This window comes from Podarcis bocagei (assembly GCF_964188305.1).
Source record: "Podarcis bocagei genome assembly, chromosome: 12".
Lineage (NCBI taxonomy): Eukaryota > Metazoa > Chordata > Lepidosauria > Squamata > Lacertidae > Podarcis > Podarcis bocagei.
Window position 1 is genome coordinate 52,313,017 of NC_138137.1, and position 104,582 is coordinate 52,417,598.

Below are 104,582 nucleotides of genomic sequence, written 5' to 3' on the forward strand. Positions count from 1 at the left end.
TTTTTTCTTTGAGCAATTTCTTCTCCACTGTGTCAGAGCTCAGTTTGAGAGAGAGAGAGAGAGTCATTTGTCTGTGGGGTGTGTGTTGAGAAAGGGAGGGAAGAGTGAGTGTTTGTTTAGATGCTGAAAGTGGCTAATGCGGTTTTGCATAGTCTCCTGGGGAAAACTGTAACCTGAGTACGCAGAGTTGGAAAGGCTCCTCTTTGGCTCTTCCTTGGAGACATTCTTTTAGCCCTGTAGAGAGCGAGACTCTTTTTTGATGGAGCTATACACCGTCGCCTTGCACCAACAGATCTTTTTAAAAGCGTTTATTTTAAAAGAATAGGCAAGCTCAAAAGAAAGCATGCTTTTGGAATTTTTGAAATGTTTCAAAATTCTGCACCCTGGATCCAAGGGGATAAACATTGAGCTTCAACACAGTTGGGATCTTTGAGTCTCTCACCAGCTTCAGATTCCTGCACTATTCAACAAATCATTCCCAAAGCTCAGGGCAAATTAGAAGAAGAAGAAGAAGAAGAAGAAGAAGAAGAAGAAGAAGAAGAAGAAGAAGAAGAGGAGGAGGAGGAGGAGGAGGAGGAGGAGGAGGAGGAGTAGTAGTTTGGATTTGATATCCCGCCTTTCACTCCCCTTCAGGAGTCTCAAAGCGGCTAACATTCTCCTTTCCCTTCCTCCCCCACAACAAACACTCTGTGAGGTGAGTGGGGCTGAGAGACTTCAAAGAAGTGTGACTGGCCCAAGGTCACCCAGCAGCTGCAAGTGGAGGAGCAGAGACGCGAACCCGGTTCCCCAGATTACGAGACTACTGCTCTTAACCACTACACCACACTGGCTCCCAGGTAACAGGTAACAAAATTAAACAGGTAACAAAAGAAAGTCATGCAGGCATGCACAAGAGCCACAAAAAATCTCTTTATATCACCCACCTACCATGTTAAATGAATTTAACAAAGCAAATTCACACTAGGTAATTCACAATATCTTGTACTGGACTCCCTTCTATTGGTGAACCAGGGTGCAAGAAGAGAAAAGAAGACAGTGCAAGGTGTCAACGTTCAAGAAAAGGAGAACCAAAGATCAGAAAGATTATGTGCCTTAGAAAGTTTGTTCTTGCTAACTCCTTACATCTCCACTGTACTCTCTCCTCTAAAGAAAACTAAGCATGGCAGTGTGGACCGTGGAACATCTAGCGGATAAGGGGAAAACACTAACCAGTTGGACGAATTGGCCATTTGTCAAAGTTGAACAAAACTTACAGTTTCATAGCAAGTACACAGTAATCTGGGGATGTGAGGAAAAGAAATGCGATCACAGAGCCTTGAGATTCATTATTCAGGTCAGCAAACACTCAAGGAAGGATGATTGAGCTGGGATACTAAACTGCATCATCAACCACTTTAGATAAGACTCTAGGATCCTTGACTGGGCAAATGAGTCTTCACCATCGCTATGCATGGCGCTTTACGGGATATGTGGGTCTAAATTCTAATAATATGGGGTGAAGAGGAAAAAGGAGAATGGGAGTGAAAATATTGAACTGGTTGCATTTGCTTAGGGTTCATTGTGGTTGAAGATGAAGCCCAGTCTCTTTGGGAGGGACAATGGGGCAGTTGCTCTGGGCATCATGCATGCATGGGGCCACCCCACTATCAATAATGATAAATGGTGCTATGAAGAAATACTTCTGGATATGTTTTTCACATCTGACTCCTGGCTTTCCAAAGAGGTGAGAGGTACCCAGACATGTCTCATCCTATTTTCATGACTGCCCTGTGAAGGAGGTGAAGCTGAGAGACAGTGGGTTATTCAAGGTTAGCCAGCTTCAAAGACTAGCAGAAATTTGAACCCTGTTCTCTGCAGTCAAAGTCCAACACTTTGGCCACTGTACCACACTTTCTCTACAGCTATTGTTGTAGGGTAGATTGGACTGACGCTCCAGGAAAGCTTTGGGGAAACCTTGACCATGCTGCTGAATTAATCCACACGGCATTGAGCTAGATTTATTCAGCCACTTGGCATCACTGTCTTGGCTTGTTGTTGTTTAGTCGTTTAGTCGTGTCTGACTCTTCGTGACTCCATGGACCAGAGCACGCCAGGCACTCCTGTCTTCCACTGCCTCCCGCAGTTTGGTCAAACTCATGCTGGTAACTTCGAGAACACTGTCCAACCATCTCGTCCTCTGTCGTTCCCTTCTCCTTGTGCCCTCCATCTTTTCCAACATCAGGGTATTTTCCAGGGAGTCTTCTCTTCTCATGAGGTGGCCCAAGTATTGGAACCTCAGCTTCAGGATCTGTCCTTCCAGTGAGCACTCAGGGCTGATTTCCTTCAGAATGGAGAGGTTTGATCTTCTTGCAGTCCATGGGACTCTCAAGAGTCTCCTCCAGCACCATAATTCAAAAGCATCCATTCTTCGGCAATCAGCCTTCTTTATGGTCCAGCTCTCACTTCCATACATCACTACTGGGAAAACCATACCTTCAACCATACGGACCTTTGTTGGCAAGGTGATGTCTCTGCTTTTTAAGATGCTGTCTAGGTTTGCCATCTCTTTTCTCCCAAGAAGCAGGTGTCTTTTAATTTTGTGACTGCTGTCTCCATCTGCAGTGATCATGGAGCCCAAGAAAGTAAAATTGCTCACTGCCTCCATTTCTTCCCCTTCTATTTGCCAGGAGGTGATGGGACCAGTGGCCATGATCTTCGTTTTTTTGATGTTGAGCTTCAGACCATATTTTGCGCTCTCCTCTTTCATTCTCATTAAAAGGTTCTTTAATTCCTCCTCACTTTCTGCCATCAAGGTTGTGTCATCTGCATATCTGAGGTTGTTGATATTTCTTCTGGCGATCTTAATTCCGGCTTGGGATTCATCCAGCCCAGCCTTTCGCATGATGAATTCTGCATATAAGTTAAATAAGCAGGGAGACAATATATAGCCTTGTCGTACTCCTTTCCCAATTTTGGACCAATCAGTTGTTCCATATCCAGTTCTAACTGTAGCTTCTTGTCCCACATAGAGATTTCTCAGGAGACAGATGAGGTGATCAGGCACTCCCATTTTTTAATGTCAAATTAAGAGCACCTAGAAGAGGCAGCACGTTCAGACCAATCAAATGACTCCTTGGCCAAACTCAGTTTGCTCCCTTTCAAGGTGTAGTTCTAGCTACCCAATTTTTTTATCTGACTTCTGGGTGGCTACAGAAGAATAGTTCCAAGTGGTAACGTCCTACAGTGTGCCTGGACATAAGAAGCTGCCTTATCTGAACCAGCCCTAATTAGGTGTAGGGGGAAGGTTTCTCCATGCACTTGTTTTTGTGGTGTAATTAAAGAGGTAGTAAATTATTAGTTGCTTTGTTTATGATAGTCATACATTTTGTGTCAGGAAGGGGAGAGGTACTTGTGGGATTTTCTGCCTTAGGTGTCAAAATAACTTGACCGGCCTTTGAATCTGTGCATCTATTCCACAATTTAGCTATGTCCTGTGTGCAAGTAGTACTTCTTTTGTATGTCCTGAATCCTTTATCATTCAGTTTCATCAGATGGCCCCAACTTCTAGCATTATGAGAGAGGAAGATACACTTTTCCCTATCTCGTTTCTCTTCCACACCATTTTATATACCACTGTCACATCCCTTTACTAATCTTGTTTTCCTAAACTAGAAAGCTGCAAATGAACTCAAGCATTTTTCGTTGCAGATTGTGTGCTAGATGACCAAGATCACAAATAAGCAATTGCTTATTGGAACTGACCCCAGAAATTCTAAAAAATTGTCCAGTAGCACCTTAGAGACCAACTAAGTTTCTTCTTGGTATAAGCTTTCTAGTTTATACATGCACACGAAAGCTTATACCAAGAACAAACCTAGTTGGTCTCTAAGGTGCTACTGGACTTTTTTGTATTTCTTTATATATTTCGACTGTGTCAGACCAACACGGCTACCTACCTGAATCTAGAACCCTAAAATTCTGGCACTTAAATTAAAGTATTCAGCCTGAAAGATTAATAGCGGAATGAAGCTTTGTGTGTTTCAATTCCGACACACAAGCATGCAGACTGATGCTGTTCTCATGATTGCACTGCCAGTTTGCTATGGCTTATGTTGCTACAACAAGGAGTACTCCATGGGACTATTTTTGTCTGCATGTTTGGGAATTGAGACTTTGGAAGAAAACTGGCTGTTAATTGTTCCTGCATCCATACTTGGAAAGTGATTATAATCAGGTAATGACAAACTGGGCAATTGCCTGATGGTGCATTGATTGCATGATTGGCTGGATAATTATCTCTGCAAGTGTTTTTGACTTGAGGAAAAGGAATAATGAATATAGGACTTTGAATAAGGGACAGGTCTAAAGACTTCTTTGGAGAAATTCTCTGTGGATTTTTCTCTCCTGCATATAATTGGCTTCTCATTGCAGTTACCCCATGAGTTTGCAGCTCAGTACAAAGATGAGAGAAAACTATGGTTCAGAGGGGTATGTGGCTCAGCACTCTTTGGGCGACTCCTCCTCTAATTCAGTCCCTGCAGAAAAACACTACCCAGTGTTCCAAATGGGTAGCAACAATGCAGAGAACTGGATGACTGGATAGCCAATATGGTGGTTAGATTTGGACTAGGGTAGCCCAGGTTGAAATCCCCAATCAAAAATGATGTACAGTGGTACCTCGGGTTACATTTGCTTCAGGTTACAGACTCCGCGAACCCAGAAATAGTACCTTGGGTTAAGAACTTTGCTTCAGAATGAGAACAGAAATTGTGCTCCGGCGCGGCAGCAGCGGAAGGTCCCATTAGCTAAAGTGGTGCTTCAGGTTAAGAACAGTTTCAGGTTAAGAACGGACCTCCGGAACAAATTAAGTACTTAACCTGAGGTACCACTGTAGTGACTTTCACAAGGTTGTTATTATAAGGTAAACTTTTTCAGCCGGGGGCCAATCCACTGTCCCTCAGACCTTGTGGGCAGCTGGACTATATTTATTTTTTTGGAGGGGAATGAATGAATTCCTATGCCCCACAAATAACCCAGAGATGCATTTTAAATAAAAGGACACATTCTACTCGTGTAAAAACACGCTGATTCCCGGACCATCTGTGAGCCAGATTTAGGAGATTGGGCTGGATCTGGCCCCTGGGCCTTAGGTTGCCTACCCATGGAGTAGAACCTAGCTGCCTGCAACCCAGTACAGTGGTACCTCGGGTTACATACGCTTCAGGTTACATACGCTTCAGGTTACAGACTCCGCTAACCCAGAAATAGTGCTTCAGGTTAAGAACTTTGCTTCAGGATGAGAACAGAAATTGTGCAGCAGCAGCGCAGCGGCAGCAGGAGGCCCCATTAGCTAAAGTGGTACCTCAGGTTAAGAACAGTTTCAGGTTAAGAACGGACCTCCGGAACGAATTAAGTACTTAACCTGAGGTACCACTGTAGTGACTTTCACAAGGTTGTTTTTATAAGGTAAAATAGAACAATCCCTGTATGTTGTGCTGAGTTCTTAGGGAGGTAGAACAAGGTGCACATGTAATAGTCAATGGAAGAAACATTAAGGGTCCCTCTATACATCCTTTTTATTGTGCTTTCATGATTATTTGTGTTGTTGGTATTATTAGGGTGCTTATATGTGATCCTACATTCAGGACTGGCTCTCCCATGAAGCAAGGTGGGGCGACCACCTCAAGCAGCAGAAGCCCAGAGGAAGCAGATCCCAATGTAGTTCTTTATTCTTCCCCTGCTCCCTGACGTAGATCTTCACTCACCCTTCCCCGGCAGAGAGGGGGGGCCATTTTGTCATTTGCCTCAGGTGCCAAAATGTATTGGGCTGGCCCTGCCTGCATTCAATACTTGCAAAAGTTTCAGGGCAGTTGTACTGCTTCATTAGCAATCGGTGCCAGGAGTTGGGTGGCGATGGTTTTTTTGGTCCTGCTTTTGTTGCACTATAGTGCTGGCAATGTGCTCAATTAGATTTGCTTCTTTGTGATGTAACCATCCCCTCCATACTTCCAATTGATGCCAGATACTGGCATTCTTATGGGGGTTTTGTGTATGGAATTGAGTGAAGGTTTAGCACAGCAATCACGGCCTGAACAGAATAACTTTCAAAGTGTAAAAATGAAGGTATGATAGCGTGGTGTCATGTTGCAATGAGAGTATTGAAGAACCACAGTAATAAGGTGGCGAGCAGGAAAAAGAAGAACAGCAGGCTGTATAGTTTCCAATTTACAATAATTTCCCCAAAGCCTTGCATATTTTCACCATTCACAAGTCAAACAGTGATAGAGCCAAGTGAGCCTCAGAGGCAGTGCATTCCACAATTGAGGTGCCACAGCCAAAAAAGTCCTGTCTTGCATGCTCTGTGCCAAATGTTAGATGGCAGAATTTACAGAGCAGGGAGTCCACTGATGAAATGAGAGTACAAGTAGACACATATTGAAGGAGGCAATCTGGGTAAACCCGAGAAGCACATATCTGAGAACAGTGAACTACAAATATTAATAATGCTGATCTTTGGACAACAAAGATGAGCCAACTGTTGTCCTCTACCACTCCAACAAAAAGAGGGAGTAAGACATTTTGGGTTGAGTTTGCAGAATGCAGGAACAGAGAAATGACTCTAAAAGGCTAAGCAATCCCCTTTGGGGGTAGATATGGCACAGAGAGCAGCTTAAACGAAATGGACAAAGTAAATACTGAATGGATGGTAATGGACATTTGATAGAGGAATTAATTCTTAAAGATGGGAAACCTTTCAGTATTGTATATATGCTTACTGCTTGCAAAGAGCAGTGCTCATTAAAACTAATGCACAGCTATTTACAGCAAAACCCGTACGAAGGAAGCTATGGAGTTCTATCAGAGATAAAGCCTTTCCAGATGTTTCTGAAAGTGCAAGGTTTCTCAGATGCAAACGCAAGAAAAGTAAGAGCATAAGAAAAGGCCTTCTAGATCAGACCAAGGTGTTTATGGGGATCATACCAACAAGGCACAAATTGATTGCAAAAATGACTTGGGAAAAAGATTGAAGACACATCTTCCTTCGCTTTGCTGCTGCTAGCTAATTAAGGGTTTGCTAAACACTGGGACATCCAAATTACGTCTCTGCTATGTAATGTGTGGTGTGGACTATGTAGCAGTGCAGACAGAAGGTCCTGAGCTAAATTTCTTACATCCTTGGTTAAAAGAATTAGGTAGGAGTTGATGGGACAGACATTTGCCTGAGACCCCAGAGAGCCAAAATAGGTAGATGCCAGGTAGATAGTCATATGCTGAATAGCCAATACACAATTTTTACACAATTTCAATATATGCGTATGGTCTGCCTTCAAAAATAGTCCAGAAACTGCATTTGATCCAGAATAGGGCGGTAAGATTATTCTATGGGATTGGGCAGTTTGACCATTTTACTTCTGCTTTTGTCAGCTGCACTGCTTCCGTTCCATTTCTGGGCCCATGTTAGAGTGCTGGTCTTCACCTTTAAACCTGTAAGCAGCTTGGGACCAGATTACCTGAAAGACTACCTTCTCCCACACGTACGTACCTGAACCTTAGGATCCTTTTCAGAGGCTGTGCTCAGAGTGCCCGTGCCAAAACAAAAGGAGAGGGCCTTTTCAGTATTGGCACCCCAGTTATGGGATTTCCTTCTATAAGAGTCTTGCCTGGTCCTTTTGTTGTGGTTTGTTTAGTGTCAGGTGAATATTCTTTTTGTTCTCCCAGTCCTTCTCAATAACTTAGGTTTTTGCTTAAGATATGGAAGCATTCAGAGTACTTTGCGTTATGGTGTGGCAAACAACTGCCAGAGAGAGAGGCCAGTTTGAGGCATGGGTGTAGCCAGGATTTATGTTGGGGGTGGGGGGACTGAGTTATCTGCAACACAAATGGTCAGTTAGTTAAATATTTTTATTTATTTACTTGATTTAGGGGGGCAGCTACCTCCCTTGCACTCCCCTGGCTATGCCCATGGTATGAGGCAGCTTCTTATATTCCCTATGAGTCTTCTATCCAGCAAGTCCCCAGTCAGAACCCACGTGTCTCTTAATTTCTCAAAGGGCCTCTGCTGACAGTTTCACTCGACGGCTGAGTTGAGTTGCCAGGCAACTGGCAAATGCATTCCAAAGATATGTTCAAATAAGTTGGTCCACCCCAAACTGGAAGGATGCCCCTGGAATCCTCTGCAAGTTTGCAGGGGATCCTGAGGATCATGTTTCAGGCTCATAAGAGCCTCTCAAAATAATGCCATTGCAAGTACTACTTGTCTTGTTCCTGCAGAAAGGATGGCCTGGCCAATATGGAAACCACTTCCAAATCAATGCAGGGCACCCCCATCTAAACTAGGAGTGATGCTGAATGAATGAATGAATGAATGAATGAATGAATGAATGAATGAATAGATTCCTCGCCCATAGGACTCTGTAAATGTGTCAGAGATTATAAAAGTTTTAGCAGCATCTGTAGTTGTTCTTTTAGCAGGCAGTTTTCTGGTCCCCACAGGTGGGAAACACCTGCATGTGATACGTCTCTCTGCTTCACTTCTTCTAGTCTACTTAACTTCAATAAACTATGTCATGGGAAGTTTCTTGGAATAACTGGGAGGTAACTATATATAGCAATTTATCAGGTTCTTCGTCCAGTAAGGGAGTAGAGGATGGGGGTCCTATTTCCTCTCCAACGATGAGGAAGGTAAAAGAGAAACAATAACAACAATAATCAATCACAGTGGTGTGGATTATTTTTTTATTTTATTTTTTTACAAAGCTAACTGGTTTCATCAGAAAATGACAAGCTACCTTCAGTAATAAACTCCCTAAAATAAGACACATTATGAATTGTGGGACATATTTTGCTCTCCATTACCATCCATCGAAAACAGTACCCTTCTTTATTCTGCTCAACTTGGTGATTTAATTGAATTATGTTAGAATCATAGAATCATAGAGTTGGAAGAGACCACAAGGGCCATCGAGTCCAACCCCCTGCCAAGCAGGAAACACCATCAGAGCACTCCTGACATATGGTTGTCAAGCCTCTGCTTAAAGACCTCCAAAGTAGGAGACTCCACCACACTCCTTGGCAGCAAATTCCACTGTCGAACAGCTCTTACTGTCAGGAAGTTCTTCCTAATGTTTAGGTGGAATCTTCTTTCTTGTAGTTTGGATCCATTGCTCCGTGTCCGCTTCTCTGGAGCAGCAGAAAACAACCTTTCTCCCTCCTCTATGTGACATCCTTTTATATATTTGAACATGGCTATCATATCACCCCTTAACCTCCTCTTCTCCAGGCTAAACATGCCCAGCTCCCTTAGTCGTTCCTCATAAGGCATCGTTTCCAGGCCTTTGACCATTTTGGTTGCCCTCCTCTGGACACGTTCCAGTTTGTCAGTGTCCTTCTTGAACTGTGGTGCCCAGAACTGGACACAGTACTCCAGGTGAGGTCTGACCAGAGCAGAATACAGTGGCACTATTACTTCCCTTGATCTAGATGCTATACTCCTATTGATGCAGCCCAGAATTGCATTGGCTTTTTAGCTGCCGCATCACACTGTTGGCTCATGTCAAGTTTGTGGTCAACCAAGACTCCTAGATCCTTTTCACATGTACTGCTCTCAAGCCAGGTGTCACCCATCTTGTATTTGTGCCTCTCATTTTTTTTGCCCAAGTGCAATACTTTACATTTCTCCCTGTTAAAATTCATCTTGTTTGTTTTTGCCCAGTTCTCTAATCTGTCAAGGTCGTTTTGAAGTGTGATCCTGTCCTCTGGGGTGTTAGCCACCCCTCCCAGTTTGGTGTCATCTGCAAATTTGATCAGGATGCCCTTGAGTCCATCATCCAAGTCGTTGATAAAGATGTTGAATAACACCGGGCACAAGTAATGAGCTCTGAGAATCAAAATTAAGAAAGCAATATCAAGCTGACTTGACCAAAAAAAATTTAATCTGATTGCAAAAAAGGATAATAGATCTTTAATGGAAATTGTTCTTAGTATTACTAATGTACAGAACGTGATTTGATCAATTTTATTATTATTATTATTATTATTATTATTATTATTATTATTACCCCAATGAATTGATTTAGACATAGAATCATAGAGTTGGAAGAGACCACAAGGGCCATCGAGTCCAACCCCCTGCCAAGCAGGAAACATGCATTATGTTCATTCACAGAAGTTACACATCTGCATATAAACCATTTTAAGTACAGGGTAACAGGAACTCACTTTAAAGAGTAACAGGAAATGGCAAATACAAATGCATGGTGAAATCATTTGGTTACAAAAGGAATGTTCAGCTCTTTAATGGCCTAATGCATGCTAGAATAGTGTGGGGTAATTTGCTCAACACCTACTTAAGCAGAAAGCAGCAAGGAGGGGTGAGTCTTTCCTTCTCTTAGAGAAGGAAAGCAATCTATTGCATGTCAGAAAAGCATCGGGGACCCTTTAGAGATACGGTAAGGCAATGTGCATGGCTGGGTGCAGATTAAAGAGAAGCATCAAGCAACCCTCTGAAGCATATTTCTAAAATCACATTTACATTCATCAGGTGTCACTTAAAACATTTATATCCTGCCTCTCCTGCCCATTTGTGATGGTTTATGCCCCCCCCAAAAAAACCCTCAAAGAACCAAAGTACCACTGAAACAATGTTACTCCAGAACAATCAAACATGCGCCAATGAAATGCTCAGATTACTGGAAAGGCTTGCAGGTTCCAAATGCAAAGACCTGGGCATTTATCTGTGGGAGAGGATCTTAGGATCTGGCTTGATTTTCTTTGTGCAAATGGCTTCCAGGAGAGAAAGATGTGTTTCCTGTTCATACAGAAGCTACTTAATAATAATAATAATACTAGTAGTAGGGGAAGCAGGCGTTTAAAGAACAAGAGATCATATGAACGTATGTGTGTAAAACAGGGCACAGCTATGATACATTGAAAGAGAGCTTCCAATTATTTTGTGTAAAACCTAATTGTAATAAATCAATCTTTTAGTGTAGCAGCACTCCCTGCCCACTGACACCTTCGCTGTACTTTTTTCAGTGCCTGCTAAAAACATTTTTGTTTAGGCAAGCCTATCCATGTTAAGTTGTGGGTGAACATATCAGACGACACAGTGATTCTTCAAACAGCGCTTGTTTATTCACAGGCCAAAACAGAACTGAGCTGAAGAGTTCAGCCAGCCTGCTTATATAGAGCTCCACTAGAATGCATCAGTAACCATTTTCTGTAACTATCCAATGACTGAACGTCACCTTCGATCCCTTATTTGCATATGTGGACCTGAGTGAAAACTATCTACAGTATCCCCCTGCTGGCCCAGGGTGAGAACTTCAGTACATAACAATCCAGATATGTAGAATGCTGACATTTCAACCTGCTTTTTAGGGTATCATTGATTTGAATTTTGGGGGGAAAGTTTTAGATAGTGTTAAAAACTTTTTTTACTGGTAATTTCATTGCTTAGTTCTTCTTCTAAACTGATTTGAGTTTGGTTGTTTTTTACAATCAAGTGCTACATACATGCGATGAAATAAATTAAAAGGGCAGGGGAAAGGCAGATGTTCTATGCTTGTGCTGAAACAGGAGTCCCGTTTTCAATAAATGGTTTGAACCCCCCCCCCCCTTTGAGTAATCTTTCAGGAAAGGGCAGAAACAAATGTTCAGCTCATTTCTGTGCAGCACAAACCTCTTGGCAAGAGATGGAGAGATGGGGGAAAGGACTGCGCTCTGCATATTGCTTCTGATTGCCTCCTTTAAAGTAGACATTGTATCCATAGTGTAATATTATGCATCATCTCTGCATCGACTCTAAAGTAGGCAAGCCACAGTAAAGTGCCCGGCCTGATCCCATCCCCCTCATCTGGCAAATGTTTTGCCAAGAAAAGAGCATGGGTTTGGGATTTTGCGGCAAAAGAGAGGTTTTGTTTTTCAAAAAGAGCACCGCTTTTCAAACAAAACTTTCCACTCTGAAAAAAGGTGTTGGTTCACCAGGCTGGTGAAGGCTGGCATAAAATGTTGTCAAGGTGTATCTCCCAGCCTGACTCCTGGGTAAGTTTAAAAGGCACAGGCAACATGGATTGATGCCATAGCATCAAAGGGGGTGTTCTGGGATCTCACTCCACTTACACCCAAGGCATTGCACACAGTGTTACAAGCACAAGTCGCAATGAGTTAGTGAGTCAAACAGGGATCACTCATAAGGAAATAGGTTGGGGGCGCTGGCAGACTTTGGGGTCTCAGATTTCAGTGGCACCCTGTGCAATGCCAAAATTTGGTGACACCACCCCTCTCCCCGCTTCTCGCTCTCCATTCTAAATGGAATTCTAGCACCAAGGCCTTCTCAGTAGTGGCGCCCGCCCTGCGGAATGCCTTTCCATCAGATGTCAAGGAAAAAAACAACTATCTGACATTTAGCAGACATCTGAAGTCAGCCCTGTTTAGGGAAGTTTTTAATGTTTTACTCTGTTTTAATCTGTTGGAAGCCATTATATTATGGGCACCCAGTGAGACCAAACTGGTCGCACCCCCCTAAATCCACCTCTGTGGTGGGAAGCATATCTTTAAGAAGGGCAGATAGTGCTTGGCTGATGGCATATTAAGATAAACTAGAAAGTATACTTGGAGGTGGGGAGGGAGAGCAATAAATAATAAAAATTCCATCTCTAATTGCTGCATTTAGCTGTAGCTGGATAACAATCTTCACAATGAATAATCCCTGTCCTAAACCATAGTATATGAGTTATGGTAGAGTTCCCTGTATATTTTATTAACCACATGCTGCAAATTTCATTAGCTCTTCAAGGGTCTGTGGCCCTTTGAGTTTTAATGAAGACAGGCACAAGTAACTGATATGGCATCTTTATATAAAATAATTGATGCCATTTCCTAGAGAGGTGTTATGAAGAATAAATGGCTTTTGAATGCACAATGCATCCTCTTCTACAAGATTCCTCCTTCTCCCTACACAACTTTGAAGAATTAACACTTTTATACTCTTGATCTAAATTCTAAAGAAAGGTGTCTCAGAAATCAAGGGAGATAATGCAAAGTTGTTTCTCCAGGACTTGTAACCCTGATCTGCCTGCCCACATGGTTTCAGGTTTCCTAATATTATAGTGGGATATGAAGACTGTAGTTTTTTCTTGTCTAGTTTTCCTGCTTCAAATCATCCTGAAGCATCTTCCTGCTTACCACACATGCCCCATGAAACGAATTGTCAGACTGCCATGACATACATTTACAGATAACATGCTGTTTGGGGTACAGAAGACCATAATTAAAGAAAGGAGCTTAGCAGGTTGCACTCCTGGGGCCTGCTTTTAGAAGGGTAGAATGTAAATTCTTAGACCGACAGACTGGCTTTGGAAGATGTGAATTATGGATTTCCTGTGTCACATGTAGATGCTATAGGCCAGGAAGTTCTCAGTTCATAACTTATCCATGAACTCTACTATATTTACTAGTTATCCCCTCTTTCCACCAAAATTCTGGTACTATGGAACCAGCAAAGAATTTTCAACCTTTCATCAACTACATTTCCCAGGATTCATTGAGAGAAGCAGTTAAAATGCAAGTGATATAAAATTTGCATAATTTGGTAGTGAAGATATGTCTTAATTTTTTTAATAATGGGTGTAGCTAGTGCAGGGAACTTCAGGAGGGAAGTGGGGACATTTGCCTCTTGGGGACTTTTCGAGTTTAGTAAATAAATGCAGAGACCACTACCAAAATCAGTGGTGGAGCAAAAAGTTTCCCAAAACGTTATTTCAGCAATTGGAAAATTGTGGGGTGTGCTGGGCACTAAAAGCTTTTAATGTTTTAAAATATTAGAAGATACTGCCACCTAAAGGTGTTTTGACTGTTGTGCAGCTGTCACTTTTTACAACCAAGTGTTCAACAACCACTTTTGCAAGGTGGAAAAAAGCATATAGCCACATATAGCAGGTCAGGAGCACCCCAAAGTACATGGAAGCGTCAGTGGGGACTGTGCTTTGAAAACGGTTGGGATTCAGGCACAGAAGTGATACAGGGAGTGTCTACTTGCTGGTGGAGAAAGATCAGAGTTGGAGAATTTTGCTTCATTTTGCTTCCAAAACCAGTGCAGTTAGTTAATAAGGGACTTCGGAATTAAATGAAGGACATGCTCATGCTGTAAGAGGGAGCCACTCTATGGATGTTATTTCTCCCAGGCAATAGACTTTTCCCCACTGTCAGGACTTGTCAGCTGATACAGGCTGCAAGGTCTACTACAAGAGCCTTCAGTTGTTGCCTCGCTGTCTTATCCAGCTCCTTGTTTCTTGCCTTATTTTCTGTTTGGAAAGCTTCTCTAATGGTTTCAGCAATTGTGTTCCAGAATTAGTGCCAGTCTTCCCTAAATGGACAGCTTCCCCATATCCCTTGTAAGTCTGTGTCTCCAGACCAACTAGTTCATGTACACCCAGGGCTCTGTAGAAATCTGACACTGTAACCTTGCTATTCTCCTGCCCCTTGCCCCAGACAATGTTGCGTGAATCCATTTATGAACAAAAGTTTCCAGCACCTACATTTTCCACCAAGAACAGCCAACAAGTCTGAAAATCCAATTGTTTTTATTTAATTGCTATAGTTTGTGAAATATCATTTTATAATATACATTAGGCGGGTACATTTATTTGCTTACTTGTGCAGTGTGTGTACATATGTATCACATTGATGTAAGTAATCCCACTTATTTTAAAACATTGTGTGAACACATGCAGCCAGAGTAGAAATATGTGATCGCTGTAGTGTTTTGCAGGAATTATAATTTCCCCCACACAATTTAACAGTTACATAGTATAAAAATTACTTCCATGTGTGGGCATGTAATGGGAGGGGCAGCCATGATATATTCAATAAGAATCAATTTAGACTCAAATGGATTGACTCACCATGCCTTATCTTGATACTTCTTTAAAACAAAACTCAGTCTTAAACAACCACAACATATCTTGAACTGGTTACCTGAAGGATGTCATTCAGGGATTGAATCTGTGCACTATCAGCAAGCTCTGGCCAAATAATGAACAGGAGAAACCAGTCACAAAATAGAGCAAGTCAGGTGATGCTCCTTGATCTGTACAAAAACCTCTAGGTATGGTTTACTAGCCAGTCTGTACAATTAGAAGACCAGCTTTTACTGGCTACAGGTTCACCTTTGCTTTTGTCTTTCTCTGCAAAGGAGCTGAATCTGACAGTTTGTTGTAGCCATGTTGCACCACAAGGCCCACGTCTCATGATAAACTATTCTGGGCAACTGGACTCTTTCCTGGTCCCAAAATGCATTTTTGAATAAAGGGGGGGGGGTAACCACAAAGCATTCATAGATAAAGAGGAGTCCATGGCTCATGTTTTTTGATGGTGGCCCCAACAGCTACCAAAATAACATGCTAACCAATCAGTTAATAAAGCTAAGCAGTAAATGTACAAATCTTTTCTCCTTTAACTATTATTGAAGACTTTCCAGTTGCAATATTTATTCCTGCTAAGAGCATCAAGAGGATACACAAATGGGAAAGCTTCACAGTTAAAAGTGTTAAATAAAGGTGGCTATAATGATGGAAATATTTTTGTAGGGTTACACTTCCTGGAAAATTGTATTGCGACAAGAAAAATAGCGAACTGTAAATCACTTGGGTTCACTAGTGTCTGTGATCTTCACTTGAATAATGTCATTAGTGGTGCCTGTGACATTACTGTAAGATGGAGGAATAGATACGGGAGATGGGCTGTGGGAGTTACTTGACTGACTGTCTTCATTTTCACTAAGTGTGACTGCAGATCCACCTTCCTCCTTTTGTATGTGTTCCAAGGGGGGGCTGTTGCAGGTTTCCCGACAGACTTCTTTCACTGCTTGGTGAAGGAGATACATCCTGAAAGCCCTCTGGATAATGGCAGCAGATTCCTCCTCTTTTCGCTTGGGAGTCGTTATAATGGGTTCATTGGCAATCTTCTCTGGATACTTTTCTTCTATCTGGGTCTCAAGTGGACCCATGTCCCCATATTCTCCCAATACCCTTTTGGTAAAAGCAAACAAAATATCCAAGCAGTGGATTTTATTTCCGTTTACCATAGGAAGGTCCATTAACATCAGCTGTTGCCGGTTTGGTTTGGGTATACGTAAAGGTTCTGCTAGAGCATCAGCAAAGTCTGAAAGTGCGAAGTAAGAAATAAATTGGGTTGCGCGAGGATCAAATTTTGCCCAAATCTCATAAAAAATTTCAAAATCATCGTCGCCTAGAGGTTCTGTGCTTTCCTCCGTGGCGACATTCAAGTTCTCTATGATGACAGCAATGTACATGTTAACTACAATGAGGAATGATATAATGATGTAGCTTACAAAATAGGCAATTGCCACACTCCTGTTTACGCAGGGACCATTTCCACCTAAATTGGGAGCACAAGTGATGTTCTCAGTGTTCAACATTGGGTTGAGAAGGTCATGCCAGCCAGCAGATGTTGTTATTTGGAAGAGACAAAGCATACTGCTGCCAAAGGTTTGGAAGTTGAAAATGTTGTCAATCCCACCTTGCCAACTTGCACAGGCAAAGTTAGACATACCAAAAATAGCATAAATAAACATGATCAGAAAAAGGAGAAGCCCAATGTTGGTGAGAGAAGGAAGGGACATCAGTAATGCAAAAAGGAGGGTCCGAAGCCCTCTGGCTCCTCTGATAAGTCTCAGTAGTCGACTAACACGGGCTACTCGAATTATTCTCAGGATTGTAGGAGGGAAATCAAGTGCTTTTCGAAGTTGTCCCGCTGCAGAACCTATTAAAATAATTCATTTTTTGAAAAATTCAGCAACAATGCATTTTTATTTCCAGTTTAAGCTAAGCCAAAATTAAATATTTAGGTCTATATTTAGGCTGCACTAAAATAATTGTTATGTGAATGCCTGTTTAGAGGACAACAATGGCTGGCTCCAGCGAGATGTGATGGAGCTCTTGCAAGATCTCACAGAGTGCACAAGATCTCCTGCCACTACCACTACAAGTGGCATCTGGGATGCTGTAGGGGCAACATCTCTTGGTGTTCTGCCACCTGTATTAGCCCATCTCATGAGCAGGCAGGCCCTGGATCTATGAGCAAGCATGAGGATTCGGCAAACGGAGCATGTCTATTTACTCAATCTGGACATCCATCTCTCAGACCATATTCTGCACCACATGACATTCTTGCAACCACACAGATTCCTTGATCTCCATAATTTAATACAATTGGCAACTTCTTAGGTATGCAGACTTGGTGCAAGCTCACATTTTTGCATTTGCTTATTGCTGACAAGAAATAACCCTGATGTACATGAACTTTTTTTTTTTACTTACTAAGTATTGAAAGAATCACAACCACAAAATCAAATATATTCCAACCGTCTTTGAAGAAATACAGTCTCAAAGCCAACATTTTGATGATGCACTCTCCAGTAAAGATAGCGACAAATACAAGATTTATATTTTCAAGAAGGCTCTTAACAGCTTCCCCTTCGTCTTCATGTTCTGCTGCCATGATCACCACATTCAATAAAATTAGACTTATAATGAAAATATCAAATGCTTTCTTGTTTACAACGTCAAAAAGAAGTCCTTGGTACATGTTCTGTGGCAAAAGGGGGAAAAAAGCAAGAAGCATTGCATTGGCACCACTGACTCACTAATAATTTCCCCTTTTCTTTGAGGCAAATAACATAATTCTGTACTTTTTGGCTGTTTCTCACTGGGGTTTTTTAAAATTTGCTTTAACTTGTATTTGCTTATATGATAAAACTAATTGATAGCTATGAATGAAAGAAGAAGAGAGGAGGAATCTTTTGCAAGAAAACCAGAAAATTGCCTTTTAAGAGACTATAGGGACAGATTTTTGCTTGAGCACAGTATTTAGGATAGGAAAGTAATTTTCTTGTTGTTAGATAAAGATATGTAGATACATGTTTTACATGTAGAATATAGTTCCCTAGTTTGCATTATTTCACTATTTATTGAATTGCACAAGCTAGAATTCTGGACTATACACCTTGCTTGGTCCTTTTCTCTTCTTATGACTCTCATATCTGGATCATGTGGGTTAATATGAAAAGGGGCTATTGCAGGAATCAACAACCTTTTCAGACGAGCAGGCACCTTTTGGGCACCAGTCACAAAATGGTTGCCATAAGAATGTGGCATAACACAACATGCCATGGCAGGGGACATGACATAACACAAAATAAGAGTACCATCACTGCTGCTGCTTCCTCCCCACCCCAGATGACCTCAGGGCTTACCATGGGAAGTCAGCTATGTCCTGCTGGTCTTGGCTGTGAAGTCCACATAGTACTGCTTTCCCATACACAATATTGATTCCATAAACACTGTCTAACAACCGAGAGCACTCCCCGGTACCAGGAAAACTACAAGCTGACACCCACATCCCACAAGTACATCTCTCCCACTTTTTTCAGGGGGTGAGGGTGACGAAGCAAAACACTGACAAGGTGGAGCAGTCCAAATATCCCAACGCTCAGAGATTGGCAAACAAAACTATCTGAATATATTGAACTAGCAAAAATGACGCAAAAAATTAGAAACCAAAAAAATACAAAGTTTATTAGCGATTGGAATAAATTTATGGTATATATTGAAGGAAACTATAGAAACTTAAAAACTACAGCAGGTCTGATATAAGCCTTACGATGCGCAAACCATTAACAACTATTAGCTGCAGAAAAAGGAAAGAATTTTTATCAAGAAGCCCGAAATCGGGAGGGAAGGAGGTCAACAGGTGTGTAGAGGAAAGATTTAAATAACTAAATATAGAAAGATTCAAGGAATAAGACAAAAACTGTAATGGAAATTGATGTTATTTTTGTGTTATGTATGGATATTTTTTCTTTTTTCTGAAACGGTTGTTTTGTTTTTTCTTTTGGTTATTTAAGTGAAACTCAATAAAAAGAAATTAAAAAAAGAAAAGAAAAGGTGGAGCAGTCAAATTGCTAATAAAAACTGAGAAGAATAGTGTCTGAACATTGTGCCTCATATCTCAGATTCTAAAAATCCTAGAAACTTCCTCAAAAAATAATAAAAGCTGGGAATCTGGGGATTGCTTACCAAGCAGACAAAAGTAATGATAAAATTGATGTGATTTTCCTGTTTATATTTTGATGGTGGTGTTAATTATCTGGTTACATAACACATTTTTAAACAAAACAAAACTGGCAGCCATCACTGATATAATGCTTGTTACAAGAGCAAGTCAAGTTATATGGATCTTTGTTTAAAAATGCATTTTCTTCACTACTATAATTTTTCTAATTTTGCTTAATTTCTTTCATCTTACACAGAGTAAACCTATTGAAATAAGTAAAGAATTCTCACTATGAAAGCAAAAGGCAAAATGTTGACCACCAAATAACTTGTTATACTAGATTTTGAAAGGTAGTTCCAAGTTAATTCCAAAACCAAACAAGGAAATGCACTTATTGTTAGTGGCTGTCTTACCTGCGGCCGTGGAACGGGCTTAAGTGGTTTCTTGTTACCAAGTTTTTTTAATGCGTTATAATATTTCTTTTGCTCATCTGACATAAAAATGAGTTCTCCACCTAGGTATAAGGACATGGATACAAATGCATCTTTCTGCCTGAAGATATCAAGCTTTTATGCAAATCCAACTAAGTACTTTCTAGCACTATGGGAAATTTAACTGGTAAAGCTATTTACTACATTACCATCTGTAGTCACAGTTATGGAGGCTCATGGTGAAGACTATGACTGGATATCCTTCAAAATCAGTGGTGGTTCAGGGTGCTTCCACCAACTATGAGCACCACTGTCTAAAATATAAGGTCTAGATGAAAGGAAAACAGTTCCACAAGTTTTCCATGCCATGAATTGTAGGGCATCACAATTGTGGCAAAACAATGAGAGAACCAGAAGTTTCAATGTTCTAGATGGATACCCCTTACCCTCTTTTTCAGGATCTATGAATACTCCTTCCTAAAGCTATTTTTCTTGCTTTCTGCTAATCAGTCACAAGGAAATCCATTTTTAAGTGTCACTTCTTACTCAATCATGAAGCTCACTGGGTGACCTTGAGATATCCACCATCTTTCAGACTAACCTACCACACAGGATAAAATAGGGAGGGGCGGAACCGTGTACACAATCCTGAGCACCTTGGAGGCAGCCAGGCAAGCTACTGTGGGGTAGCTCAGTCAACAAAACATGAGACTCTTAATCACTTAATCTTAAGAGACATGGGTTCGAGCCCCATGTTGAGCAAAAGATTCCTGCATTGCAGGGGGTTGGACTATATGACCCTCATGATCCCTTCCAACTCTACAATTCTATGATTCTGTTCTGGTTCCCATGTAATGTAGTCTGATATCTCCTGAACAGGACAAGTGGTACTGAGGATTACTTTCTTTCTGATTTTGGCCTTGGACTGACAATGCCTTGGACATGATCAGCTGCAGTCTATTACAACACTGTACTGAACACCATTTCTATCCAACTATTATACAATCTTTATGGGAGTGAAATATTTTGTAACTCATGTGAGTACTTATCTTTTTCCTTTGTTGGTTGAAATTGTCAATAACAACTCCAATGAAGAGGTTTAGCATGAAGAACGATCCAAATATGATAAAAGCCACAAAATAGAGATATGCCCACACATTATTTTCAAAACTTGGGTCTTCATTTTCCTGAAATAAAGTAGAAAGACAAGAAACGCCTTGTTTGTGACTTAATTATGTCAATTCTTAATTTATCATGAATATTTCATTGCCCTGTTTGATTTGTTTAAAAGCATAAATGGATGCTATGTAATTAGATACACCTTGTGAGACACAGTAGGCAATGTATAAAAGGACACATGTTGAACTACTCACGGTTCTATACCTGAACTTGTGGCCTGGTACTCTGCTTACTGAAATAAGGTAATCATGACTAGACATACAGCTAGCTATATCCAAAATGGTGGAGGACCAATTAGAACAGGTCACCTCCAGAGATTTGCAGAGCCTGCTGGGTTCCCAGGTGCTCTGGGCATTCAGGAAGTAATGTGAGAGATGTTTCTGTGTTTCTTAAATTAGTTTTTATGGAACATTTTTTTGTGAAAGAAAACAAATAAGCAAGGAAATGTACATAAAGCATCTTCACTTTCTTCTTTTTCACGGTTCATTTACATTCAGTATGAGACACTATTGTACTAGGCATTATAGGGAGGGAAGATAGGAGGGAGAGGGTTGGGGAGATAATGATCTTTTCATTCTGCTGTATAGTGTTTGTGCGTGGTTTTTGTGTCAGCGTCTCATGGATAGGTCCTTTCTTTATATAGTTATTTGCTTTTGTTGGTATCCAGAGCCCAGAGCTCGGTTGGCTGCATTCAGCTGATTGCAGTGGGGCTTGTTTGTATGTGTGTGGGAAGGTACAGTGGTGCCTCGCAAGACAAAAATAATCCGTTCCGCGAGTCTCTTCGTCTAGCGGTTTTTTCGTCTTGCGAAGCAACACTATTAGCGGATTAGCGCTATTAGCGGTTTAGCGGCTATTAAAGGCTTAGCGGCTTAGCAGCTAAAAGGCTATTAGCGGCTTAGCGGCTTAGAAAAAGGGGGGGGAGCGAAAAAAAATGGCAAGACTCGCAAGACTTTTTCGTCTTGCGAAGCAAGCCCATAGGGAAATTCGTCTAGCAAAGCAACGCAAAAACGGAAAACCCTTTCGTCTAGCGGGTTTTTCGTCTTGCGAGGCATTCGTCTTGCGGGGCACCACTGTAGGTTGTTGGGTCAGGTTAACCATACTGATTCATATGCTGTTGGGGGGGGGCATAGGTCATTGTCTTGTTGTGCTGTGTATGTGATAAAGGGGTACCACAGTGGGGTGAACGCGTCCTCCTTTGCTTGCCCCTATGCTGGTTTAAGTTTGTTGGTTAACTTTTCTAATAGGGTGGTTTCCCATACATTTTGGTATTAATGGCCTATGTTCACTCCTGATAGGTATTTCCTAGGTATTTGATATGGGGCTGTCATTTTTGTAGAAGTCTTTTAAGCACTATAGGCGTTTAGCTTGACAGGTATTTATTTGGATGTTTTGGGGTGCATGGTGGAATAGTGGGTGATGAGCCTGGGGAATTAGAGAGCCAGGGGAATTGAGGGGGCTGCCGCCCCAGTTGATGGACACTGCCATTCAAGTAGTGTCCATGTACCGCATCATGTGATTGATTATGCAGGGCAGGGCTTACTTTGCACCCCCCAATATTTTATTCAAGTTGGCACCCCTGATTTCTGGAATGGGTGACTGAATATGGCTATTGGCAGTTGCTCCCCAGTGTCCTTTCCCATGGGCATGAAGAACTTGGTTTACTGGGGAACTTGAGGAAATGAGACAGCTTCGAATAAAAAAAAGTCATAGAGAATTTGACTAATTATACCACCGAACCCATTTGCAGGCATAGGAACTGATGGTGACAGAAGCAAACTAATATTTCCTTTCTGCTGCAAGGGTATTGGCAAAATTTCAGATAAACTGTTCTAGATAGTGCAAGACTATAATCATCAGAGGATGAAGCACTTCCAGTTCTTGGTTGTGATTTTGCAATTACTCACTATCAGAGAAAGCGGTCTACAACATCTCTCCAGGAGTTACTGTTTTGAGCCTGCTTCCTTCTACTCAAGTAGCTTGCTCAGAGATATGCAGGGAGATGTTTCTTTCAGGCCTGAATAATTTTAATTTCACAAACTAAAAGTAAACATTTTTGAGTGTAAAAATGAGGTGTTTTAATTCAGGCTGGAATAACACCCACTGGGAGAAAAACAGTTTAAAATGTGGTCTGCAAGGAGACATGTCCTCCATCCCATCCCTATCTTGCAACTGTAAGCAACCTCACCAAACTCCAGTTCCCAAGATTCTTTGGGGTGAAAGCTGTAACAATTCTAAAAGTACATAGAATGATACAACTCAATAGTGTAACCGGTCAATAAAAATGAAGCAAAGCATCTTAAAAGAACAAATGCTGTAACTTTTCATGGCTTACTTTTGAAGGTGCATCTACTGCAGCATACATAATCTCCATCCAGCCCTTAAAGGTTGCCTGGCAAAATATATATATAAACAAACCAAGTTACGGAAGTATTCTGTAAATTGTTTTTCCTAGTCTGTCTGACAGTCTAACACCCATTTGGCTTGCCACCCTCCTGAGGAGTATGCTAAGGGATGCACTAGACTTGACAGGTGCAGCCATATTTGTCTATCCACATGCCTGCCTCATGCATGGATAAAGACACTGTACAAACACCAATAGACCACTGTGAGAGATGTACTCTTAATTGCCTGCACAGGCAATTCCTGGAGGAATAAAAGGTTTTCAGCAAGCATTTAAAAGTTGGCATAGAAGGTGCCTGCCTATATAAAAAAAATTATTTCTATTTTGTTATCTTACGCTGTTCAGGGGCACAGAAGCAGACTTTCCATTGCCAATATAATAATTGTCCCTAAAAAACCAGACCAGAGGAAACATCCCCTTCAAAATGCACATTTTGGAACATCGAAGAACGAGGGTTCCAAAATACATCGAGAGCCTCCAGATACAGGAGCCTTCCCTCTTTGCACAGTCACCTTTCACAAATCAAGGAACAACACTGCAGTAGTGGTGGAGCTAGCATGCTCACACTACCATCCCTCCCCTTGCGCGTTCTCTACACTTCAGGTTTGTACAGGTCTTCTATTGGAGAGAGATATACTTCAGAAATATAATAGTACATCCTCTGTAGCATTTTAGAACACAGGCATTGTGAAGCCCTGTATCATGGAGCTAGTTTCAGCTTCAGATCATGGATTAGCTTCAAACTGGAAATCTCAATGTGCAGTTTAACAGCAATCAGCAATATTTCTTAATATTTAAGGTTGCTCTCCTGTGTATTTTTTCTTTTTTTAAAAAAAAATCCTTCAAAACTGAATTTCAAAAGCAAATTCTGAATTCTTTAGTAATTTTCTATCTAATTTCAATAATCTGTTATTCTTTGGCTGCACATATGTGGCTTGCCAAGGTTGTTCTCTTGCCAAAGAAACTATGTGTCATTGAACATACCACCTGGAGGAGAGCCAGATACCCCATCCCAACATGATCAAAGTTGACATTCGTATTAGTCCATTCGGAATTCTGACTTTCACAGACATTTTTATTTTTTAAAGATGCATCACTGCATTTCGAAAATTTTCCTCCAAACAGTTGTACTCCTAGGATGTTAAATGGGAGCCAGAGAACAACACAGACAAGCAGCACATTCCCGATCGAAGGGACAGCTCCTGCGAGTGCATTCACTACAACCTTAAATGAGAAAATGAAGCACACAATCAGTTATTCAATGATTAGAATCAGTCTACCAATGGCTCTAAGCAATGATAGCACGTAACCGAGCAATCTGATAATCATGTGGCAATTACACGATTAAGTATGGATCTTTTTCCTGATTTACAAATGAGCACCACCAATTGAGTGAATATGGTGCTAGAATTTGCTATGGGGAAGTGGGTCCAAATCCCAGGTCAAAAGGTAGTCTTGAGCAAGTCACTATCTCAGTTTTCCATTCATAAAATCAAAATTAAAAGACCGCCTTTAAAGTAGGGGTACCAGGCAAGATGCCTGTCAATTGTTTTACCAATTGTGTGTGCTTGGAGAAGCTTCAAAACACTTTTTGAAATGATGCAGGAAATGACTTCATGTCCAAGCAGCTTTATAGTGTTAAAACAGGAAAAACAGAGTCCTAAATACTACTTGTTTTGTTTTGTTATGTGTGCATTTTGTGACTCTTTTTATGTTTGGGTTGTTTAGGATTTACCTGGAATTATCTAAAAATTATCTAATTTTTATCTAATAATTGGATGGATTAGAATGGAACAAAATGGGATAGATTTTGCCATCCCTACTACCAGCTCAACACAGCCTTAGCTTTGTGGGACATGTAACAGAAAAACTGTATTTAGTACCTTTATCCCTTTAAATCTGGACAATGCGCGAAGAGGTCTCAGGGCTCTTAAAGTTCTGAGAGATTTTGTGGAGACATGGCTATCACACAGATCTCTTCCCTTTGTTCCAGTTGTTTTTGCAGGAAATGAAACCTGTGATAAAAAAAGGAAAAGAAAGGACTGAACTTTTTTTATGTATGCGACAACAGCAGCAAGAATACTCATCGCAAAGTACTGGAAGACCCAAGATTTGCCCACTCTGGAAGAATGGCAGATGCAACTGATAGACTACATGGAACTGGCAGAAATGACTGGCAGAATCCGAGACCTGGGAGAAGAGATAGTGGAAGAGGACTGGAAGAAATTTAAAGACTATTTGCAAAAGTACTGTAAACTGTATGAATGTTAGAATGATGCAGGATATAAAGATAATGTGGCATTAGTGACAAATTTGAGAGGAGTATGTAAAAATTGGTTTATAAGAACAAAGGTGAAATTTGAACAATATTATGTTAAGCTAAATAACTGATAAGAAAAGGGAAAAATTAGAGATGTAATAGCTGAAATGTATAACATAAAATAAGATTTGAAAGAAGGTGAAGTATTGCTGAATAAGATTTTATAAACAGGAACACAGAAAAGGGAGATGTGAGGGAGTCACGAAAGAGGGTTATGGAAATAATATTTAAGAAATTGAATCTTTTTCTTTTTTATGTCTTTTTATGTCCTTTTTGTTTGTTTTTTCTGTATGCTTTGTATGTTTTTCTTGTTTTTATTTGGTTTATGGTGTTTTTCTTTTTTATGGATTGTGAATTGGGAAGTTTGTTGTGTTGTTTAAACTGTTTAAAATCTCTTAATAAATATTCTATATAAAAAAGGAAAAGAAAGGAAAAACACGGGCTGTTTACTTGTAAAACATATCTTTGGAGTTATGGTTTTCTTATGCCAATTATTTGTATTGATTTTCCAAATGTTAACTCATTTATACAAATTATTTCCAAATTAATACAATTTTGTTTAAGTGGTTTCCCACGCGCCATTCTTGATGTGGAGTTATGGTTTTCCAACATTGTGTCTTCAGGGAATTCTTTCCATGCTGATTTGTTTATCAAGCAACCCCCTGTATATATGCTGTGGAATCCAGAATGCCTTAGATTCCCCTCCCCTTGACCCTTTGCCTTTCCTTCACCAATTGTCTTCCCTATGTCAAAGATCAGGGACACTGACACTGATCAATGATTTAATTCAGGGCTATCAAAAGACATTATGTTGCCTGAGGTGGGACAGCATGCACACCCACCCAAAGCGAGTCAAAATACATAGTGTTCCTAGGGCTAACCACATTATTTTGCTACCTGGCACAAATTCCTAAAATCAGCTGCCTGGGGTGGCTTGCTCAAGCTACCTAATTGTGAAGCTGGCCCATTTACTACATGGATCTCTGAGGCGGTAGCTACTTCACATAATTGTACATTACAGCAACATGCAGGACAGTAAGATTAAATCTGATACTTACACATACAATAAAGAAATCAAGCCAACACCAAGCATTGGTGAAATATTTTCTGAAGCCATAAGCCACCCATTTCAGAAGCATCTCCAGGAAAAAGATGTAGAAGAAAAATATATCTGCATATTCCAGTATGATTTTTATGGTCTTTCTCTCAGCAAGGTAGATGTCTTCAAAGATCTAGTATTTCAGAAATCAGATGTGATTTAGAATTCACTAGTGGGATATTTAAAATTTGTGCAATGTGATGAAAAAGGGTGCAGCCCACTCACTTAGCATTCATTGGGGAAGGGCTTCTTCCAGCTGATTAAAGTTTAAGAAGTACTACAACACTGATCTCTGAGGTTCACTGTGTGTGAACCTCCCATGTTCAAGATTCAACAACATTTTTTGCCAAGTATGTAGTAAAATTAAATGACAATGTAGAAATCGTAGGCCTAAATTATTTGTCAAAGTGTAGCATTTTGACATCAAAGATGGTTCTTAGGACCATAGTATTGGCCTAGGGGTCCTTAATAATTATGCCTATACTGGATGTAAGATTCTAGCTATAGCTCTCCATTGCTTTGAACCCAACTGATTACACATAAAAGCCTGCAAAAGGAAAAACCCTAGTCATGAACTGGCAAGCCCCATAGCCCTAATAGGCAATATATAGAAGGCATGAGCATTGCATAATTGCTGGGATTATGTATCAAAGATTGAATAACTGGCGGAAATATAGGTTAAGGGGTTAGTATGCATTAGATTGTTATATAACAGGAACATTGTATCATGTGTCATGCACACAACTGAAGCATGCAACAATCTCTTATATGGCCATTTCAAGCTACAAAATTGAGCATACTATGATCCACAGGTATGGGGTTGTTTACCAATAGGATGTTTATCTTAAAATAATTAAAAAATCCTTCCAGTAGCACCTTAGAAGAAGTGTGCATGCACATGAAAGCTCATATCAATAACAAACTTAGCTGGTCTCTAAGGTGCTAGTGGAAGGGTGTGGTTTTTTTTGTTTCGACTACGACAGACCAACACGGCTACCTACCTGTATCTTGAAATAGCAGATTGTCCATATGGCCAACTGGACTTTAGCTAGTGGTTACATAAAATCCTGATTTGGAGGAAGAAACTAGACTGTACAAAGTTTGGGCGCGGCATACCACTCTTCAGTGACCACCAACTTCTAGCCTGTGCTCAGAGTTCTGGCCATCTCCGTAGCAACAGAAGCTAAGGACTGGGTGAGATCCATTTGAGTTTACATATATGGCCCATATAAATGAACTTTTTTTCATATGCCAAATCTCTTGTGGGAGCTTGGAATCAAAATGCTTTATTGCTTTATACCCAGCATGTCTGAGTTTCTATACCATTAATAAAGATTCCACTTAGTTCATACCAGTGAAACCTAGTGCAATATATCTGGAGAGTTCTGAAGGAAATCCCAGCAATCCATTAACTGGGATCTTTTATAAAATACTCTTAGAAATATAAACATATACTTTAAAAAACAAGCAAGCCTCACTTTTATCAGTTGGAATCCAAAGAGCTGCTTTAAGTGCCCAGCATTATTTTGTCTGATAGAACCTCCAATCCAGTTTTTAAAATGGATTGTCATGTAAAATGAAGGGCTACTGTTCAAGAAGAACAAGTCAAAAGTTCCCTTGGATCTAGCTGCATGGTTGGATTTTGGCCACTGTTTATCTAAGAATGTTTGCACTATTACTCATGCACCAATAAAATGGAATACACTAGGTATGATTATATAATATCAAGGAATAAATTTTTTAAAAAATCACCTATCATCCTATTAAACAGATTTCAGCATCTATAGGAAAAAAGGAAATTCAGAGCTGAACACAAGGCCAAAAAATTAATAATACTCTTATTTTGAGGATATCATAGTAAGCTTACCAGAACACCACTGCTCAGTAATATCATAAATATGATAAAAGATTCAAACCAACTATGTTTTACAATTCTGTAGCAGGTTTTTCTAAACCTCCACCAAGTGTTGCCTGGAAATTTAGCAGTATTCACTGTGCAACATGGGAAGAACTTGACCAACACTGAAATAAAGAGAAATCAAATACAGAAATTATCAATGTTATGAGAATCACTAGGAAACCAGTCTTTTTAACATTTAGCATCTTTGCAGGAGAAAATAGCAAATTATTTCCTCTTTTCTTCCTATCCCTGGAACATTCTGCTGGTGGCCTTCTACGTAACTAGTACAAGCAGCACATCCACAGAGTGCAGAGGAAGAGTTTCTTGTGTGAACTAATACACTGGAATATTTGCTCATGAGAAGATAAAGTTGCAAAAAACTACCAGCTTCCCAGTTGCCAATGGCTGGTCCCCATATAAAGGCCAGAATAATTAGATTGAGAGTAGATCAGAAATGAATTTCCTTAGATCCACCCCAATAAATGTCATCCTCATATTGGTAACTTTGTGCCCCAAATCCCTGGATGACTCCTCCCAGTGGCTTGAGAGTGATGTTAAGCACACAGAGGACATGATAGAACCTAGTGGTTCTCCATAATAAAGATATCATGGGGCCAGACAAAAGTCCCTGAATTGTATTCTCTGGGAGCACCCCTGTAGGTAGGAGCAGAACTACTATAATACCCCCCCCCCAAGCTGTGTCAGGATACTCTGGTCAATGGTCAACGTGGCCAAGAGATGAATAGCACTCCTGGTCTTCCCTCATCAATCAGAGTAACCAAGACTGTTTCAGTACTGTGCCCAGGACTGAAGCCACAATGAAATGGGTCTAGATAATCTGCTTCATCTAGGTTCATCTGTAACTGGGCAGCTACTGCTCTGTTGATCACCTTACCCAAAAAAGAACTGACTATCTCAAATAAATTATAAATTAAAAAATCATATTATATGCCAATAAAACTAGTCTGTCACCTTGTGGAAAACAGGCCACAGGCTCCTTCTTGACTACAGGGAAAATGCAGATAGGAGACCTCTCATCTACCGTGCTGGCCTCAGAACAGCTGCTCTCAAGATCCACGCTCTGAACATAAAAACAAAACAAGAAAAAACAGTATCCTCTTAATGTAACTGACCAATGATGGGGAAGGGTGGTGGCTCAATGGAAAAGCACGTGCTTTGCATGCAGAAGGGACCGCTGGTCTCATCTGAAGGCATTTCTCTAGCATTATAGTCCATCAAGTGGGCAATCATCAACACTTAGCATCTGAAGGGAAATGAATGTAAAATATGAGGAAGTAGGACTGCCCAGCTCTATATCTTCCCAGTACATTTCATGAAAAGACCAGAAGGAAGACAAAACACGAGCACAAACACAAAATGCACAGAAAATTAATCCTGAATATAGAAAATACATTAGAATAACACATGCTGATGATATAGAGTATAAAAAAATGCATTAACCAAACAACTTCAACCAGTTTAATAATAAATTAAAAGCAATGCAGAAATAAATTGCAGAATAGTAGCTGCCCTTTTGCGCATGTAGGACGAGGCCTTGATGGACTACTATCCGGGAGAAACACCTTTCAGGTGAGACCAACAGTCCCTTTCTCTCTGGATCAGGGTTCAGCAACCTAAGGCCCATGGGCCGGAAGTGGCCCGTGGATATCGTTTGACCGGCCCCCAAGCCGCCCCTGAAATGAGATGCCCGCTCGTGCGCTGCGCTAAATTGGCGCAGCGTGGGGACTCGCTTCCTTGGTGCTGGAAATCGTGTCTGCGCAGACGCAGATGCCGAAAATCATGGACCCATGAGCGATCCGGCCCACAGAGGGATCTTTTTATTGTGTTTACAGTATATACTGTTTATTGAGTTTACAGTATATATTGCCCTATACCCGGAGGTCTCAGGGCAGTTCACAGAAAAGATCACAACATACTGTATATAATCAGAATAAAAACAACAACCCACTAACACCTCCCATAAAAGAGCCACATTTTAAAAGGGTACAAGTAATGCTTGGTAAAAGAATTACGGTAGGTGTGGAACAAGCAGACACTTAGCATTTCTCAGTGATACCCCATTTGCCAACAGAGCTTGCTATAGTTGCTGCTGACTGAAAGATGGTCGGTAAGGCAAGATGCTGAGAGGTGGGGAACTGAAACCTGATCTGATAGGGGGGAAATACCTGAAATCACACACAATGAACAATAATGAGGGAGAAACTCAGAAAATGATTACTAGTTTGACAGAAACGTACAATAGTAGCTAAAGGATTGAAGGGAGAGAAGACTGGGAAAGAAAATCAGATGGATGAAAGGCAGAAAATGGACTGGGGAAATATAAAGCAGAACAGTCCTATTTCTTTGAGTTTGCATGCATTTCTTGCCTTTGGATGCCATGTGGTAATGATAACCCACTTAATGGACTGTCATCCACTGAGAAGGTCCTATGCCTGATCTCCAGTATCGCCAAACTGGGCTGGGAAATACTCTTTTGTAAAACTCTGAAGAGCTGCTGCCAATCTGTATTAACCAGAATACTTCCTGGTGAAGTAAACAGGCCATTAAGAAAAGAAAGGAAGTGGCTCTGTACCAGTGGCCTAATGGGTGGTGCCCCCTCCTTTAACTGGCTGGTTCTTAGGAAGACAAAGGCGAGAGTTGAGAGTAGAGTTATGTGAGCTAGAAGCTAGAGTCTGGAAGCAGCAGGCTAGGAAACCAGAGAGAGAGTCATGCCTGATTTCTGCTTGAATCCATGAATATGGCTAAGGGAGAAGCAAGACTCTTTTGGGGTGTTGCTGCTATGAACATTGTAGGCTGAGGTAGTATATATGTGCGATTAAGCCATATATTATAAAGACACCACAGTCTCCACTGTCCCTCATCTGAAGGAAATATGAACCCTGCTATGCGCCTGAAACTCCTGGAATCTCACACTGCTCAAAGATTGGGATGGCTTGCAACAGTATTACTATTTATTCTTCTTTTGTTGAAATGTAGCCTCAGGGGGACACAAATTTGATTGCACCAGCAGCAATGAAGAAAGGGAAACTTAACCTTCTCCTGCAAGCTTTTTATGATCCAAACACTTTTTGCAATCAGCTTATTTATTAAGAATTATTCTAGACCAGGCTTCATCTACAAAAGATACCAGGATGAAGTATATAAATATAAAACATGTCCAATATAAAAGAATTAAAGATAACCTAATAACAAATAAAAGCACTAGAGGCAGTTTAAAAAACAAGAGGAACAGACAAACTTTAAAATGCCAGGGCCATTAAGTGAGTTTTGAACTTAAGCCAAAATGTTTGTAATAGTTGTGCCGGTTGTACTTCAATAGGGAGAGCAATCCACTGACTGGGCACCACCACAGATGTGGGAGAGAAATTTGTTTGGATTCACATTGAAATATGATTTTTACTTCCTGAAACAATACGTGCACCAAAACACAGCTATCCTTTGAAATTCACATTTCTCCAAATTTTGCAAGGCAGTTCTGCAACCAAAAAGAAGTGTACTAAAATGTATATACAGTGTACAGGTGGAGGAAGGGGGGTGCGGTGGGTATGATCCGCCCCAGGTGTCACCACCGGGGTGTGTGTGACAAATAGCCGGGCAGCACTCACTGCGGGGCCTGCAGCGCGCTCCTGGGAGAGAAGCAGTGGCTTGGGTGCGCGCAGGCTCTGTGATGCCCAAACGGTCCGCCCCCCTGCCTCCCCCCCCCTAGCTGTAGGGTGGCTGAGTGGGAGGAGGCAGGCAGACTCCAGAGGCCCCACAGTGCACCCCGCCCCTATGTGCAGCTCGTGCTGCCCTTGGGTGCACCGCCCCAGAAGCCCGAGCGGCTTCCTCCACCGCTGATACAGTGGTACCTCGGTTGTTGAACTTAATCCAGTTCGGGAGTCCATTCAACTCCTGGAATGGTTCGAAAACCAAGGCGCAGCTTCCGATTGGCTGCAGGAGCTTCCTGCACTCAATCGGAAGCCATGTTGGACATTTGGCTTCCAAAAAATGTTCACAAACCAGAACACACACTTCCGTGTTTACAGCGTTCAGGAGCCAAAACGTCCGAGTACCAAGGCATTCGACAACCAAGGTACGACTGTATTTGTGAAAATAGCATATAAAAATGCATTATATATGGTGAAGTTGCTTACAAAAATGTGCATATTAGGAGAAATGTTCCTTTTTTGCCAAGAGCTTATAAAATATGGTGAGCTCTTCTACAACTCACCAACCCAAATACAGGATGATCAAGCCGTGAGTCCCCTTCTCCAGACATAGAAATGAAGACTGATTTCCCAGCCTCAGAGAAAGGACCTACCCCCAAACTAGGTGTCCTTTGTTTTTCAGGGGGAGGAGCAAAAATACTTCCACAATATAAAAGTGGAATACACACACACACACACACAGTAGAATATACCACTTTCCTGGAAATGCAGAATGTCACTCTCAGCGAGCAATAGAGCTATAATGATCATTTTCCTTTGCTTTACCTTGGGAACATTCAAAGACCAACCATTGGTACTTTCGGAAATATCAGAAGACAGCATTTGTCTTGACCTTTTGAATTTCTCTCTTCTCTTTTGCAAGTTGTTCTCCTGGGGAAAAGTATGAAAGTAAAGATATTTTGTTCCTAACACCTCACACAAGAAGCTAGACTACTAGTTTTCAAAGCCTTTGTATACAAACAGAAATGGAATCCTGTTCATCAGTTAACAAAGACATTTACAAACTTAATAATGTATAATATTCCAATACAGTGGTACCTCAGGTTACATACACTTCAGGTTATAGACTCCGCTAGCCCAGAAATAGTACCTCGGGTTAAGAACTTGCTTCAGGATGAGAACAGAAATCGTGCAGTGGTGGCGCGGCAGCAGCGGGAGGCCCCATTAGCTAAAGTGGTAGGGATATCGCGGAGTGGGGTCCGGAGGGAGCACACTTCCCCACCAGCAGGCAGCCACGTCTGCCTGCACGCATGACCCTGGGGTGCAGGAAAAACTCCCCCTCAGACAAACCATGGCTGTCTGGAACATCGTTTCCTAAGTCTGACCTTTTGCGGTCTCAGCAGTCAGCGGTGTCCTGTCTGTAACCCTTTTCCATGAGACCTTTGTCTCCATTCGTCATACACTGTGCAAGGGGAAAATGACGCTGTGAAACAGGTGCCAAAATAGCTTTGTACCACCCCACGATTTCGGGACGGAAGATGTGTAAAGGTCACAGCCCAAAAATGTACCTGCCTAGCTTGCATATTTGTCACAATAAAAGGAGGCTCCACAGGAATGGCAGCAGCTCGCTTCAGACCACCTGTGCGCAGCTCACATGATGATCAACACCTGTCTTGGGCCTTCACTTCAGTGGTGCTTCAGGTTAAGAACAGTTTCAGGTGAAGAACAGACCTCCGGTACGAATTAAGTACTAAACCTGAGGTACCACTGTATATGTAACATGGATCAGCCACAATGGAGGCATATAGTGATGGTGTATACTTGAAATTATTTATTCACCATAGCCAACCTTCTTGGGTAGGCTTATCTATGCCAGCAGTCTACCAGAAAGGTCCATTTGTGGGGCCTGTTTCTTACCTCTTTGCTGCAATCAATTTCTTCCTCACCAAAAGTCTCCATTTCAGCAAGGGGAGCACAGACAAATGTATTAAAGTCTGTCATAAAATGGTCCGCCGTCAGCTTCTCCAAACGTTTACCACTAGCATAGTTTTCCTGGACCCCTTTCCTCGGCTCAGTGGCGCCGTCCTTTGGGATGGTCACCTCCTTGGTCTTGCTTCTTGCTTTCTTCAGCTTTTGCACAAGGGCATTGCAACAGCGGTCCCACAGCAGATGTTTGACAAATTGCAACCCCCTGTGAGCAAGGATCACATGAGGCTTAGCTTGCTCTTCATCTTCCTCAGTTTCTGAATCACTGCTACTAAAGGAACTCAGGAGTAAAGCGATAAAGAGGTTGAGGACCTGAATGAAAAGTAACCAAATGAAGCAAACAGTGAGAGCAGGAAAGGGTATTTTGGAAAGTAACACATTTCAGCTGCTTCCTGTTTTTCCCAGAGAAAAAGGACTTCCCATTCATTCAGTATTGTACAGGCCATTCCAATCTCTGCTGATAGATAGGAGGATTCCAGGGGTCTTGGCACTTAACCAGGGTTTGTGTTCCTTGGGAATGAGGCACAGGGGAGATTGTCATGTCTTTATGAAATATGGTTTATTTCACACACAACCTGAGTTTTGGTGGAGGGTGTTGGATCAGTCCATCAAATAGTGAATATCCAACAGAGGGAGTACCTCTCGTTGCCTCTCCCATAGCTTCAGCAAGCTTGGGGTCAAAGCAACAGCCAATCATACTCCCAGGTCTCTGCATGCAGCTTCCTCCAGCCAATGCTGCATGGAGTTCTGACCCCTCCCTTCTCCTTCCCAAAATCTCTGCTCCCAAACCTGTATTTTAAAATGACGTATTTTTTCCTGTGGTGACATCACGTCCCCTGTTACCCATGCCAACCTCCCCCTCTCAAGTCTTCTGTTTCTGTCCACTTCTCAGCTGGGGGAAAGACTGACAACATCTGTATGGTGAATTGTTTTTAATGGCCCAGTACTTGACTCTCTTTGTGTTTTTAATGGCATTGCTATCAGCTGATCTCCTGAATGGGAAAATGGGTGTCTAGGGAGCCACCCTCTAACAGTGCCTCAGTCTCATCTGCATTGAGCTTCAGTTTGTTGGCTGTCATCTAATCCATTGCTGAGACAGGACGACGGTCCAGCACATCCACTGCCCATAGCTGTCAAGTGTCCCTTATTTGAAGGGACAGTCCCTTATTCCAGCGCCATGTCCCCCTGCTGTCCCTTATTGATGGATGTCCCTTAAATGTCCCTTAAATGATGTCCCTTAAATTTCAAAGGAAGCAGCTCCTCCCCCTCCCTCCCTGCCGGCCAGGGAGGAAGGAGGCTCCAACTGTGTTGCTTGGCTGAGTTGCTCACCCAATAAGAAGTCTAAGAACGACTGGGGGTGGAGCTTGCATGCCTTGTGTGTGGCTAGTTAATGCAAGCTGAGGAGGTTTTTGAATGCTGGACGCCATTTTGTTGCACGTGCTGCTGCAAACTTTGCAGTGCAAAGCCAGGCCGGGGAGCCATCTTAAGTTGAGGCTGCATAGGCCTTGTGGTGCATGTGATTCAGATTATATTCAGTTGAACCTCTGGTTACAAAGTTGGTTGGACAGTGTTCTCAAAGCTACCAGCATGAGTTTGACCAGACTGCAGAAGGACAGGAAGACTGGAGTGCCTGGAACAGGTGAGGCTGCAGGTCCCTTATTTTGGCTGCTGGTCCCTTATTTTCAAATCTGTAAGTTGACAGCTATGCCACTGCCTCGTCTGCAGATGTAAAGGAACAGTAGAGCTGTGTGTCATCAGCATATTGCTGACAACATACTCCAAACCTCTGGATAACTCCACTCAGTGGTTTCATGTAGATACTAAATAACTAAATAGGGGCTAAAACTGAACATTGAAGAACCCCACAGTGAAGGCTCCACAAGGCTGAAGAACACTCCCAAACAACACTATTTGGAAATGTCTACCCAAGTCGGACCGGAACTACTGCAAAGCGTGCCACCCACCGGTAGTTTGGACAGTTGCTACAGAAGGATATCATGGTCAATTGTATTGAAAGTCACTGAGAGGTCAAGAAGATTTAACAGGGACATGTATGCTTTGTCTCTCTTCTGACATCATACAGGGCGACCAAAGCAGTTTCTGTGCCCAAACCGGGCCTAAACCCTGATTGAAATGGATCCAGAAAATTCGTTTCTTCCAAAAGCGTCAAGATCTGGTTTGCGACCACTCACTCCAGAACCTTGTTCTGGAAAGGGAGATTAGCAACTGGCCAATAGTTACCGTATTTTTTGCTCTATAAGATGCACCAGACCACAAGACACACCTAGTTTTTGGAGGAAGAAAACAAGAAAAAAATATTCTGAATCTCAGAAGCCAGAACAGCAAGAGGGATCGCTGCACAGTGAAAGCAGCAATCCCTCTTGCTGTTCTGGCTTCTGGGATAGCTGCGCAGCCTGCATTCACTCCATAAGACACACACACATTTCACCTTACTTTTTAGGAGGGGAAAAGTGAGTCTTATAGAGCAAAAAATACGGTAGTTAGGTTGTCTGAATCCAGGGAAGGTTTCTTAAGGAGTGGTTTTACCACTGCCTGACGTAGCTAAATTGTGTAGAACGTTCTTGAAAACAATCCTACTGAATAAATAATTTTAAATATGTCCCATAGAAGAAGGAAATCCTTTGAAAACTTACCACTAGGTTTCCTAAAAGCAGGACCAGCATGAACAGAAAAATGCACCATCCTTCCCCAGCAGCTTTCATACAGCCCCACATCGTTTCGATCCATTCTCCACAGAGAATTCGGAATATAACAAGGAATGAATGTAAGAAGTCTTCCATATGCCATCGTAATTTACATTTATGGGTGGCATCAGTACTGTCACTGTTAAAGTTCTGCGTTTTGTTCTCACATGTTTCTCGAAGTGTTTTGTAACTTTGGCTAAAGCCCTGCTTGCCAACCACAGCAAAAATGAATACGGTAAAAATCAGAACAAGCGTGAGGTTGCTTAGTGGGCCCACTGATTTCCACATTATTTTCATGAGTTTATTTAATGCTGGCCAAAACTTGGACAATTTGAAAATTCTCAGCTGTAGGGTGGGGGCAGGGGATAGGGAGAGAATAGCAGCAAAAATAAGAGAAAGTTAAGTCTTGATTTTCCAGTATTATTAAAAATAGAGAAATTGTTCTACCAGCATGATTTGTATGTAATTAAGCCTATTTGCATCAAAAGGAAGCTATAAATACACTTTTTGATGTGCAACCATTCAAAAATAATGTAGTGCAGATAGATGAAAGCTGAATTTGAATATGCATCTAATATGCTTTGAATTTGCAGTTCCTGGTCCAGAGAAGAAGTATGAAAGTTTGCTTCAGCATGCAAATTTATTCCTCTAAAGTAAGATGCATTCAGGCATGCACTCTGTTTCACAGAACACATCTCTAATGAAATAGACTTATTTCCTGACAATCCTGTATTCAAAAGAAAACCCTTGAAAGGGTGTGTCTATGATTGTGCTCCTGTTCTATTCTTATTTCATTAAAATAAAATGCTGTCTTAGGATTCATTGTCACTCAGTATCATAAACCAAGCAGAAAATGCAATTTAAATTCCAATGGTTATATCTATACAATGCATTAAAGCATATGATTTCTCCCAAAATATCATGGGAACTGTAGTTTGGTAAAGTGCTGGGAATTATAAACTACAATTCCCATGATTCTCTGGGAGAAATCGTGTGATGTAAATGTCTAGTGTGGGTGTGACCAATATAATTTACTATTTTATTTTCTCTTGAACAGGTAAAAATGTATTTTAAAGCATCTCAGGGATTTCATGACAACCCTATATTCTAAGTGTTTCCTCAGTTTGATTGTCATCTGCTCATAATTTATTGAAATTACTGATTTTGCCACATATACTCACTATTAATAAAATAAATAAATAAATAGTCAAGGAAAGTAAGCCCCAGATTCCATAGATTTAATGTGGAAGATTTAAAGTGACTATAACAGGAGATTCATCATTACCATTCTGAAAATTGATAGGGGACGCCTTGTGACCAAGCTTATTATACCTAAAACAGCCAAAAGGCAGTCAAAAATATTCCAAGCCTCTTGAAAATAGTAGTAGGGATCAAGAGCAATTATTTTGAGGATCATTTCAGCTGTAAAAATGGCAGTGAAAACCTGCAAGAGAAATTATGTCAGAACACAATCAACGTCTCATATGTTAAATTCAAGCTATGCCTTTAGGGGACGGGTGACTAATCTGCGGCCCTCCAGATGATACTGGACTCCAATTTCCATTAGCCCCAACCAGCACCAGAAAACCATTAACGTGGGAAAGAGTGTCTGATCACAAACATAATTAATTAAGGGTGAAAAGGTATGAAGGAAAAAGGACACACACATCAGGGTACATAATGGCCTGCGGGGTGGGGGCAGAATTTAACTCTCTCAATCTTACTATGAGATTCACACAGAAACTCTAACCTACAAGCACAGACAGAGCTGACAGATAATAATAACAATAACAATGAGTGAAATAACAGGCCAGAATAGTGCACAAGGGAAATATAAAACTGCTTCAAGTGAGGCAGGAAAATGAACTGATATTTCAGCTGACATTCCAAGGGAGAGGGTAAGAGAGCTTCCTGTGGACTGATAATTGCTTTTCTTGCCTCAAGCAACAGGTGAAACGAAATCCCACTTGATGGTGTCCTTGTACCCACTAGAGAAGAAAGGGTTTGTATGAACACATTTTTTTAGGTACGCACTAAACGTAATTTCTGTGCACAAATTTTAGTTCAAAGGCGCTCCAAAATTCTCCAACAGTAAAACAATAAAAAGGTGATTCTTGCCATGTAGCTTAATAAGGATTTGGCTTCACTTACTTTGTTTCCTGTGGAAACCATGTTTTTTGTTTCTGGAACACTTTCGAATGTCATTAAAACAGTATTCACTATAATACACAGAGTAATAAATAGTTCAGCAAAAGGGTTTATCATTACTTTCTTCACCATTTTCTTTATTTGTAACCAGAGTGGGCAACATTGCCAGATGAGATATTTATGGGCAGCAGTTTTCAAGCATGGAGGGAATTCCAGTTTTGATTCTTCCCATTCTAAACAACAAAAGGAACATAATTACAGGCACACTGAGTTATGAAATGAGAACAATTTCAGGTAAAACATAGGTAATTCTTTACACACACACACACCCTCTGACTTAAAAAAAATTATTAAGAAATTGTCAGTTGTAGAAAACAGAGAAAGGAGAAAAAGTGCAAATAATAAATAAATAAAAAGTGCAATAAGAAAAAAGATATAGCACACTAAATATACACTTCCATACATTATTATACAGATATGTAATATTATTGTCCTACTACATATATGAATATTTGTATTTATCCAAACAAAGTCTGCGTCTATAAGCAATCCATTCAAGTCCTGTCAATCCATTGATTAAAGCGGGGGATCATATCTTCTTGGCTTGACTTGAAAAGGATCTGCACAGGTTCCCTCAAATCCCTTGTCCTACACAAGCCACTCTTTCAATCTTTTTCTCCTCTCTTCTTTCTTTTTACTCTGCAACAATCCAAACCCTGCATACCTAAGACAGTCACTGAATTCAATAGAACTTGTGACTGAGTTGACATAGTGCTGTTCTGTTGGACTTCTAATACCAGTTTGGGACACACTAGGTAAGGTAAAGGTAAAGGTACCCCTGCCCGTACGGGCCAGTCGTGTCCGACTCTAGTGTTGTGCGCCCATCTCACTTAAGAGGCTGGGGGCCAGCGCTGTCCGGAGACACTTCCGGGTCACGTGGCCAGCGTGACGAAGCTGCTCTGGCGAGCCGGCACCAGCGCAGCACACGGAAACGCCGTTTACCTTCCTGCTATAAAGCGGTACCTATTTATCTACTTGCACTTAGGGGTGCTTTCGAACTGCTAGGTGGGCAGGAGCTGGGACCGAAAGACAGGAGCTCACCCCGCCGCGGGGATTCGAACCGCCGGCCATGCGATCGGCAAGTCCTAGGCACTGAGGTTTTACCCACAGCGCCACCCGCGTCCGTGGGACACACTAGATCATCCCACAAATCCTAACATGCAGCAGCAGACTGTATGAACACACAATTTAGTTACCTCATTCAGTCCACATTTTATCAGCTTCCTTGCAAGAATGTCATGGGAGACTTTGTCAAGAGACTTACTGAAACCAAGATATACATGTCCACAGCATTCCCCTGATCCACCAAGCTTGTAACTCCATCAAATAAAGAAAAGAGATTCATCTAGCATACTTTATTTTTGAGAAACCCATGTTGGGTCTTAGTAATCACAGCATCCTTTTCTAAGTGCTCACAGACCAACGGGTGAATTATCTGTTCTAGGACCTTTCCTGGTATCAGTGTCAAGCTCACTGATCAATAGTTACCTGGGTCTTATCCCCCCCCCTTTTTGAAGATGGGGACTACATTTGCCCACCTCCAGTCTGCAGGGACCTCACCCGTTCACCAAGAATTCTCAAAGGTCTGAGATTACAAAGGCTCTGAGATTACATCCGCAAGCTCCTTTAGTGCCCTTGGATGCAGCTCATCCAGCCTTGGATATTTGAATTCATTTAAAGTAGCTAGGTGTTTCCTTACTACCTCTTTTCCTATCTTGAGCTGCAGTTCCTTCCTTACATAATTTACTCCGTTACGCAGATAATTTGAATTTGCAGGCCAGTTTTTCAGATGGAATAGTAAAGATCAACATCAGAACCGAGTTCACTGTTGACATTCCAGGCTGCAAAACATACCCATACTGGAGTTACAATCTCAGTGTCATCATAAACCAAGTAAACAACAAAAACTGTTAAGTTGTGGGCGAACATATCAGACGACACAGCGATTCTTCCAAAGCAGCTCTTTATTTGTAAGCTGGAACAGAACTAACTGAGGAGCTCAGTCAGCCTGCTTATATAGAGCTCCAGAACAATGTAACTGTTGCCATTTTCTAAAACTATCCAATCACTGAATGTCACTTTCGATCCTTCATTTGCATAACTATCTACAGTATCCCCCTGCTGGCCCAGGGTGAGAACTTCAGTACATAACAAAAACCATGAACACAAACTAAGCTAAGGAAAGCAATGAGTCCCATATTTGGTCCAAATTATGAGTGAAGTGCTAATATGTATTCTTCTGACTGTTGAAATTAATATGGAAACATGACGACAATAAATGCTAAAGGCTCGGCAAAACAAAAACAAACCCCAATTGGTAAACATTTTTTCATGATTTATTTAAATGTGAAGATTTTGAGGGGAGGGGAGCCAGGACTTTCCAGTGAGTGGCCCTCACTCCTGAGACAATTACTCTCCTAGTTTTTCAGCATAATTTTCAATATATACTGTTCTCAAGTTTTAAGGAATACTGATTTGGATATGATTATCTCTAACAAAATACTTAAAAACACTGAAGAAGTTACCCCCAACCTCTTTAAAACTTTATTTTATTTATTTTTAACTCACCCATGGTTTTGCTGATGACATTAGCAGCACTTGTTAACCGTTGTCTTTGAAATGGATCATCAGGAGTGTCAACAGGTAGGTGATAGGACATTAACAGCTCCTTCTTTGGGTGCAGAAAACAAATCCAAAGTGAATATTTGAAGTGACACGATTATCTCTCCATTTACTCACACAATTCCCAATGAATTAATGTAGCAGCAGATAGAATAACGTACACTTAAAGAAATCTAAAAACGAAAGCTGGTTAACAGCATAAGTCCTTCTCAAAATAGCTGATGCATGGAAATGCTAGAAGAGAAAGACTTGCAAAAAATGAGTAGAAATTTTTAGCATCTGTTTGGAGGGGATCCCAAATTTTTGGGTTTGTATTTAATAAAGCTCTATTTGGCACTTCCAAATTTAAATACAAAAAGATGCCACCGAAGCTGTTGCAGCTAAAACTTACAAGCTCCTTTTGACTTTTATCAGGTGTTGAATAAAACAGGGTTTCATCTTCTCCATAAGTTTTTGGCTCTTTGTCTTTCGTTTTCTTCTTCCTCTTGCTTTTCCTCATTTTTTTATTTTTGAATTCCACACTTGACATTTCAGTGTTTTCATCCAAGGATGCAATTTGTCTTTGGAAAGTCAACTCCTGGAATAGACCATGTTCAAGTAAGCACAATTAGCCCATAACTGGTAATCAAAATGAGGAAATACTGATCTTGTAAAAGCCTGTTCTTCTTGAAAATAGGAAGGCAGTTAAGCATGGAGACAGGCCTCCTCTGAGACCAAACAGACAAAATCTCCTTCCCCAAACCAACATCGAGAAGAAAACACTTTTTTAGAGGAAGTCACTGATAGTTTTGTGCCTCTGTGACCAGGCATATATTTTTCAATCTTTGCAACACAGGCTCTGTGCATGTTTGTAAGAACTGTTCGTTTCATTAAACAACTTGTGAGCATTTAGGACTATTAGAAACATTATCTCAGCAACAATATCTAGTTCTGCCCCAAAACAGAGCATTTATACTATCTAAGAACATAACCCAAGAGCAGTATACAGACTTTTTGCACTACTGTTTGCAAAAGAGGCCCTATCACAATCCACATATAATATGACAGATGTAGCCTTGATTACCTGACTGGATATAGTGTTATTCTGCTGCTGCTCTGGAGGTGAGTGCATTTAGGGACAGATTATTCTTTGCCCCACCACTGAGACCAAGATAGTTAGAACCACCACTGACTTCAGCAATGTAGGAGATCAACTTAATTAAGTCCCCTGCTCTGAAGAAACCAGAACCATGAGGTAGGAGCAGTTTGGACCTTCTAACTTGGATATTATCACTCCCAGATGTGGTTAAGGTTTCTGTGCACATGCACACTTCCTACAGAGGCTCAAACTGAAGCAGGGAACAAACAGCAAAGAGGCTATCAGATACCATCACGCTCCTGCTTGAAAAGCTACTGTGATGGATGCTCAAACAGGAGAGCAGGGGAATGCCTCAAAACCCCTTTTGCAAAGAGCAAATGTGCTTTCAAACAGTGCTGCTCTGTGCTTTCTAGTCCCAAGAACTGGGACTCCAAAGCACAGCATCACCTGAAATTGTAGTGACTTGATGTTGTACTGATTGACAGATTAGTTGCCCTGTCCACCTGTCAGATTTTGTCTGCCACAGGGAAGGGAGATACGAATTTGGTGCAAAGGCCAGAAAAGGTTCCCACCTCTGATTTACAGGCACCTGAAGAATATTTCTTTGAAACTGATACTGAGCTAGCTACTTTCAAACTTTATACCCTGAATTTAAAGCTTTCATTTTGAATTATTGGATATCTCCTCCAAACAACTTTCATTTTTGAATTCCTGAAGATACTATTAAACTTTAGAAGGCATATTGTTCCTTGAAGATATTTCTTCAAGGCATAGTTTTGTATTCTTAAGGTTTTTCGCTTAATTAAGCAAGAAATTCAAACCCAAGATCTACAGGTATGAGCAGAGTTTGGAATAGGCAAAGCTATGCCAGTTGAAATCCCTCATCCATGCTTAGACAGAGATATAGCTCAGCTGAGGTTCGGTTGAGACAAGTCCAGAAAAGGGGATATTTTTTGGCATTCCAAAATCCATTCAGCTCTATCACATGACCTAGCAACCCTGTAGAAGTTACACTGGCATAATTTAAAAGCTTGTTTCCCTCTGCTAGGCTTGAGCCAGCTCATAGCCCCACTCTTGAATGCTGTTTGGAATAAGGGTAAATCACACCAGCGTAATTTACCTGGGCTTAGATTACATGGGTTTAAACAATTCCTTGGGCTTCCTGTAGTTTTATTATTAAAGGTAAAGGTAAAGGGACCCCTGACCATTAGGTCCAGTTGTGGCAGACTCTGGGGTTGCGGTGCTCATCTCATTTTATTGGTCGAGGGAGCCGGGTCATGTGGCCAGCATAACTAAGCCGCTTCTGGCGAACCAGAGCAGCTCACAGAAACGCCGTTTACCTTCCCACCGGAGTGGTACCTATTTATCTACTTGCACTTTGACGTGCTTTCGAACTGCTAGGTTGGCAGGAGCAGGGACCGAGCAACGGGAGCTCATCCCGTCATGGGGATTCGAACCGCCGACCTTCTGATCGGCAAGTCCTAGGCTCTGTGGTTTAGACCACAGCGCCACCCACATCCAGTTGTTATTATTATTATTATTATTATTATTATTATTATTATTATTATTATTATTATAAAAAATAATTTTTATTGCATTTTTTCCAGATAAAGATATACAGTATAGAACAAACAAAGAAAGAAAAAAAGAAAAGAGAAAGAAGAGAAAAGAAAAGAAAGAAAACCAACCATTTCAACAACTTATTTCAACTTTCCAACGGACTTCCCCGCGTCTCCCGCACAGAGCAATCTTGACAATAAATTTATCAGCAAATTATAACCTTGTTTCATGTGTTTCTTTTGTACTTTCAATTGCAATTTAAGTTTAAATCCCTTATTATCCGTTTACTCTATAAGCAAACATATTATCCTTTTTGACCATTTAAACATTGATTCTTTCATTAATATTATCTAATTTCATATGTATTCCACTCTCGTTGCTGGGGCTAACATTCAAAGTCATGCGAAATCCTATAGTTCATATAACTTATAAAATTTTTGCAAATAGTCCTTAAATTTTTTCCAGTCCTCCTCCATTGCTTCTTCTCCCAAGTCTCGGATCCTGGCAGTCATCTCGGCTAACTCCATGTAGAAGAAGAGCAGAAGAAGAGTTTGGATTTGATATCCCGCCTTTCACTCCCCTTCAGGAGTCTCAAAGCGGCTAACATTCTCCTTTCCCTTCCTCCCCCACAACAAACACTCTGTGAGGTGAGTGGGGCTGAGAGACTTCACAGAAGTGTGACTGGCCCAAGGTCACCCAGCAGCTGCATGTGGAGGAGCGGGGACGCGAACCCGGTTTCCCAGATTACGTGACTACCGCTCTTAACCACTACACCACACTGGCTCTGTAGTCCATCAATTGCGTCTGCCTCTCTTCCAGTGTGGGCAAATCTTGAGTCTTCCAATATTTAGCGATAAGAATTCTTGCTGCTGTAGTAGCATACATAAAAAACGTTCTATCCTTCTTTAACACCTTTTGGCCGACAATGCCCAAGAGGAGGGCCTCCGGTTTCTTAGGAAAGGTGTACTTAAACACCTTTTTTAACTCATTGTAGATCATTTCCCAGAAGGCCTTCACTTTTGGACAAGTCCACCAAAGGTGAAAGAATGTCCCTTCAGCCTCCTTGCACTTCCAACATTTATTATCAGACAAATGGTATATCTTAGCAAGCTTGACTGGGGTCATGTACCACCTGTATATCATTTTCATAATGTTTTCTTTCAAGGCATTACATGCCGTAAATTTCATACCGGTGGTCCATATCCTTTCCCAGTCTTCAAACATAATATTGTACCCAATGTCTTGAGCCCACTTTATCATGGCTGATTTAACTGTCTCATCCTGGGTGTTCCATTTAAGCAGCAAGTTATACATTCTCGATAGTACCTTGGTCTTTGGTTCTAACAGCTCTGTCTCAAGTTTCGATTTTTCCACCTGGAATCCTGTTTTTTTGTCCAACTTAAAAACCTCATTAATTTGGGCATAATGAAACCAATCTTGCACCTTATCCTTTAATTTTTCAAAGCTCTGCAACCTCCAATTGTCTCCAATGTTTTCTATTATTTCCCAATATTTCGGCCAGCCGGCCTCCATATTAGGTTTTTTCCGAGCCTTGGCCTCTATTGGTGATAGCCACCTCGGGGTCTTACTTTCAAGTAAGTCTTTGTATTTTTTCCAGACCATAAATATTGCTTTTCTGACAATATGGTTTTTGAACATTTCGTGTGTTTTTGCCTTGTCATACCACAAATACGCATGCCAACCTAACGAATTGTTAAAGCCTTCCAGATCTAGGACATCAGTGTTTTCTAGCAAAATCCAATCTTTCATCCAGCAGAAGGATGCAGCTTCATAGTATAACCTTAAGTCTGGCAGGGCAAACCCCCCTCTTTCTTTTGCATCAGTTAATATTTTAAACTTTATTCGGGGCTTTTTGCCCTGCCAAACAAACTTCGAAATATCCTTCTGCCACTTTCCAAAACATTCCACTCTGTCCACGATCTGCAAGGCTTGAAACAGAAACAACATTTTTGGCAAAACGTTCATCTTTATAGCTGCAATTCGGCCTAACAAGGATAGTTTCAATCTTGACCAGATTTCTAGGTCTTTTTTAACTTCTGACCAACATTTCTCATAGTTGTCTTTAAATAAGTTCAAATTTTTGGAAGACAAGTTAACCCCCAGGTATTTCACTTTTTAAACAATATTTAAGTCTGTTTCCTTCTGAAACCCATCTGTTTCGGAAGATGTCAAATTCTTTCCTAGTACCTTAGTTTTTTGTTTATTCAACTTAAATCCCGCCACCCGACCAAATTCTTGAATTAATTCTAAAACTCTTTTTGTACTAGATTCTGGCTCCTGTAGTGTTAAAACCAAGTCATCTGCAACAGTTTTATTATTATTTATTGAATTTATATACTGCCCTATACCCAGAGTTTGGATTGTTCTGCGCCCATGTTTGCAAGCCATCCTGTACTATGTAAATTTTTGAAAATATTTATTTTGAAAGCAATTTTTAATTTTTCTAAGTAAATAGATAAAAAGCGCAGTCTATGACAGTGCAAAGTGGAGAATCACATTCCAGACCATTGCATCACCGATTGCAGTCAAAAGCTTACAGCATTTTTACTGCCACCATCATAAAATCTATTAATGTATTTCATTTAATTCACATGTTAATTTTGCAATGTTTTTCCTCTCCCCCTACAGAAATTTAATAAGTATTAAATATTAAAGTATTAAATATTAAATATTAAATTCTGTTATTGGAACTTCAGCCATAATTAAGTAGTAATTATCATGGATGAAGATACAACAATAGAATTATACATACTTTATTTCTATTGTTAACAACAGCAACAACAATAAAAACAATTAGGCTAAGTATATAATAATATTTTTTAAAAAAAGATTTACAAACCTTTTCCTTTTTTAGTAGTTCTTTGGCTTCACGAAGTAACATCTCCCTTGCCTTTGTGTGTGCAAGTGTTGCTTTGTTTTGCTCTTCATATGCCATTGTTACAACAGCCAGGATTAAATTAAATAGATAAAATGAGCACAAAAAGATGATTATCACAAAAAAGATGCAGTAAGATTTCCCAGATGTTCTGATAACCTGCAAGCATGAAATACATAACTCATCATGTATTGTCTTTCAGCAAAACAATGATCAGAGAATAAAAACAAATGTTAAAATAATCCAATTAATAGAATAGTAATAGAGCAACGGCATCAGGTCAAGCAACCACTGTTGTCTCCTAGTTAACGCCAAAAATCTGAGATAATAAAATTGTTTTTACCTGCCAGTGGATACCCATCAAAGTCTCTGCAATCAAGGCTTCCATGAAAAGGGGAAGCCTGAGTTGGGGGGCGCACACATGCACATAACAACAGAAAAATCCCCCTCACGCATCATCCTATAGCAGGCCAAGCCCACCAAATTGATGAGAGGGATTCTTCCTAACATCAATCACAAAACTCGGGATGGATGATATGGGAGAAGGAAAGGCACAATGACCTCATAGGAGGTCATTTCAACTGATGTCCATTGAGCATTTGCATCCAACAAGCAAGGTGGAAGGTTGTTCGTGCTTGGTGTATCAAAAACAAGGTGTCTGTTAAGAGGACATCTGTGGCTGACCTACTATCATTCCTGCAAAATGGCCTTTGGAAGGACCTTCACACAAATACCTTGAAGAGGCAGGCTGTAGCCATTTGCATGTTCAGACCCAGAAACCTCCCCCCTAAATAAATTAACACCTGACTCAAATTTTTCGTTTGGTTTTTGGCAGAATTTAAGCCACAACTTTATTGATTACAGAAAAGTGACTGGTTGCATAGGCTCTGTTTCGACTAGCTCGCTGCCTAGGCAGGTAGCGCTGACCCAGGGTTCCAGCACAGGTCAGACAAGGGTGAACACCTGGATAAGCGGAAAGCCAGGAACGGGCTAACTCCGCCACCCAAATGTCCCCCTGGACTCAGGCACGGGCACAACCCCCTCACAGGGGTTGACCACACCTTCGAGTCTCTGGATTACTTTAACGGAATACCCTTCACATTGGGATGGCGAGAGCGTTCTCCCATCCCTATCACCTGAACCAGAGCCTATCTGCAACCTTACAAGTTGTGACGATTTGCTACACGGCAGGCGAAACCCAAATGGCAGCAGCCAATCATCCAAGTGGGGAAAATTCCTGCCGTGCCCCTGTCCAAACGACGGATGACACACGACGGCATAGCAAGGTCAAGCACAAAGCCCTAAAAGTAGGGAGAGGTGGGCAGGTGTTCCGAATGCATGCACCGAAAGAGGAAGCTCTGGGTCATGTGCATAGGTATATATAGGTTCCTCGAACCATTTGGACTGCGTCCCATTGGCCAGATTGTACCCAGCTTCGAGGGACCTACCAATCAGGTGTTGTGGCTTACCAAGTATCCACCCACAAGACAGGGTGTTGGTTGTCCAGGTCTCACAGCAATACGTGCCCTCTTTAAGGGTGGACCCGATTTCCTCTATTCTTTCTAAACCTAATTCTCCTTCCTTCTATACTTCTAGTTAAATGTTTTCTTAGAGGTGCTATACTGAAGTGACTTCTCATGGCACACAGGCAGTGGCGTAGCGTGGGTTGTCAGCACCCGGGGCAAGGCAAGTAATTTGCGCCCCCTAACCTGTGGATCTGCGCCCCCTAACCCTAACCCCCAGATGTTGCGCCCGGTGCGGCTGTCCCCCCCTGCACCCCCCACGCTACACCACTGCACATGGGTTCCCTTCACGGGACTGTCATAAGATTCTGACAGCTTTACATTTACTCTTTGATTGATCGCTCATTCCACTAGGGCTGCAGTTGCTTCCGTGGCTTTCGCTACTAATGGTACTCTTCATAAGGCTTGTACAGAAGCTGCATGGGCTTCTCCAAACACTTTCATTCATCACCACACAATTGATAATGATGCATAGGCAGAGGTTGCATTTGGAAGGAGGGTCCTGCAGCAGGTCTCTCCATGATAAATTACGCAGGGGTGCAGTCAAGGGACCCACCCTATTGGGATTAGCTTTGCTATGTCCCAACATACCATCCCTTCTAGCCAAAGTGAAATAGTACGGTTGGTACCAACATGAAGTGTAGATTTCCTTCAGTGTACCTTCAGTGTAAATTGTCTGCACTTAAAAAAAGAAGACTATAGGTCTTTCCCCCTATTAAACAGTTCAGTGTTAGTATTGGAAGTAGGCTTTCTGTTCCTGATGGGGTTTTTCTGTTGCTGATCTCTGTTGCTTGCTTCTAAGTTTCTCCTTAAATTCCTGGGCTTATGTTTCATACCCTCCAAGTGTCCCGATTTGCCTGGAAGGTCCCTGTTTCCTCAGAGTGCTGAGCTCGGAGAGGAGAATAAGCTAGTGTTTGTCCCGAGCAGTGATGGCAGCAGCAGTGGCAGCTACGAAGGAGCATCCTGTTGCCTCTCCCTGGCTCTCCATGGCTGCCACTGACAACCTCCTCCTTTGAGCAGTTCATAGCAGCTGCTGGAGAATGGGAGAAGAGGAGAAAAGGCTGCCACTACCGAGGCTCAGCCCTGCGTGATGTGCCAGCTCTGAGATACAGGCATTGCTGTCCTGGGCAGGAGTGGGGCACAAGGGGCATTGATGATGATGATTAAAAAGCTTTGCACATCTGTGCCTAATCTTGCCCTTTTCTAAAATGTATTTATTGGTGTGTGGGGTTTTTTTTGTAACTCCACCAAAGAATAAAATAAAATAAAATTTGGATTAAGGTGTTTTCTCAGGGTGGTGGTGTGTGTTCTGTTGGTGCAGTGGTGACGACACTCACCCTTCTTCAAATAGGGAATGCTCCGCGGGGCGGGGGGGGACACAAAAACATGGGGGCGGGGGTTTGAAGAGGCTCAGTTGTGAGAGGGAGTGAAAAATGTTCCTATTTTCATCTGAGAAATGTTAAAGGGTATGTTTCCTGTATGGAAGTCCATGGAAGCATCATGGTACTTCCAGTATACTTCCGAAGTGTTCATTTCTGACTTGACCAGAAGGTGGACCCATAACCAAACTATCCCTGCTATGTTAAAGGAAATTTACCCTTCGAGTAGATACCAACAGTACATTAAAAAAAAGAAACAATTACCTGCCGATAGAGGATTTCCCAACTATCCTGTGTCATCAGTCGGAACAATGATAGAAAGGCCCATCCAAAATGATCGAAACTGGTGTATCCATCATCAGGATTTTCTCCATATTTCACGCAATAATAGGTTCCGTTTTTACATTCAGTTTCACTTATAAAAGAGAATACATTATGTTACTGATAACTTTCAAGTAAAAGATCTCTCTGACTGCTTACCTCACAAGTGGAACCTGGACATTCACATCTTTCTCAAACATACTTAATCTTCTAGGTTTTGTTACAGTCTCAACATCAATACTGAACAGAGTTTATTAAAATCAAACCAACGTTATCAACATTTTTACTGGCCCCTGTGATAAGTTATAAGTTATACAAAAAAGTTCTATATGTTCAGAGAAAGCTATTAAAGGCATAATGGCATAAGACAGAGACTAGCCCATCCTATCTCAAAGTCCGTGTGGGAGCAGTAACTATAAAGGGTGGAGGCAGAAGGGTCTGAGTGAAGGATTTGCTTCTTAATAGACAGTACTCCTAGTTGTAAGAATCACCTGGCAGATGTAATTGTGCTAAGGAGTGACCTTGAGAGACTTATTTCAGTGGCTCAATGAGGTGTTGTTGTTTTACTTAAAGCCCAGAATACTTTGTGGAGATCCCATGAGGGGAACCTTTGCACTGTTTGTGAGTTAAGTTGTGTTGCACCTCTGAGGAAAAGATGAAGGTAGGTAATAACTGAGTGGTCTGTGACCTTATTTTGAGAGGACCAAGAAAAGGTCAGAGGCTTTTCTGTGAGTGGTTGGGGATAGTCTCTGGTGAATGCTTGCTTGTACAAAGATAACATGTTCCTTGAAACCTGCTTTGGCGTGTAAGACTTTCTCCCACTTTTACCATATTAGGAAGAATGTTCAGATCACTTCATAGATGTGACATGTAAATGTTCTTCTAGATCAGGCTTCCTCAACCTCAGCCCTCCAGATGTTTTTGGTCTACAACTCCCATGATCCCTAGCCAGCAGGACCAGTGGTCATGGATGATGGGAATTGTAGTCTCAAATCATCTGGAGAGCTGAGGTTAAGGAAGCCTGTTCTAGATTCTTGGAGACTCTCTTCTAGATATGACTAGAGTGACAAGGAAAGTTTATCCTACATACTTCCTCCTCTTCTTTTTTCTCCCCAGTGGAAGATCTGACCGAACGACTAGTCATGATGGCTCTCCTACATCAGGTATTAGAGGCAGCATGCCTCTGAACAACAGCAGGAGAGGATGATTCCCAAAGACATTGGGTTGGCTATTGTGAAAGACATGCTGGACACTGTTTCTAGATAGACCTTTGGCCTGATCTAGCACCACTCTTCCTTTGCTTCTGATACATTTTCAGAAGTCAGATCCATCTACTATTGAAGGGGGAGACTGGTCAATAAGGTACATTGATTAAGTGGAGTTTGTTGGAGGTGGATCAGTTTTCTTGACCCCTTCCTGCCAGGGAATCCTCTGGGGAAGGCACACTCAAGGCAGAAGGACCTTTTATTGTGCTTGATCTTATTTACTCATGTCTTTTGACCTGAAGGTATTTCAGAATCTGAAGGGAAGGGAAAGAGATGATTGATACACTTTCCTCCCTAGCTAAGAATTGGGGTAAGGAGTAGAGTTTTGTTTTGACTCTTATTAGGCCAATGAAGGCAGGGACTAGAACTGTTAGGGGGTCTCCGTCTGCATAAATTCTGCCTTTCAGAATGAGGGGAAAACCCACTATAGATAAACTCCTCCACCAACAGAGTCAGGGTGATTTTTATCGGGTCTGCAGCACAGAAGGAAATTATTAATTCCCAGTCATGCATGGCTGCTGATTAAATTTTAAAACTAAGCATGTTAATTGTTTTTATTGTTAATTGTATTAACATTAGTAGTAGTAGTAGTACCACCCTGTGCATCTGACTGGGTTGCCCCAGCCATTCTGGGTGGCTTCTAGCATATGCAGAAACATAGTAAAACTTCAAACATAAAATACGTCTTTGTACAGGGCTGCCTTCAGATGCCTTCTAAAGGTTGTATAGTTACTTATCTCCTTGACATCTGATGGGAGGGTGTTCCACAGGGTGGTTGCCATCACCAAGAAGGACTGGTTCCCTGTAACCTCACTTCTTGCAGTGAGGGAACCGCTAGAAGGTCTTCGGAGCTATATCTCAGTGTCCAGGCTGAATGACGGGGTGAAGACGCTCCTTTAAGTATATAGGGCTAAAGCCTTTATAGCTTTAACAATTAACATCTTGTCTAGTTTGGTCCTCAGTTACACTTACTTGGGATGTGTTGTGTATCCACACAGCAATACATCAGTAGAAGAATTCTTTTTCTGATATACTTCTGGAAGCAAACATTTTGGAAGCAAAAGTAATAGTCATTTAAAACCTCTTCCTACCTCATAATACAATGGATGTAGTTATCAGCTGAATAACAAACTCCCAGTCAGGTGGCTAACCTGTGTCTGACCCACCAAGCCATATGAAATTGGTCCATCAGACCCTGCAGCAGTATCCCCTGATCTGATTGAGAGAGTAGAATGCTGGACTTTTTGTGAGAAGTTCATTTTCTGCAGTGGATGGAGGGGACCCACATATGGGTTGTGTCTCATAGAATCATAGAGTTGGAAGAGACCACAAGGGCCATCGAGTCCAACCCCCTGCCAAGCAGGAAACACCATCAGAGCACTCCTGACATATGGTTGTCAAGCCTCTGCTTAAAGACCTCCAAAGTAGGAGACTCCACCACACTCCTTGGCAGCAAATTCCACTGTCGAACAGCTCTTACTGTCAGGAAGCTCTTCCTAATGTTTAGGTGGAATCTTCTTTCTTGTAGTTTGGATCCATTGCTCCGTGTCCGCTTCTCTGGAGCAGCAGGAAACAACCTTTCTCCCTCCTCTATGTGACATCCTTTTATATATTTGAACATGGCTATCATATCACCCCTTAACCTCCTCTTCTCCAGGCTAAACATGCCCAGCTCCCTTAGTCGTTCCTCATAAAGCATCGTTTCCAGGTCTTTGACCATTTTGGTTGCCCTCCTCTAGACACGTTCCAGTTTGTCAGTGTCCTTCTTGAACTGTGGTGCCCAGAACTGGACACAGTACTCCAGGTGAGGTCTGACCAGAGCAGAATACAGTGGCACTATTACTTCCCTTGATCTAGATGCTATACTCCTATTGATGCAGCCCAGAATTGCATTGGCTTTTTTAGCTGCCATGTCACACTGTTGGCTCATGTCAAGTTTGTGGTCTCCCACTTACTTCACTAGGCAAGATATGCAGATTGATGACACCCTAAGAGTAAACCACCCCAGTTTCCACAACAGTATGCAATCATGGCAATGCAACTGGCAAACAGAATAGAACAGGAACAGAAAAACCAACAGGGAACATACCCCTGGACACACCCTCCTTGCCTCATTTTACTACGTACTACTGTACTTACATTTTAACCCAATTCATCCGCTTACTGCAGTCACCCTAAGCACTGAGAGCATTGGATTTCCTCCATGTCCTGCAGAAAATGAATGCAAGTCCAACATTCTATTCTTTTGGAGTGGAGGAGGAGATTCATGGATGGCATATTCTTAGGGGTGCCCAGCTGAGTAGGCTCTCCTGTGGCCTTCCCCCACCCTGTTGTTGAACCACCTCCTGCAGTGCCTGCTTGCTGAAGGAAATGTTGGCTGATGCATACACTCTACGCCTGCATTGTTTCACATAAGTCAACACTGAAGCCCAGGTGGCTCCCCCAAAAGAGTACCAGTCCCAAAGATAGCGGAAGAAAATTCACTCTCTGTGGAGTGGAGGGAAGAGATCTGCTTTCAGTCACCAGTTGGGGAGGGAGTCAGAAGAAGGCCCCACCTCACCAGAATGTCATCCATCTCAGTAGCATTCTGACTGCCCCTCAGGATGTCTCCTTAAACTCTCTTTCCTTCTGCCAGAAGGCGATTGCTCCAAAAGAGGCAGAATCACTACCATGGGATGCACTGGGGTCCTTGACTCCTCGGAGGAATTCATCATTAAGGCTAGGTTACTCATGCCAAGGCTGGATAGACTAAGTTCAATAAGTGAATTCCAATCTCCTTCCCCTTTATATCCCACATGGAAGAAAGAGAAGAGAAATCAAGCTGGAAGTTGCTATGTCATGGGCTGGCTGAGTTAGAAAGATGCAGATGGAAGATTGGTTGAGGAACCAGTGAATGGCAAGCCCCAGATTATCTGGGGAGTTATTAGGAATAGGGCTTTCCAGGTGGTGGTTCCACAACTTTGGAGCTCTCTCTCCAGACCCTCTAAAAAAAATTAAAATCCAGGTCTGCGTTGGGCTGAATTGTGCTGTTGGTCTGTGTGCCGTACATAATTCAGCTCAAGTCATATGACAGCATTAGTATTGTTACTATTACTTCTTACACAAATAAAGATGCTAGCAAATATAAAGTCTAAATCTGACTCAACATGGTTCAATGAAACTTCAAAACCACATAATAATATGGGGCGTGGGATGCTATTGTATTAATTTATAAATGCCAGTTTAGGAATGATCCGAAAGTAAAACACTGTTTTGGCAGTACAAAAAGTACCAGGGTTATGTAAGCAATATGCTACAGATTTAAAGGAGGGTGTTTTTACCTGAATCCTGTAATGTGTATGACTCCTCCTTGCTGATGCTCTTATTCAAGTAAGAAGCATGGACACATTTATATTTTAAGTTGCCCATGAAGAGTTGGAGGCCAACCAGGGCAAAGACAGCCAAGCAGAAAACTGTCAATAGCATCACATTGGCAAGCTTCTTGACAGACTGAAGAAGTGAAGCTATAATGACTTTCAGTCCTATGAACAAAGACTAAATATTATACAGACTGATAACAGAGGACAAAACTACAGCCCTTTTGAATTATGTTTCTCAGCTATTATCATAATAATAATAATAATAATAATAATAATAATAATAATAATAATAATAATAATTTATTATTTGTACCCCGCCCATCTGGCTGGGTTTCCCCAGCCACTCTGGGCGGCTTCCACAGAAACCAAAAATACAGTAAAATCACACATTAAAAACTTCCCTGAACAGGGCTGCCTTAAGATGTCTTCTGAATGTCAGGTAGTTGTTTATCGCTTTGAAATCTAATGGGTCTACGCTATGGAAAGCATAGCCCTGAAGTCCAACTATTGCAATGTGCTTTAGGGGTGGGGAGATGGGAGTGCATAGCAGTGTCTCACCTTCTGATAGTGTCTGTCTCCTGATTTGTTTTTGGAAGTGCACCAGAATTTGAACAAGCTCCCTATAGGCTATAGTCTTCTGGTACCATTTAAAGTTCAGCTTTGATCTATAATAAGGTTACCAAACGTCCCTGTTTCTCGGGTACAGTCCCTGGATTTACAAATCAGTCCCCTGACAAAATCCTATCATTCCTACTGAAGTTGAAAAGTGTCCCTGGATTCATTGACAAAAAAATCTGGTAACCTTAATCTATAAATTGTGGTGTTGTCAGAACTTTTCTCTTTTGTGACTTACTGTTTCATTGAATTTTCATAATAGATTGTTTTTAACTGTTTCTTATTTGGGTTAGTTTGAATTCCTTGAGTGAAAGGTGGAAGACAAATTTAGTAACCGAACAAACAGACAAAGCAAGAAAAAGAGCCTCTCACCTGGGATTACAGAAACAGCTTTTAAAGTTCTCAGAACCCTGAAAATTCGGATAGCTGAAATGCTACTAAAACGCAAAGCCAAAGCGGCGTACCTGAAAATTTCAAAATATGAAAAAAGATATCGACAGACTCATCATTTTATAAGACAATGCTACTGGTAGCTATATTCTGCACACATATTCTTACCTGCCCCCGCCAATCCCTGCTTCCCCCAAACAATGGGCTATTAGTGTGGCATGTGGGCTACAACTGAGGGGTAGGACACAGCATTAATATTCCAAAGGCTCTGGGTTCAATCTCCCACACTTCTGGGGGGGGGATCTCAAGGTGCAGGAAACTCAAGCAGAGCTACTGCTTGCCAGGAGCATGCAGCAGTGGGTTAGAAAGATTTGGGATAAAGAAGCTTCATGTGTGTATATTGTTTTTGGGAAAGGGCCATGCTCACTCAGTGCTAAAGCAGATACTTTGCATGCACAAGGTCCCATTTTGTGTGTATGTAAACTCCGGGAGGGCATGGCCACAGACCATTCCATTCCACCACACGCTGTACTAGCATTCAGTTTATACTGAAACAAACCTCCACACATAGTTTAAGTGACTGGCCGTTTCATAAGAAGAAGAAGAGTTTGGATTTGTTATCCCGCCTTTCACTCCCTTTAAGGAGTCTCAAAGCGGCTAACATTCTCCTTTCCCTTCCTCCCCCACAACAAACACTCTGTGAGGTGAGTGGGGCTGAGAGACTTCAGAGAAGTGTGACTGGCCCAAGGTCACCCAGCAGCTGCATGTGGAGGAGCGGAGACGCGAACCCGGTTCCCCAGATTACGAGACTACCGCTCTTAACCACTACACCACACTGGCTGTTCAAAATTGTGCAGATATTTCTACAACGTATAGTTAAAATTTGACACAAGTCCAAAACACTCCTCATCCAAAGGGCACAACATGAAGTCTAATAGTAGCTAGAATTAGTAGATTAACAAGTCGAACTACATCCACAATGGGTGAAATTCAGCATCATCCTACGGTGAACATCCTGTCAATGCAAGTAGTGCAGGTTGCCGGACGTAACTATCCTCCTCTCCTTCCCCTCCCCCACTGTTCTGGGGGTTCTCCCCACATTGCCTGAGCCAATTTTGGGGTGTGTCAGAGTTGTGATGGGAAAGAAAGGAAGGGAAAGCCCTGTTACGCAAGCAGAAGTTTTCACACAGGGCTTACAATGACAGAACTTGTTAGGCGATTCCCACCTTATATGTTTAAATGCTCCCAAGGTCAGCAGCATCTTCACATGCAAAGCTAGCAGAATTCTAGCTCTAGTTTTTCTCCTGTATGAAAAATTATAAACTGCAAAGAAGAAACACCGAAACTTACGTCATAATTAAAACAAATAAATCCAAATCGTTCCAGGGATCTCGAAGATAGGTGAATTCATTCAAAACAAATCCCCTTGCTACTATTTTTACTGCAAATTCAACTGTATAAATAACTGTGAAAATATACCTGAAAATCAAAGCCAGAGAAACAAAATCATTACCAGTGTGGAGGGAATCAAGGCTACTCATGTGCTACTTCCCACATGAAGCCCAAGGAAAAATGGAAGTGCTATGATGGCATTGTAGGGCAAAGGTGTGGTTAGATTTCATTATACGATTGCTGTATAATATTTATTTATTTCCATCTCTGAGCCAACTGCTAGATAAGGCTTGCACATTGTATGATCCAGAAAGCAAAATAGGTACATCCCACCAGTCACATATGAGCTGCTGTTTGACTCACCCTCCCCTTACTTTTGCAGTTCCAAGCAAGACAGTATAATAGGAGACTTAGGGCTTGTGCACAAATGAGCATTATTTTACTGCTAATTCACTTCCTCACCCCCACTCAAGTTAGACCTGAGTAGACCTCAGTGCACCTATTTGAATATCAGGTGCACCTCTAGTATTTCCCAATTACGAAGCAGGCATCCCTTCTGTGTTTATTCCTGCCTTCCAATGGTTGATTCTCATTCAGACCATAGATTGTACATGAAGTGTGGAGTGATACTTACTCAGCGATTTGGTAATTTTCTGGAGGCTTGTTTAAAGTCATAAAAATACAGTTAACGAGAACCGCACATGTTATGAATGCTATGAATAACGTACATGATGTGTTAAGGAAATAGTGTTTCACTTAAAAATAAGGGGTATAACTCCAGGTATAAGGTGGTATATAAATTAAACAAACAAACAAATAAATATTCAACAGTTTGTGGTAAAATATGAGTAACCAAAATAAATGTAATTAATGCTACTTACTATCATGCTCTTAAATTAAAAGGAAAAATCTAAAAATAATGCATTTTCTTTAGTTTAACTTTGCTTGTTTCTTGTTTATTCAGCATAATAACTGTTATGAACCTTAGGCTAGAGTCAGCATCAGGAATGATACAAGGTAGTTCCTGTGCACATTTTCAAGCACTTGAGGTTAATCGGAAGAAATCTTGCCTTTATTCTCTGGGTAACCGAAGAATTGATGCTTTTGAATGATGGTGCTGGAGGAGACTCTTGAGAGTCCCATGGACTGCAAGAAGAACAAACCTATCCATTCTTAAGGAACTCAGCCCTGAGAGCTCACTGGAAGGACAGATCGTGAAGCTGAGGCTCCAATACTTTGGCCACCTCATGAGAAGACTCCCTGGAAAAGACCCTGATGTTGGGAAAGACGGAGGGCACAAGGAGAAGGGGATGACAGAGGACATGATGGTTGGACAGTGTTCTCGAAGCTACCAGCATGAGTTTGACCTAACTGCGGGAGGCAGTGGAAGACAGAAGTGCCTGGCGTGCTCTGGTCCATGGGGTCACGAAGAGTCGGACACGACTAAATGACTAAACAACAGCAACAACAAACAGGATCCATGTCTAACCCAAACAAGAGCTCTTGAAAGTACAAAAGAATATTTAGGGGGTGTGGCGTGTCACCCGCGGGGGTGTGACGCATGTCCGTGGTTGTGCGGTGTGCGGCACACATCCCGGGGGTGGTGGCCACAATGGCACCCTTTCCCCAAATGGTGCCCCCCCTTGTACGCCAGTGGAGCAATGGTTGCCACTTTTAGTCATAGTCCAAATCAGGCCAGCTCACCATATGCCCAACCCCACAACATTCAGACCTTCTGCTGCCTGTATGGATGTTGAGTGTAGGAAAGCTCCCCTCCTTACCTGCACATTTCATACCTTCAAAACAGGGCTAGTGTGTCCAGTATAGAATAAATCAAGGTATTAAAGATGGGTATGAACTTCTGGGTGAAGTGAAGGGAATATGGAACAAAGTTGCATAAGCAAACCAATTTCTAGCCTACAGTTGCACACTTGGGGCATGTACTGTTTATAATTTGGGGTTGTATGTTTTGAGGTGAAGGGATCATGTTACACTAGCTCTGATCATTTAACTATAGTATGAAACATGACTGCAAGACGAGGGATCTTAATATACAGGGCCATCAAAACAAGTGGCGCTCATATTGTATGGACTCACCACAGGGGAATGGCTGATGGTCAGTTTTCCTAAAGGTGCCTTTGCACCATCTCATTTTCTTTTTTTATTTCAGTTTTTAATTTGTGAGTATAATAGAAAAAAGAGAAAAGCAAACAATAATAATAATAAACATTGTCAGGTGACATTAAGAATAATAATATTCCATCAATCCTGATTTAAACATATAAATTAATACAGGCAGTCCAAATAGGTATCTAAACAAAACAGATAATTATAAGCCATGTGTTCAAGCACAGAAAGGACACTGAGATCTACAACCTGCGGAGCACCAGCTGATTATATCTGTCACTGCAAATTACAAGGGGATCTGGCCTAGCAAGATCTTCTGTAGGTCTAAATAATAAATTGTACTCTTTCTTCTTAGTAACACAGTTAAAATTATGTTTTGAACTGCAATAGTGGACCATAGCAAAGTTGCAGAACACAGGATAATAATAATAATAATAATAATAATAATAATAATAATAATAATAATAAATAAATAAATAAATAAATAAATAATATATATTTTTACCCCACCCATGTCTCTCCAGCCACTCTGGGTGGCTTCCAACAAAATATTAAAAATAGAATAAATGATTAGTCACTCTCCGGAATCCTAAGAAATATATATTAAAGCTCATATATACATATATAACTAACAGCTCTCTGTGATTCTGTATAAGAGATTAAGAATGAAGGAAACCCATTGGAAGGATATGTGTGTATCAAAATTTTCACAGCTAGTCTTCTCAGTGGATGGAAAGGACTGAAAAAAAACAAGGCTTTGGTGGCAGAAAACCGAAAGATTCTGTTCCTGGCTGATAGCACCATAAAAGTCTGTAAAATAGATGGAAATGCTTTTTAAATATAACATGCTCATGATAGACCTACTGTCTACAAATATAAACACACTGCAACTTCATAAAGATTGACTGGGGAGAACAATATGGACTGCTGATGAAAGTAAACAAACACAGAAGTACAACTCATTCTATTTCTGCTTCACTCAGGAGACCCATCGTTATGACAAGGAGCTGCATAAAAGACTGGGTAGTGGGGTAGCCATTCACTGAAGGCCAAACACACAAGGATGGCACAGATCAGTGCTTTTATCTCAGTTTACTGCTTTTTGCAATGAAATAAATCATCAGCCCCTGATTCAGATCAGAGTCGTGCCATGGAATTCATTTGCAAAATAAATAATGGGAGTTTGGAAGTTGATGTTGCTCTGCTGTTTTATTAATTTGCTTAAGTTATGGAATGATTCTACCTCTATTTTTATTAAGAGGCCAGTGGACTGCATATACCGTATTTTTCGCTCTATAAGACGCACCAGACCACAAGATGCACCTAGTTTTTGGAGGAGGAAAACAAGAAAAAAAATATTCTGAATCTCAGAAGCCAGAACAGCAAGAGGGATCACTGCGCAGTGAAATCAGCAGTCCCTCTTGCTGTTCTGGCTTCTGGGAGAGCTGTGCAGCCTGCATTCGCTCCATAAGACGCACACACATTTCCCCCTTACTTTTTAGGAGGGAAAAAGTGAGTCTTATAGAGCAAAAAATACGGTACTTCTGATAGCTGATAGCAAACAAAAACAGCAGGCACGGCTACAGTGGCGTAGCGTGGGTTGTCAGCACCCGGGGCAAGGCAAGTAATTTGCGCCCCCTAACCCGTGGATTTGCGCCCCCTAACCCTAACCCCCAGATGTTGCGCCCGGTGCGGTCGGCCCCCCCCTGCACCCCCCACGCTACGCCACTGCATGGCTACAAATGAAATAAGGTGATACATCTCATCCAGCATAAGACGAATATGCTGCATTATCACAATGACAAAGACACTGATATTTTACGGCCTCCATTAAAATCTTAATTTAATGAATTAATACAAATGTAGTACTTCAGCAGAGATTATTTCGTATGACGTTTATCTCAAATGCACAACAAATCATTCTGACTGTGTATGCTTATTCATAGCATGTTCACTGAAAAATATATTTTGCCTGGGTCTACTGGTTGTAATGTTGAACATAATGAAGTGCATGTAAGTGCCATAAAAATTAAAAGTTAAATGTTCATAACTGTACACATTGCTACAGCTTGTTATCTGAAAAATTAACACTGAACATTTAGGCTCCTGTCCACAGATCTACCGTACTTTAATGTGCACGTGGTACCATTTAAATGGGTATTCTGTCCAAGATGTGCATGCACATTTATAGCAATGTTAACAAAGAATAGACTTTTTAATTAAATCCCAGATACTATGCTTAAAATTTGATCATATTTATGAAATTAATTAATGTTTTCAGACCTGTTCTGAAATTCATTTGTAATTTCTACTTTGATTGCTACACAAGAAGAAACTGCAGCATTTTTGTTTTTGGTTTACAAAAACATTTTATGTAACAAAAATTCTTACAATTTACTTTAAAGAAACTGTATCACCTCACGATCCTTGTAATAGGGGTCAACATCTTCCAATGGTTCTCCAATGAGCCAAGGAGGGGGTTTTCCATATAGAATAGGGAGCTTTTTAAAAACTTTCAGATCAAGCTGTGGTTGAATATTTTCTTCTTGCTCTTGACTATTGCCCCCCTCTGTGGCCTTGGCACGCTTTGCTTTCTTCTCAGCAATTCTCTTTTTAATTTGATCCAAGGTCTCAGGAGTAAACCGAAGGAAATTACTAGCCGTTGAAAAAGAAAAATTTGGCATCTTCTTGCACTGGGAACAAACAAATATTCTGATTACAAAGGGAATAACACAGATAGTAAAAGTCCCATAATAACAGAAGATTTGGGAGGGTCAGTTGATACCATGGTATCAGCAAAACTGCACACATGATAAACAATATTTAATGGACCCCACAATACATTAGAGTGATGCAAATTATTTATTTCTAAAATGTATATACCACTTTTTCCAATCTGTTCCCATTTCGCATGCATAGTTATATAATAACTAAAGCTGTCTGAATTAGGCCAGTTCAGAACTTTAGTAACAAGTCCATTAATGTAAAAGTGCCTACTCTGAGTATGACTTAGCTAGAGCAACTCCCAGCTTAAAGTGACTCAAAACATTTTTTGTGAATGGAGAATGAAACTGTACATTATACAGAAAACCAACAGCAGTGGGCAAAGCTATCTTGTAGGTTATCTTGCCATTAGTATTATTGAGGAACCCTTCATGAATTTCTAGGAAACCCCAAACTTCTTACAATACTGTACTGTACAGATTTTTGAAACAGGCTTGTATGTGAAGGTGAAAAATAGATCTGACACACATGCGGGTAATTAACAAAAGTATCAGCTGGGTGCTTAGATTCAAAATGCAGGGCTCTGCACACTCTTCAGAGGGAGAGAACCCCAAGCAGAGTTAAAAACACTTTTTAAAAAATAAATATAGTAGTAGAAAATTTCCATAGAAAAAATGTTGCACCTACCATTATGGGCTAAAATCAGGCCTCACCACCATTTTACATGTGAACAAGGCAGATAAGTAACAAAGAATATGTGGTTGCCAGTCTTATACATAATTTGACGCTGGAATTAGCAGCACACATTATCTGGTGAGAAACCTTACTGTAAACTAGGGTGGTCCAACCTTTCTGACCACGTGAGCCACAAAAGTACTTTGACACAGAACCTAGCAGGCCGCATACTGAATTAAATTTCCATATTGTTAATTAAAGTTTTCACAATATAGTTAATAAATAATAATGTATAAGGAACAAATATATTTAAAGGTAAGCACTCCTAAACCTACTCCCTAGTATGTATGCACTAAATCAAGTTGCTAGGCTGCGATCTGTAAAACAGGATCACAATTCCATGCCTGCTGACCTGGGATTAAGCCCTGCTCAGGTCAGAATGTGCAAGCCTTATGTGTGCCTACTCATAAGAAAATGTTGTTAAGTTCACTGAGACTGACTCCTAGGTAAATTCATACTGTACAGGGCTGTAGCCTTAAGTAAACAAGTGGAGGTATCCAGTTGTCCAATACCAGTGGGGGGGCAATAACTCTCTTGCATTAATATATTATTATTGCTATGATTATTTTGTTGCTGCCTATATATACACAAAAGGACGTGGGTGGCGCTGTGGGTTAAACCACAGAGCCTAGGACTTGCCAATCACAAGGTCGGCAGTTCGAATCCCCATGATGGGGTGAGCTCCCGTCGCTCGGTCCCTGCTCCTGCCAACCTAGCAGTTCGAAAGCACGTCTAGTGCAAGTAGATAAATAGGTATGGCTCTGGCGGGAAGGTAAACGGCGTTTCCATGCGCTGCTCTGGTTCGCCAGAAGCGGCTTAGTCATGCTGGCCACATGACCCGGAAGCTGTACGCCGGCTCCATCAGCCAATAAAGCGAGATGAACGCTGCAACCCCAGAGTCGGCGACGACTGGACCTAATGGTCAGGGATCCCTTTACCTTTTATATATACACAGAGCAGCCCCAGGCAATGTTAGAGGCAGGGAGGGATAGCACGTTTTGCCTCCCAGAGGTTGAGGTAGTTGCGGAGGAAAGGGCATTGGTACGCGGGGCGGCAGGGGCGTGTCATGTCGCATGTGGGGTGTGGAAAGTCACACGCGGGGGAGTGGCACATCGCACACAGGGGTGTTGCACCTGTGAGCATCCCAAGGGGGAAGCACCTGCCTGCCTGAGCATCCTATTGGAGGCATCCGCCCATGCGAGCGTTGTCCTAATGGGGCAGTGCCCGCCTGAGCAAGCATCCCAAGGGGGAGGCGCCCGTCCGTGCAAGCATTGTACCAATAAGGCAGTGCCCATCTGTGTGAGTGTCCCAAGGGGGAGGCGCCCGCCCGTGGCAATGTCACCCCCTGGCTGGCACCTGGGGCGGACCGTCCCCCCGCCCCCTTCCTCTGGCACTGGGTTGAGGGAGACATTACAAATGCCTTTGCTGTTTGTTTTCATGTGCACCTCACAGCAACAACAAAAAGGGGCATCAAATCAAACCATTTTAAGAAGTCCTGAAGGTTGCTGAGGGCCACCAAAAACAGCCCCAAGGGCTGCATGTGGCCCCTGGGTCATGTGTTGGACCACCCTACTGTAAACTAAAAACATTTTTTTCAGGTGAAACAATTAAATGATTCTTCAGAAAACCAAGACTGATAATGAATACTCAAAACAGCAAGTTGGAGCATGGCACCCATGAAAATGTAAAACACACTTGTGAGTTGACATGCCACCTTTCTGTTTGAAATGGCATGCTGGTATCTTCACTTACAAGCCAACTGGTTTGATTTCTTCCTTGTTATCTTTTGCCCCTCAGATGCATATCAAGGGGCAACTCAGAAATAGGGGACAGAATAATATACTTCAGAGTAAATGCATTAAAAAAGACAACAGAACGGGTGTGCTTCAGCCACCGATTCTTAGAGAGGCTTCTAAACAAAAAGCTGAGTCCCAAAACATAAAAGAATTTCGAGTAAAAACCAAGAATAAATGTTTTTGCAATGAATTTGAAAAAGATAGCTTGCAGAGAGATGCATTGGTACTCCGCCAGTACAATTGATTCAGCTTTAATCCTAGAGGTTACAGCTGAACATAAGAAAGCCAGGGTGTTTTGCCAGCTATAGGGGTGGGGTGGAAAAGGATATGTGCTCAAGAGCAGGTGGACAGTAATAACACATCTCTTTCTTACTGTAAGAATCTAGTAAATCTGTACAATTTAGTACAACTCTAAAGGCTTCACAAACAATGCAACCAGAACGGTCAATTGAATGTTTCCCAGGTGTTTTATTCCTGACCACAAAATTTATGTGCCATGTCTGTAAGGCATACATTGAATCAGTAACTTCACACTGCCTTCTCAGAATTCTACATAATTCTTCATAAGCAAGAACTTTTAAAAAAAATAATAATAGCAGCATTCCTATCAGATACAAATAACCATACTTTTATGAAATAAAAAAGAAGACATTTTCAAGAGTTTCCTGTAATTTTCTCACATTTTCCAGTTCATTCTCGTTGCCAACAAGATTACTTACATTTTTCTGTGCAACAGCATCAATTTCATTAGAATACAGCAGACTTTCCCCCAAGTTGATCTTTTTCCAAAATAGCAAACAGTTCACCTTACTTTGTCAGATTCCACATTATTCTTTAGAAATTTCTTCCTTGCTTTCTCTTAAGCTGAAACTGTAATTTGTACAGACTTGTGATGGAATGGGAATGTCAAGGAGGAGGAGCATGCTTTCTGGCTTGAGATAAATAAATTGGATCCCAAGAGATTATACAGGAAACAAAATAATATGAGGAAGTAAATGGAGATGGTAGTAATTCTACATTATCAACTTCTAAAAGGCACAAGTTATTTCATCTGTTGAAACACTGTGAAGCTAATGACACAAAAAGGTTTTGCTCACCAGAACCAAGGGAAAAGAGCAATTAGGTAACAATCTGTCTTGCAGTCTCTTAAATATGTACTTAGTGAGCCAATATTTTCTATTACGTAACATTAATTTTCAGTGGCATTCCAACTACTTTGATATTAATAGAATATTTCTTTTCTTGCTTTAAAAGATCTCTTTGATGTATATAGGGATTAATCTGTATGCTATAGAAGGAAGGTAGCTGGATGAGATTTAAAGCGCTGAGCAGGACCTTTCTTCATTTGTAAGTGCGGTTCTGAATGCATGGCAGGAGATACCCATAAGTGTCTATAGAGCCTTTCTTCTTACATTGGGCTTGGTACACTGCAATTCAACTGTCAGTTAACAGCACTATATAGACTAATTGCATAATCCTATACACACATACCAAAATGTAAATTCCACTGAGACCAAATTACCAAAAAATAAACACATCATTTGTAATATGGATATTGAATCACCCAACTCATGTCTTATTGAATAGTCTCCAGCCCTTGAATAGGACTCAGTTGCTGTGCTATTCAGTTGTTATTAGCTCCATAACATGAAAATATGGACCTGCTGATTTTGTGTATAAACCCCTGCTAGAGAAAGGGGCAAGCTAGAACACTTTTTCTGGTCATTCAGCAAACACAGTAGCTCAACATAATGTCTTTGAAAACCAAAATAAAATTACAGGCTAGGTTCTGTTTATACTTTGTTATTTTATTTTTGTTCTTAGCAGACTATCATTCCCTGATACAGTGGTACCTCAGGTTACATATGCTTCAGGTTACATACGCTTCAGGTTACAGACTCCGCTAACCCAGAAATAGACCTCGAGTTAAGAACTTTGCTTCAGGATGAGAACAGAAATCGTACTCTGGCGGCGCGGCAGCAGCAGGAGGCCCCATTAGCTAAAGTGGTGCTTCAGGTTAAGAACAGTTTCAGGTTAAGTACGGACCTCCGGAACGAATTAAGTACTTAACCTGAGGTACCACTGTACTTTGCTATTTGTTGCTAATGCAGTGAAATATTAGCTACTCAGAAGTAAGTACCATGGGGTAAATATAAAAGAAAAAACAACAGAAAGTGGGTAGGGTTTTGTGTACTTGAAAGACTCTCTTAGAACAATCCTCTTGATTTGTCCTTTTCTCCCACAAGCAGGCAAAAGACCCAACTAAATTGTCTGCTTGGTTTTCCATGGCCTAGAACAGGCTTCCTCAACCTCGGCCCTCCAGATGTTTTGAGACTACAATTCCCATCATCCCTGACCACTGGTCCTGCTAGCTAGGGATCATGGGAGTTGTAGGCCAAAACATCTGGAGGGCCGAGGTTGAGGAAGGCTGGCATAGAACCTAGATGGGGAAAAGAGAACACACACACACATATATATGATGGTGATTTGACCGGATATCCCCAGCCGATGTGGACAGATTCCTCCGAGCTGGAAAACCCACCACTTGTCCTCTCGACCCGTGCCCGTCTTGGCTGATTAGAGCGTGTCCAGACGAGGTGCGGGCCCCCCTGGGGGATATCATCAATTTGTCCCTTGGCACCGGGACATTCCCAGGGGAACTGAAGGAGGCAGTGGTGCGTCCGCTCTTAAAGAAAACATCATTAGATCCCTTAGATCTATCCAATTACCGCCCAGTTTCGAATCTTCCATTCCTGGGTAAGGTGATTGAGAGAGCGGTTGTTGAACAGCTTGGTAGGTTTCTGGATGAAACATCGGCTCTGGATCCATTCCAGTCCGGCTTCCGCGCTGGTCATGGGACCGAGACGGCTCTGGTCGCCCTAACAGATGATCTTCGTAGACAGCTGGACCGAGGCGGGTCGGGGCTGCTGATTCTTCTAGATCTGTCAGCAGCTTTCGACATGGTCGATCACGAACTTCTGGACCACCGCCTCGCCGATGTGGGGATCCAGGGCGCAGTCCTTCAATGGCTGCGCTCGTTTCTCTCTGGTCGGGGACAGAGGGTGGCGCTTGGGGGGGAACTGTCATCCCGCCACTCCTTGGTGTGTGGAGTGCCTCAGGGTGCGATTCTCTCCCCGATGCTTTTTAACATCTTTATGCGCCCCCTCGCCCAGCTTGTCCGGAGTTTTGGGCTGGGCTGCCATCAGTATGCTGATGACACCCAACTCTATCTGTTGATGGATGGCCATCCTGACTCGGCCCCAGACACACTGATCAGATGCTTGGAAGCTGTGGCTGGATGGTTACGTGGGAGCCGGTTGAAGTTAAATCCTTCGAAGACAGAGGTCCTCTGGCTGGGACGGGACGATATGGGATTGAGGGGGCAACTCCCATCTCTTGCGGGGGTGCAATTAGTGCCAGCACCGTCCGTTAAGAGTTTGGGTGTAATCTTCGATACCTCCCTCTCCATGGAGGCGCAGATTGCAGCTATAACAAAGGCGGCATTTTTTCATCTCCGCCAAGCTAAGCAGTTGGCTCCTTACCTCTCTCGCCCTGACCTAGCCACTGTGATCCATGCGACGGTCACCTCCAGACTGGATTATTGTAACTCGCTCTACGTGGGGCTGCCCTTGAGACTGACCCAGAAACTCCAGCGGGTGCAGAATGCCGCAGCGAGACTCCTTACGGGGTCTTCGCTGCGGGATCACATTCATCCGGTGCTATACCAGCTGCACTGGCTCCCGGTGGAGTACAGGATCAGGTTTAAGGTGCTGGTTTTAACCTTCAAATCCCTACACGGCTTAGGACCCTCGTATCTACGGGACCGCCTCTCCTGGTATGCCCCACAGAGGAACTTACGGTCCTCAAATAAAAACATCTTGAAGGTCCCAGGCCACAGAGAGGTTAGGCTGGCCTCAACTAGAGCCAGGGCTTTTTCGGCTGCGGCTCCAACCTGGTGGAACGCTCTGTCACAAGAGACAAGGGCCCTGCAGGACTTGACATCCTTCCGCAGGGCCTGCAAGACAGAGCTGTTCCACCAGGCCTTTGGTTAGGGCACAGCCTGACTCCCTCCTTTGGCAATCTTTACAATACTTTAGTTTATGGTTGCCATCAATTTTGATTTTAATTAATTCTTATGATGTTTTTATAATGTGGCACTATTTTAGTGTTGTTAGCCGCCCTGAGCCCGGCTTCGGCTGGGGAGGGCGGGATATAAATAAAATTTATTATTATTATTATTATTATTTAAAAGTTTAAACTGTTGCATGTTATTATTTTAGTCATAATCTTGTCTACTAATTTGACTTCAACATATTAATAAAAAAATTATACACACAGAAATGGTAAATACCAAATTCCTTGAGAGTTTGTTTCTAAACATGTCGGGAATAGAGAACACAGCTTTTCATACACAGCTGTTGTTTCCCCCCACAATGCTCACAAATGTTTGCTGGCATTTACGGCCACAGAAGTTAGTAATAAAGATTTCCCGGATAAGCTGATGATATACTCTGACTCTTATCTACACTTTAATTGATAAAGTACGTTTCATAAAAACATACTTATGTTTCAGCATAAAAAGTGGTTCCTGTTTCCTTCCACTGTACCATACAAAGATGCAAGATGGTGTATATTTTAAATGCCTGTTTAGAGAATAACAGGATGTGAACAGCTTTTAAGACAAGTACACATTAGGGCTGTATTTTAAGACAAATAAGCATTAAAGTATTCTTTGGTCTTTTAAATGGACAAGTATGCACTTAATAAATGGGGAAATTTGCACAACACAATAATCCTTGCCATCTCTTTGTGCCCATTCAGACCATGGCTTATGTTCTAAACATCAAATTAATCACAGCCATGCTACAGAAATGCAAATATGACTATTCAAAAAAACTAACTATGGGGTATTATAAACAATGATTACCAAAAAATGGTGTTAATGATTAACCTATTTTTGTGCCACAGTGTAATTTGCTTGGGTAACTCTCTTTCTAGTGAGCAAGGTGCAACTATGCCTTCTTGCCCATGCCGTAAGATCAGCAGATGCCTTAAAATCAGTAGATAAGCCCTTTTTGTGGTCTCTATGCAGGATTAAATGGGGTGAGGTAGGGTGCAAGAGGCCATTAGCAATTCATTGTATGCAAAACCTCCTTCTACTCAGCTGTGTCCAGCCTATCTCTTGGCAACACTGTTACAGGATCTAATTGTTGACATCCATCTGTCTTGGGAGACAATGGAGGAGTACGCCTTTGGGGATGAAGTCAAACTGTTAGAAGGTTGCAGTGCCTGCTGTGGCTGTAGAGACCTAATGGTGTCATCCAAATCAGGGATTTATCCTGCTGCTATTCTTCGATTGTGAAATATGCCATAATCACCTAGTAATGCCTTTCTGCATTCTGCATGGCAAAAACAGGAGAGTCCTTTACACAAATATCAGAAATTGCATTTCATTCTCCCTGGACGCTTAGGAGTGAGTGACCATTCCCAAAGAAACCTCAAAAAGTGCATGCAGTGTGAAACTGCTTATCACAGTTCACCAAGTGATCCAATTCTACCTCCGATTACTTGAATCAGCATAAAGATATTTTTCTTTGAATTCTTTGAATGTGTCAATTAGCTTACCAATACCAGAATGTCTGTGTTATCAGTAACAACTGTTTTGTGAATGGCCACTGATACTAATGTAATGATCACTCTGCACTTTGCATATTTCATTTCTCTCTTGCAATCCCACCCAGCCACCCTATTATAATACCTTAACTTTTATAATACCTCAACTTTGCATCTGGAAGGTTCGTGAAAGGTTATACCAAAAGTAACTGGGGGTGGGCAATCTTCTGGAGCCCACTTGCAGATTGGAGAAACCATTGTGGGTATCCGACAACCAAGCACACACTTGCAACCAATTGTCTTGGCTACAACGCAGTGCTTCTGATAAGCTGCACTTTGTTGAAGGAAGGGGACCTTGTGGGCATTATGTTGGCAACCCCTTAGTCTTTAAGATGCCACAAGACTGCGTCCCTCTTGATACACCATACTGCTTCTTGATACACCATACACAGGACCGCAATATTTCAAGGACTGCCTCTCCCACCCCATGAACAAACCCTGACCCTGCAGTTTTCATCAGAGGCCCTTCTCTGCATGCCCCACCTGAGGGATGTATGGAAGGTGGCATTTTCTGTGGCTGCCCCACTTGTTGAATGCTCTTTCCAGGAAGACATGCCTGGCTCCATATTTGTCCGTTTTTGGACGCCAGGCTTTGGCCTTTGGTTAATTAACGTTGCCTCTTATGGTGTTGCTCATCATTTAGTGTGGTGGGAACGACGTGGTCCTTCTTAAAGTGCTATTTTTGCTTTGGCTTTTGGTTAATTAACGTTGCCTCTTATGGTGTTGCTCATCATTTAGTGTGGTGGGAATGACTCTTAAAGTGCTGCTGGATGATCATTTTATATATTTTGCATTGTCATGGTTCTTCTACCCCCACGCCCCAATTTTAAACTGTCGGCAAAATGGATCCAGAACACTTTCATGGCCGGTTTGCGAAGCAGTGTACAATTAGCCATATTCTGTATCTATCCTGTGGTTTCTTTGAACTACTGTTTCAGTGCATTCTTCTCCAAACCAGCTTCAATCTAATCTGAGGAAAAAGAACGCGCTAGCTGTGTTTCTAATCAGTAATGTGTACACAGCCTTTTCACTCTAAAAAGTGACTTAATAATTGCTGCAATATTGACAATACAGTCAGCAAAGGGCAATAATCTTGGGGGGTTATTTTATGATGTCTTTGTGCTGACCTTTGGGTACTCAACTAATGAAAAGGTGAGGGAACTTCGATAAGTTCAATTTAACTTTATTGTTAGGGGCGCTTGTATTGCCCACCCTGAGGCATGGGGCTGGGCGATTAATACACCAAAATAAATACATAACCGTGCAGCGCCCTGCTGGTTCTGAGGTAAATCAATGCATCCAACAACGTACAGGTGAATAACCATAACGTGTGGGCAATGTGGAAAGGAATGTGATATGGGCAAACATGACAATGCCCGTGAAAGCCGAGCTCTGACTGAGGTACCACACAGCCGAACCTCGCGCCCTTTTATCATCTCGGTGGGGGTGGGGCAGAGAAGGAGCAGCGCGAGCAACGTTCCCAACTGTCACCTTCTCTCCCTACTGATTAGACCAGCCCCCGCAAATCTCGCGAGACCAAGTACCCCTCCTTCCTCGCCCGGTTCGCCGACATCCCTCACAATAACGGCCGCCATGGCAACCGCGCAAGCCACGCCCCTTCCACTAACGTCCTTCGTCCCTTCCACTCCTGTGACTCGCCCCGCTGCCCGAGATTTGAAAGGGGTGCGGCTGCAGCAGTAGTAGCAGCAGGAGCAGGCGCCTCCTGAGGCGGGACTTCCGGAGCGCCTCCAGTCTCTCCTTTCCCTGTCCACCCCCTGCTCGGACGTGACGACAGAGTGTCAACATGCAAGATGGCGGCTCATCACCGACAGAACACGGCGGGGCGGCGGAAAGTGCAGGTGAAGGGAGTGAAGCGGTGCCGGTTGGAGGGGGAGGCTTGGCCGAAGGGCGGAGGAGGAGAGCGCGGGGGCCCCGCGGCCTCGCTGGAGGGAGAAAGGCCGGGAGGAACGGCGATAAAGGCGGGGGCCGGGATGAGGAAGGGGACGGGTTGGAGGAAGCGCGGGAAGAAGCCGGGTGGGGGAGGGATGAAGGGCGGAGCGGCCTCAGCTTGGGAAAGATATTCTGGGAGCTAGAGAAATTGCCGCAAGACCCTGGCTTTCTCCTCCCCGTCCTCAGCTGCTGACGCTTTAACGGCGGGAGAGAACGGAATAAACTGCTTAGGGACTCCCTTTGCGAAGTGGTCATCGTCTTGTCCCGCGCGTCGGAAATAACGAGATTGTGATGCTTTTGGCCTTTACCGCTCCAGGGCTCTGCCTGTGGGTGTTAGTATTTCAGCGCGCGGTTTCCGCCAGCTGCGGCCCCGGTGTTAAAAACATCAAAGTCCAAACATCTTCTCCACTCACCGTAGCGAATAGGTTTAGGGCCCGTGTGGTTGTAGTAGCTAGTGCTGGGACGATCCAAGGTCAGATCCTTACTTGGACATAGAAGTCACTGGGTGGCTTTGGGTCAGTCACTGTGTCTCTGTCGAACCTGCCTCACAGGGTTGTTGTGACATAAAGTGGGGCTGAGTAGAACCATGTACATGTCCCAGGGCTCCTTGGAGTAGAGGTGAAAGTTAAATGTTAGTTAAACATTACATGAAGGTAGTGCTTTAATTGTGAGAGCATTGAAAAAGTGTGATCTTTACTGCTGGCAGTTTGAGGCTACAGTTTGGAATTCTACCACTAATGTCTACTACAGTGGTGCCTCGCAAGACGAAATTAATTCGTTCTGCGAGTTTTTTCTTCTTGCGAATTTTTCGTCTTCCGAAGCACGGTTTCCCATAGGAATGCATTAACGGTTTTAAGAAAAAGGAAATAAACTTGCAAGACGTTTTCGTCTTGCGAAGCAAGCCCATAGGGAAATTCTTCTTGCGAAGCAACTCAAAAAACAAAAAACTCTTTCGTCTTGTGAGTTTTTTGTCTTGCGAGGCATTCGTCTTGCGAGGTACCACTGTATCTCCTTTTGGGTAGTGTTTATGTGTGTGTCTGTGCTCACTGTACTTTTTGGCCAAGATTGGTTCCTCAGAGATGACTTACAATTAAAATCTGCACAGAGGGGAAATGTAGCTTCAGTTGTAGCTTGGGTAAAAGACTGTCACTCAGTAGTGGTAGAGCATCTGGTGTGCATGCAAGAGATTCTGTGTTCAGTTCTCACCATATCCAGGTGGGACTGGGGAAGACCCCTGTCTGAAATCCAATCAGTTTGGACAATACCAAGTTAAATGGACAAATAATGTGATTATTACTAGGCAGCTTTCTAAGTATATGTGTTGGGGATAATAGTCTAGGTTCCAGACACCTCTGTAGCTGATGGAAGCAGACTGGCTAATGTTGGCTGTGGGCCTTGTTGATCCACTCTGGCTAGACTTGTCATGTAAGGGGAACTCTGCTTGTTGAATTCTGAATGTTCTTCACAAAGAGGCTCAAGAACGTGGTTATGTACATAAAAATTGCTGGCAATGATCAGTTTCCATGGTTTATCTTTCCACTCTTCTGAGTTGCTTTTTATTCTAGCCCTATACGGCCCTATACGGCCTAGGACCCTCGTACCTACGGGACCGCCTCTCCTGGTATGCCCCACAGAGAAACCTACGGTCTTCAAATAAAAACATCTTGAAGGTCCCAGGCCTCAGAGAGGTTAGGCTGGCCTCAACTAGAGCCAGGGCTTTTTCGGCTGTGGCTCCGATCTGGTGGAACGCTCTGTCACAAGAGACCAGGGCCTTGCGGGACTTGACATCTTTCCGCAGGGCCTGCAAGACAGAGCTGTTCCACCAGGCCTTTGGCTAGGGCACAGCCTGACTCCCTCCCTCGGCAATCTTCGCAGAGCTCTGGCCCAATGGTCGCCAGTAGCTTGAATTAATTAATTTTTATAATGAATGATTTTAGAATGTTGTTTATGTTGTATTTTTGTACTGTTTTATTGTTGTTAGCCGCCCTGAGCCCGGCTTCGGCTGGGGAGGGCGGGATATAAATAAAATTTATTATTATTATTATTATTATTCTAGGAGTTTGGAATAGAGGAAAAATAAAATTTTAGTGTGAATAGATTTTTAAGCCCCACAAGGGGGTTAAAAGGTATTTTAACAATGTTTCTGTGATGATAATGTATCCCATATCTAAACTAACAATTTGAGTTTGGGGGGGGGTTCTCCACAGGCACCCTCAACTTATCTCTGTTCATATCTGTCAATTATTTCCTCATTATGGCTCAGTTTATTGAAAAGTTTATGTAGCAGACCTGTGTGGTGTAATGGTAATGGGCTAGGCTAGGATCAGGGAGAACTGGGTTCAAATCCTTACTGCCATGCAGCACAATAGCTGATAACAGTTGGCCATGACTGGCTCAGTTATCCATCATCCTTCCAACAACACAGTGACATCACAATATGGAATCCAGTTGCCTATATGACAATGAGTTTTTTAGAAACTGAAATGCCTTGATATAGAAGGACGTGTCCCTTTGCCTCTTGCCTTTTAAAGCAGTCCAAGTTAATTTCCATCACCACATATTGTAGCAGCAAATTCCATAGTATGACTATGTGTTATATCAAGAAGTACTTCCCTTTGCCCATCCCATTCAGCTTTATGGGATGACCTCTGCTTCTGTTATTATTATTCATTCACTTATACACCGCTCTATACCCGGATCTCTCAAGGCGGTTCACAAGACCGCAACATATAAAATGTAACCAAAAGCAATAACCCAATAGCCCCCCCCCAAACCCCACACATTTAAAATGGGCATAGGATGTAAATCAGATCAACCAAAGGCTTGGTTAAAAAGAACATTTTTGCCTGGCGCCTAAAGGCATATAATGAAGGTGCCAGGCGAACTTCCCAGGGGAGAGCATTCCATAGACTGGGAGCCACTGCGGAGAAGGCCCGTTCTCGTGTTGCTACCCTCCGGACCTCTTGAGGAGGAGGCATATGAAGGAGGCCCTCAGAAGATGATCTCAGGGACCGGGTAGGTTCATATGGGAAGAGGCGGTCCTTGAGGTATTGTGGTCCTGAGCCATCCTGGTTCTAGTGTTATGACAGGAACGGAAGAATGAATTATTTATAAACCTCTTATCTTTTTTTCTAAATCCAAAACTCGCCCCAGCATTCTAACTTCTGCCCCCAAAGCTTTTTAACATCCATATCAAGCCATTGGGAGCAGTCACCAGGAGGTTTGGATCACGGTGTCATCAGTATACTGATGTCAGCTCTGCTTTTCCATTAAACCTGAGTCATGAGAGGTTGCACATAAGGAGATCATCTAATGGAGCCCAGTTAGTTTTGCCATGACCTGATTATCATTGGCTGGTGGTAACATAAAGATGGGCTTTTTCACTGGTAACAATTGTGTTTGTGGAATGCCCACACTGCTGAACTACAAGAGGCACCATCAATGTTGACATTCCACCAGCTCCTGAAAACGCACCTGCTTAGCCAAGCATTTCCCTGAATTTAATTGTGAATTTATTGTTTTAACTGTTTTTTAAATGTTTTAATTATGTTTCTAAATGTTTTATTATTTATTTTAATTAAGGGTGTTTTAATAGCACTGTCTATTTTAATAATGCATTGATTTGATGGTTGTAAACCACTTCAAAGCCATTTTGGCATATAAGTAGTACATTCATTAATTATAATGGAGTTGCTGCAGCATTTTGGTTGCACTTTTCTGCATTGTTTCTACCTCTATAAGTTCAGCTCCTGAATTGTACATACCATGCTAAGTGTGGTTAATAATAATAATAATAATAATAATAATAATAATAATAAATATTACTACTCCGCCCATCTGGCTGGGTTGCCCCAGCCACTCTGGGCGTCTTACAGCATATATAAAAACAGCTTTAAAAGTAGCTATGTTAGCCATTCTCCAGTGATCAGGCACTGAAGCCATCTTAGGGACAGGTTGCATATTTTTGTTAAAAGATCAGCAGTTTTACATTTCAGCTCTTTAAGAACTCTCAGATGAACTCAATGATATCTTACTTTTTTATTTGTTGATAAAGCCTAGAGTTTAATAATTGTCACTTCAATTCATCCCAGTTCTTTAAACTCTCTAAGAATGTCAAATCAGGCATAGGTATCTGCCCTATATATTCAGCTGTGAATACAGATGCAAATCATTTGGCTTCTCTGCAATCTCCTCCTTCTACTTTAGCAGATCTTTAGCTGCTTTGTTGTCTTTAACCAGCTGTGGACACACTTTGGACTGTATTCTGCTTTTGAAGTACTTAACATATTTTTTATTAATATTTTTAAACAACATAGTGAAATTCTTTAAAATTTCTTTTCTTCTTGCATTTTGTTGTCAAAGTTTGCATTCCTATGAGAAATTGCAGGAGATATTCCTACTGTTTCCTTCCTTGTCTATACCACAGCACAAATGAGATAAATTCTTGCCTCTCTCCAGAACCATCTACACATGCTAGAGAAATTGAAGTAGTAGTGTGGCATTTGGAGCCTTTGCTCTTACTGTAGCCGTTTTTTTGTAGCACTCTGGCAGACCTGATTACTAATCAAAGCTTTAGATAATACAGGAATTTATTCAAAATATCTTTCTCATAATCCTTAAATGAGCAGGTGACGTAAGGTCTCAATAATAAGAAAATTGCACATTACTGATGCATATTCTCAGCAGCAGCAATTTGCTGCAACTCTCAGACACTTACGCTGAAGTAAATGGGGCTTAATGGCTTCTTTCCCTATTATGGAATACACCATTATAGTAGTAATAAAACATAATTGCTAAATCCATCAGCAAATTTTAGATTTTGGAAATTGCGCGAAATGGTTAAGATTTAGATCATTTGCATTTCCTTCAATAAGAGCCCATATGGTGTAGTGGTTAGAGTGTTGGACTAGGACCTGGAAGACAAGGTTCAAATCCCTGCTTGGCCATAAAGCTGCCTGGGTCACCCTCTCTCAGCCTAACCTGTCACAAGGATATTGTGAAAATAGAATTGGGGCGGGGGGGGGGGAAGCATCTACGTCACCTTGAGCTCCTTGGAGGAAAGGTGGAAAATAAATGTAGTAATAAAATAGGAATTAAATAATGGTAGCATATAGACCAAAAGGGCACATATCTTCAACTACTCCAAATGTTGTGATTAAAGCAAACAGATGCTTATGAAGACCTGCCTAATGCCCCATGATCCTTTTTGTTTTGAAGTTTCTCAGCTTCAGGTAAACCTAGAGAGCAGGGGTGAGGAGACTTTCATGTGCCATACCATATTGCTTCAAAAGTAACTAATCTGTCAAAGGCTGCATGCTGGTCAGGGTGGAGCTCATAGAGGTTGTGGCATTCATTTTTTCCTCTTTCTGCCACCCCCTTTCTCCCATATTTTTAGGTGGCAAAGAGAGAGGGAAATTAAACAATCCATATCATTATAAGTTATCTCAGAGTGGTTAACAACAATTTAAAATACAAATAGAAGCAAACAAAGTACAGTAGAAAATAGGCTGATGGGAGCAGGTTTTCCTTCGCTGCTGCAGTACACATGACCTTCCATGAAGAAGGCATCTCCCAGTCATTCGAGGGGAAATAGGCAATTGAGTTGAGACTTCAACCTCTCTCAAATTGCATGAGATTATCATTGTACCCACACGATGGAACCAGTGTTGTAGTTGTAGTTGCAGTTGCATAGCATGGTCATTCTTGCTGCTACTTATATTCCCAAACTGTTTCCTTTCAGAAGTAGCAGTACTTGTGGGACGCAGGTGGCGCTGTGGGTTAAACCACAGAGCCTAGGACTTGCCGATCAGAAGGTCGGCGGTTCAAATCCCTGCGACGGGGTGAGCTCCCGTTGCTCAGTCCCTGCTCCTGCCAACCTAGCAGTTCAAAAGCATGTCAAAGTGCAAGTAGATAGGGGGGCCACCAGGTGGCGCATTGGAAGATGGCCGAGAATAACATCTCTCTGACCCATACGAGGTAATTAAGAGGCTGCTATGGGACGTATGCAGTCTTCCTACCCCCCCAGGAGATGGGGGGGCTGCCTTGCCAGCTGTGTCCACAATGCACCCCCAGATCCGAGGTCTGGGGGTGCCGGTCACTTGGCATGAGCCCTCGATGCGGTCAGCTCTTCCTGACGCCGATTCCAATCAGCGCATGCTGGTTAGCTTCAGCTCGGAATTATAATTGGAAACATACGATTGGAATGAAGCTGAAGCACATACATCAAGTAACGCTCGAGAGATAAGACTGCTGATTAATGGATCTCTGTGACCGGGAGTGAAGGACGGATAAGTAAATCTTCTAATGAATCACCATTAAGAGACTGTATGTTTGGAATGAAGGGGGGGTGGAGGAAAAAACCTTTTTTCTTGTACTATGTGATATTAATAACCCTTCACCCCAGAAAGAAACAAGATTGTTGCGTTTTACTAATCACAAGCAGGAAGTTAAGAACTGTGTGGGATGGAATATAGCTAAAGAAAGGATCGGTAAACAATGAGAACGGAGGAAAATTCTATGACGCAGTCAAAAAATGGCGTCTCGCCAAGACAGGCTTGCCGGAGAAAGGACAGGGGGAGGAGAATTAGGACCATTGGAATGAGAAGGATTGCTGGAATGTAATTTTGACCTGACAGAGCCTCCTGATATACTGGGCAAGTCTGAGAAAAGTAAAGGACAGATCGAAGATTTTATTTTATTTTAATGGAAGCGAGGAACAGCGGCTGTCCCTGAGCGATATGATCTTTGGAGAGTACAAAACCCACACAGAGCATGTCTGTTTCCAATCTGCTTGTGAAAATTATCAGAGATCGCAAAGAAAGGAATATACGATAACAACAAGAAGATGAAGAAAGTAATAAAGGACTATCTGGGTTGAACTGGATAGAACTGTTTAATTAATGCAGCAATATAAGTGATGTTTGGACTCGTCCGGAGCTTGATGTATGGGTACCCCCAACAAAATTTTAAATTCGGCTGTATAATTTGGAACTAATGTGATTTGGATAATGTGATGTGATTGGCCTGTTAATAAAAATTATTTTTTAAAAAAACAACAAAGTGCAAGTAGATAAATAGGTACCGCTCTGGCGGGAAGGTAACCGGCGTTTCCTTGCCCTGCTCTGGTTCTCCAGAAGCGGCTTAGTCATGCTGGCCCCATGACCCGGAAGCTGTACGCCGGCTCCCTTGGCCAATAAAGCAAGATGAGCGCCGCAACCCCAGTCGGTCACGACTGGACCTAATGGTCAGGGGTCCCTTTGTCTTTGTGGGTGGTGAAGTGCCCTTTATAATATTGGTATTTTCTGTGTGGCTTCTTAACAACAATGGTTAACTGCAAATGGTGGGCTAGGATTAATATCATTTGTTGAATTAAACTGCCTACTGGATAACTGAAAAGGCTTTAGTGAACTGGCCCCAATGTATAGCCCACCTTTCTTCAGTCATGGAACTCAAAGTAGCATTCATGGGATTCCTACATGGTCTTCCATCCAGGTGTCAATCAGATCCACCCTATCTTTGCTTGGGCAAGGTAGCTGCCTCGTGTGCCTCCAGACCATGCTGTAGGAGGCCTTAGCTAACAATTGGTTGTTAAAACCCAGCCAAATGTCTGTCTTTCTGTGGTTAGACATTTCAATTAACACAATCTTGATGAATGTGCATAAATGTCTGTTCTTCTTGATCCTTGCATACAGCTCTGGGCAACATTTGGGTAGATGGATTCTAGTAACAGATAATATTCTCGTTGGGGATTGTTCACTAACCTGTCTGAGCCCCAAGCAAAAAACGCTCATGAGCCATACTTCTTGTTGACCTATGCAACATAGAACCTAGATGCAGTTTTCTATTTGAGAATATCACTGTGCTAGTGAGCCCTTCTGTCCCCTGGTTCTCATCCCCCTGTGTGGCTTTGCTTCCATGAAAGTTGAACTGAGAGGCACTCATCAAGATTCTGATGCATAGCATATTTTTTATTGCTTGTTCTCAAAGCTGAAAGGAGTAGAGTTTGTAATTCTTAATCCTGGATAACAATACAGTGGTACCTCGGGTTACAGACGCTTCAGGTTACAGACTCTGCTAACCCAGAAACTTTGCTTCAGGATGAGAACAGAAATCGCGCGGCGGCGGGAGGCCCCATTAGGTAAAGTGGTACCTCAGGTTAAGAACAGTTTCAGGTTGAGAACGGACCTCCAGAACGAATTAAGTTCTTAACCCGAGGTACCACTGTAATCTGTTTTATATACTGGTATGGAATACTTCAGGCATATGAATTGCAAAACTTAGTGTACAACTTTGTGTGAACGACGCATTATATGTATCAGTACCATCTGCTTGCAAAATGCCAAATCATCCTTTGAAATCTAACTCCTGCAGAGGTAAGCTGTTTTTACTGCATGAAAGTCATAAATCATACAGTTTTCCAGAGGGGAAAACACACACACAAGCATCTTTTGATGCTTGAAATCATTCTGTCATTGGGCTGAAATTAGTGTTCTTGACTCAATTTTGGGGGTTGATTATTCCTAATATTTGTAAGTAGTACATTTAGCATTCAAGTTGTAGACCTGACATGGATGCTTAGTTTCTTGTGGAAAACAATGAGCTAGATTTTGTGAGTGGAATTGTCACAGACTCATAGAATTGCAAAGATGGAAGGGACCCTAAGTGTCATCTAATGCAATCTCTTGCAATGCAGGAATCTCAACTAAAGTATCCATGACAGATGACCATCCAACCTCTGCTTAAATACCTTCAGTGAAGAAGGTTCATTGAAGGATTACAACCTTCCGAGTTGTAATCCTCTATGCTTTAAGTTGGATGTAAGAACTGTTGAACTGGGTGAATCTTCTGAATAAAGGTGCATAAGATTCCACTATCAACCTGCTTTTTATAAGCTGTTCTAAAGGTGTGTCTTAGTCTAATTATCACTGTTGTTGTACGCCAAGGGTGACAATAAGGTAGATCAGCATCTACTGGTTTGTCTAACTCTAGCAACAACAGAAAAAAATCTCCCTAAGCCAAAGGTTTTCAACTTTTTTGAGTCCATGGCTCCCTTGACCAACTACATTCTGGCAGCCTCTCACCCTTTTTCAAACACCCTTGCGGCGTTTCTCCTCAGCCTTCTCTCTTTGGGAGTCTTCTGGGCAGCTGCAGCTGCCACCTTTGGTCTCTGAACTGCCTCCCTCTGCCCCAAAGAGAGGTGCTTCCTTACACTGCCATACAGGGATCTGGGAAGCACCCCCTGACCAGCCCCAGAGGCACCATTCGCCTGAGGAGCTTGTAGCCAGGGCTGCTGCAACAAACAGCTCTGCAAGCCTTTGGGAGGCAGAGAGAGCATCAGAGGAGGGAGGGCAGGAAAGAGGGACAGAGGCCAGTGGTGCCCTTGGCACCCCTGACTATCATCCAAGTGCCATGGCACACTGGTTGAAAACCACTGCTAAGATAGATTGCTGAAAAAGAAAGCTTCACAGGAAACCAGGTGTGGATATTTTTGTGAAAGGATTTGGGAGCTTAGTTCTGGGACTGCTTGCAAATTCCAGGACTCATTGTGGCCCTTAATTCTTTACTTATGTCCACTTGGCTAGGTCACTGTTTTGCAGCTGGATCAAATTAATGGACCTTGGATTCTAATGAAAAGACATGGTAGATCCCACAAGCTTGAAGTCCACCCTCCTTGGTGTATGCAGTTCTCCCACTCTGAAGAGCTGAGCAGTGTGATCATATAGTAGTGGAAAACCAGTCAACATTTGCTAACTCTGTGTAAATATAATGTGTTCGCTGTTGTCAACTGCACATGCATTTTTTCTTGCTCCATTATGTCATTTCCATAAATAATAGAAAGATGAGGAGTAATCTTTCCTCCCTCTTCCAGCATTATTTAATGGACTTGGGGCAAAGGCGCTCTCTCTCTCTCTCTCTGTCTCCTGTTTCTCTAATATCTTAGTTGTTTGTGTACGGTGCATTGGATGTTGATGTGTTCCTGATGATGATTTTTTAAATTAATGGAAAGTTGTGTTGAAAATGAGTGGGCAAAACAAAATACTTCTATCTGAGGCTTCTTAATGATTTAATTGGATTTCTGTCAACACATCTTAGGTCTCCTATGTAATTAGAGATGAGGTGGAGAAGTACAATCGAAATGGGGTGAATGCACTGCAGCTGGACCCAGCGCTAAACAGACTTTTTACAGCAGGCCGAGACTCCATCATCAGGATATGGAGCGTCAACCAGCACAAGGTAAACCAAACACAGAAGCTTTGCTTTAAAAGATGGGCTTAGAATGTTAAATGCAGCCAATCAAGAGTATCTTACATCGTTAAAAGCCACTCAGACACTGCAAATCATTCTTACCACGTACATTAGCATCTTCATTTTTTTTAGACAAGAAAGCACAGTCACAATAACATTTGCCTAATTTGGTGTAAAACGAAATTCTCTTGTTTGTATTTATATACCCCCTTTCAACCAATTTTGGCTCCCAAAGTGGCTTGCAACTAAAATTCTCAAAGTACAGGTACATTGACATGTTTCCACTATTGCTGCCCTATTTCTGAAACTGGTTGAGTGACCCATTGCCTCACTCCTTATTTTCCTGTCATCTGCTGTGGTCTTACCAAGCTCCTGGTACCTGGCTAATAGTGAGTTAGTCCAGTCCCATCCAGAAAGTGAAGAGACCAGAGGACTTGGGGAGGTGATGCTGGCTAATACTGAAAAGAGCAGTTTCCTTCAAATCCAAAAGGTGTTCTCATTCCCTGGAGTTTTAGCGCATAGCTTTTAAAAATAATTAGAGTGGTTTGTTGAGAGCTAAATTCTGGCTTCTTTCTTGAGCATCCTGAGTGAGATTCACTAACTCAATTATGCTGTTAAAATAATTGCTCTGACCACCCCCACCCTGTCAGAATGATTTTGTTTTTTGTTTAAGAATCTGGGATACAGTAATAACATACAAGCTATTTTTCTATGCCTGAGCAAGAGAAAATGAAATGTTTGAAAGCAAATTTGTCAAATTTGAGTGATTTCTCTCTCCCCTCCCACTTCTGCAACTGAAATCTGGTGGTGATGCTAGATCATATTAATTATTTTCCTTAATCTAGTAATCTTGGGATCAAAGTTATGGTTCATGATTTGATTTAGTGTTTAATTGCTGCTTTTTTGTATTTTAAATTTAAAATAAAAATTGCTCTGAACACAGCAAAAATGGCCCCATGAAACAGGAGCAAGGACTCACAATGGTTTTTTTTATTCCAGCAAGACCCTTATATAGCATCTATGGAACATCATACAGACTGGGTGAATGATATTGTACTCTGCTGCAATGGAAAAACGTGTAAGTGCCTTTTAAAACACTAGATGATTCTTTTGAGTTACATGTATATTGGTAAATCCTAATTTATATGGTGTTTTTCAAAGACATGCACTGTCTTAGCAATCTTACAACAACCTTGTGAAGTACCTTAGTAGGTTTATAGTCTCCTGCTTTACAAAAGAACTTGAAGTACTGTAGTTTCCAAAAGCTGCTTATCACAGATATAGCAAAGTAAAACATTAATGATGAAATGGCAGAAATATCATAGGAAATTAATTAAAAATCAGTAGGAAAATGCCTGGCACGTGTTTAGCTGGCACCAGGTGCTATGACGGGAGGTGGTCTTGTGGGTCCCATCAGAGGGAGTTCCAGAGCTGTGAATATACCAGCTCTTGTATCATTTCATATGAGCTACTTGCAAGTAAATGGAAATTCTAGTTCTTGAAGGATGGACAGATTCCCTTTGCTACTTCCCACAGAAACATAACCTGTTGTAACTTTTTTTCCTTCGTAGTGATATCTGCTTCATCCGATACTACTGTTAAAGTATGGAATGCACATAAGGGATTTTGCATGTCAACACTAAGGACCCACAAGGTAACAGGAAGCATAGAAATGCCATAAATAATAAGTACTGTATTTCTCCGTGTATAACACTAGGTTTTCCCCCTAATAATGACAAAAATTAGGGGGCATCTTATACACAGATAGTGCCGAGGCCATTTTCTTAAATCTGAGTCCCCCAAAATAGGGGGCGTCTTATAGAGGGGGAAATACGGTAATCACTGCGATTGTCAAATCAGTAGTGCCAGTGTTCTAAAGTGCCTTTTTGTCATATCCATTTACTTATTTTAGGATTATGTGAAAGCCTTGGCGTATGCAAAAGATAAAGAGCTGGTGGCATCTGCTGGGCTGGACAGACAGATATTCCTCTGGGATGTAAATACGCTAACAGCACTGACTGCCTCAAATAACACTGTCACGAGTAAGTACCCAGAGGATTTAAGCTTATGCTGATCTGTGCAAACCATTTTTTACTGCCATGGGGGGGGGGAGGTATTTTGTAACCCCACAACTTTCTGGAGCAATAGTTCACCGCTGAAACAAAATTGATAAGCCTTAACAGGCAGTTAGAAATGACTCCAGTCAGCGTTCAAAGGTCAGTTTTTAAACTTAACAATATCAGTTAAGTGATATAAAAGGATATGGTCCGAAGACATGTAAGGCAAAGCTAAGTGGGTCTGGTCAGTACCTAGATGGGTGACTGCTAGGAATGGCATGTTTTCCACCCTGGGTCCCATAATGCAAGAAAGATGAGATATAAATAGAAGGAAGTAAATAAAATGCAAGTCAGTGTTTCCATTAATGACAGGGACACTAGCTGGACCCATATATTCCTGGAACCTGGACAGAAGTTGCCTACAATGGTTCTGGCTGTAGAAGCACATAGTCTTCATGGGCTTCTGTTTGAGTAGATGCCAGGCCACCTGAGAGTGGGTGACGTGGGGAAGTTTGTAACTATGTCAAATTCACTTGTTTCAGTGTGTCGTAGTGTCTGTCAGCCATTTACTTATATGGGAGAAAATCAAGTTCTCTGTTGGGATCTTAGTGTTCCCACTGGGCTAAAGGTACACACTTGTAGCTCTCAGCTATCTTGCCATGTGTGATGAGAATTGACTTTTTAAAATGTTAATTACAGCCCTTAATATACTTTGCTTCTGCAGTATGGTGAAAACACATTGCAGAGGGTATTGCACTGCTCTAACAGCAGCCCAATAGAGCATTTCAAAGTATAGTGTGACCATTATAAAGAGAGGAAATGATGGGCTGAAAAATGTGTTTTGGCAGCAAAATGTAAATTCTTAATGCCAAACACTACTTAAATTGGTTACTCCAAGTTCTTGCTCTTTCTTGGTCTGAAATATTCATCCAATATGATGTTTGATTTGTTTTCAATAGCTTCTTCCCTCAGTGGGAACAAAGATTCTATCTACAGTCTTGCCATGAATCAGATGGGAACAGTAATTGTATCAGGGTCCACTGAAAAGGTAAGCAAGACACAGACACACTGGCTTGGTGAAAAGATTGCACACAACTTCTATATAAATTTCAAATCTTTCAGTGTTCCAGTGTCTGAACAGGAATATCTGTCCTGAACAATTATTTTATTAAACATTCCCATACTCTGGGAAGACTGCACTTGATGTTGTTAGGCAAACATTTTGTCTAATCCAACAGAATACTTATTGGAGCTGGAGGGTTTATAATACAGCCTTATCCCACTAAGCTGCTGGAGAAGTTCATCCCATATGCTGGTGCTGAAGTGCCTGCACTTGGTCCTCTTCCTTCTGAAAGCATTCCTCCAATATACAGTGGTGCCTCGCAAGACGAATGCCTCGCAAAACGAAAAACTCACAAGACGAAAGTTTTCCGTTTTTGAGTCGTTCCGCAAGACGAATTTCCCTATGGGCTTGCTTCGCAAGAAGAAAGCCCATAGGGAAATCTCCGGGGACCTCTTTTAAAATGCCGGCGGGGGGCAAAAGTCTTTGCTCCCCCCCGCCTGCCTTCCCGGGACAGCGGAGACTTCTCCGCTGTCCCGGGCAATCTTAAAATGCTGGCGGGCGGCAGCGAAGCCTTCGCTGCCGCCCGCCAGCATTTTAAAATCACCCCGGGACAGTGGAGGCTTCGCTGCCACCCGCCAGCATTTTAAAATCGCCCCGGGACAGCGGGGGCTTTTAAAATGCTGGCGGTCGGCAGCAAAGCGCTCCTGTCCCCGGAGCTTGCGGGGCGGGAGGTGGGGAGAAGGGCTTTTCTTCCCACCGCCAGCCTTCAGAACAGCCTTCTGAAGGCTGGCGGTGGGAAGAAAAGCCCTTGTTGTCCCCCCCCCCCAGCCTTCAGAAGAGGTCGGGGGACAGACTGTCCCCCGACCTGGTCTGAAGGCGGTTTCCATAGGAACACATTGATTGATTTTCAGTGCATTCCTATGGGAAACCGTGCTTCGCAAGACAAAAAACTCGCAAGAAGAAAAAACTTGCGGAACGAATTAATTTCGTCTTGCGAGGCACCACTGTAATAGGCTGAGGGGAGTTTAGTAGTTACTGTACAATTGTTATCCCTACACCCCCCCCCCCCCCAAATACGTCTGTGGATATCTTTGGGAGAAGAAAAGGCTAAGGAGTAAATTCTACTCAAATCCAGAACAGAGTCCCTAAGATGGTGGGACGCACCTTGTACACCTTCTGGCAATTCCTGCAGCCAATCTTGTGCCAAATGTAGTGCTCTGCTTTCCTTTGGACCACATCAGCCAGGCCAAGAGGAGGGTCTTGTCATCTGGGCAGCCCAGGACCTCCATGCACGCTGCCCAGGCTTGCCCCCTGGGAAGGTCACTTCAGTGCTGCTAACGCAGCGGTTTGACTTCATTGCCGGAAGAGCACTTACTGTCTCTCGAAACAGACGGATGCCAACGTTGTACATGTACATGCACATAAATACCCACAGAATAGTAGTCGTTTAGAAACTATTGAGGATGACATCTTGCTGACCCCTGCTGCCTCCAGTTAAGGATAAGAAACCTTTTTCGGCTATAGGATTCCATTCCATTGCGGGAGAGCTTCTGGGGGCCTCATGCCAGTTTTGGGTGAGGCCAAGGCGTGCAGATCATTGGATGTGAAACTCTTACCTATGGACATTATGCTACATTCCAGGCACACTTGTCAGAAGTTTCTACACCTGCCCACCCATCTCTCCATCTAGGCAAGCAGGAGGCATCATCATAGTTGGTTTTCAAGCAAGGCAAAAGCAATTGAGTAGGGCATGGAGCTGGACCCGTGGTGGTGTGGCATATTGAGAGCCCCACATTCTGTCCCCAGGCCTGAGGTTCTCCACTTCTGTCACAGTAGGAGGCCATTTAGCAGAACCCAACTATTCTTTCTCTCCCCTACCTCCCAGGCATTGGGAATCATGAGGCTATTATTTCGGGTGGTGGGGAGCCTGCCGTTGTTGTACAGTCATACCTCTTGTTACGTTTGCTTCCGGATACGTTTTTTCAGGTTGCGTCCCGCGGCGACCCGGAAGTACCGGAAAGGGTTACTTCCGGGTTTCGCCACTTGCGCATGCGCAGACGCGCAAAATGACATCATGCACAGAAGCGGCGAATTGTGACCCGGGTTGCGTTCCTTTCAGGTTGCGAACGGGGCTCCGGAACGGATCCCGTTTGCAACCAGAGGTACCACTGTACTTTCTAAAAGAGTCAAAGAGTCTGGTGCCTGTTCAAGAAACCTAAATTGAATCGGCTTTAGTTTGAAGGCCCTTTAAAAATTAGGAAATGAGTTTGGATCACAATACCATTGTAATATATCAGAGTTTCCCCCCCTCAACAGGTATTAAGGGTCTGGGATCCAAGAACCTGTGCAAAGCTTATGAAACTCAAGGGGCACACAGACAATGTTAAAGCTTTGCTATTGAACAGAGATGGCACACAGGTATGCATTTGATATCATATTACTATGAAGGCTACTAGCTGTACGGGGAAGATTTCTCTCTGTGTTGCAATAATATCCTCTCAGCCCTTTGCATTGCTTATTCCGCAAGATCGGCTTGTGAGTTCTTAATAAGAAATGTGTTGAAACAAACACAATGCATTTTTGTTTCATATTTGAGCAAACAACAACTGTAATTAAATACTTTGCTAGAACCAACAAGCTAAAATGGGGTGGGGGGTGGGGGTAAAAAAAGAATTGTTTGGCATGGATAAGTTTTTTGTGTGCGTTATTTCTGTTGTAAAATGAAACTGTAACATTCTATAGGGAAAACAGATTGAACGGAAGGAAAACTGGACTTGCATGTTGACTTTAGAGAGCTAAACATTTACTCACTGTTTATTGGATATGTAATTGTTTTAAATTGAACAACCATTCTTGTTACAGTGTCTTTCTGGCAGCTCTGATGGGACTATCAGACTCTGGTCCCTTGGTCAGCAGAGATGTATAGCTACATACAGAGTCCATGATGAGGGTGTATGGGCACTTCAAGTCAATGAAGCCTTCACTCACGTATATTCAGGTGGAAGAGACAGAAAGATATACTGTACAGATCTACGAAATCCTGATATTCGGGTGCTCATTTGTGAAGAAAAGGCACCTGTCCTTAAGGTAATATATGTAACCATCCCCCCCCCCATCTACATCTTGGTACAACTTACTATCGGTAGAGCTGCAACCTCCTTTTCCCCCATCAGATACAGCTTGACTGTTCTGGGTGGCAGTTGTAGAAATGCATAATACAGCTTGGGACATCATTTGTGGAGAGGGCGTAGTTATTATTATTTATTCAGTTTGTATACTGCCCTTCATCCATAGGTCTCAAGGCAGTCCACAGCATAAAAACACAAAATAAATAATAAAAATAAGAACAATGAAACAGTAACCCCTCTCTTCCACCTCCCACAAATGCTTTAAAAAGGGTTGAGGATGTTAATCAGCCAAAGGCCTGGTTAAAGAGTAATGTTTTCGCCCGCCACCTAAAGGTGTATAATGAATATGCCAGCCAAACTTCCCTGGAGAGAGTATTCCACAAATGGGGATCTTCCTCACTGTTGGCATCTGTAAGAAGATGAGACATAAATACTTTTTTTAACATAAATGTGGTGGATTATTTTTTATGACAAATGTTGTTTTATTTACCGTGTTTTTCACCCTATAAGACGCACTTTTTCCCCTCCAAAAATGAAGGGGAAATGTATGTGCGTCTTATGGGGCAAATGCAGGCTCCTTGGCTTCAGCGATAGCAACGTGAAGCCTTCGAAGCCTGCGCTCCGGAGGCTTTGCGCTGCTTACGCTGAAGCCAGGAGAGTCTGCTCTTTGAGGCTGGTGGTGGGGAAAGCAGCGCTTCCCCCATGGCCAGCCCCAGAGAATGGGGGGCAGCGGGAAGGCGCGCTACTCCTTCCCGCTACTCTCCGACCCGGGTTGGAGGCTGGCGGGGGGGAAACAGCGCTTCCCCCATCGCCAGCCCCAGAGGATGGGGGGCAGCGGGAAGGCGTCGCACGCCTTCCTGCTACTCTCCAACCCTCCTGTGGGCTTTTGCGGGAGATGGGGGAAATCCCCCACCTCCCACAAAAGCAGGCAAAAGCCGCGCGCTCTTTAAAGGGGCTCCATGGCTTCTGCTGGCTTTTCTAGGAGGTGGGGGAATTCCCCCACCTCGTAGAAAAGCCCGCAGGAGCCGCGCACCCTTTGAAGAGCGCGTCGCTCTTGGGGGCTTTTCCCCGAGGAGGGAGAAGGGACTGACTGGCCATTTCAGTCCCTTTTCCCTCCTGGTCGAAAAGCCTGTAGGAGTCGCGCGCGGCTCCTGTGGGCTTTTGCGGGAGGTGGGGGAATTCCGCCACCTCCCGCAAAAGCAGGGAGAAGGTCTTGGAGTAGCGCACAGGCTGCGTGCAGCCTGTCCGCTGCTCCCAGAGCTGCGGGGGGGAAATCATATTTTTTTCCTTGATTTCCCCCCCTGAAAACTAGGTGCGTCCTATGGGCCGGTGCGTCCAATAGGGCGAAAAATACGGTATATAGCTTTTTGGCTTAAATGTAGACTATTATTTTTTCTAAATTTGGATATGTTAACTTCTGTAACTTAATAACAAGGCCAACCTTTGGACGTGTTCCACAATACTTCAACCGCTTACCATCCATAGAGTAATGACAGTGTACAACCAAACTAGAAATACAGGGTTGCTGAAATCTGCTCAGTCTTCGGAAAACACATCTAGAAAGTAAAGCTTTATTAAAAAATACCATGCCGCCCTCTGAGATTGAGCCTTTATGTCTGTGAGGTGGGTTGTCAATTTTAAGGAAGATAAGCAGGATCATATAGTAGGTCTTAGAACAGTACTTTGTGTTGTGATAAATTTCATCTGTAAATCCAGTTTTTAAATACATCTGTACACTATGCGTATGGAAACCTGACACCTGAATTTCAAAAGCAAATTTGCCAATTGTACTGGAAATGTTGATTTTTTTATTTTATTTTAACCTGAAGCCTAGTTCTGCCCTGGGTTCTGTTCCTTCTTACTCCTAGTGAAACATGTGGCCCCTTTCAGCACTAAAATTCTATGATTCTATGTTCCACTTGGTATAAAGGAGCATACTGTATATTGTATGGGTGTGCACCAGTAGAAAGATGATGTAACACTTCTCATTTCTTGATTGTTCAGATGGAGCTAGATCGATCAGCTGACCCTCCTCCAGCCCTCTGGGTTGCAACAACAAAATCATCTGTGAATAAGTGGGTAAGAAATGAATTAAACCTGTGTAAATTTACATATGCCCAGTTGTGCATAGTTGATCCTTCCTTGATAATCTTGGGAAGCTCACTTGAGCAAAGTTGTAGAATCCCTCATCTATAAATGGAACTCTCTCCACCATACTAAAATATACATGCATCCATCACTGGGCAATATCCAGTGTTGGTCAAACTCACAAGTAGACCCATTTGTGGCCTACTCTGAGGCTGACTAACATTAGATATCACCTACTGACTCATCTAGGATGGCGGGTGGCACTGTGGGTTAAACCACAGAGCCTGGGACTTGCCGATCAGAAGGTCGGCGGTTCGAATCCCCGCGACGGGGTGAGCTCCCGTTGCTCGGTCCCTGCTCCTGCCAACCTAGCAGTTTGAAAGCACGTCCGACAGGAAGGTAAACGGCGTTTCCGTGCGCTGCTCTGCTTCGCCAGAAGTGGCTTAGTCATGCTGGCCACCTGACCCAGAAGCTGTACGCCGACTCCCTCGGCCAGTAAAGCGAGATGAGTTCCGCAACCCCAGAGTCGGTCACGACTGGACCTAATGGTCGGGGTTCCCTTTACCCTTTACCTTTACTGACTCATCTGCTTTACGCACTTTGCATAGAAGAGTGTGGCATGAGTGAAGCTTGCTGCTTCTGCCTTCTGGACCAGTTTTGCACCTTGATTCATCCGGTCCTCTACTTGTGGCCCTGTGTTGTCTGAATATTTGTAGTTTTTTTCACAAGGGCCATCATGGAAATTGGACAAATAGTTTCCCTAAGGTGGAGAAAGATACTTTGAAGAAGGGGGCATAGGCCATGTTGTGTAGTGGAATCTAATTATGATCCTTTTACTTCTTCTCCCCTTGCTTTCATTTTATTTATTTTTTAGACTTTGAAAGGAATTCACAACTTTAGAGCTTCCGGGGACTATGACAACGACTGTACCAACCCAATCACACCCCTTTGTACACAGCCTGACCAAGTTATTAAAGGTGCGGTTAACACTGGGGGAATTACTTAAAAGTAGTGCTTTGGGGCTGGCAGAGGCAGCAGGGGGCAGAGAAATAAACAGTACTTGATCCAGATTTAATCTTTCTGCAGAATCTTGTGTAAATGGTCAATCTGTTCCTTTAAGCATCGGGGCTTATGTCATCTGCATTGGTTGGGACTAAGCAAAGGGGGCTAGAGAGTCCTGCAAAGTACAGAAGTGCGGCTCTTCAACATTTGGGTCCTGTCAGGCACAAACTATCACCGTGACTAATGAGAACCTTGTTTTGTTCTGTGTTTTGTTTTGTGTGTCTCCCTACCACCACCACCACTTTAAAGTAAAAACTTGCCAATTCAGGAATCCAGGCCTAGGCACCTGGTACCTAGGCACCCAGACGCCATATAAAATTCTGCATGGCGCTTCCAGAGATGCAGAATATTAATTATTCCTGTTCCATCGGAGTAAAGAAAAATTAAAAAAAATTCAAAATGGCACCTTCCTTTTTTTCTTTCGACTGATCCTTTCCCACACAGGCTTTCTGTGTGTCTTTCTGTGTTACACACTTTTACAGGCTGAGAGATCTGCATGGATGGTCTGATTTACTTGGGTTCCCCCTCCCTTTCTTTTTTCTTTTTCCCTAGGGGGTGCTAGTATTATTCAGTGCCACATTCTCAATGACAAAAGACACATATTAACCAAAGACACAAACAACAACGTGGCGTACTGGGACGTGTTGAAGGTAGGTGCCTGGTCAAATATGTGTGGTTAGGTTGTCTTATATTAACTGCTTCTTCATGTACAGTGGATTCATGTTTACCGTGTAGCTTTGGTTGGTAGATCCCCTTTAGGATGCTGCTTTGGAAGAACAAAAAGGCCGTTTGGGGTGGGAACATCTTTTACAGCTGGTTTTTGGCCATTTTTTATAGTTCATGCTTCTTCATAGCTCTCCATTAGCTTTTGTAAAAAGAGAAGTACTTCCTGATTAAATCAATAAACTCATTAATCCCTTGCTTAAAAACAGAAGCTCTAAATTATCTTAGAGCACATTTCTTCCTTTCTCCTTCAAAAAACCACTGTTCCAACCTATCAGGCAGTAAATTACTGCTGAGCAAGTTCCTGGAGAAAGGTCAGTAGCGATGCCTCTTATAGCAGTAATTTACAGTAACTGCTAGAGTGTTTTAAGAGAGCTAGTTTTCCTTGCTTTTTCTTGAAGCCCCATTGGGTGTGTATTTTAAAGAAATTGGAAATGTGTGGCTGTATCAATCTGTATCACTCAGCTGACAGCAAGGCGGCTCCATCAGGGGAACTTGGGTAGGGGAAAGGAATTTTTTTTTGTTGTTGTTTTTTAATCATAATTTTTATTAACAGGCCAATCAAATCACATTACTTCCAAATCACATTAGTTCCAAATTATACAGCCAAATTTTTAAATTTTGTTGGGGGTACTCATACTTCAAGCTCAAGACGGGGGTCCAAGCATCACTTATGTTGCTGCTTTAATTAAACAGTTCTATCCAGTTCTGTCCAGATAGTCTCTTTATTACTTTCTTCATCTTCTTGTTGTTATTATCATATAATCCTTCCTTTGCGATCTCTGATAATCTTCACAAGCGGTTGGAGACAAACGTCCTTTGTGTGGGTTTTACACTCTCCAAGAATCATATCACTTAGGAACAGACACCATTCCACTCTTCCGTAATAAATTTATCCTCGGTCTGTCCTTTAATTCTCCAGGCTTGCCAGTATATCAAAATATCAGGAGGGCTCTGCCAGGTTAGATCACATTCCAGTCATGATTCACATTCCAATGATCCTGGTCCCCCCCCCCCCGTCTTTCTTGGACAAGCCTGTCTTAGCGAGACACCATTTAAAACTGCGTCATAGAATTTTCCTCCGTTCTCCTTTGTTTACCAATTATCTCTTTGATCTATAATTCAGTCCACACAGTTCTTGAATTCCTGCTTGTGATTAATATAAAATGCCACAAACTTCTTTCTGGGGTGGAGGGTTATTAATACTCACATAAGGCAAAGAAAAGAAAAGTTTTTTTCCTCCACCCCCCTTCCGTTTCACTCCGAAACATACCAGTCTCTTGATGGTGGTTCATCACTTGATTTATTTATCCCATCCGTTGCTCCAGTCACAGAGATCCATTAATCAGCAGTCTTATCTCCCGAATTTTGCTTGATGTACCGTATTTTTCGCCCTATAGGACGCACCGGCCCATAGGACGCACCTAGATTGGGGGGGGGGGAGAAATAAAGGGGAAATTTTTTATTCCCCCCCCCAGGCGCGGGGCTGGAGCAGGGGAAGCCCGAGCTTCCCCAGCCCCCAGAACGCAACCCAGAGCGATGCCAAAGCTGCGTGCAGCCCCCAAACCAGGTCCCTCCGCCAGCCCCCAAACCAGGTCGGGAGACAGCGGGATGGCGCGCTGCGCCTCCCCGCTGTCCCCCGAGTTTGCGGGGCTGGTGACGGGGAGGAGCAGGCTTCCCCCCCCCCACCAGCCTTCTAACCAAGTCGGGGGACAGCGGTAAAGACGCGCTGCTCCTCTCTCGCTGTCCCCCGAGTTTGCGGGGCTGGCGACCGGGAGGAGCAGGCTTCTCCCCCCTGCCAGCCTTCTAACCAAGTCGGGGGACAGCGGGATGGCGGCGTTCCGCCTCCCCGCTGTCCCCCGAGTTTGCGGGGCTGGCGGTGGGGCTCTCCTGAAGCCTGGAGAGCGAGAGGGGTCGGTGCGCACCGACCCCTCTAGCTCTCCAGGCTTCACGAAAGCCTGCATTCGCCCCATAGGATGCACACACATTTCCCCTTCATTTTTGGAGGGGAAAAAGTGCGTCCTATAGGGCGAAAAATATGGTATGTGCTTTAGCTTCTTTCCAATTATATGTTTCCAATTATATTTCCGAGCTAAAGCAAACCCGGGCGCTGATTGGAGACGGCGTCAGGAAGAGCCGATTTCACCGAGGGCTGTGCCAAGTGACCGGGGGAATTTTGATCCATTGCTCTCCTTCCCCCAAAAAAAGCTCAACAAATTTGGTCAATCCAATGGGTAGATCACTGCCGGTTTATTTATGTGGGAGTAGATCACCGTCTCTTGGAAGTAGGGCATGTACCTGCTCTAAAACTATTTTGGAGGATTGCGGACCCGACTTCAAAAGGTTTATGGACTCAGAGGGCTGCAAGGGAGTGGAAGAAATGTTGAAAGCTGCTTTCCTCCCCATTCCTCTAATGGAGCTCTTTGCTATTGGTCTGAGTGGCGCAATTGGATGCAACTCATAATAAACATGAGAGCTCATTCAAAACAAACTCTTTGCCAGGGAGTGCAAGTTTGTTGATGATATGTGGTACATCTTTGCTGCATAACCTTTTCTGTTGTTGTTGTCTTACATACAGGCATGTAAAGTAGAAGACCTTGGGAAAGTGGACTTTGAAGAAGAAATTAAGAAAAGGTTTAAAATGGTTTACGTGCCAAATTGGTTTTCAGTAGACTTAAAAACTGGGGTAAGGCACTCTTTAATTAATTTCAGTGTTGTTGAGGTGATTTATATTTCATCCTTCGTTTGGAGCTCACGGCCATATATACAATATATAGACAGCCACAATGTAATTTTTAGAACAGCCCTGTGTGGTGCATTGGGCTGAGACATTGTGGTTAGGAGACTGTGGGCCTAATTAGGCTCGGCAAGGGTCTTACGCACCTTTTAAAAAGGACTCCTACTGGATAAGGTCAAAGGCCCATGTAGTTTAGCATACTGTTCTCACATTCACCACCCGAGTGCCCCTGGGAACCCTGCAAGCAAGACATGAGCACATCAGCTTTCTCTCCTCTTGTGATACCCAGCATTTGCTATACCGAGACACGCTGCTGAGAGTGGAGGTGGAATATAGCCATCATAGCTAGTAGTCAGTGATAGCCTTGTGCTCCATGAATATTTTAAAGCCACCCAAGTCGATGGCGTAGGCTACATCCTGGAGGAGCGAATTTCATAGTTGAACTGTATGCTTTGTGAAGGAAGTACAGTCGTACCTTGGAAGTTGAAGGGAATCCATTCCAGAAATCTGTTCGACTTCCAAAACATTTGGAAACCAAAGTGCGAAGCTCCTGTAGCCAGTCGGAAGCTGCGGAAGCCCCGTTGGATGTTCAGCTTCCAAATATAGATCGCAAACCGGAACAATCACTTCCAGGGTTTGCAGCGTTCGGGAGCCAAAACATTCGAGAACTAAGCTGTTTGAAAACCAAGGTACGACTGTACTGTCTTCTGTCTGTCCTGAATCTTGCAGCATTCAGTTTAGTTGGATGTTCCCAAGTTCTAGAGAGAGGGAGAAAAACTTCTCCCAAGCCACACTATACATAATGTTACACATCTCTTATGTGCTCCTGGGCTCCCCGTTTTTTCAAAACAGTTACTTTAATTTTAAATATATGAAATTGGATTATGCATATTGTATACATGTGTTTCCTCCAAGAGGAAGGGACAAAATGTCTAGGTGCACACACAAAAAAGTGTGTGTTTTAAATGAAGCAGAGGTTGAAGTTGTGTGCAGATACCAGTTTGCAATCTGATGTTCAAGACAGTCCTTGAGGAAGAGCGGTGGTTTGAAGCACATTGGTCGTATGCCTTTGGTTTGAGATGGTAGTTCTCTTGAATGTAACTAAATATAGTCAAGTACCTCTTTGGAGTCTGCATTGTTAGTTCCAAAAGGTGTGCCAAATTCCTTACACAAGCATTTTTTAATCTCAAAACTTATCAAATCACCTGTCAATCACTATGATAGCATTTTTCATTCGGGTTTAAACTGGGCTACAGAGGAAGATCCTTGCCAAAAGCAGGGCTTGACATCACTTCCCATCATCTTCCCTCTCACTTCTGGCAGGGATTGGATGACCAATCCCCATGGGATTGGTAATGTCTTTGTTTTTTATTTTCAGCAGCATTAGAGTTTGAAACCATTTCTTTTGTTGTTCGCAGTTGAAAATGAGGCACACATTTGTTTGAGAATTTGTATTTAGCATGTTGGTGAATACTAATTACTGTGGAAATGTAGTGAACAACTGTTCAAAGATCTTGCTGTATGGCCTTGTAAAACTAATACACAGATACTAATGTAATGATGAGATGACAGATGTTGTCATCTGCATGTAATCCTTGTATAATCAAAGCGTGCTTGTCAAAGTTTTCTGTAGGTTTGAATGTGTAGGTTTTGTTCTTAATACAGTATTCATACTGCATTCCTCCCAACGGTCTTGTTTTGACAGATGTTGACAATTACTTTAGATGAGAGTGACTGCTTTGCAGCTTGGGTCTCAGCAAAAGATGCTGGGTTTAGCAGTCCAGATGGCTCTGATCCAAAATGTGAGTGTGCGTTGACATTATTTCATTAAACAACAAAACTCCTTGTACCTTACCATGTTTCTGAAAAGTGTATATAAACCTATTTGGCGATCTCCCTATGCCCCGTCAAATGCTCGAGAGATTTTTCCTTTTTCTTTTTAATTCAGACTTCTTGCTGTGGCAGTTTGTGTTGGCTTCGTTTTCTTTGGAAACTTAACCCTTTGCGAGGCTCAAATTGCCTAGCCTGTCTCGGTCCACAGTTCTGCGCTACTTGTAGCAGTGTAATCTGTGAGACTGTCACTAGCTCATCCTCTGCATGGACTGGAAATTTGGGGTGATATTCAATGAACCCATTCCATAAGCTCAGGGATTTACATGTCACCCCCTCTTCCCCCCGTGTGTGTCCAGTGCTCTCCCCAAATCTGCTCCAGACGGTTGGGGGAACCCCCTGAACAGATTTAGTGGGGAGGAGGGAGGAGGAAATCTGTTGCACAAGCATATATCCTTCTGCTGGTGGAGTGAGTTAATTAGCACTTCATTGGATGCAAGCCATTACCCTGATCTTGCAGGCAAACCAAATCTTGCAGCATCAGTACTTCAGTTTTCAACAAGTGCCCTTCAGTGAAGGCTCTTTTTGAGCTTTCAGTTAGAAAGGATGAACTAAGGTCCAAATCTAAAGAGCTACCTCAGTGCATACAAGGACCTGAGCCCGTCCTGTGGGTTTGCCTCTTTGAATAGCAAAGTCCCGTGCTATATCATAAACCTGCTTTTGAAAGTTCCCTCAGTTTCCAAAGAGGTTTACGTTGGGAGGGGCTGTTTTTCTGTCCAGAAAAACAAGGCCAAAACAGCCCCCGTGGGTATGTGGAACCAGCTGCATGGTTCTTTGGATGGCAGCCTTAAAAATGTCTGTAACTAATACTAATAACATGCTAGTTTTTTTAATTAAAAAATTCATTTCTAACTTTTAGAAATACCGGCGACAAATTCTTGTTTTCTTTCCCTTCTGTGTTACAAAATGCAGTGAACCTGGGAGGGCTCTTACTGCAAGCTCTCTTAGAGTATTGGCCTAGAACCCACATCAATCCTATGGATGAAGAAGAAAATGAGATGAACCATGGTGAGTGATTCTTTGTGCTGCGTGGAAAGGTCAGACTTTCCTTTTTCTTAGCATATTGGAAATGCCTTCCTGTACGTATAGTAAGCTTTGATACGTAAATACGGAGTATAATCCACATCTGATCCTACTAGCAAGAGAAAAGCCAGCTGGGTGCCAGTTCTCGGTCCAGCTTTGTCGCTGGAGACCTAGATAGCCCCAGTGGCTAGAAGCACTTTTCACCAGCTGCAACTGGTATGACAGCTTGGCCACAGCAGTTTTTGTGCAGTGGTTAATTCAGGATTGGATTACTGCACCGTGTTCTATGCGAGGCTTCCCTTGCGCTTGATCCGGAAGCTGCCATTAGTGCAGAATGCTGCAGCGTGGTTGCTAACAGGGGTGAGACCCTGCCAGCATATGACACATCCGCTCAGAGACCTGCCCGTTTGCTTACAGTTCAAGGTTTTACTATTAGTATATAAAAGCTCTTGGACCAGTTTACTTGCGATATCACTTTATCTTATATATTCCAAATTGACTGCTTCACTCTGCAGAACTGACACTAGTTGCAGGTGCCACGTAATACTTGTTCCACCTTTGTAAGAAATTGATCTTTTAGTGTAACGGTGCCTGCACTTTTTAGCTCCTGCTAAAAAAAATGTTCAGGCAAGACTATCCAGATATGTGTGCTAATCTGGTTTTAGCCAATCCTTGGTTTTATTTTATTTTAATGTTTTAATTGGTTGTTTTTAACTGTTTTTGCTCATAATTTTGTTTTATTCTTTTTGTAGATTGCTTTGAGGCTTTAAGCAGTGCATAAATCTTGTAAATTAAAAAATATGAAACAAATTTCAAAAATCTCTTGGGGTGAAGAAAATGGAACATGCTTGTTTTGAACTGAATTACTACTGTATGGTCTTATTACTGTGTGGTCCATTTCTTCCCTTCCTATAATAGTGAACGGCGAGCAGGAGAACAGAGTACAGAAAGGAAACGGATACTTCCAAGTGCCACCGCACACGCCAGTTATTTTTGGCGAAGCTGGAGGACGCACTTTGTTTAGGTACAAAAATTCTGAAAAAGAATTCTGGGGAAGTTGGGGTGGAGAGGGGAGCACGTCTGCCGTCTCGTGTTTAGGTTGCTGGCTTATTGGTTGTAAACTGTGTGACAGGATTTGGAAAAGCAAATGTTGGGAAAACTTGAATTCTTTGATAGTGCGACTTAGTGACAGTGCTGTGACTCCAATCTCACCTCTGCCATTAGATGGCCTTAGGAAAGCCACAGACAGTCAGCTTGTCCATCTGCCCTAGGGGATCTGTGTTCACAGGGTTGTTGTAAGGACCACTAAGAAAATATATAATAAGCAGCATTACCTTTTAAACCCAAAGCAAGTTGATTGTCAAGGGGCACTTCCCTCTCTTCAAATGTCCTTTATTCTCTCTGCATATAAACTGTGAAGGAGCAAGGTGTGTTTTCATAAATTGTCTCAAGGAGTTTAAACGCTTTATTAAGATATTGTTCATGGTGCCATCCCAAAGGCTCACACCCTTTCTCACTACACAAGAAGTCAAGAATGAGTTCTCCTCCTGTGCTCCCATGTCAGAAGGCAGACCATTCCTCACGAGGTAAGAAGTGGCCCCAACCATTCTCTCTCCCCAGTCTTTTTGACTCCTAATTGGAGATCAGCGGTTTTGCAGCCTCCTGGGAAGCAAATTTTCCCTCTCTCTTATGAAATACTATTTCTCATCCGCCCAATTTGTGCGGTGGGGAGAACCCCTTAATTCCCTCCCCAAGCAGTAGGAGAGGCATGGGAATTAGTTTGCCTCTCAGTGGCCACCCCCCTCTGTAGCAGGAGCCATGAAGGAACATCCTAGGAAAGCAAGTTGTCACTGGAAGGGCTTTCAGTGGCAAGGCTGATCAGCTAATAAGCTAATGGTCTGGACTTGCTCACTGCTCCAGAGAGCTCCCAGCTGGCAAAAGTTAGTAAAGGTAGTAGATGAGAATACTTGATCCAGATCCCAGTGGGGTGGATCCCATCAGGAAAGGAGAAGAAGGCAGAGGGGAGCCAAGGTTTTATCCATTCATTAGCATCTCTGTCCATTCTGCTGCATTGAAGAAGGGGGGCTATTCTGTTAAAGAGTGCTACCCTTTTGGTTTTTGTGATCAAAAGCTAGTCTGTCCCACTGAAGGATTTGTCACAGGAGAATATTGATTCACTTATGATACCCCAAGTGTTTTGGGGTTTTTTTTGCATGCCCTGCTTGGCTACTTATTTATTTTAGGACTTCCTGGGGATATCTTATTCATCTTTAACTGTTGGTTTTTGTTTTATCTCTTACACTGGTACCTAGCAATGAAGATGGACTTTAGGTGCAGGCTAACAGTTGAAGAATTCCATAGGCTCTAAGAAGCCAAAATTAGAATCTGTGGAGTGGGACCCTTCCTCCCTTCTTGATACCACATTTTATGTGCTGTCTTCTTACATACCACAGGAGTTAACCCATTCCTGACCAAGAAGGAAAATATATGATTAGACTTAACCTTGCTCTTTGTCCTAAAAATTGACGTCCCTTCAAGGTATCGTAGTAAGATGAGGAAGTTGGTAGTTTTGGACTGGCCTTTAATTGCCTGTGCTAAGGAAGCGAATTCAGACATGTAACTTAAAGTGTTCCCAAGTATAATTCAATGCAGGACATGTGCCACTAGCTTCAGGCACAAATTCATCCCAGTATGTCTTAAAACACATTTGCCTTTGTCTATCAGACTGTATACCTTGTTACTTCCAATGGTATTTCCTTGTTTTCATACACTTGCTGTTGGTTTTTGTGCAGAGACGACATCTTAAAGGATTCTTTCCCTCCCACCCACATTAATCTATCAATGTACCACATTTTGAAACTCTTTCCAATTAGGTTGCTATGTCGGGATTCTGGGGGTGAGACTGAATCCATGCTCCTTAACGAAACAGTGCCACAATGGGTAATTGACATCACTGTGGATGTAAGTTTCTTTTCGATATTCTAGACTTGCAGGAAAGAGAGAGAAAATCTAGAGCAGCCTTCGCTAAGCTGGTTTTGGACTAAAGTGGGGCTGGTGGGAATTGTAGACCAAACTGGTGTAGGGTTTTGCTCTTAATTAAAAATAAAATAAAAAATTGGCTGTTAAGGGCCACGTTTCTGTTTCAGGTACGTGGAATATGCTGAGAGCATTTTGCAAGTTTAAAAATGTTTCGTCTTATTTACAGCTTTAGTTGTGATTTTATTTCTCTTGTTTCCTTATCTGAAAGTAAATAAAATGATTTCAGTTGCTGAGTTGCGCTTAAGCTGGCAGGAATGCTACTGAAATTTCTCTTGTGACTAACTAAGTCAGTGAAACATCGTTTAGTTTTAGCTATAAAAAAACCAACAAGCTGGGGAACAATGACATAGAAAATTCATGCAAATGAGAAGATTAATTTATCATTTAAGGAGTAAGTAAATGTGTTTGTTACAGTTTCTGCTTTTTTTTTTGTAGAAGAATATGCCAAAATTTAATAAGATTCCTTTCTACCTCCAACCTCATTCCTCTTCTGGAGCAAAAACGTTAAAGAAGTAAGTATATAAAATAAATCACAAAACTGCTCTTGGTTTCCAGGAGCATGGAATAATGAGCCACAATCGGCTAAGACTTCGTGTCTCAACCACAAATACACTTTGTTTCCACAGGGATCGACTGTCAGCCAGTGACATGTTGCAAGTTAGGAAGGTGATGGAGCATGTTTATGAAAAAATAATAAATCTGGACAATGAATCTCAGACAACTAGCTCTTCCAATAATGAAAAGGCCGGGGAACAAGAAAAAGAGGAGGACATTGCTGTTTTAGCAGAAGAGAAAATTGAACTTCTGTGCCAGGACCAGGTATCCCCATTGCCTACCTTTCTGATGGTTTTAAGAATTCAGTGGAGTGGACACAATTTTGTATGCCATTCTGAGTTCCTTAGAAGGAAGGCAGGATATGTTGGCTGGTGGGGGGGGGGCAGGTCTTGAAGTCCTATGAAATGATTTTGGAGAAGAAGAAAAGCCGGGGTTGTGTTTGTGGCATTGGAGCACATAACCTGTCACATTCTGAGAATTCAAAAACGGGCTCAAGCCAAAACAGGTTCGCTTTTGTCCTGAATAACTGTCTTGTCTCCCAGTGGTTGAAATTATCAACTGCTCCAGGGTTGGAGAAGATTCTCTGGTGGATACCAACACCTCACTTTGCATGTCTTCTTGCAGTAGAGAGCCTCAACCATCCAAGTGGGAGGAAACAACCCAAAAAGGGGTTCCCTGGCAAATTCCCTCTTGTAAAATTAATTTGGAGTCCCAAAGGCACTCAGAGAACCGCTTTGAAATCCTCAAGTAGAGTTCCTTGGTCTCACACAAGTTGTTAGTTAACAAGGTGTTGTGTGTGACAGCCCCCGTCAGTACACTTCTCATACCTCAAAGTATTTTCATTTAGTTGCGTGCTTTAAAAACGATGGTTCATCTTCCTTGGCTGCCATGATGCAAGTTCCATTTTGAATAAGGTGTGAACTTTACTCCAAGAGTCTTAAAGTTTGCATTCATCGATGGCTATTAGAAAGCAATTTGTGCTTTGCTACCTTAAAGCAGACTTGGGAATCTGAATGCCTTTGAACGTCCTCTGGGTCATGTAATGTAGCCAAAATAGGCAGCCTGAACAGGAAAAACCTGTCATAAGGAAGATGATGCTGCTTTTGCAAAGCCCCAACAGCCCTTGTACCTGGGTGACTGCTGAATTTGGGGACTTCTGGCGCATAAAATGAGCTGCTGTGGCCAAAATTTGGGCTGCAGTCCTAGCACAAGCCTTCTAATGGCTGACAGGGAAATAAAAGACGCATGCTTGAGAGGGGAGACACATGGATATTGTTTCTTTCATAACTGATGGTGGGATATAGAATCACAGAGCTGGAAGGGAGCCTATCACCTAGTCCAGGGGTCGGCAACCCGCGGCTCCGGAGCCGCATGTGGCCCTTTTACACCTTTGCCGTGGCTCTGGGTCGGATACTAGCGAGGGGAGGAGGCGCATTGTGCGCCCCGACACTCCCCACTGTGGCGGGCACTGTACTGGCTGTGACGTCGCATGGGGGCGGTGCGTGTGTTAGTCACGCACTGTCCCGACGTCACCTTACCGCCCGCCGGCCCGCTACATTGTAAGGGGCATGTACGCTGGTCACTGCATTGAAAGGGGGCATGTACGCTGGTCACTGTTTTGAAGGGGAGTGAAGAACACACACAAAAAAAGGTAACTTGTTAATTTAACGTTTATTTCTATGAGGAGGAGTAATTCTGAGGGGTCAAACAAAGAAATAATAAAAAAGTGACAAAAAAGTTATTTTTATAATGACGAGTTTTGCGGCTCCCAGTTTTTTTTCCTTCGGAAACGGGTCCAAGTGGCTCTTTTTGTCTTAAAGGTTGCAGACCCCTGACCTAGTCAAACCCCCTGCAAGGCAAGAATTTGCAGCTGTCCCTTATGGAGATCAAACCTGCAACCTTGGTGTTATCAGCACCACTCTAATCATCTGAGCTATCCTGAGGCCTGTGCCTGTATGCCTAGGTACATACAGGTGTACCATCCGAGAGATGCTTAAGGGGGCGGGGGAGGGAGGAAGAGAATGGATGTCTATATGTGCCAGGGAATAAAAAATTAAGAGGGATCAGAGTCTGATGGAAAAACGCAATTGGTTTTGTGTGAACAGGTATTGGATCCAAATATGGACCTTCGAACCGTCAAACACTTCATATGGAAGAGTGGTGGCGACTTGACTCTCCACTACCGCCAGAAGTCGACGTGAGCCAAGTGGCGGGCCCAACCGGTTTCTTAACTTACTTGAGCTTCCTGTCCTGGTTCCAGCTGTAGCGCTCTAGAAGCCGACTGAAACCCTAAGGTAGATCTGACACGTCTAATGCCTCAGTGTGGACAGAATCTACTTGAATTGAAGTGACTAATAAATCTGTAATATAGACAAATCTCTATGACCTAAAACTAAAGCCTGTCCTTACCAAGGTACAAGTGGGAGTGGCATGAGAAGCCCTTGCGTGGTTCCTGTTTTGTGAGGTGTACAGCGACCAGGTGATCCAGTGCAGCTGTCTGTGGGGGGTTCTTATTTCCGTTTTCATTTCCAAGGTTTTATCATACTGCCATCCGCTCAAGCTTGTTGTGAAAAAGGTTTCTCAGCCCTGTTGCTAAACTCGTCCACCGTGTAAAAAA

At 42.4% G+C, this 104,582-nt stretch overlaps 2 protein-coding genes across 5 annotated transcripts; one reads left to right on the forward strand and one right to left on the reverse strand.

The window, feature by feature from the left end:
• Window positions 1-14,542: 14,542 nt before the first annotated feature.
• LOC308569499 (sodium channel protein type 5 subunit alpha-like) lies at window positions 14,543-71,877 on the reverse strand. Of its 3 annotated transcripts, none has more exons than XM_081163461.1 (27): window positions 70,889-71,877; window positions 61,895-62,170; window positions 60,167-60,287; window positions 57,985-58,072; window positions 57,309-57,437; window positions 55,941-56,032; window positions 54,915-55,115; window positions 52,567-52,630; window positions 50,273-50,423; window positions 47,071-47,265; window positions 41,964-42,149; window positions 41,519-41,621; window positions 38,894-39,123; window positions 38,028-38,186; window positions 36,692-37,087; window positions 33,969-34,349; window positions 32,877-32,981; window positions 29,356-29,464; window positions 28,351-28,505; window positions 26,443-26,616; window positions 24,948-25,079; window positions 24,049-24,288; window positions 22,996-23,052; window positions 20,530-20,671; window positions 19,467-19,567; window positions 17,319-17,589; window positions 14,543-16,761 (listed from the first exon to the last, which is right to left on the reverse strand). In XM_081163461.1, exons 2-27 carry the CDS (start codon window positions 62,159-62,161, stop codon window positions 15,620-15,622), a joined length of 5,391 nt encoding a protein of 1,796 aa, XP_081019587.1. In that variant the 5' UTR covers window positions 62,162-62,170; window positions 70,889-71,877; the 3' UTR covers window positions 14,543-15,619. The 3 variants fall into 3 exon arrangements, with proteins under 3 accessions (XP_081019587.1, XP_081019586.1, XP_081019588.1); XM_081163460.1 differs by lacking the exon at window positions 70,889-71,877 and adding an exon at window positions 65,452-66,242; XM_081163462.1 differs by lacking the exons at window positions 60,167-60,287; window positions 61,895-62,170; window positions 70,889-71,877 and having other exon boundaries at window positions 57,985-58,411.
• WDR48 (WD repeat domain 48) lies at window positions 46,188-104,341 on the forward strand. 2 transcript variants are annotated; one of them, XM_081163633.1, is made up of 19 exons: window positions 72,069-72,264; window positions 82,448-82,588; window positions 83,600-83,678; window positions 84,172-84,254; window positions 84,513-84,642; window positions 85,617-85,705; window positions 88,037-88,138; window positions 88,583-88,807; window positions 90,853-90,927; window positions 91,811-91,913; window positions 92,551-92,648; window positions 95,300-95,407; window positions 97,164-97,260; window positions 98,261-98,356; window positions 99,290-99,395; window positions 101,245-101,332; window positions 101,846-101,922; window positions 102,037-102,229; window positions 104,071-104,341. In XM_081163633.1, exons 1-19 carry the CDS (start codon window positions 72,217-72,219, stop codon window positions 104,164-104,166), a joined length of 2,034 nt encoding a protein of 677 aa, XP_081019759.1. In that variant the 5' UTR covers window positions 72,069-72,216; the 3' UTR covers window positions 104,167-104,341. The 2 variants fall into 2 exon arrangements, with proteins under 2 accessions (XP_081019760.1, XP_081019759.1); XM_081163634.1 differs by lacking the exons at window positions 72,069-72,264; window positions 82,448-82,588; window positions 83,600-83,678 and adding an exon at window positions 46,188-46,192.
• Window positions 104,342-104,582: the final 241 nt, after the last annotated feature.

Bases quoted from the DNA above. Each gene is read 5' to 3' on its own strand.
- WDR48 (XM_081163633.1), top strand. From the start codon at position 72,217: ATGGCGGCTCATCACCGACAGAACACGGCGGGGCGGCGGAAAGTGCAG. The intron at 85,706-88,036 runs GTAAGCAAGACA...CCCCCTCAACAG, and splicing joins TATCAGGGTCCACTGAAAAG to GTATTAAGGGTCTGGGATCC. The intron at 102,230-104,070 runs GTATCCCCATTG...TTGTGTGAACAG, and splicing joins AACTTCTGTGCCAGGACCAG to GTATTGGATCCAAATATGGA.
- LOC308569499 (XM_081163461.1), bottom strand. From the start codon at position 62,161: ATGCCAAATTTTTCTTTTTCAACGGCTAGTAATTTCCTTCGGTTTACT. The intron at 56,033-57,308 runs GTAAGTTTCGGT...TGAAATTTTCAG, and splicing joins TTATTTGTTTTAATTATGAC to GTACGCCGCTTTGGCTTTGC. The intron at 19,568-20,529 runs GTACTCACATGA...CCTTATACCTAG, and splicing joins CCAACAAAGGAAAAAGATAA to GTGGAGAACTCATTTTTATG.